This window comes from Anolis sagrei, chromosome 4, assembly GCF_037176765.1.
Source record: "Anolis sagrei isolate rAnoSag1 chromosome 4, rAnoSag1.mat, whole genome shotgun sequence".
NCBI classification, from domain to species: domain Eukaryota; kingdom Metazoa; phylum Chordata; class Lepidosauria; order Squamata; family Dactyloidae; genus Anolis; species Anolis sagrei.
The window spans coordinates 218,531,339-218,656,059 of NC_090024.1; the positions used below are offsets into that span (position 1 = coordinate 218,531,339).

Below are 124,721 nucleotides of genomic sequence, written 5' to 3' on the forward strand. Positions count from 1 at the left end.
TCATGACAAATCTGAGAGCACAGCTGTAGGGCTCAGATGTATATTTGCAGCATGAAATGTATACTTTGCCACTCAACTGGAGAATCATAGAATCATAGAGTTGGAAGAGACCTCATTTATTTATTTATTTTATTTGCTATATTTATATACCGCCGTTTCTCAGCCTAGCCGGTTAACCAAATGCCTGCTTAAACATCCAGGTCTTCAATCTTCTTCGGAATATCATCAATGAAGGGGCTGATCTTACCTCCAAGGGCAGGGCGTTCCATAGCCGCGGGGCCACCACAGAAAAGGCCCTGTCTCTCGTACCCGCCAGCCGCACCTGTGAAGCAGGCGGGATAGAGAGCAGGGCCTCCCCAGACAATCTTAGGGTCCTGGCGGGCTGATAGGCCGAGATACGTTCGGATAGGTAAGTTGGGCCAGAACCGTTTAGGGCTTTAAAGGCCAATGCCAGCACTTTGAATTGAGCCCGGTAGCAGATCGGCAGCCAGTGGAGCTGGTGCAGCAGAGGTACTGTTATTTTGTACAATTCTAGCACTTTATATTATCAGCACCTTAATCCTTTAGCACTTTAAATTGTTATCCTGTACTGTATTGGTTACTATCCAGGTGCTAGTCCCTAGCTTCTGAAATTGGGGTTCCTCCATGACGTACCTTATTTTAGCACTTTAGAACAATCTCAATAACCTTTTGCACTTTAAGACCTGGGAGGTTGCTACAACCACTGGCTGCACTTTAAGAACTTTGGTAGCTTTAGTGTGAGTGTTACTATCCTCCTTTGCACTTTAAGAACTGTAAGATTTATACAACCACAAGCTGCACTTTACGAACTTTGGTAGCTTTATTGAGACTGCTAACATCTACCACCCATGCTAGTTCCGATCTCCTGGTATCTTGTAACACTGCTGTTAGCTGCCTGCGGGAGAGGTAAGGAGGGGAGTGAATTGGAGATCTCAGTGCGAGTTAAACCGGTGATAAATCATATAACCAGCAGTGAAGCATGGGGTGAAAATAGGAAGGTAGTCTGCGTCATGGAGGAGGGAGGGTGTTCCATTGGTTCTCATGGGCCATCCAGTCCAATCCCCTGCCAAGAAGCAGGAATATTGCATTCAAAGCACCCCTGACAGATGGCGATCCAGCCTCTGTTTAAAAGCTTCCAAAGAGGGAGCCTCCACCACACTCCAAGGCAGAGAGTTCCACTGCTGAACGGCTCTCAAAGTCAGGAAGTCCTTCCTAATGTTCAGATGGAACCACCTCAGTTGTAGAGCTTCCTCCTTTGTTCACATTAGTAGTACTGAATGATAGACCACCCTCCCTCCTCCTGAAAGAAAATTGTGTAACTGCCAGGAATGTGAAAACTGAACCTCCTTTGCCAAATAAATAAATTATTGCCGCTGAATAAACACTGCTTGATTTGATGAAGCTGAACTCAAGATGGAACATAATTACAGCTGTCAAATCCTTTTGTGAAGAGACCACCTTCTGTGTTAACTGAATGATATATAAGAAGGATGACTTCTTACTTCTGAAAAAAAAGAGAATATAAATAGGCAAGGACTTAATTATGAAAAAACACCCACCCACACCCCTTTCACCCCCATTTTGTCCCATATTTGTCTTTGTTTCTCCACAGAATGCTTTTAAGAGGTTTAGAACCTCCCACATCCATCCAGTACACCTACTGCATAAAGAGAAGCCAAAATGCCAAAAAGCTGAACTGTATTATTGGTATTTTTGAAATCCACTACTAATAGTAGCTGTAGACATTATTTAGAAGAATTTCAAGTTCAAGAAGTGTGCAGAGAATATAGTTCAAAAATTCAACATTGCAGAGAAGTTTTTAGAATTCCCGGATCACAAAAATCCTGAGTTTATTAATAGTGTTTCCAGCAGGTGGCTAAAAGCCTTTAGTAATCTGTAAAAGTCTGCTGGCTTCCAAAGTAAAGTTGTTGGGTTACTGTAAGCATTTCATTGTATTTGTATGTTATGATAATATTATAATGCTCTGTATTCTTGGATTTCCAGGAACTTCAAATTTTCAAAAACACAGTATTTATGAAAGTTGTAATCTCCCAATGGAGATCTGAGTGCAGAATAGCTATAGTTCAAATGTATTCAACAACATTCACTAACTAAACAGTTATGGGGTGGCAGAAGACCTAAAGAAAGCTTCCAAAGAGGGAGCCTCCACCACACTCAGAGGCAGAGAGTTCCACTGCTGAACGACTCTCACAGTCAGAAAGTTCTTCCTCATGTTCAGATGGAACCACCTCATTTGTAGAGCTTCCTCCTTTGAATAGCTATAGTTCAAATGTATTCAACAACATTTACTAACTGAACAGTTATGGGGTGGCAGAAAACCTAAAGAAAGCTGCTACACATTTGTGCATACAAACAGCACACACAAATGTTTTAAACCTTTGAGGGAGAGTATAAATTTCTTTTGATTTGATCTTAGCTAGACTGGCGAGAGCCTGAAGACCATTCTGTAATCTTCCATTTACCTAAAAACGTAATGCAATATTCTAGATCAGCCCCTTCATTGATGATATTCCGAAGAAGATTGAAGACCTGGATGTTTAAGCAGGCATTTGGTTAACCCAATGCAACGAATGGTAACTGACTAAAGGACTGGCAATATGGATGACGAACTGGATCACGTTTTTAGTTAAGAGTCGAACTGGATTGGTATTGATGTATGAATTGTGTTTTTATGTTTTTTATGTTTTTTTATGCTTTTAACTGTATATTGTTGATTGTTATATTATGTTGTAAACCGCGTTGAGTCACCGGCTAGGCTGAGAAACGGCGGTATATAAATATAGCAAATAAATAAATAAATAAATAAATAAATAGTTTCACTGGGAAAATAATGCAGGATCCTCAAGTATACAATGTTCTCAAGTATAAAGAAGTGGACCTGTTTAATTCTTGGGCTAATGATCCATGGATGCAACACACTGTGGATTTAAATGTACACAACACTGTACATTTGAATCTTCAGTGGGGAGTACACCAGCTGCCCACCTCTGCCTTCGCTGTAGCAGAGTTCCTTTGCAAAACAGAAGTGGGCAGCTTGCTGTCACATCTGCCAGTGTCCTACACTATTTTTGATTGGGACCCATGCTGTCCTGCAAAACCTCACTAAACTTACAGTATACAATGTATTGTTGAAGGGTTTCACGGCTGGAATCACTGGGTTGTTGTAGGTTTTTTCGGGCTATATGGCCATGGTCTAGAGGCATTCTCTCCTGACGTTTTGCCTGCAGCTATGGCAAGCATCCTCAGAGGATGCTTGCCATAGATGCAGGCAAAACGTCAGGAGAGAATGCCTCTAGACCATGGCCATACAGCCCGAAAAAACCTACAACAACCTAGTTACAGTATACAGTCAGCCCCTCTTAAAATGGCATAGGAAAGCAATCACAGTAGTGGCAAGCTTTGGCTACCAGAACCACCTAATTCTTCAAGCTCCACTACTTCTATTGATACCCTATGGCATTTTTAATATGGACTTGAGCATGCCTTTATGGGATTGACAGGAGAGGTGCTGGAAACAAACCCTGGTACACACTGATAGTTCACTGTATCTCTGATTATCAAAGTCAGGATTGTCCATACATTTCTATTTCTGATTTCTATGCAGGGTCATAAAAGGTGGACACTGGAGAAAGCTGATAGAAAGAAAATTAACTCATTTGAAAGATGTCACGGCCTCCACAATTTCTCCCTCTATTTTCCAGTTGTCAATCATTCTTGTTGCCATAATCTTGGGTTTTTTGATGTTTAGCTTCAACCCGGCTTTTGCGCTTTCTTCTTTCACCTTGATTAGAAGGCTCCTCAGCTCCTCCTCGCTTTCGGCCATCAGAGTGGTGTCATCTGCATATCTGAGGTTGTTAATGTTTCTTCCAGCAATTTTCACCCCAGCTTTGCATTCATCAAGCCCTGCACATCACATGATGTGTTCTGCATACAAGTTAAAAAGGTTGGGTGAGAGTATACATCCCTGCCGTACGCCTTTCCCAATCTTGAACCAGTGTGTTGTTCCGTGGTCAGTTCTGACTGTTGCTACTTGGTCCTTGTACAGATTCCTCAGGAGAGAGACAAGGTGGCTTGGTATGCCCATCCCACCAAGAACTTGCCACAATTTATTATGATCCACACAGTCAAAGGCTTTAGAATAGTCAATGAAGCAGAAGTAGATGTTTTTCTGAAACTCCCTGCCTTTCTCCATTATCCAGCGGATATTGGCAATCTGGTCTCTCGTTCCTCTGCCTTTTCTAAACCCAGCTTGAACATCTGGCAACTCTCGCTCCATGTATTGCTGGAGTCTTCCTTGCAGGATCTTGAGCTTTACCTTACTGGCATGAGAAATAAGGGCCACTGTACGGAAGTTTGAGCAGTCTTTCACATTTCCCTTTTTTAGTATGGGGATATAAGTTGATTTTTTCCAGTCTGATGGCCATTCTTGTGTTTTCCATATTTGCTGGCATATGGCATGCATCACCTTGACAGCATCATCTTTTAAGATTTTAAACAGTTTTAAACTACTAAAATAGGTAGTTGCTTCAAAATGATCAGCTCCCAACCTATGTCTACAGCAAGACTGTATTTGTGACAGTGAGACATACTGCTGGTTACAGGGAAGAGTTCTATTTTTTCTAAACATGTGCTGCCCCTCTGTGGACATCAGCAGCCAAGTACACACAATTATTCTACTCTTGTCCTTCTCTTTCTAGTCTGATTCTTATCATTTTCTGAAATGGGAGTAGTGTGGATGAACTACTTAAGCAGGGATATTTCTATCCTTAATATTTTCCCCAGCATGTAATTTGCCATTCATGCAGAAATGAAATATTTGGAAGAATCTATTTAGGAGTATTTCAAGTGCCATGATCAATGCTAGCACTTTACGTATTGTGTACATTAATGTAAAAGGGGACCTCATGTGTAAGTTGAGGGCGGATTTTGGGGCTGCAATCATGTATTTTTATGTGACTGCAGATATTCTGCAAAGAGAGGAAAGCTATCTCAGTTAAGTAGGCAACTATCGGGAGCATCTGGAACCAGTGCATGCCTAGTACCTTCAGGACTTCTGTAAATTAGGGGATTTCAGAAGGTACATCTTGCATTACATTGCAGCACTGGCAGGGACCGCCTCTCCACATTTTCTCTTCTACAACATCAAGTAATTATAAAAATGTGGTTTTGTCACAAGGTCTGAGCCTGAATACAATGGTGTATCTCCTCTGAAGGAGGAGGAGGTAATGGGCTGGATGAGAAAAAAACAAATTGAAACTGAATCCAGATAAAACAGAGGTGCTTGCCATCAAGGGTCCTAATCTGGGGGTGGAGGTGTGTCAACCAGTTCTGGATAAGGTTACACTCCCACCTGAAAGACTGTTTACAGCTTGGGAGTGTTCTTGGATCAATTCCTCCAAATGCCAGCCCAGGTAGATGCAACGGTCAGGAGTGCTTGCTATCAGCTTTGGCTGTCCTCCTTCCTAGATTTGGAGGACCTAAAGATGGTAGTGCACACACTGGTAACCTCAAGGTTGGGCTTCTGAAACACATTCTACATTGGGCTACTTGCACCAAGTTCGGAAACTCCAACTGGTTCAAAATGGGTTACAGGAACATCTAGAAGTGAGCATATTACACCTATCCTACAGTCATTCCACTGGCTGCCAATTAGTTTCCGGGCAATGTACAAGGTGTTGGTTTTGACCTTTAAAGCCCTACGTAGTTTGAGTCTGGGTTTCTCCTATTCAATCCACATCACACACTTCGGTCTTCTGGGGGGCGTCTGCTCCAACTAGCCAGAACTTGAGTGGCAACCACCACCCAGAGGACCTTTTCATCAGTTGCCCCAAGGCTGTGGAACGACTTGCCGGTAGGGCTCCTACAGTTAAATCGGCTGTCAGAATTTAAGACACAAGTGAATACCTGTCTCTTCCAGCAGGCCTACCCTGACAGTCGTAAAAACATAAACATGTAAAATCTCTGCTTTAATATGTATTTTGTAGAGACATATTTTGGAGTGTAGCTTTTATGGAGATACGTTTTGGTGTGTGTATCTGTGGTGTTTTTGCTGTGTTTATGTGTTTTGATTGCTTTGTGACCTGCCTCGAGCCATGAGGAGAGGCGGGTAAGAAATGAAATTATTCTACTTCTAATAAAAAGTTGAACACAATTCAAAACTTTATTCCCTCTCTGGCAGAATTCTAACAAAATCAGACTCATAATCCAAGTTCAGAGGGTCAACTCATTCAAACAAAGGGTGGATCTATTCCACACCATGCATTTCATTCAGTTTGACAACACTTCAACTGCCATGGCTCAATGCTATGGAATTATGAGAATCGAAGTTTGGTGAAACACCAGCACTGTTTGGCAGGGAAGACTCAAGGCCTTGAAAAATTGCAACTCCCACAATTCCACAGCATCATGCCGTGGCAGTTAAAATTGGTGCCAATTATTCTTCAGTATAGATCAGGCATGGGCAAACTCCCACAATTCCTGCCAGCTGTTAGGAATTGTGGGAGTTGGGAGTCCAAAACACCTGGAGGGAAGGCCGAAGTTTGCCCATGCCTGGTGTAAATGCACAATAATTATGTTCCTCTTCCTCCATATTCTAACTGGTGAAAATGACCTTATATGTTCAAAAAAACCTTTCAAATTACACAATTATAGTGTGATGATCCCACTTGGATCCTTATATTTAGAATGCTTGGCAAACTACAAGCCCCAGGATTCTGTAGGCGGTTGCCATGGCAGCTAAAGTGGGATAACAACACTATAACTGTGGAGTGTGAAAGGGCTCCACAATATTAGGGCTGTAAGTCATTTACCATGGACCATAGGGAAGGCTGAGCGAAGGAAGACAGATGCTTTTGAACTGTGATGTTGGAGAAACTGCTGAGAGTGCCTTGGACCGCAAGGAGATCCAACCAGTCCATGCTTCAGGAAATAAAGTCCTACTGCTCTTTGGAGGGAAGGATATTAGAGGCAAAGATGAAGTATTTTGGCCACATCATGAGAAGACAGGAAAGCTTGGAGAAGACAGTGATGCTGGGGAAAATGGAAGGAAAAAGGGAGAGGGGCTGACCAAGGGCAAGATGTATGGTATCCTTGAAGCGACTGGCTTGATCTTGAAGGAGCTGAGGATGGCGACGGCCAACAAAAAGCTCTGGCATGGGCTGGTCCATGTGGTCACGAAGAGTCGGAAGCGACTGAATGAATGAACAAGTCATTACCACATCTCACCATCATCTCTAACTTGCCCAATGACTGCTGGATGAGATGCTTGTCTTCCCCCTTCAATGCTGGTGGCTCACCAAACTACAACTCCCAGGATCCCACAGCATTGAAGTATAGCCCTTAAAGTGGCTCTCAGTCTGTGACAAGCATAAGCTCATGTTCCTTGAGAGAAAAGCAAGATCTTATATGGGAGTGAACCTCCAGGTCCGTTAGATGTTTCTCAGCCATTCTGCACATGTATCTCCAGCTCATCCCGTTTGGATATCAGCCAGAACGTCAACGACTTAAATCAAGAAATAGTTTTCTAAGATCTACAGAGACACTCGCTGGAACACCTCAGCAAGCGAGAGTCCAAAAGTGGCAGGCTCAAACCCAGAACCTCAATCAATGGCTGATACCAAATGAGACTCCCTCCTAGGCACACAGAAGACTGGGCAACTTCGAAGGCGCTGAACAGACTACGCTCTGGCACCACGAGATGCAGAGCCAACCTTAAGAAATGGGGCTACAAAGTGGAATCCTCGACATGCGAGTGTGGAGAGGAGCAAACCACTGACCACCTGCTGCAATGCACCCTGAGCCCTGCCACATGCACAATGGAGGACCTTCTTGCGGCAACACCAGAGGCACTCCAAGTGGCCAGCTACTGGTCAAAAGACATTGAATCAACTACCAAGCTTGCAAACTTTGTGTTTTGTTTGTGCTTGTTTAAAAATGCAATGCAACTATCTGACAAGATAAATAAATAAGCCATTCTGCACGAGGCAGCCCAGGTTCATGCCAGGGCACAGCAACAAAAAAAAAAAAAAAACGCTCTGCGCAGGCGCAATAAGGAGGGCCTCGCGAGCGAGCGAGGGAGGGCGGGAGGGTGACTGACTCAGCAACCGCCTCAGCGCGAGCCCCACGCTCCTCCTCAACGCCCCCCTCCTCGCCAGCCGAGCTGCGCCTGCGCACTGGAGGCCGCCCGGGAAGCTTGCGCGAGCCGCGGTGGGCGGGGCCGAGTGACGCAAGTACGGCGGCTGTGGAGTTCGGCCGGCTTGCGAGTCTCGGCGAAGCTTCACCGAAGTCTCCTCAGGGATGGAGTACATCGACCGGTCCGCCGGGTTCTTAACGCCCTACGTGGGGAGTAGCGGCAGGCTACGGCGGATGATGCCCTGGGTGCTGCTGGGCCTCACGATGAGCGGATCCCTCCTGAAGGAATGGGCGCCGCTGCCGGAGACCTACATGAGCAACAAGCGCAACCTGCTCAACATGTGAGGGGCTTGGGGGCGGGGCCTCGGGTGTGGGGGCGGGGCAAGGGCAAGTGATTGACAGGCTTGAGAAGCTGATAGCTCCAGAGTTAGAGAAGATACCATTCAGTCTGGGGTGGGGTTGCGGAGGGGGAAAGGGGAGGAAAGGGGGCAGAAGACAGTTCCACCTTGTCTCCTGTCCTATTCTAATAATATAATACAATATATTGTATATACATATAATATTTATTATTTATTTATTATTTGGTTTACTTTTACCCCGCCCTTCTCACCCCGAAGGGGACTCAGGGCGGCTTACACATCCAAGGCACAATTCGATGCCCGTAACATACAACAGCAATAAAACAGAATAACGCAAATTAGCAAACAACAACAATACATTACATCTATACCCGCTAAAACCAATAAAATTTCATACAAACCGGTACAAACCAATTACTCCTTATTGCCGTTCAATGTTCGCTATCTCATAGTTCAGAGTTTCCTTCCACATTTATGTATAATATTATAATATGTATAATATTATAATGTAATGCAATATAATACCAATAATAATAATATCTTATATAAATAAAAATGTAATGTTCGTTTGTGGGATTTAACATAACTCAAAAAACACTGGACAAATTGACACCAAATTTGGAAACAAGACACCTATCAGGCCAACAAGTGACCATCACTCATAAAAACACTGAATAACACTACAGAATAGATTTTAAAAGCCAAAAAATCAATACATTACAATGCATGCACAAAACCACACACATATATGTACGCAAACACACATATATACACATATACACAAATATATATACACACAAAGCATGTATACACAGACTGGGCCATAGGAACGTGTGGCAGGGGACAGCTAGTAGTTATATATTTATATTACAATGTAATGTTCGCTTGTGGGAGTAACATAACTCAAAAAACACTGGACGAATTGACACCAAATTTGGAAACAAGACACCTATCAGGCCAACAAGTGACCATCACTCATAAAAACACCGAAAAACACAACAGAATCGATTTTAAAAGCCAAAAAATAAATACATTACAATGCATGCACAAAACCACACACATATATGTACACAAACACACATATGTACACATATGCACAAATATATACACACACAAAGCATGTATGTGGCAGGGGACAGCTAGTAATTATATATTTATATTTTATGTAATATTATTAATAATATTACAATATAATGGTATAGCACAATATAGTAATATCTAATACTGATATTGTACTATGCCAGTAATATAATATATATATTTTGTGTGTGTGTGTGTGTGTATATATATATATCTTGTAAGCCACTCTGAGTCCCCTTTGGGGTGGAAGGGCGGCATATAAATGTCGTAAATAAATAAATAAAATGGACAGGGAATTTCTATTTCTTTTTGGAAGAGGGTGGGGATGCCATTGATGCCAATAAGGCTCTTGCTCCCCTTCTTTGAGAAGGATCAAGCATCCTCTCTCCATTGAACCTTAAAGTAGATCCTCCTTCATGTAAAGCGTGCATCTACACTGGACATGGGCAAATTTGGGCCTTCCCTCCAGGTGTTTTGGACTCCAACTCCCACAATTCCTAACAGCCAATCTGTTTGGAATTTTGGGAGTTGGAGTCCAAAACACCTGGAGGGAAGGCCCAAGTTTGCCCATGCCTGCTCTACACTGTAGAATTAATCCAGTTTGCCTGCACTTTTAACAGCTATGGCTCAATGGTAAGGAATTCTGAGATGTGTAGTTCAGCAGGAAAGGTTAAGGATCTTGTAAAACTATAACTCTCGGGATTTCCTAGCATAATAACATTATAACATAATAGTGCTGGTATAATATTAATAATATTGTAATATAATATATTGCATATACTCCAACTTATGATATGGTACAGTAGATTATATAATAGATGGTAGTGTTTATATATTGTATTATAATAATATAGTACTATATAATAATAGATAATAATATGATATTTGTATATTATATATTACATATAGTGTTTCTCACGGCATTGAATGTTTGCCAATATCTGTTAACTGCCCTGAGTCCCTTTGGCGAGATAGGGCGGAATATAAAAATGTATTATTATTGTTATTATTATTATTTCAAGTGGTGTCAAATGGCATCAATACTTTAAAAATGTATTTTAATATTATAATATCCTGCAATACACATATACAAACATGTACACATACACATACATAGGTAACCCACCAGCCACGTTGCAGCTACCCCTCATCCCACCCATAGTGCACCCACCACCTTGGCTTCCATCACTAATCCTCGTAGAGTTTATGCTCATTTTATTTACCCCTTTGTAATTTTAAGTCAATAGATTCCTCTTGTTTTGATTTCTTTAGTTCTCCCATCAGACATGCTATAGCCACACACACCGGCTAAAGGAAATTTTATGCACAGGGTTTTGAAGTATTTTGTGTATGAAAAAAAGTTTCAGCACAATGAACTATCAGAAAGGAAAGCTGTCACTTTCTTATCTCTCTGCGTTGACAATTTTGGATTTTGGGGTTACGGATAAGAGGTTCTCCACAAGTTGAGTATTTCTTATCCCAAATGCTTGGGGTCAGAAGTGTTTTGGGTTTTGGACTATTTGCATATGTATTTATAATGACGTAAATTGGATATGAGGTCCAAATCTATAAACATGGAATTCAGCCATTAGAAAGTAAAAGTGTCACTCATCTCAGCCACTCATATGGATAGTTTTGGAGCATTTGGGATTTCTAGATGAGGAATATTCAACCTGTACAGTAAAATGACAGTTCTTAAATATATCAGGAATCCCAAAGCAGCCTGAAGAAACCAGTTGTTTTACATACATAACACAAATATTAACACTCATAACTTCTTTTCAATAATGAATTTTTTCCTGAGTCCATGTCTTTATGAAACTGGGTCCATTCTGCTCAGTTTTATTTACAATGAATAGCAGTGACTCTGCAGAATTTCAGTCAGGGCTCTTTTCCCAACCTGAAAACTGCAATACAGCCAAGCTGTGTTTTTATATACAAATTATATGCTTTACATTAAGGTATAGCTTCATCCCTAATTCAGGAGCATTAGTGCTTAATAGTTGGAGCCTCATATTATGCTACTCTTAACCTAGATGGAAATTCAGTCCTATTTGATCCTAATTATCTTTTGGCTTGGCTAAAACTAAGTATATTTGTCAGTACAGGCAGTCCCCAAGTTACAAACAAGATAGGTTCTGTAGTTTTGCTCTCAAGTTAGATCTATATGTAAGTTAAAACAGGCACATTTTAAAGTATTATTCTAGATATATGTGTGTTCGTGTGTTTCAGATAGCATAGGGAAGGGTTAACATCCTTATATGTGTTTTGCTGTCAGATGATTTAACCTCACTTTGGATTTTGAAAAATGTGTCTTGTTATGGAAACAAGGATTGGTAAGAAAGCTTATGTGGATACACATTTTCCCCATGATCTCTTTTTAAGGAGTGAGTTTCCCTTCTGAGGAGTAGATTTCTCTCACTTCCTATTATCTCACCCCCGTTCTTAACTATGAGTTGTTTGTACGTTGAATGTTTATTACTTGTGGAGTACCTGTACATGATTGCTTTTGAAAACTGAAATAAAATCAGATAGTTAGATTTTCAGAGGAGTACCAATAAGAGTACTAGGTATTTGCATAAATTTTGCCATTTTAGAAATTCAGGGATTATCAAATAGGATTAACAGTCTGGATGGAGTTATTTGGTAACATCTGTAGCTACTCTTCTAAATCCTGACGGTATCTGTTCATTTTCTTGCTGGCAGCTATTTTGTCAAGTTCGCTTGGGCCTGGACGCTCTTTCTGCTCCTGCCTTTCATCAGCATTACCAACTACATAGTCACCGGAAATGCTCGGTCCGTGGCTCAGCGTCTCAGCACTCTCCTGGTTGGCACTGCCATCTGGTATGTCTGCACAGGGGTGTTTCTTCATATTGAAGATATGACAGGCGTCTGTTACAGCTCACCATCCCTTGACCTTCTGCAGCGGGAGCATTCTAGCAAAATTCTGTGCCATCAAGCTGGTGGGTTCTGGCATGGCTTCGACATCTCAGGACACTCCTTCCTCCTCTCCTACTGTGCTCTGATGATCATGGAAGAGATAGCTGTGATGCATAGCATGAAAACCTCCAAGGAGCTCAGACTGCGCAGCGTGATCAATGGCTTGTTCCTGGCCTTAAGTTTCTTGACCCTGATCTGGATATGGATGTTTTTAACTACTGCCATATATTTCCATGAGTTTTCTCAAAAGTTGTTTGGCACCTTTGTGGGCATCGCTGCCTGGTATGGAACATACAGATTCTGGTACCTGAAACGTTTGTCTCCTGGACTTCCTCCCCAAAGAACTGCTTTGAGTTCCCAAAAGTATAACCATAGCTTATAGAAACAATTTGTGGCTGAGATTTCCATTTCAAGAATATTCATTATTTAATAAATGAATGTTAAAGCTGTTATTAACAAATATATTTAAAGGGTAGAATAAAAGACCAATATTTTTTTTGCGCTCTAGCAAGAAGCTGAGTTCTAGGTAACTGATAGGCAAGTGCTGTTGTTGAAACACTACTGGTTACAAGATGGGTCATTAACCTTTTTGGCTAGCTTGTCGAAAACACTAATTATCATATAGGTAGTGGAAGCTAAATTGCAATAACATGGGGAAGGGAACTTTTTTATACACTGACAGTAGACTAGCTTATGAAATAAGCTAGTTTCATTCATTAACAATAAAGACCCAATGCTTTTTCTGCTGAGATACTATCAGGGAAAGGGGGAACCAAATTTTCTGGTGAAGGGAGCTTTTCAGCAAAAGGCCTAACTATACTGGCAAGTATGCGAACATTTTGTATCTGCTTATCTCTTCAGTGGGATTTGAGTCAAGATAAAGCTTTTTGGAAAAGTATTTTTAGGCACCGATGTGTCTACCTAAGGAATGGCTGCCAGGTGAGTTAGGACGATTCCAGAAAGGACTTTAATACGCTCCCAATTGGGTCCACACATGCCCACAAAAACGTGTGCGTTTCGGGGGGGGGGGGGGATATTCATATGCCTGGACACAAAAGACCCACACACACACACACACAAAAAGCCTTAAAAAGAAAAAAATAACTTGCCCGGCTGACATTTCCCTGCTGCTGGCCCTTTCCTGGCACTTAGAAATGATGTACCAGGAAAAAAAGGGGGGCAGGATAGGGACGACAGCAGGGGAAAAGGCTTTTCTGGGGATTTTGGAGAGGGGGGTGGGGACTGTCTTGGGTTTTTTGGGCTCTGGGAATCCAAAAATTCCAGGACAGCTGTGTGGATTAGGACCGGATGTTGTGCGATGTGATCCCCAGGCCCAATGCACACAGCGCCCACAGCTAGAAAGACCCAGGTCTTTCCAGCTGTCAGATTACTTCGGCACAAAGCAGGGTTTTCCTGCTTTGTGCTGAAGGAATTAATTTTTATGTATTAACAGCATATACATATAGACATAAAACAGTTCTTCAAACGTTTTGTGGGTTTTTGTATATCAGAAGTTTTCAGTCTTTTATTATTCGGCTATTTCATCACACGGCCACAAGTTGCCTTTCCAAATCATTTTCTTTCAACAAAGTGGCTTGCATCATCTTGTGCTAGAATGTATTTCTTAATCTCATTTAAGTGTGTTGACATGTTTGCAGCAGTATAATGCATCTCACTGTTGCAGCATTGGCAATCCTTGGATTCCCGTGATAGCCTGGCATTGGTGGCAAAGTTACGGCATTTACTTTCTTTATCAATTATCATAATTAGCTGTATTCGGTATTCAGCTGAATTCAGCAGCAGAGCTCTTTGCTCTTTGAATGACCTGATATAAAATGCTTGATTTGTATTGATTTTTATGGCCACACTTTAGCATGGAAAAATCCATAAATAATCTCTCTTTATGTTCCCTTCTCCATGACAAATGACAGTAACTTAAATTCCCATTCACACTTCCACTTTCACTCCCCCATGTTTTGTACTTTACCTATGTGACCTCTGCATGGAAAAAGAAACGTAATCTTATTTAATTCGTTTTAAGGCTTGAGCTTTAACAAATGGTGCTGTTTTATGTATTGTGTCCAGAAACCTATGGTACTTCTGAGCTTCTAGTACGTATAGGAGCCAAAGACACAATAGTAGTTTGCAACTACTATTCTATTTTTAAAAATGGTACTATGGAAGTCTCTCACTCTGCTCCAAAGTTTTCAATAAGTTTGTCTAAAAACTGACATCTTCAGTCCCAAAAGGGATAAGGGTATTTCAGTAACTTGCTCAATATATTGTTATGATTTGAGGCACGGTAACTAGTCTAAATTCAGTTGTTATTTTCAAATAAATCAGTTGAATGTACATAAGTATTGTTCTAGCAAATTCCTATTGATTTAGTGAGGAAACATGATTATATGGATGTTCCTTCCAAAGTGATCCTGTGAATGTATGACATATACACCTATTAAATAGGATTTTTAAGGCCATATTCGTCTCAGCTGTTCTGCTGGCCAAATCATCCAACTTGCTTTTTTAAAGTGACTTGCAGGACAAAGAGTAAGCATTACAGGTAAATTACACATTTTGATAGAATTTGATTTTCAACCCATCCAAAACCCAAATGACTTGCAAGAAAGTGTAAACATTACAGGTACATTATACATTTTGATAAAACACAGCCACGATATTTAGTATTCTCTGGGATTAAGATTTTTTTGTGCAAATATGGCTTTGTGCTAGGAATAGGGCTCGTTCTCATAGCCCAATATTTTCACCTGAAAGCAGTTTAGTGCCATTCTCACCCATGTCTGTGTTCATATACTGGGAACAAAGAACACCCAGGTATTTCACTGGCCCAAATGCCAGCTGTTATGGCAGTAAGGTGAAGTGATGGGCAGTGGGAATCATTACAAGGGCCAAATGAAAAATGGGTTTCTAAAAGTGACCATCCCAGATTGATTATGCATCTGGGAAGATGAAAGTAGAGTCTACTTTCTTTATATGTTTGTAAAATGTCTTGTAGAATCCTCAAATAAAAGGGTTTTAAAAACCTGAATTTTGGACAGTTTTTATGATTGTGGCTATTCTGTCTACAGCCACTTTGACCAGAGGACACACAGTGGCCATAGCCCTTTAGATGCCAAGCTCTCACTTACCTTTTCCTTGTGTGAATTAGGGAGGATCACCCCAAGCAGCCTGTAGGTAGAGAAAATATGCTGAGTGAGGATATTAAGTGCTGATCTTAGGTACTGAATGTATTTCCGTTTGCTGACATCTTGCCTAATGGTATTATAAACAGTAAGCCAATATAGGCTTGCTTCAATATTCATTTTAATATCCATTGTGTGTTGTTTTTTTAAAAGGTTGCATAAACAAAGATGTTATGCATATTCATTTTTATGAATGTTTAATTGTTTTGATTATGTGTATTAAATATTATGAAACTAATTCTGGCATTTTGCTATATCGGATCCATCAACATTGGTTGTCAGCTAAACTATTCTTTGATACTTTATCCTCCAGGCAATACAGGTATCTGGTATATTTGGTATAATATTGCTTCATGCCTGTTATTTTGCCTCATTCTCCGTGATTGAACAAATCCACTTTAATAGCTGCAACAGTATATGCAACCATCTAGCAATTGTCTTTATGTATTACTATCGTCATGTATTATCAGAAACACATTTTGGAGGGGGAATCTCATTTATTGTATTAGCATTTCCTTCCAAGTAAAGTATTACAGGTATATAGATTACACTTTATATGCATTTTGTTCCTGCCAAAATGGCTTCACGTTTGTTGTTTTTAATGGAGAGCAAGTTAGTAGTCCTGCTGAAAGTGGCCATCTACATGACAATTTGGAAATAAAAATTAACTCCATCTAGTGCGTGCACACAGAATTTTAAAGAAAAATAAAGAAACTTTTATTCATACATTGTTTTACTTTAGAGTATCAGTCTTCAAACTGCTTTTCCAAAATAGGATCTGAATCCTGTTATTGAAGTTACATGTGGGTGGCTTGCCTTTGAAATCTAATTAAAAGCTTCTGTTGTTTGACCCTGGTCCATGAAAATTGATTAGAGTTTGCTATTCATTTCTCCAGCTGCTTACTGTTACTGAACAATTTGCACTGAGATCTAGAACATAACCAAAATGTAGGGTATTTTGTATTACTACTTTTTAGTACTATGGGGTTTTGCCTGACTTAAAATTTCTAATCAATACTAGAAATATATGTGTGCGTGTGTGAAAACTATTTTACAGGTAACAAATAAAACTGAGTTCCAATAGTGGGACAGAAATCCTACACCTTTGCATGGATAGAAATTGCAGCTGAACCTAAAGAAATTGCAATTACTTAGAAAGAAGCCTAGTTGACTTCACTAAAATTCATCTGCAAGGGTTTATTCACTATCTTAATAACTGGTAATCTTATAGCAGGAATCCTGCAACATACAGCTGCAGGAAACCTAGCATGGGTAAAGTATGTATATGTGGGAAGGGTACATGCTTCAGTACTGTTTTCTCAATAAAGACAGTGTCTTGGTTTTGGTATAAGCACCTTTTTGTGAATACACAAGCATCTTGTGAACACACAAGCATATGGTGTGGCTCACCCCATATAATACACTGTTGGGAGTTATAGTTTTACTTTAAGCGTGTGCCTTTAATTTGTTTGACAGGCTTCTTCACAGCCATATAAAATACAGATCATCTGCTTTGAACTGGATTATATGGCAGTGTAGACTGATATAATCCAGTTCAAACCAGATAAGTTGGATTATCTGCTTTGATAATCTCGATTATATGGAAGGGGGCCCTGATAATGCCAGTAGCTCATTCGTTTTTATGCTGACAGTGATCAGTTTTCAAGATGTTCCTCTTCTGCCCAATAACTTATTTTGTCTTCTGTATCATAGAACATTAATTCATCTCAAGAATAAAAGGGTCTGCCATCCTCAATAAAGCAAAAGTGCTGGATTTGAAAGGTTTTGTTAATCTTAAAAATTTTTTTCTAGCCCAGTGGTTTTCAACCTATGGGTCCCCAGGTGTTTTGGCCTACAACTCCCAGAAATCCCAGCCAGTTTACCAGCTGTTAGGATTTCTGGGAGTTGAAGTCCAAAACATCTGGGAACCCACAGGTTGAGAACCACTGTCTAGCCAATATCTGGAGTTCTCTCTCTCCCTCTGTTTTAAAGATAGGTGTTTCTGACTGCCATCAAAAACACCTATTGGATGTATAAGGATTCAGATTTGGGAATCCTTGTATATCCATAAAGAAATATCTTGATGGGAGGTAAGTCAGTACATGAAATGCATTTATATTTTATATCTCCAAGACAAGATATTTCAGTTATGGATATATAAGGATTCCCAAATCTGAAAAAAAAAATCAAAATATAGTTCAACTTCTGTCCCAAGCAATAAATATTCAACCTGTATATACAGCAATCATGCACATTATCAGTCTGTGTTTTTATGCCTTTGATTAACTTGGGTTAAATATCAAAGAACCATTACAGCCTTTAGTGTAAGCTATTGAATTTTATTTGGAATGTCACTAAATTTCTGTGCCATCTTTTTCTGGAACTCTGCACCTGTTGTTCCTCCATGAATCTATGCAAAGTTATTTATTCAAGGTTATTCATAACCAGAGTTTATAAAAAGAAGCTCTTAAGTCTCTCCTATATTCAATCACTGCCTTCGCATGTGATTGTAACTTGGTCATTCAATAAAGTCTGCATCCTTTTGAACAAGAAGCAATACTTGAAACAATAATGTAAACAAATTAAACCAATAATGCAAACAACCTTTTAATGTATTTCAAATTTTAGGCTCAGTTTGAAATGTGAGAAGATCGTAATAGATGATTAACAAGAATGAAAACATACACCAGCAAAGACACCTACCTACCTACCATTTCCACTTGAGCCATAGCAGCATGTTCCTTGTAGGTGTGCCACTTAACAGCTGCTTATGTTCTTTTCTGTAAACCAGTAGGGCTAGTTTCACAACGATTTCATTCATTAAAAGCAATATCACTACCAACTTGAACTGACACATGTTTGCTTAGTCCCATTAAATTCAATGGGACTTATTCCCAAATAGAAATGCACATTTGCCTATCTTGGATAGGCTCTACTGAGCTCTATGCTAATCGTCTTCAATGTCACATGTTTACACACACTTAGCTTTTATTCATCAAAAAGTGGTATTCATATTACACTATCTGATGAATAGAGCATTGTGTTAATTTTCATGTGGTAATGTTCATTGGGTCTGACGTTAACTTCACTATTTCTTTTATACTGATCCAACAATAGCATTAAAAACTTCATGGGGTGGTCTTGTAGAGAAGGAGATTGAAGGCAGGTAGGTAGGTCAGGTAGGGGCTTTGTCCCCAATAAATTTTGCCACACACATCCTATGAAATCTTAGTTCATTTCAAATATTTGTATTATTGCAGACAGAAAGCCGCTGAAAATCATTCCCATCTTGGGTCTCTTATATTTGTTGTGCTCCCTTGGTTTTCTGTGGGTGCTTAAACTGTATATCTAAATGTTTTTCTGAAGTGTTAAGTTACTACAGAGCTAGAAATTTGGAAACAAAGGGAAAATTTCAGAGGGGAAAAAATCTTATTTTGGCAGCAACACCCTTTAGTTACCACAAACTGGAAAGGAGAGTTTTACAAGTGGTACAACTTTTAGCTAAATCAGTCTGCACTCTTTCACCAGTTAAAGTAAACAATATAGCTTTGTATCTGCCTTTGAGGCTTATATAACAGGAATTCATATCTTGGAAAAATTGGTGGGGTAGGATCTAAGGCCACAGAGAGTTTCTATAAAAGAAATTAGTAGGCCAGAGGCTTTCTTGTAAATCAGAAATGAAGAGTGTGTGGTTTTCCAAATGCTGTTGGACATTTATGTCCTATAATCCCACTAAAAGAAATGGGGAAAGGAAAAATCCATTGCTCTCAGTCTGTTTTTGGAGTTTCAAGTCCTCCAGTTCTCCTGGCCTTTTGTCCACTTCTGGGCTGGGTTGTGTTTTTCCTTCTCCCCTCCCTCTTCCTTCTCCCAACCTGAGATACTCCGCAGGGGTGGAGGACAGATTAAACTGGTCCGCCCTAGGAGACTGATGGATCCGGATGGATTCCTGAGGAATCTTGGGGCTCTTCCTGCCTTGGAGCCTGGCGATTCCATCGACGCCTTGGTGTCTCTCTATAATGGGGAGATGTCCAGGGCGTTAGATGTGATCTCACCCGAACGCCCCATCTCGTTGCGTTGTGACAGGCCATCTCCCTGGTTCACTGGGGAGCTGACCGTGATGAAGCATGCGAGAAGGGGGCTGGAGCGCAAATGGAGGAAATCTCGGGTCGTGTCTGATCGAGCACGAGCTAAAGCCTCTCTTAAGGCATACTCCGTGGCTATTCGGGTGGCCAGGAAATCATTCACGACCACCCGGATAGCGTCTGCAGCAAATAGATCATCGGAGCTGTTTCGGGTCGTGGGGGAACTCCTCCACCCACCTGTGGTGGAGGAGGTCACTGATGACCCAGCAGCTCGGTGTCGCGATTTCGCACACCACTTTGCAGGCAAAGTCGCCCAGATACGCCTTGAGCTTGACTCCAATTTCATCGCAGTTCCAGAAGAGGTGACGGAGACATCTGCTTGTCCAACCTTGTGGGATTCTTTTAGGCTTGTTCTTCCTGAAACCGTGGAGGAGATTCTTGGGGCTGTGAGAGCGACCACCTCACCCCTAGACCCGTGCCCATCTTGGCTCATTAAATCAGCCAGGGAGGGGCTGGTTGATTGGTTTGTATTGATTATCAACGCATCGTTGGAGCAAGGGATTTTTCCATCTAACTTGAAACAGGCTGTGGTTCGCCCACTCCTCAAGAAGGCTTCCCTTGACTCCACGGTGCTGAGTAACTACAGGCCAATTTCCAACCTCCCTTTTTTGGGTAAGGTGCTGGAGCGGGTGGTCGCCTCCCAGCTCCAGAGCTTCCTAGATGATACCAACTACCTAGATCAGTCACAATCTGGTTTCAGGCCTGGCCATGGCACCGAGACGGCATTGGTCGCCTTGGTGGATGACCTCCGCAGAGAGCTGGACAGGGGGAGTGTGACTCTGTTGGTTCTCTTGGACATCTCAGTGGCTTTCGATACCATCGACCATGGTATCCTTCTGGGTCGTCTCTCTGGGATGGGCCTCGGGGGCGCGGTTCTATCGTGGCTCCGGTCCTTACTAGAGGGTCGAACCCAGATGGTGAAGCTGGGAGACGCCTGCTCGGACCCCTGGCCTTTGACCTGTGGGGTCCCGCAAGGCTCTATTCTGTCGCCCATGCTTTTTAACATCTACATGAAACCGCTGGGAGAGGTCATCCGGAGTTTTGGAGTTGGGTGCCATCTCTATGCGGATGACGCACAACTCTACTACTCCTTTCCACCTAATGCCAAGGATGCCTCCCGGGTGCTGGACGAGTGCCTGGCCACTGTGTCGATCTGGATGAGGAAGAACAAGCTGAAAATCAATCCTGACAAGACAGAGGTCCTCCTGGTCGATCGTAAACCGGATCGGGGTATAGGGTGGCTACCTGTGCTGGACGGGGTTACACTCCCCCTGAAGCCACAGGTCCGCAGTTTGGGTGTCCTCCTGGACTCGTCGCTTACACTTGAGGCTCAGATGTCGGCGGTATCCGGGAGGGCCTTTGCACAATTGAGACTTGTGCGCCAGCTGCGACCGTACCTCGAGAAGGCTGATCTGGCCGGGGTGGTCCATGCCTTGGTCACCTCTAGAATGGATTACTGCAATGCGCTCTACGTGGGGCTACCCTTGAAGACGGCTCGGAAACTCCAACTGGTCCAGCGGGCAGCAGCCAGGATGCTAACTGGGGCTCATTACAGAGAGAGGTCAACCCTTCTGTTTAAGGAGCTCCACTGGCTGCCATTTATTTTCCGAGCCCAATTCAAGGTGCAGGTGCTTACCTACAAAGCCCTGAACGGTTTGGGACCACCCTACCTGCGTGACCGCATCTCCACCTACGAACCCACACGCTCGCTCCGGTCATCTGGGGAGGCCCTGCTCGTGATCCCATCCACGTCGCAAGCGCGCCTGGTGGGGACACGAGACAGGGCCTTTTCTGTGGCGGCCCCCCGACTTTGGAATGCCCTTCCAAAAGATCTTCGCCAGGCCCCTACTTTAGCAGCTTTCAGAAAGAACCTAAAAACTTGGCTGTTCCGATGTGCCTTCTCAGATTAGGAATCCCCACCCAAGTCCTAGAAGCACTTTAGCACAATTAACATTACTGCACACCATACTATTTTATTCCCATGCTCCTCCTACCACTCTAGCACTTTTAACCCTGTACCCCACTGCGCTGGCCGGCCCAGTTTTAAAGTGTCATGATGTATTGTTATTGTCGTTATTGCTTGCTTAACTTATTGATTTGCTATGTTTTCTACTGTTGTGTTGTTTTTACTGTATTGTGTTTTGAGGCTTCGGCCTGTGTAAGCCGCATCGAGTCCTCCGGGAGATGCTAGCGGGGTACAAATAAAGTTAATAATAATAATAATAATAATAATAATATCCCAAGACCATATTTTTTCATCTTCAAGCGTGCCAAAGTTGCCCACCTCTACTGAAAACTGATAGCATGTCTGTTTATTGGAAGTAAAACTGATCAGAGTCAATATGATATAGTGGTTCACATTTTGTACTAAGACGACAGGTTCAAATCCTTGCTCAGCCATAGAAACCTGTTGGGTGATATTCTTGCTGCCTAAGAGGAAGGCACTGACAAACCTTCTCAGAATAAATCTTATTTTAAAAAAAGGCCTGTGAAAGAGTTATTAGAGTTGAGCTGAAGGAACATAATAATGAAATTAAAACTGTAGAGGTAAAGGTAAAGGTCCCCTGACATTAAGCCCAGTCATGTCTGACTCTGGGGTGTGGTGCTCATCTCCATTTCTAAGCCAAAGAGCCGGCGTTGTCCATAGACACCTCCAAGGTCATGTGGCCGGCTGACTGCATGGAGTGCCATTACCTTCCCGCCAGAGCGGTACCTATTGATCTACTCACATTTGCATGTTTTCGAACTGCTAGGTTGGCAGAAGCTAGGGCTGACAGTGGAAGCTCACACCGCTCCCCGGAATCAAACCTATGACTTTTCAGTCAACAAGCTCAGCAGCTCAGTGCTTTAACCCACTGCACCACCGGAGGCTCCAAAACTGTAGAGATCTCTGCTGAAAGTGATGCAGGTGGTATTGAATTTAGACTCTCTTAGCTGTGTGCTGCATTTGCTCTTGAAATCAGGGCCCCAAACTGGACCGTTTTGTACGTGACACCTCTGTATTTAAGATATATGCATTGCAGTTGTTAGGCTTAGAATTTGACCTTTACAAACCATGGAGCTCCCACAGCCTAAGACCAACTTAATTGCTGGTGGTTGGGAAATGTAATTTCCTGCTGGCAGTGAAAGAAGGAATAATTTATATATTCTCTGTGATGATGAAAACAGTGACTTGAAGCAGCTCCCTCTCCTCAAAAAAGGCACCAGGCAAAGGAACAGATTATCACAGAAGATTTCAGACAACAGCTGTTGGTCTTTTCTATTTTAAGGTTGAAGTGAAGGGGAGAAGAGGGGGAAAGTGTTCATTAAAACAATAACAAGTGCAAAAAAAGAGATTCAATTTGGCTCATGTGTAATTGAGGTAGGACTTAGATAATAATGTTGCAGGTGTATTTTAATTAAGGATAGCTTGTTGGGTGCCCCTGATTTCTTTCTGTGGTAAATTTAGAATCTCTCTTGCTTTCTGAACAAATGTCATATCTCTTCAAGGGACAGCTGAACCCCGTAGTTGTGACTTGCTGAGAGGAGGCATGATGTCCATGTAGAAATATGTGAGGGGAAGTCAAAGGGAAGAGGGAGCAAGCTGCCCTGGAGACTAGAGTGCGGAACAATGGCTTCAAGGTACAGGAAAGAAGGTTCCACCTGAACATTAGGAAGAACTTCCTAATGATGAGAGCTGTTTAGGAGTGGAACTCTGCCCCAGAAGCTCCTTTTTGGAGCCTTCTTTGGATGCTTTTAAACAAAGGATGGATGCCCATCTGTCAGGGGTGCTTTGAATGCACTTTTCCTGCTTCTTGGCAGAGGGTTGGACTGGATGGCCCATGAGGTCTCTTCCAATTCTATGATTCTATGGAAGTTTACAGAAGTTGCACCAAAGCCAGGGAAACAAAGATTGGCTGCTCTATGTGTTACAATTATGAACGGAGATTTGGAAACCCAACATTTTGTGTCTGACGTTGACTTATCATTACAAATCCAAAAACAGAAAAAAGGTTGTTGGAAAAAAAATCTGGGGAATAACAGAAGAACTAGGAAGCAAAGAAAATATTAAGCAAGCATAATTAAAAGTGAGCCACAAAAAAAAAAAACATTAAAAAAAGAGATCAAATTGTGAGTTTAATCAAAGCCATAATTCTACTCCCAGAGATTGGACTACTGCTGGTCACTAGATTCCTGGAGATATAGTGCAATTCAGTAACTTTTCTAAACATTACCCATAGTCCAGCAATTGGAGAAACTCTAGTATAACATATACTCTGGTGGATGAATCACTTGTTCCACCTCCTCCCCGTTTTCTCCCAATTTGCATGTTTTCACAATAGTAAAACCTAAAAGGCATGTTGGTTGGCATTTTCCCCTGACTTACTGATGGCCAAAGCTTGAATGAAGATTTGTGAGGAATCCACCTCTGCTTCTGGTAGCTTTCAGAATTACTGCTTTGCCTCAGGAGAAACACCAGAACTTACCTGAAAAAGCTCCAGGTTTTATCTGCATCTAATGAACAACCCTACTTTTCACATCCCCAACGGTGTGATAGAAAGGATGACTAGACACAAAGACTTGTCCTTTGCATCTTTTGCAAGAGAACCTTCCAGTTCATCTTATGTAAGAAATGCCTTCTCTTGCAAATCCTATTCTAAACAAATGCAGCACTTGACCACCTGGTCTTTGAGCAACAGTAGAAGAGATGGATGCTTTTACTCTCTTCCTTAGCGAACCCTGAAGGGCTGCACTCTGCCATACTTCTGATTAGCTATATCCAGTTTTGTAAACAGAACAAGAATTGTGTTGGATCTAACCAGAGGTCAATCTAGTCCAGTATCTTGTTTTCTGCAGTGTCCTACGAGAAAGGCACAAACAGGACATGAGAGGAACAGCAGTTTCATTGTATTTTTCTTTAGCAACAGGTGTTCAGAGGCATGTTTGTAATTCTAGAGGCAGTATACAGCCATTATGAGAAGTAGCCACTGATCTTCAATGACAAGGATGACTGACTATCCCTCCTATCATTGACATGTAACTGGAACCTTCACCTAGTGGAGTTTCATCTGCTATAATAGTCACAAGAACACCTCAGCAAGCGAGAGTCCAAAAGTGGCAGGCACAAACTTGGAATCTCAAGCCATGGCTGATAACAAATGAGAGACTCCCCCCTGGTACACAGAAGACTGGTCGACTTGGAAGGTGCTGAACAGACTGCACACCATGAGATGCAGAGCCAGGCTTAAGAAGTGGGGCCACAAAGTGGTGTCCTCGACATGTGAGTGTGGAGAAGAGCAAACCACAGACCACCTATTACAATGCAGTCTGAGCCCTGCCACATGCACAAAAAAGGACCTCCTTATAGCAACACTAGAGGCACTCCAAGTGGCTGGCTACTGGTCAAAGGACATTTAATAATATGCCAAGTTTTTAAATGTTGTGTTTTTTAAATACATTACAACTGTGCCCTCGGTTCACTTCTGACATGATAAATAAATAAATCTGCCATAATAGAAAGGTAGTAAATTCCCAGTAATTGTGGATTGAGAACCTACTCCAGCAAATTGTGTTGATGAAACTTGTATTTGTGAAAGCAAACCATGGTGATCTGAGAAATTACTGACTATTGAATTCCTGTAATACCAGCAGACTTTAGGAACATTATGTTTTTGGACTAGAATGTGCGATTTGGAGAGTTGTAGTCCAAAAAGAAACCGTTCCAACCTTAGCTATTGCAGTACTGAACAACAGTGTTAATAAAACTTATAGGAGATACAATTGACTGTCACCTAACTTTTTTTGGTAGGCCAAATGAAAGTCAATCTGGAGAACTTGGATAACTTGAAGACCATAAAAACAGTCTTGAAGGCCATATGTTTTCTAGAATGAGACATTCCATTGCATCTAAGAATCCTATCTTTAGGTGGATGTCTCAATCTTTACGACCTAATATATGGTGGCCAGATATGAGTAGCTTGAAGAGGAGAGGAACCATGCTGCATGTACTCAGAATCACCTTGAATTTTTCAATTTCTTCCTAAACAGGAACCAGAATGCTTCCAGATTAAGAGTTCCTGGTGTTACTAGGTAAAAGACTTGGTACATCTATTCCATATTAATAGATTATTGAGAGGAAAGAAAGTAGGGAGAAGTTTGTTACAAGTTGAAGGCATATGTGCCTTAACTTCTTATGAAATTCTTTGAATGAGACCAGGCAACTGAATAAGAATATCGCTCTCCAGAAGCACTCTTGGTCATGGCTTACAGCTCAAGAGATGAACACCCAGACTGTGTTTAAACAGGAGAGAAAGGCACATAAGCACACACATACACAACATACTTTGAAAATGAGTCGACTGGAGCTGAAAACATTTCAAAATGTAAAGCCATTTCTCCTCCCATATGGTTTATTTAGCTTCTTGGAGGTGTTTTTTTTTTAAGCATGAGTAGCAGTGGTGCTTGTCATTCTTTCCAACATGCAAAAGGCACAAGAAAGTGAGAAATGTGATTTTTCTGTGCAAAGTGTTCCTAAGAAAAAATACACAGAAAAAAAGTGATTGGGGGGAAAAAAACTCCCCAAGGAGAAAACGGAAAAACAAAACAAAAGTCCTTTTGACTTGGCTTGAACGCATGGAAACAGTCACATTCTTAGAGTCCAGAAAGGCTCCGTTGGTGAATGATGCTTGGCAAATTTGTGAACGAAGCTAGAGGCAAACTCCTCATTAGGACAGAAATTCATCTGTGAACTTAAGGATTACAATCAGAAAAAAACTCCACTGGCCGTTAGCAGTTAAGATAGCAATTAAAAAATTAAAAAAATTGAAGTAGAAAGTGGATACATTCTAAGCGCAGGTTAATAAAAATACTGGATCCAATGGAAATGATGATACAAAGGGAGAGACACATTCACAAATAACTCATTTCCACCTTAAGCTTCACAAAGTTCTGCAATCATGTCCTTTCTATTTCTGTTTGCTTACTTTTAAACACCTTTTCTCATCATCACAACACCACAATAGCTCCTAGGAGAGGAAAAAAGTCCCTGTTACTTGCACTTGTGAAAAAAATGTGCTATGTGGTCAACAAACATTTGGGAGAAAATAATATAAAGATACAGAAGAGAACCCCATGTTTCAATTTTGTGTTGCAGGGGTTTCCATACCTTTTCCGATGGCATTTGCTTGTGCTAAAGGGCAGTTTTATTCTACAGTGGTTTGTGCACAGGAGTAAACACATCCACTGTTGACAGTTTTATAATATGTAAATCTAAAAAAAGGCATTGTACAAGTTGAATAATTTTTGTTGTTGTTGACAACTCGCTTCCTTGCGGTATAAGTTTTCTACTTCTAGACTATGGAATGTTACATTAACAGTATAGTTATTCATATTGGTTTCAAATTTCATTACGGTTACTGAAGATTCATCATGGTTTCACACAGCACAGAGACACCAAACTAAACATCAGTACAGCCAGCATTAGATGTATTTTTTCTTTAGATACCAATAAGCAAAATACCCCATCCCTCCTAGAGATCCCATGAGGAAGGAGGCTCCAAAAAAGGATGGAGGTTTCCGTTTGACTAGCCTGAAGGCGTTGGGTACCACTGCCGAGAGGAGGGTGGTGTGTATGTCTCCCAAAACTTTCCTGAAAGCAAAGCGTTTTTGTATCCTTTCAAAGAAGTTCTGTAGGTTGGGTCTGCTGCCATCTTCCCAGTATTTCTTAGAGAGTCCTAGAAACTTGAGGCGGTGCAGTGTGGCTCCCAGCAAGACATCAGCCAAGGTGAATGCACATCCACAAAGCCAGAGCTCACACTTCTGCCCTGGAGGACAAAGCCAAAATGAAAACAATATTATATCCCATTTGGCAACTAATACAAAATTCCCACTCCATCTTTAGCTTCTGTTTCGCCTAGATTGAATAAGTTTCTAATAATAGGAAAATGGTGGCAACTTGGTCACCGTAGAATTAGTGCAATTTAACAGCACTTTAACTTCCATCAATCAAGACTAGAGAATAATAGGAGTTGTAGTTTTCAAGCTGTTTTGTCTTCTGTTCCAAATAATACTGATGTCCCACCAAACTGCAACTCCCATGATGCCCTAGTATTAATTCATGGCAGTTAAAGTGGTGCATTAATCCTACAGTGTAGATCTACCAGATCAGTGGCTCTCAACCTTCCTAATGCCGTGACCCCTTAATACAATTCTTCATGTTGTGGTGAGTCCCACCATAAAATTATTTTTGTTGGTACTTCATAACTAGAATTTTGCTACTGTTAGGAGTCATAATGAAAATATCTCATATGCAGGATCTACAACTCAAACTTCAAGGCCAATGCCCATCAAACCCTTCCAGTATTTTCTCTTGGTCATGGGAGTTCTGTTTGCTAAATTTGGTTCAATTCCATTGTTGGTGGAGTTTAGAAGGCAGTTTGATTGGAAGTAAACTATACATCCTAGCAACTACAACTCCCAAATGTCAAAATCAGTAAGCCTCCCCCAATCCCACCAGTATTCAAATTTGGGCATATTGGGTATTTGTGCAAAATTTGGTCCAGCGAATGAAAATCGTTCACCTATATCCAGAGAGTACTGTGGACTCAATCAACAATGGATCTGGACCAAACTTGACATGAATATTTAATACACCCAAATGTGAACACTGCTGAAGTTTGGGGGGAAATAGATCTTGACATTTGGGAGTTGTATTTGCTAGGATTTATAGTTCACCTACAATCAAAGATCATTCTGAACCCCACCAACGATAGAATTGGGCCAAACTTCCCACAGAGAACCCCTGTGACCAACAGAAAATCTTGTGTTTTCTAATGGTCTTTAGTGACCTCTGTGACATCCCCTCATGATCCCCCCAGGGGTCCCATCCCCCAAGTTGAGAAACATTGTACTAGATGCAACCCAAATCATATTGTCCACCAAATCTGACCCAAATCACGACCAATAGCACTCTGAATCTTGCAATATGGTAACCAGCAACCCAGGCTTAGACTTATTGATATATTGTGCTATCATATTTTATGATAGTTAGATTGAAATTAAAATTGGCCAGTCTATCAATGAACCATACATATTTTGTAATGTGTTACAGGAAAATAGCATTAGCTGACACCAGCATAAAAATAAAAAGATACGGCAGAGCTTCATTTTCCTGCTGCTCAGTCCTTCCCCTTCTGATCTCAGCAGAAAGTGATGGATCTACTGTGACTGAACAAGCTGCAGTTTTAATATAAGCAGCAGAGTTTGAAGATAGTGAAGCTATCCATCATAAAAATCTTCCTGGTCATCCATAGCAGGCAGCTCTAGTATGTATGGACCAAAAGTCACTTGAGTCACAATCTTGAGTAGATTACATAAATAAGTTTAATATTTTATAATATAAAGAAACACACATGGAGAAATGCATAAACACAAGTGCAAAATAAAATAACCACAAAAAATAAACAACTCGCTAAAAAAATGGGGAAAGGAAAAATCCATTGCTCTCAGCTACCCTGTTTATGGTCATAACTGATCCCTTATCCTACTTCCTTTAACTTTTTTTTCATAACATAACAAACTTTTACTTGGATAATGACACCTAGTATTCTTCCAAATCCTAATGCTGGTAATATCCTCCAGCAGTTTCTCTAAAATACAATCAATGGTTGCCAATTCTGTTTAAGATTAATTAACAATTTTCTTTGGTAATAATCAATTTGTGCATTTCGGCCAAATCTTACATTTTCAACAGCCAATCTTGGATTGCCAGAATAACACTTTCACTCCTGTGCATAAAGCATTATTTCAGCTATAATCAAATACTGGAAAATTATTCCATATCTTACGTCACATTGATTATCAATCTCCCAGCCAGAAGGGTTCTGGTTTCAATTGAATTTTAACATTCAAAATGACCTCTATTCAATGATGTATCTTAATGCAAAATGTCCTTGCTTTATCACATGTCCACTAGAGTAGATTATGTAAACAAAACACATTTGCACAATTCCTTACATTACATGATTTTCTTAATTTTATTTCTACTAGTGAAGTGAAACACCAAGGAGTTTGGTGGAGCACCAAAATGTTAACTGTACTTGGAATTTGCTTCATTCTACAAAGGTTGGAAACCTAGGTTAAGTTTCCAAGGTTTTATTAGACACTGAGAGGAACCCCTGGTGACGCAATGAGTTAAACCCTTGTGCCGGCAGGACTGAAGACAGACAGGTCAGAGGTTCAAACCCGGGGAAAGCGTGGATGAGCTCCCTCTGTCAGCTCCAGCTCCCCATGCAGGGTGAGAGAAGACTCCCACAAGGATGGTAAAACATCAAAACATCTGGGCGTCCCCTGGGCAACATCCTTGCAGATGGCCAGTTCTCTCACACCAGCAAAAGTGCTATAATTATAACGGTAAGGAACTTTTCCAGATATGAAAGAATGCTGAAATTCCCAGGAATAACAAACAAGCCAGGTTTCTCCCCCTTCTCCCTCTGTGTGTGTGTATGTGCATGCATGTGCACCATATATGCTTCTGCAGAATTTTATTAGACACAATCCTGTCACTAATTATAGAGACGGTTCCAATTTGTAATAATATGAGGACTTGCATGATGCAGATTAAAAGCAAGTGTTTAATACTCTTGTGCATATATTTTTGTGCATTCAATGTCACATCTCAAAATAGCTTGTGTGACCCTCCTCTCTCGCTGTGATGCCTGTCATCTTGGCACATTTACGTACAGCTGCCTGCAAGCCTGCTTGGAGTATTGCTTGTGAGAGAATAGATGTTGCTTGATCTGTACAAGTCCTGATGCCTTTCAAAGCCACACAGAAAGCCCTTATGCCCTTGACTACCCTGACAGGTGCAGTTATAAGAAATGCCATGTTTGTGAAGAGAAGGGCTAATCTTGAACAGCCACTGCCTCTTCTGGCAAAGCTGTTGAAAATCTCTCCCCTGAGTCAAGAGTTTCCTTTGCCGAGAGCAATGATTTATTTGGCTAACATACTTCTGCCAATTCTCTAAGGGCACCTCTTCTCTCAAGGGGAGGGAAGGGTGTAGGTGGGGTTAAAAGCAGCTGTGGGAGGTTTTCCAGCAGGGGAAAAAATCTCCAAGGAAAAAGCACCAAAAATCATATAAGAAAACACATTGAAGGACACAACCCATTGATGCTCTAACACTGTAGGGCATTTGAGGGTGATCTGGAAGATATATTCCAATAATTTTCAAGCATCTTGTTTCTAACTTGATTTCAAATGTTCTCTTGTTCTGTTAAAGTCACTTTTTTTATTTAAATTTTTATTACAAAGATAAAAAAGACACACAAAACATGCATGTTAAAGTCACTTGACAGGCTCATGTGAATTTCCATCACAACAAACCTGAACTCTCCTTCTACTCTTCCTTTTTCCTGCCTCTCTTGATGCCTTCAATTCCTCTTTTCTGATATCATTTTGCGCCTCTCTTTCCTCTTGCAAGAAAATTACTAGCCCTGGGCATATTAGGTCTTCTGTGACAGTGGGAGATGGATGTTGCCCTGAAGGTATGAAGGCATCTTTAGCTACAATTGGCTTAGCTGGGATGGCATCGCGCCCTTTCTCAGAATACTGAGAACCTTGGGCTTTAGCAGCATATGGGAGAAAAGGAAACTAATTGTGAGCACCTTAGGCAACTTGAAGGGGGGAGTCATTGGGGCTTTTGACTGACACATCTTGTGGGGGCAACGATGGTTTAAGCCAGGGGTCCTCAAAATTTTTAAACAGGGCCAGGTCACAGTCCCTCAAACTGTTGGAGGGCCGGATTATAATTTGAAAAAAAATAATGAATGAATTCCTTTGCACACTGCTCATATCTTATTTGTAGTGCAAAACACACTTTAAAACAATACAATAAATAAAACGAAGAACATTTTTAACAATTATAAACTTATTAATATTTCAATGGGAAGTGTGAATCTGCTTTTGGCTGGTGAGATAGAATTGTTGTTGTATGCTTTCAAGTTGTTTCAGACTTAGGTTGACCCTGAGTGAGGGCCGGGTAAATGACCTTGGAGGGCTGTATCCGGCGCTCAGGCTTATGTTTGGGGACCCCTGGTTTAAGCAATCTCACTTATTTCTCAAAAATAAGCAAAGAGAACTACTTAACAACAAACAGAGAGCAAATCCATTGGATAATTACTCAAGTTGCCTGAAATAAAGAAGCTCAGAAATCACAGACATAATTTTAAAGCAAAAGTATCATTTCATTTGACAGTAGTTGGATAAAGAATGATCTTCTATTACACTTACGTATATTCAACTTTTGTGTTCCAAGTAAGTCCTACTCAACTCCTCTTTCATACCTTTCCTGTCCATTTTCCCTCACCAATATTACTGCTTTTCTTAGTTTACTTAAGCATATTCCTAGAAACATGACTCTGCCTTATGCCAAGTCATACCAGTGTGTAATCTTGCCAAAACTCATTGGCAGGGGCACTCCAGGATTTCACATGGCAGAAGTTGAGGATATCAGAAACTGAACCCGGGACCTTCTGTCTATGAAGTATGTATTTTTCCCATTCGGCTTTGGCCTACGGTTTGAGTATCCCTTATCCAAAATGCTTGAGACTAGAGGTATTTTGTAGGCCTGTCGGTTTTAGTTCGTTAATTCGTTATTTCGTAATTAAATCGTTATTTTAACCATATCCGAAGCGATTTCAAAACATATTTTTAAACCCGGAAGGTGCTGGTCTCTCAGCAGACTTAAGACAACAGTTTATTCAGTAGCACAATGCATACCTTGATATTCAATTTTTCTTTTCTCCAGTTCAGCCTCAATCTGATCTAGTGCCATTGACAGTTCACCCAAAATTTTCTTCAAGTAGTTCACGTTGTCATGCTCCAGGATCTTGGCCTAAATGCAAAGCAACCAAAGACAGCTGACAGCAGATTGTGGCTACAGGCCACAAACAGGCAAGTCTCTGCTCCAAACATAACAAGCAGCCCACTCCTTTCCCTCTGCCTCAGTTAAGTCACTTGCAATGTACAAAATAATAATACTCATTTAACTGATAAGCATTTTTGTAAATCAAGGGGTGCTTCCTGATGAAACTGGCTCTCTAATGAAAGGATCAGCTCAACCTTTCCAGCTTCATTTCTCCATTGCTTTCCGAGGGTACCAGCTAAGAGTGCATCTACATAGAAGTTTACATCCACTCAATGGCCCTGTACTGAATTTGTCACCATACTCTGACTCAGTTGTTTTTAGCTTAGTTGCATCGCTGGCTCCATTGGCTGTATTACATTTTAATAATGATTTTAAATGAATGTTAAATGTTGTTTATATAATTTATGTGTAATGTCTATTATGTTAGATGTAGGTTAACTGATTGCTTTATGTTTCCATTTATGTATTGGATCTGGCATTGAATGTTTGGCATATTTTGTTGAAAACTGCCCTGAGTCCTGTTGGGGAGAGACGGCAGAATATAAAGAAAGTTATTATTTGAAACACAAGATGAGTCCACAGCAGACACTCTGTTGGCTGTTGTATTGGATCACATGTCAGACACTTCCTAAGTGTCTAGGACTGTGTGATGTATCGGCAAATAATGCGTGCAGATCCCAGTAAGGTGGCCTTTTGCAGCTAACAGATGGTAATTTTGTCAGTGCTTATTGTGCTTAAGTGCAGGCCAAGGTCTTTTGGCACTGCACCCAGTGTGCCGATCACCACTGGACCATCTTTACTGGCTTGTGCCGGAGTCTTTGCAGTTTGATCTTTAAATCCTATTATTATTATTATTATTATTATTATTATTATTATTACATTGTAGAATTAATGCAGTTTGACACCACTTGAAATGGCATAGCTCAATGCTATGGAGTTCAAGTTTGGTAGGGTGTCAGCAGCACTATTTGGCAGAGAAGGTTAAAGACTTTGTAATACTAAAACTCCTATGGTATGGTTTTTAGCATTGATCCATGGCAGTTAAACAGGTGTCAATTATTCTGCATTAATTCTACAGTGCAAATAGATCCTAAGTAAGCTTTTTCCTATGCTTGCCTTCCCATCATAGGGAAGGCAAGATTTATAAGTAGATAGTTGCAGTCTGCTGATGGTCAGAGAGCTTTCTGAATCCCAAGGCAACTACTTAACAACCAGTGTATTTGCTCCCTGCTCACCTTCCCAGGACAGGGAAGTTGAATTCATTGTAAAATCAGGTACAATGGCATCACAGGCAGCAAAAGCAAGAGATGGTCCCAGACAGTACATTAGGATTTTTAGAACACTGCTTCTTTATAAAAAGGCATACTCATATGGGTCCAGGCATGTAGCCGGGGGGGGGGGGGGGGTGTTGAGGGGCTTCAGCCCCCCCCCCCCCCGAAATTCTCATGGTGGTTCGCGAAAAGGCCTTACTGGTGCATTATTTAAACTTTTATGTTTATTCATATCATGATCTGATCACCATACTCAATATATCCCATATGCATGGGGGTATTGGGGTAATGATACAAAAGGTTTGCTAGGGTAGACCCTCTTTCACTCAGACTCAGCCCCCCCCGAAACTCACCCCCCCCCCCCGAAACCCCACCTGAAAAAAACTCAGCCCCCCCCCCCCCGAATCGAAATCTTGGCTACGGGCCTGTATGGGTCTCACAATATTCAGAGCCAGAGATCAGAAAAAGAACATGAGTTTAGTTGGCTAAAAGACCTACAGCATCATGACAGCCGAACTGCTTCGTCCTCACTTCCACCCCAAGTTCTACAGGGACTGTATCAGAGGCTCTTGCAGGTACAAAATAAGCATTCGAGGCACCAGTCAATAATAATAGATGCTACTTTGCAAGAGCTATTACTTTTTGGCACTAAAGTGGAAGAGCCCAGGGTTTCTCTCTGCCAGAATTTATTAATATTAGTGGAAACTAGCAGGCTTAATCGTACCTAAGGAGAGTATACCCCTTATACTCTAAGTAATGTAGAGAAGAACAAAACACAGACTACCTATTACAATGCAGTCTGAGCTCTGCCACATGTACGGTGGAGAACCTTCTTATTTATTTATTTTATTTACGATATTTATATGCCGCCCTTTTTACTTCGAAGGAGACTCAGAGTGGCTTACAAGATATATACATATACAATATATTATATTATTAGCATAGTACAATATCAGTATTATATATTACTATATTGTACTATACCATTATATTGTAATATTATTAGTAATATTACATGTAATATAAAATATATGATTATAATATCATATTATTATTAGTGTTATATTGTATTACATTATAATATTATAAATATTATATGTATATACAATATATTATATTATATTATTAGCATAGCACAGGAGACAAGATGGAACTGTCTTTTGGCCCCTTCCCTCTTCACTCTGGCCCAGAGCAGCAGTTGGTGCTGGCGGGGGGGGGGGGGATCCCCAGCTGATGTTTATTTATTTATTTATTTATTTCATGTACTTCTACCCCGCCCTTCCCTACCCCCGAGGGGGGTTCTTATAGCAACACCAGAGGTGCTCCAATTAGTCAGCTACTGGTCAAAGGACATTTAGTATAATGCCAAGTTTTTTAAACTTTGTATTTTTAAACTACATTACAACTATACCCTTGGTTCGCTTCTGATATGATAAATAAATACTCTAAGGAGAGTATAAAAAGGTAAAGGTAAAGGTGACATGTAATATAAAATATATGATTATAATATCATATTATTATTAGTGTTATATTGTATTACATTATAATATTATTAAGTCCAGTCATGTCTGACTCTGGGGTGTGGTGCTCATCTCCATTTCTAAGTCGAAGAGCCAGCGCTGTCCATAGATACGTCCAAGGTCATGTGGCCGGCATGACTGCATGAAGTGCCGTTACCTTCCCGCCGGAGCGGTACCTATTGATCTACTCACATTTGCATGTTTTCGAACTGCTAGGTTGGCAGAAGCTAGGGCTGACAGCGGAAGCTCACGCCACACCCCGGAATCGAACCTGCGACCTTTCGATCAGCAAGCTCAGCAGCTCAGTGCTTTAACCCACTGCACCACCGGGGGCCTTTAAGGAGAGTATAACATCTGTCAAATTGCAGGCAATTTAAGAATGGCTTCTTTCCCTTTCCTTATTGACATATCAAAGAGAGAAGGCTGCAAAATTTCAGGAGGCTACAGGCAGGCAAGTGCTCAAGAGGTAGGATGAAAACAAATTTCTGGATTTTTAAAACAGTGAACAGAGGTGAAGCTGGAAGTCTCTTTCATGAAGTTTACAATTACTTACATTTCCTCCAAGGTGATTGGACGTCACCTTGCAAAATGTGTCCCAGGTTAGAAAGTGGACTTATCAGTCACTCAACTCTCCTCTTCTTCACTCAAGAGTGTTTTCAATAGATAACACTGATTTTTTTGGAAGTTGATCTGCTTTCTGAATGAACCTACCAGTGGGGTCTAGATGAGAAACCTTTGTCCCAGAAGCACCTGAACTGGTCCACTTTTGTGCAGACTTCATAGTTAAATCAAATCTGATACGCATTCCTGATATTCAACTGTAGTGCAATGATTTCAGCTATTGGTTTTTATGGAAATCTGTTGTAGTACCACAACATTAACAAAATCACATTCCGCCAGGCACATTCACATTTTCATGTCACCTCCAAATGTTGCTTGAATTGCCATGAGTAATCTCACCATGAGCTTCTTCTGTTTGGAAAGGTATGGCTCTGTTAGTTGTGGTTCATCATCATGGTCTAGCTTCAAGAGATCTGAGCTCGCATTGACTAAATGTCCTGTGAACATGGAAAAAGAATGGATTGAGATAGGATCAGTGACATATCTTCTACCACAGAAGACAGACAACTCTGCTCAATAATAGGGACACTTTAAAAAAATACCTTACCTGACTGAGAAGTAGCCATATTTATTTGAATTAAATACTCCAATTGTTCGGAAGTTAAAGTTAAAAAAGAAAGATTAGCAGTAATGCTGAAAGTACCCACAGTTTCATTACACTATGAAACAAATTTTGAAAAAAAAGTTCCTTATTTGAAATTCCTGTTGAATTGTGTGGTATTTACTTTGAAAGTAGTTGTTATATTACAGAAACTGCATTTTTGACTCCCACAAACTGATTGAGTCTCTATGAGATATTCATTGGAAAACTATGCCAAAACGAGTTGCTGTGAGTTTTCCGGACTCTATGGCTATGTTCCAGAAGCATTGTCTCCTGACATTTTGCCTGCATCTGTGGCAGGCATCCTCAGAAGTTGTGAGGTCTGTTGGAAGCTGGGTTTTATATATATGTGGAATGTCCAGGGAGGGGGAAAGAACTTTTGTCTGTTTGAGGCAAGTGTGAATGTTGCAATTGACAAACTTGATTAGCATCAAATGGCCTTGCAGCTTCAAAGCCTGGCTATTTCCTGCCTGGAGGAATCCTTTGTTGGGAGGTATTAGCTGGCCCTGATTGTTTCTTGTCTGAAATTCCCCTGTTTTTTGACAACAAAGATTCCCTCCAGGCAGGAAGCAGCCAGGCTTTGAAGCTGAAGCCATTCAATGCTAATCAAGGACCTCAATTGCAACATTCCTACTTGCCTCAAACAGACAAGAGGTTTTTTCTCCCACCCTGGACATTCCACAGATTTATAAATCCCTCTTGCCTAGTTTCCAACAGAGCTCACAACATCTGAAAATTCGTGCCATAGATGTGGACGAAACGTCAGGAGACAATGCTTCTGAAACATGGCTGTTCCACTTGAAAAACCCATATAATCCCAGTGATTCCGGCCATGAAACCAATTCAGAAATTATATTTATAAACAAAAAATGTGTTGCATAGTGATATCAGTCCATATACTGGTTTTAAGAACAAGGTCTCACTGCAACACTAGAACGTACATTTTTGTTTTTGTTTATCAATGGGAGACCTTTCTTCTCCTGAGATGACATCATTTGAGACTAAGTTGCCAGGAGAGCCATATGCTGCCAGTTATATACTGTCTTTTCTTTCTTTTTTTCTGCCACTATCCTTTTTGCTTTCATACTCATTTTTCCCCTTGGCAGATTGCTATTTGGCAAGCAGGCAGGCACAATGTGGGGCTCTCCATGTTGAGATGTAGTTACTGGATTTGCCAGAAGCAGGTGAGTGGCAACTTTGTTTAACATTTCAGACAAACTTTTCAAAATATTGTCAAAGGCTTCCATGGCCAGAATCACTACTACCTCTGAGGATGCTTACCACAGATGCAGGCGAAACGTCAGGAGAGAATGCCTCTAGAACATGGCCATATAGCCCGAAAAAACCTACAACAACCCAAACTTTTCAAAACTTTCCAATTTCCTCATGAAAAAGACCTTCTGACACCTTTGTCCTCTCTGCCCAAGCAGGCTGCCAGGAATAGGATAAGGACAGATGACTCTTGTTAGAAGTTCAGATGGATAGTTTAGAAAGGACTTTGAAACCAGGCCAAAGGCTGCACATACCCTCAGAGAAGCAAGTTGCCATCCCATAGAACAAGGTTTAGGTCCTAGCATGTCTAAGTAAGAGAGTGGACATAGTATAGTGGTTTGAGTACTGAACCAGGAGTCTGAGAGATCATGTTTCAGATTCATGCTCAATTATGAAAACAAATCAGTCTCGTCCCCTCTGGACAAATATTGCCAAGAACACTCCATGTTAAGTTCCCTTTAGGGTCATCATACGCAATGGGTTAAAACCTAGTGCTGGCAGGACTGCTGACCAAAAGGTCGGCAGTTCAAATTTGGGAAGTGGGATGAGCTCCTGTCTGTCAGCTCCAGCTTCTCATGGAGGGACATGAGAGAAGCCTCCCACAGGATGGTAAAATATCTGGGTGTGCCTTAGGCAACGTCCTTGCAGATGGCCAATTCTCTCACACCAGAAGTGACGCAGTTTCTTAAGTTGCTCCTGACACAAAATATTACACTGGAAATGACTTGAAGGCACAAAACAACCACAATCTCCAGTTAAATATATTAGGTAGCAGGTCTAGAAAAGTTTTCTACGTGAGATTTTGGAGAACTATTACCATTTAGTATTAATAGCAATTAATACAGCAGGCCCTCGACTTTCGTGGGGGTTAGACATGGTCTGAGATATTGCTGGCACATGTCTGATGGTACCCCATCCTAGATTAAAGAAAAGACCCCCAAAGTCAAGGAAAAGCATTAGTAGGAAGTTTAATTCTGAATAAATTAGGCCAATAATGATTGGAATTTCATCGTTCTCCTATCCTGACACAGCACTTCCCTTAAGCAATAATTTTTAATTCTCAGGACTTCCTTGGCTCAGCAAAACCAATAAATGGACTATAAATCAGCCTCTTTATGTTTTAGTACTAGTGACCAAGGCCTTCAAAGCTACCCTGGAATGTTTTCCTTTCCTCCAGGGTGCATTTTATTGGGCAAGGCCAGAGGGCACTGCTATTCTATGGTTCCACTTGACAGATTTTTAAAAAAGAGATAATGGTTGTATCATTTTTAGAGAACGAAGCTTCAGCATTGATGAGGAAAGCATTGAGTGACAGTAATAATGTCTCACTTGAGTTCTTTCAGATCCTACAGTATGAAAACTTGATGATCTAATGATTTACTGAATTCTTGCCCCAGGATCTAAGGAAATCCAAATACAGAACTGACAGTAAGGTTTACAAACACAATCCATTGCCAAGGGGAAATCATCTACTATTAGTCTTGGTGGAATTATATGCTAAATTATGGCTATTATTATTATTATTATTATTATTATAGCAATTTTTATCTCCTGAGTAAGATACAAAACAGTTCACAGCATTAAAAAAATACAATGCAAAGAAACTGGCTTGTGATAAACTACAAGGATTGAATGAAAAGTAATGCCTCCACCTTCGTAACTCCTCAACAGATGGCAGTACTGGTAAGCGGCAGGTACTGGCTTATCCAGTAGACTCTCCTCTACAGTTCCATTTTGGTGGGAAGCCTTAGCATTGAATGGTTGTGTTGTTAAAGTGCAAAGTATGGAGCCCTGTGCAGACGGTCGATCAATGTGACTTAAGTCGATCAATGTGACTTAAGCAATGTGCAGTCACTGAATTCTTGACAGCAGAAGGTATCACCCCAAAGGAGATTCATCAGAGAATGCAAGCTGTTTATGGTGATTATGTTGTGTTGATGTGAGTACTGTACATTGTAGGGTGAGTAAGTTTAAAGGTGTTGAGGTGGGAACATCTGACTTGCGTGATAAAAAAAGAGTTGGATGTCCTGTGACAGCAATCACCGAGTTTCACAAGTAAAAGGTTGACAGATTGATTCAGGATGATCGTTGTATCACTCAGAAAGAAATTTTTAATAATAATCAGCATTTCACAAGAACGTGTGGGTCACATTATTGCTTTGCTTGGCTATCAGAAGATCTATGCATGATGAGTACCCAGGATGAGAGAACTGTGAGACGTTGGTTGCAGAAATAGAGTGTTGACTTCTTCCGTGATGACTTCAGAAAACTTGTTCATTGTTGGCAGAAATGTATCCAATTGTCTGGTGATTATGTGGAAAAGTGAATAGTGGTAGTTAAAGAGCACATTCTAAGGATTATTTCTGCATTTGATTTATTAAAATATTCCCATCCAAACCCAAGTAACTAAGGTGGAGGCATTACTTTTCATTCAACCTCATAGAAGGCAAAAGAAATATGAGGGGGAAAAATCCATGGTAACTCACAGTCTCTACACTGAACATACAACGCAGTTTCAATCTGTATTATATGGCAATTGATGTCCCATTTACACTGCCATATAATACAGATTGAAACTGCATTGTATAGCCAGTGTAGAGACTCATATAATACAGCCCAATGCAGTTAAACCGCGTTATATCAGTCTACTCTGACCATATAATACAGTTTCAAACTGCATTATATGGCAGTGTAAATGGTGCCCTTGTCTACTATACCAAATGATTCTATTGCTCCAGTTATCTCTTTACCATTGGCAGTAGCCACAGTTCTTCAGAGTTTCACAAGGAAGATTTTTCAAGTCCTTCTTAGAGACACTAGGAATTCAACCTGGAACTACTTGAAATGAACAAATAAATTCTACCACTGAGCTGCAAATCGCCAAAGGAACATCTTGTTAGACTCTGCCATCATGAAAGTCAGCTTCTTTCACAATCAACTCTATATTGGACTGGAAAATAAGGTTTGTGTGTATATTTCATTAAGTGGTCAGTTAGCTCAAAATTTTATAATATCGCAAAGGACTACCACCTCGCCTGCCTCATAGGAAATCTGCTACAAAATGGGAGCTTCTTTGTTGAATTCCAGGGCTAAAGAAGCAGATGGCAAAAATAGAAGAATGGTCTGCCTCAGGGGAGCATGCTTGCTCCATCAATGTTCAACATTTACACAAATGATCAGCCACTGCCAAAGGGGACAGAGAGTTTCATCTATGCTGATGATCATGCCATCAAAGCAGGGAGCTTTGAGATGGTTGAACAGAAGCTCTCCGAAGCTCTAGGTGCTCTTACTGCCTATTACAGGAAAAACCAGCTGATTCTTAATCCCTCTAAAACACAGACATATGCTTTTCATCTTAAGAACAGACAAGCATCTTGAGCTCTGAGGATTAGCTGGAAAGGAATCCCACTGGAGCACTGCAGCACACCCAAATACCTGGGAGTCACTCTGGACCGTGAAGCACTGCCTGAAAATCAAGCAAAAAGTGGGCACTAGAAAAAATATCATACGAAAGCTGACTGGCACAACCGGGGGATCACAACCAGATACAGTAAAGACATCTGCCCTTGCGCTATGCTACTCTGCTGCTGAGTATGCATGCCCAGTGTGGAACACATCTCACCACGTTAAAACAGTGGATGTGGCTCTTAATGAAACATGCCGCATTATCACCGGGTGTCTGCGTCCTACACCACTGGAGAAATTGCACTGTTTAGCCAGTATTGCACCACCTGACATCTGCCAAGAAGTAGCAACCAATCGTGAAAGGACCATGGCAGTGACATCTCTGGCCCATCCCCTGTTTAAATATCAGCCAGCAAGCCAACAACTTAAATCAAGAAATAGTTTTCTAAAATCTACAGAGACACTCGTTGGAACTCTTCAGCAAGCAAGAGTCCAAAAGTGGCAGGCTAAAACCCAGAACCTCAATCAATGGCTGATACCAAATGAGACACTCCCTCCTGGGCACACAGAAAACTGGGTGACTTGGAAGATGCTGAATGGAGAACACTCTGGCACCACGAGATGCAGAGCCAACCTTAAGAAATGGGGCCACAAAGTGGAATCCATGACATGTGAGTATGGAGAAGAGCAAACCACAGACCACCTATTTATTACAATGCAATCTGAGCCCTGCTACATGAACAATGTAGGTCCTTCTTATAGCAACACCAGAGGCACTCCAAGTGGCCAGCTGTTGGTCAAAGAACATTTAATAGAACGCCAAGTTTTCAAACTTTGTGTGTTGTTTTTTTTATTAAAAAAAATACAATACAACAGTTTGGTTTGCTCCTGATACAATAAATAAATAAAATAGCTCAACAGGTATTTAACTGAAGCATGAGGAGGGAGCATTCCTAACGTAGCCAAAGATGAAGAGAAAGCCAGAGCAATGTGTTGGAAAATGAACATAAATTACTTTAAGCTTAGTTGAACTGCTTATGCTCGGAACCATCTGTCTCTCTCACTCTTTTTCTCCCCAACTGGTTCTGGAAGCCTTTAAACCTTAGTGATCTTCATGTAAGTGATGCCAGTTGTGACCTGGAATGGCATCTGGCCATGGGCCTCATTAACCCTGAGTTACATTATGTCCTGGCTTTCATTTAGTTGCTGCAAACAATCATTCATGAAGATCTTTTCTCTTGGTGCAAAGGCATTAGCTAGCCCTTCGCTGACAAATGGTCTATTGAGGGCTTATGTAAGGTTATCGTACACAATCAAAAAGCCACAGTCCTGCAAATTGAAAGAGCAGAGCAAGGCTATTAATAACTAATGGCACCCAATTGTGTCTGATATTGAAAAATAAACAAGGTGAGCCTGGTAAGTATTTGGATGGGGGACTGCCAATCAATAGCAGGTGATGTAGGCTAGGTTGCAAAGAAGAGAACTAGCAAAACCATCTCTGGTTATTTGTTGTCTACTGACAAACAAAGTAATGAGGCCACCATAAGTCGCCAAGTGACTTGAAGGAACGCACTAGGACATCTTTCACTGATAGGGTTGCCATACATTTAAGTTGACCTGACATCATTTAGAATAACAACAACGACTACAAACAATCTGTATTAGTGGGTTGCTATCAGTTTTCCGGGCTGTATGGCCATGTCCCAGAAGCATTCTCTCCTGACATTTCACCCACATCTATGGCAGGCATCCTCAGAGGTAGTGAGGTTTGTTGGAAACAAGGCGAGTGGGGTTTATATATCTGTGGAATATCCAGGGTGGGAGAAAGAACTCTTGTCTGTTTGAGGCAGTTCTGAATGCTGCAGTTGATCACCTTGACTAGCACTGAATAGCCATGAAGCTTCAAAGCCTGGCTGCTTCTTGGCTGTGGGAAACCTTTGTTGGGAGGTGATTAGCTGGCCCTGATTGTTTCTTGTCTGGAATTCCCCTGTTTTTGAGTATTTTTATTTATCGTGTCATCAGCAACCATTGTATTACAATTCCAACAGAGCAAAACAAACACAGAGATTAAAAAGAAAAAGAAAAAGAAAGAAAGAAAGAAAGAAAAACCACACAGATTTTGTAAATTTGGTATTTGGTTAAATGTCCTTTGACCAGTATCTGGCCACTTGGAGTGCCTCTGGGGTTGCCGCAAGAAGGTCCTCCATCGTGCATGTGGCAGGGCTCAGGGTGCATTGCAGCAGGTGGTCAGTGTTGTTCTTTATTTACTGTCCTGATTTTAAAGGTTTTTTTTAATTCTGGTAGCCAGATTTTGTTCATTTTCATGGTTTTCTCCTTTCTGTTGAAATTGTCTACATGCTTGTGGATGTCAGTGGCTTCTCTGTGTGGTCTGACATGGTAGTGACATGACATTCACTGTTAAATGAATATATTTTGGAGGCATTGACGGGTACAGGTATTGATTAAATAAACAAGAAAGGATTCTCCCTTCTCCAAAACATATTTATTAGACTCCTGATAAAAATCTTGGGATTAAATGTGGAGAAATGCTCATAGTGGTTGTTAGAATGGTCCAGTATTTCTGTGTTCCCAAATAATATGCTGTGTCCAGATTGGTTCATCAGGTGCTGTTCTATGGCTGACTTCTCTGGTTGAAGTAGTTTGCAGTGCCTTTCATGTTCCTTGATTCATGTTTGGTGGTCCCTATGCAGACTTGTCCACAGCTGCATGGTATACGGTAGGCTCCTGCAGAAGTGAGAGGGTCCCTCTTGTCCTTTGCTGAACATAGCATTTGTTGGATTTTCTTAGTGGGTCTGTAGATAGTTTGTAGGTTGTGTTTTTTCATCAGCTTCCCTATGGGGTCAGTAGTTCCCTTAATGTGTGGTAAAGGATTCCCCCAGGCAGGAAGCCGCCAAGCCTTGAAGAGTTCTTTCTCCCACCTTGGACATTTCACAGATATATAAACCCCACTCGCCTTGTTTGAAACAAACCTCACAACCTCTGAGGATGGTTGCTGTAGATGTGGGCAATGTCAGGAGAGAATGCTTCTGGAACATGGCCATACAGCCCAGAAAACTCACAGCAACCCAGTGATTCTGGCCATGAAAACCTTCAACAACACAATCTGTATTAGACTTACTCACATGCTCATCCACGATGGAAAATAAGATTCTGGAGAAGATAAAAGAAGCAGATGCCAAGATTTCTTATTTTATTAACCATAGACCTCCAGTTCAGATATTAAAATAGGAAGCAGTAATTGATTTGCTGCTAGGTAAGGATTACAGTGCTGTTTAACATGCAACCACAAAAAACCAAACAAGGCTAGATCTGTGTTTTGTTGTGCACACATAAATAGATTTTCTGGGTTACTATATCTTCTAATTATATCAGGCAACTCCCCTTCCTTGCACCTGATTTTCCTATTATTTCATTCATGCCTCCTTATTTCCTCTTCAATAAGAGGTGGAAAATAGGAGCAGCTAGTCTCTAAGGCAGCACTGACTCTCTCCTCTCTTTGCAGAATGATCCCTTTACTTATCCATAATTTGGCCCCCAAACCCGTCCTTGACTTGAGGTCAGCTTATTCAAAAGTACACACACACACACATGTTCTGGCTATTATTTTATTAAATTATTATACTACATACTACAGTAAAGTCTTGTTTATCCAACATAAAAAGGCCGACAGAACATTGGAGAAGTGAAAGTGTTGAATAACAAGGAGGGATTAAGGAAAAGCCTATTAAATGTCAAATTACATTATGATTTTACAAATTAAGCACCAAGACATCATGTTTTACAGCAAATCGACAGAAAAAGCAGTTCAATGCATGGTAATGTTATGTAATAATTACTGTATTTACGAATTTAGCACCAAAAGATCACAATGTATTGAAACAGTTGTGGATCTGGGCGGGAGGCAGACTGCATTGGATAATACGGAATGTTGGATGAGTGAAGGTTGGATAAGAGAGACTACTGTATATGATACCATATGCTACTGCTATATGATAGATAAATAGATAAATAAATAGCGCCTCCATGCCTCTTTTAGGACCACACAACCACTTCTGTGAGCAGGAAAGAGTATGGATGATATGACAGCAAGGAAATACATTCCCAAGAACATATTCCTTATGTGTTTAAGTGTATGGTAAGCCTTACCTTTTGAAAAGAACAACCATGACAAGTTTAAAAAACAACAACAAAACAAAACGTGCAATTTTGCAGTTGTAAATTGAGCAGTTGGATCTAGTGTTACTCTGAGACACTGAAGTGCAAGACTGTCTGTGGTATTATTGTGACAAAGTCACCATCCAGATAAGAATTGCATTTCAAGAAATGTCCTTGTGATTGAGTTATATTAGGCATTGTCAATGTTTCACAAATGCTTGTAGGTCAAGAACAGAGTCTGATGCCAATTTGTTCTCTCTCTGTAACCTAATCTGCACCCAGCAAGGTTTCCCCTAGGAAGGCTGGAGAATTTTGAAATAAAAACTGGATGAGGAAGGTTTAATTCTCGTGCACCTATGCAGAATGATTCCAGTCCAGATCAGGGTTGCAAGCTCTACTTGAATGAAAAGACCAAGGGATCCTAGACTACATGCCACATATTTAATGTCACATGCAGTTAAAGTCCCCCCAAGACCTAAAATAACTAAAGACCCCAAATGATGTTTTAGAAATAGGACACAATCAAGGAGAAAGTTTAAGATTTACATTAGATTGTAGCTTCCATCCTGTTATGTCTATCGTTCATGCTGCTTGGAGGTGATGTATGACTTCGGAAGCATCTATACTATAGAATTAATGCGGATTGACACCACTTCAACTGCCATAATGTCCTGGGAGCTGTAGTTTTTTGGTTTTGCTGCCAAACAGTGCTAGTTCCTCACCAAACAACAAGTCTCAGGATTCCATAGCATTGAACCATGACAGTTAAAAGTGGTGTCAAACCACATTAATTGTACAGTGTAGGTGCACCCCGAATGTGCATCTACACTGTCAGAATGCAGTTTGACATGACTTTAATTTCCATGGCTCAATGCTAATTCCATAGCAAGGGAGTCAAAGTTTTACCATGGCAGTCAGAGTGGTGTCAAATTGCATTCATTTCAACTGTAGATGCACAGAGTTACTTTGTTATGCTGCCTGTAATGCATCCTATAACCATTTACCCAGGCGTATTGCCTACTGAACAAAATAACACAGATACAGGAAACTCTTCCATGTTAAAATTCCTCTGGTGTTGCATACAGCCAGGCATTGAACTAGAGGGCGTTAAGTATTCTGGCTAAGGGCTTCATCACACTAGAGAAAAAATCCACTTAAAATCCAGTTTCTGGCTCTTGCAGAATTCTGGGGATTATAGTTTAGAGAGTAGCCTTTAGCAGCTTCACTATATTACAAACCTCAGAATTCTGCATGAGGCAAAAAACAGATTTTAAGTGGATTTTTTTCACTAGTGTGATGAAAGTGTCGTTTCCAGGAGGATAAGAGATATTTTTCCCTGAGAAATATATTTTTATAAACCCACTTTTCTCACTTTTGGGGGTGAGGGTGGCAGCCAAAATTGAAATTCAAAACTGCATGCGCAATCATGCTAAATTCTATGCCCTAAATTCATATCTTTAAAAAACTCAACTGCACACATTCCCCTAGTTGTATACAATATGAAACCATAATTTTTAGAAGCACTGTACACACATTATTGAAAATCCAGCATTAGATCATAATGCAGCATTAGATCTAAATTTCACTGTTAAAAACTGGGACATATGTCAGAATGTGGTTAAGATGGCAAAAGTTATGGCTGCAGAATACACAAGCTAGGAAAGGGTGTAGCAGCTGGGAGAGGCACTAGAACTCTCTGCAGAAAATACCTCAGAAATTATAAATCCCAGGATAGGGCGCAGCTAGTTAGTAGCCAGCTGCATTAGATCACTACTGACCAAAAGGTCATGAGTTCAAAGCAAGCCTGGGTCGGAGTGAGCTCTCAAGCTTGCTATTGACCTATGCAGCCCGAAAGACAGTTGCATCTGTCAAGTAGGAAATTTAGGTACCGCTTTATGTGAGGAGGCTAATTTAACTAATTTACGATACCATAAAACCTTTCAGCAGCATGCGTAAGAATGAGGAAGTACTCCATCAAGGACTCGGTGTCACAAGTGGACGGTGAAGTGGCAGCTTCCCCTGTGGCCGTAATTGAGCATACCTCATGAAGCTGGAATGTTAAATTGCCTCTGTGTCTGTCTATATATGTTGTATGCCTAATGGCATTGAATGTTTGCCATCTATATGTGCATTGTAATATGCCCTGAGTCCCCTATGGGGTGAGAAGGGCAGAATATAAATACTGTAAATAAATAAATAAAATAAAATAAAATAATGGCAGTCAAAGCAGCACCAAAGTGCTGTAATTGTGTAGTGTGAAAGGGACCTCACCTTTGCTTTCCTGCAATTTTTATTTACTGTTTCTATTTATTCAGAATTGGATTTTCTCAAGCTGTAACTGCCTCTTTAATTATAAGACCTCAAGTCACTCATAATGATGTATCTTAAATGCTGAGTGCTCAGGCTGTGGATAAATAGTTTAATTATATCATCTCTTCAAGGCTTCATGATGGATCCCACAAGGATAATGTTTGCTCTACTCCAACATCTCCTGCATATAGGATATAGCATGTGCACAATATCACAACTGCCAGCTGTACATGTATTTATTAGAAAGAGTGACACATTTTATGCAACACTTCTTATGGTATTTTTACTTTAATATTTCCTGCAGCAAGCAGACAAGATAAATTAGAACTGGCAGGTATATGGCCTTAAACCTCTGTATAGATGCACTTGGGAGTCCCTCTTGGAACATAAGAATAAATTCACATGTTTGCTATCAGAAACAATGTTGCATCCATCATAAATTGGATTAGAGTAGAGCAGCATGCACACAGCAGGAAGTGACCACCTGGAATTTCTTACAGTGTGTTTACATCCTGAAAAAGATTTTCCTCTTCATTATATTCCAAATTGGGTAATTTCCTACAGAGAGAGCTGTTATTCCAATACAAAATTCTTCTGAAGTATCTCATTGAAGTGATCTATTACAGTGTTGCCAACTTGTCTTTGACTACAATTCCCATCAAGACCAGCCAGCATATTCAAGAGACACAGATTACAAGGAGCTGTAGTCCAAACCATCCAGAGCACTAGTTGGCCCACAAGTCAATGGGATGTTGAATCTCCTGCACTTTAAAGAAGTTATCCAAACTACACATGAAACAACACCCTTGAAGTTCAGGCTAAAACCCAAAGTACACTTACCACCTTGATATGGCAGACTGATATGGAAACCACTGGCTGCCAGTAGAATCATAGAGGCCACCTGGTTGTGATAGATGGAGGTGTTATATTTTTATTTTACACTGTATATCATCTTGTTGTGTGCCTCCAAATCATTTCTGACATGGTGACTCGAAGGTGAATCTATCACAGGGTTTTCTTGGTAAAATTTATTCAGTGTGGGTTTGCCTGTGTCTTCTTCTGAGGTTCAGAAGTTGCAACTAGTTCAAGGTCACCAAGTGGGCTTTCATGCCTAAGAAGGGGTTTAAACTCTGTTCTTCAGAATTGTAGTCCAATACTCAAACCACTACACACACTACCTCTATACCACATCTGCTCAATAACAAAAGCATCTTTATACTGATAGGAACCTGCTTTTACCCAAATGAAACTGTTTGTGCCCCAACTCAGAACATTAATTCATCTAACCCATTAGTCTGAACTGCTTGCTCTGCTTGCAGTGGTTCTCAACCTGGGGTCCCCAGATGTTTTTGGCCTTCAACTCCCAGAAATCCTAGCAGCTGGTAAACTGCTAGTTGAGTTGTAGGTCAAAAACATCTGGGGACCCCAGGTTGAGAACCACTGGATAGAGTGTCAATTTCTGCATCAACCCTCCATAAATGTGCCATAGGAGCAGACCATGAACATACAGACATCTCAACCAGTGGAAATAACTACAACAGCTGCTGTGGAACCAAAATGTCTTATCTTCCAAGTCCATAAACCACAATTTTAGCAAAGAATTCCCAGGAGTAGGACTAAAACTTTGTTTCTCCAGCCACCATCTTTTCTAACAGAACTTAGGGACCCCCCAGTTGAGGACCACCCGCTGCTTTGACTGTATAGTGATTGATTTTTTGGTTTAGCCACTGGAATGTGTGCTGGTTTCAGCCCTTTCCATCTGTTGTCTGTCATTTCATTTTCTTATGACAATTATTACTTGTTTTGACCTTGAAAAATTTTAATCAATCAAAACATGAGACATGTTTAAGGCCATTGTCTCATATTAAAGTAGTACTGCAGAACTAGCCACTTACTTCGGATCTCAGCTGTAGCATACTTTGGAATCATGGAGTCCATGGTGAGTTCTGGATGGAGAATACATCCATGTGTGTAGGCGTCCATTGGCAAGGAATCCAGGAGCTCTCTGTACTGCATCACTCTGGAATGGAGGAGGGTTCCTGCTTCAGGAATCAGCTGAGTAACGTGGTCTGAAACATAACCAGAAAAACAAAAAGTAAAGCAATCTGTTGCCATATTGTCAATAGTTCAGAGAATATTTTAAAAATAAAAACCATGTTTGGTAATCTCAACAAGAACACACAAATTAAATTTATTTCTTCTTTGAACCATAGAATAATAGAGTTGGAAGAGACCACATGGGTTATCTAGTCAAACCCCCTGCCATGAAGGAAAAGCACAAAGTACCCCTGACAGATGGCCATCCATCCTTTGTTTAAAAGCTTCTAAGGAAGGAGCTTGCACTGCACTCTGAGGCAGAGAGTTCCACTGTTGAACAGCTCTTATGATCAGGAAGTTCTTTCTAATGTTCAGGTGGAATCTCCTTTCCTGTAATTTGAACCCATTGGTCCGAGGCCTAGTCTCCAGGGCAGCAGAAAACTTTTCCTTATGGCAGCCTTTCAACTTTTTAAATATAATTAGCATGTCTCCTCTCAACCATCTCTTCTACAGGCTATATATACCCAGTTGTTCATGATGCCCCTCATAGGGCATGGTCTCCAAGCCTTTGATCATTTTAGCTGCCCTCCTCTGGACACTTTCCAGCTTGTCAATATCTCTCTTGAATTGTAGTGCCCAGAATTGGACACAGTACTTCAGGTGAGGTCTGACCAAAGGAGGATAGAGGGTCACCATTACATCCCTTGATAGACCAGTGGTTCCCAACCTGTGGTTCGTGAACAGCAGTGGTCCCCAAGAGCAAAAATATGGTTCGCAGCCTCACCATTACTAAACTGTTGCCTCAAAACCATGCAGCAACGAGAGTGACTGGTCTTGCAAAACCCTCTTATAGTGCTAAGGCAATGGTGATGTCGGGAGGAGAGAGGCTGACTACGCATGAAAGATTACTACTACCACATCAACTCTAGATTATTAAATATGGTTTTTGATGGGTGAGCAGATGTTGACTGCTAGATGGCAAATTTTCTGTATCAGATACTAGAGCTGATGTGGTCTATCCAATACAATTTTCTGAATCAGCATCCCAAATAACCAAACCAACTCTTAAGTTGACCCAAACTGATTCCTAATCCTTTGGGTACTGATGTTGGAAAGTGGTACCTGATCAAAAACTGTTGGGAACCACTGATATAAGCATACTCCTTTTGATGCAGCCCAAAATCTCATTGGGTATTTAGCTGCTGCATCACATTATTGTTCACTACTCCAAGATCTTTTTCAGATGTACTATTATTGAGCCAGGTGTCACCCATCCTGTATCTGTGCCTTTCATTTTTTTGACCAAATCCTACATTTCTCCTTGTTGAAATTCATTTTGTTAGCTACAATAAATGGGCAGCACAGAGATTGGAACTAGATGGCAAATAAAGTCATGGAGGTTGAGGTCAATATGGAAAATCTTAATGGAAACCTCTGACCTATAGGCTTCATAAGACCTCCCAAGAGTCCAGATTTGGTACACTGAGCATCTGTTCCACTTCTTCCTTTTAGGTTAGGCTAGCACGCAGTTTTAATATATAAACTTGCTCATAATAGTCTCAATCAAGATGAAGCATTTTAAATCAAAGTATAATATTAAAGATTGTCAACAAAGGTTTAGCTATCTAAAGTTCCATCAACAGCTCCCTACAGCTCCACAGTAAAATGATGAGGTAGATTAAACTGGTATTTCTTCCCAGGTGAAATTTTCTAGCCAACATATTTTATTCATCTTTAAATATGATTTAGTCAGAGTTAGAAACAATATTTTGAACAACAATCCCCAGAATCCTCCAGATAATAGGACATTGATCACAGGCCAAGCTGGATTCTGAGAACTATAGTCTGGAAAAACATACACTTTCTAAACTCTGGCTATATTCCTTAGCTGACATCTAGGCTTTCTTTTCATCTACTAATGTCTGCATATTGACCTGGGTTCTGTACCACATTCCTTGCAATCATAACATAGGTCAGAACACTGCATTTGAAATGATCCTGTAATGAACTTCCTTTGAGGTTTGTGTTTGAAGTAAGTTTCAGTGGGAAAGGGGTGGATTAAATCAATTGATTTGAATATGGAATAAGAAAGTGGGAGGGCAAACGAAATTGAAGGTATTATGGCACAACAGTTGAAAGCAACCTTGACAGCTGGAAGAGGGCAAAGGAATTAAGCTTGGCTGGAATAGGTTGAGGGGATTACTAGTTCTAATCACATTCATGCCACACTTGAGTTTCTTGTGAATTTGTTTTCATTTCTCTTCAGGAAAAAAAAATCACATCTTAGTCTGTCCAGTAATCCCTGCTGACTGATTTTCTGCACTTCTTTTTTTTTTTATAAGGGATTCGAACATTTTCCCCAAAGCTCATGCATTGCTGCCGTTTGAAGATTTTGGGGGGAGGAAACTGGACTACCAAAGATAGTTTGTAGGTAAGGCCAATGGATATGCTTGCCTGGTTAATCTTAGGAGTTGTAGTTCCTGAAATAATTTTCCCGAGTTCTGGCTGTTAGTGCACTAAGACCAGCAATGCATCTACACTGTATAATTAAATGCAGTTTGACACCACTTTAGCTGCCATGGCTAAATGTTCCAAAATCCTGGGAGTTGTAGTTTGATGATGCTCCAGCACTCTTTGACAGAGAAGGCCAAAGCTCTATGTTTCCACAGCATTGAGCTAAGGCAGTTGAAGTGAGGTCAAACTGTATTAATTTTACAATTTAGATGCACCCTAGGATCATGCTAATTATCATTTTTGCTCTGCATTGATAGTAATGAGATGTAGTAATTCATATTTTAACTATCTTTTGGTGCCTGGGAAAAGATAAATGTGGGATAAGTTAAAATATTTGTAGGGTAATACAAGTCATTGATATGCAGATTACAAAAGAAGAAAAACATACTTTATAATTGTTCTGTGTCAGCAGTTTAAGGGTTATGCTTTATTCTTCTCAGCATATTCTCTTATTAATTGACTTAAACATCATGGGAGGGCCAACATTCTTATTCCCATTTTACAGCCAAGTAATACAAGCTAATACGGTAGATGGTGATGTGGTTGAGTCCAAGCAGATAGATTATAGTCTTGTCAAAACACTCCGTATTTCCCTGAGAATGTTTAAATAAGTGTGGATGGCTGCAAATGATCACAAATATTTTTAGTCTGCAATGATTTTAGAGACCACAAAAATTTAGCAAAGGAATCTGACCTTTTGCGGGGGAGCATTCAAATTATGTTAAATAGACATTTATTAGCTGGGAAGCAGCCCATAATTTCTCTATTAATTGCAAGATTCGTGACTGCTCATCCAGTTGATTTGACTCAAAGTTGAATTTAGGTTTGTTGTATCAAAATTCAACACTCCCTTGGCTCTCATCCCAGATCCAGAGTGAGCCATTTCCCTGCATCAGCTCTTCGCTTCCACAATCCGGCTTCTCTTGTCTGGACATGAATTTTCTCTGGTCTCATTATTTCAGTCTCCACTTCAGAATTCAAGCGACTTCTCTTCTGCTAGCTTTATTTATCCAAAACCTTATACTGTTGTGACAGATACATTTATCTTTTGGTTCCATTTATTAAAAAATGTGGTGGGGACAAAACTAGAAAAAGGGAACACACATTTTTCTTTCAAATATCTGGGTCACCTTTTATAAGACCATTTGTTTTTATGGGCTGGTTTAATGGGCAGTGAGGAACATTGCTACTATTGACCATCAGCATCTTCTCACTTTCTATATAGTCACTTTCTATGTAGGAGAAGTAATGCAGCTTGAGGCCACTTTCACTGCCACGACTTAGCAATGGAATAATTGAAGTTGCAGTTTTATAAGAATGTTAGTTTTCTCTGGCAAAAAGTGCTGGTGCCTCTCACCAAACTACAACTCCCAGGATTCCACATCATTTAATCATGACAGTTAAAGATATGTCAAACTGTATTAATTCTATAGTTTAGATGCAGCCTCTGTTATTTAATGCTTACGTATGGTCTTGCTGTCATTTTAAATCCAACAATGCTATGGGAAAGGGATTGGCAAGCCTATTAACCCAAGGGCTGAATTCCAGTGAAGGAAATATCTCAGAGTGGGGGGGGGGGGGGTTACCTCATCTGTGGGCAGTGGAAAGGCAGGGAGCCATGTTGGATCCTTATTTATTTTAACCCTTGTTCAGAGCATGCAGTATGGGAAACATACAACAAGTGCAAGTCAATATGCACTGCCAGAAAAGGTCCTAGAATAACTATTTGCCCAGTTGTATCACCAATGAAAAGAATCAGAAGATACAGTAATAAGCCAGTAATATTTAAAATTCCTTAAATTCGGGAATAATGCTATAGCAGTTTACCACACAGGACCTAGAGTAACCAGTTGTCAGCAGTAGTACCTCAGCAATTAGTTATCTGTACTTATGCTATCTGTTCAATATAATTCTAGGGCATAACTTCCTTACATTATAATTGTAACTGAACAAGGGTTAATTTCACTCATTTTGCAATTACTAAGAATTTTAGTTACATTTCTAGTTATGGAACTGTGATCTTATTATATAGTGGACAAGGAATACCATATGGGTCAAAGCCTGGGTGATTATTTCATTGTAGATGTTGAGGTGGCATTCAGATAGATAACATGTAGCATTCTCACATTTTACTTTGTTTTAAAAGCAATGTAACAAAAAGTATATACAGTTTGATCCCTGTATCAATGGGGCTGGTACCTTTGGTTTCATTTACCCGTATCTTACAAAATATGCCATTTCTAGGCATCTTCTAAGTCCTCCAAGTAACTTCTGATGTTTACATCAGAAGTTGAATGTAGAGTCACATTGGAAAATCTAGCAATGCCTAGGGATCTCACAACTCTATGGTATGCTTCCACCAGAAAGCATGCATTCAATAGAGTCCGCTATTATCTGCAGCTTTGCTTATCCACTAGTAGTCCTGGATGTATCCTCTATAGATAAATGGGCAGTACTGCATCTCAATTTACTTTCTCATTGGAGAAAAGAGAAGACAACGAGTTATAATACTCAATGAATTTGGAAAGATAACTTGGAATTATAACTATAACCAATTGTGTGTGTTTAAAGGAATTTTTCAAGATTTGAAAGGACTCAACTCAAGTTGTTTGGTTTGAAATCACAGGAAGGAATTGAATGTGATGCTTCTCAGATTTAGGTGTTAGGTAGCTTTGATTGCTTGGAGGAAACCAGTTGGACACAAGCATTGCATTGGCAACTGATGAATTATTTGTCCATTTAGCAAGATCTTTGTACTTTCAACAAGCCTTCCAAGGTACTAAATTCTGTCCCCAAAACTTGGATTACTCCTGCAAAGTTCAGACTAAACCCAAGAATGGATTCACAACCGCACTAACATAGGAGCTACAGCTACCAATGAACCACCTTAAAGAAAGACTGCAAGAGGGTGCAAACAGGTTTTAGATAAGATATATGTGCCTTTAACAACCACAGCACAGATTTAACTCATTTCCTATGGATCTGCTGGCAAAATGCCTGTACAGCTGCACCTGCTAGAAGGACAAAGGTATAAAAGGACAACACACTCTGCTAAGAGTTCTTTTTCCTACTCTGGTCATTCCACAGATATATAAACCCATTTTCCTAGTTCCAACAGACCTCGCTACCTCTGAGGATGCTTGCAATAGATGCAGGCAAAATGTCAGGAGAGAATGCCTCCAGAACATGACCATATAGCTCGAAAAAACCTACAACAACCCAGTGATTCTGGCCATGAAAGCCTTCGACAATACATCTCTGCTTTGGTTACCTTTTTACTATCATCTCTTCCTAATTCTTAATGAACTATACCAGCTTGTCCATGCCCATGAAAGTTCACAATTTTTCTGAATTTATACATGAATTCATTCATTCATATAATCTCCCACTTCATGGACAGAAATATTTTCTGACATGTGTAATAAATTGCCGGTTAAGTCCCAGTCTTGTGGTTTCACTGTTTCTTAAAACAAAAAAATCCTGAAGTAATTACTTCATGATCAATAAACATTTTGTATCCTTTTACTTCAAGCAAGATTCAACAATTTGCTTCTTCTGTATTATACAACTGTCCCTCTATATCCATGGATTCTGCATGGATTCAACCATCTACAGCTTGAAAATAATTTTAGAAATTTGAAAAGCCCTTTGACTTTGCTGTTTTATATATGAAAATTCAGAGATTTTTTTGTTATGAGTTCTCAAGTTGTTTCTGGCTTGTGGAGGTCATAAGGCAAATCTATCATGGGTTTACTTGGCAAGATTTGTTCAAAGGGGGCAGGGCTTCCCTTTGCCTTTCTCTAAGGCTGGTAGTGAGTAACTTGCTTAAGGTCACCCATTGGGTTTCCAGGGCTGAGCAAGGATTTGAACCTTGTGCTCTCTGGAATCACAGTTGTCATGAAATATGATGTATGGTTTGAATGAAATTGTATGAAAGATGTATGGTTGAGGCTTAATTGGGGTGAAGACACAATTCTAAAAAAATATTGAGGCCTGGAAAACTACAAGAAGGAGGTGAAGAACTCATGGATTGTAATTAAAAGTTGCTGATGAGAACTGTGACAATGATGAACTGTTGAACTTTTAGTGAGAAACAACATGTTTACATTATCAGAGACAATGGCTCTTTAAGTAAAGGAAATGTTTACAAGGTTCCTTATGTTAAGAAGGAAGTCAACACAAGGCTCCTTACATTTACCAACACCAATTAAGGAGAGTCAGCATCTGCCATAAACTGAGATGAAGTCAGGATGTTTCAGGCTGGAAAAATATCTATCATTCATTTACAACTTTGGGACAACATTAGCAAGAAATATTGCTATATAAGAGACCTTATTACAATTTCAAAATTATAGCAGACCGGAAGAGTCTGGCTCACCCACCACTCTGCTCCATGGGAAGGAGAGAGATGGTGTATCTTTGGGAATGGCAAATCTGCAGTGGAAAGCAGAAGTCTGGTTACTTGCTTCTTTCTCGGGGAAAGGGAAAGGATGTGTTTTGGAATTTTGGTGTTTCGGAAGTTTTGGAACTGTGTGTTGGCAAGCTGCGGGGAAAGCAGGGTCTGGTCTAAGCAAGTGCTTCTTCAAGGAGGGAGAAAGCATATTTATTTATTTATTTACAGTATTTATATACCGCCTTTCTCACCCCTGGGGGGACTCAAAGCATTCAATGCCTTACATTGGGCACCAATATAATGCCAACACAAACAATTACAATAGTAAAATCACAACTAAACATAAATCATAATGAAAACAATACATCAATAAGCATTAAAACAATAAAACAGTCTCGTCAGTCAAATCACCATTCCAGTCAATATCCCTCTAAAATGCTAGATACTAGGGATGGGCGGTTTCGTTTTGTTAATTCGTAATTCGTTAAAAATTCATTATTTTTTTGTTAATGAAGCGATAACGAACCATTCTGGAGCAACTTAAAAACAAAACGAATTTTTCAATTCGTTTCGTAAATGCTTCGTATTTTGTTATGTATTCGTTTCGTTATTGGTTTGAGGTCGTTTCGTTATTATTTCCGCATGTCTGGGGCAAGTTTTATAGTTGTTTTTTGTTTAATTAGTGAAAAAAAATTATAATATCACACCAACAGTCAACAACAGAGGGAGAGGGAAGCTTCAGAAGTTTTTTTTAGTGTATTGCACGATCGCGGCCGCCATTAACGAATCGATTCGTTATTGTTTTGTTATTGTTTTGTAATTTTTTTACCATTTACGAAATTTTGTAAATATCAAACTTTTTTTAAGGAAAATTTCAGAATTCTTTTAAATATCGAAACGCAAAAAACCCCAAAAAACGAATTGATTTTAGAAACAAATTTTTCCGTTGTTACCCAGGCCTACTAGATACATCTACTGTCCGAAGGCCTGGTCCCAGAACCATGATTTTAATTTTTTTCTAAAAGCCAGGAGGGAGGGAGCAGATCTTACCTCATTTGGGAGTGTGTTCCATAGGTGGGGGGCCCCAGCTGAGAAGGCCCTGTCTCTCATCCTCGCCAGATGCATTTTTGCTGTTGACGGAGATGGACCGGCAGCCAGTGGAGCTGGCATAGCAGGGGGTGGTATGCTCCCTGTATGCCACCCCAGTTAGTAATCTGGCTGCCGCCCATTGGACTAGCTGAAGTTTCCGGTGCTTCATGCAGTTATGCTGCTTCATGTGGTCATGCTGGCTACATGACCTAGGAGGTGTCTATGGACAACGCTGACTCTTCAGCTTAGAAATGGAGATGAGCACTGTCCCTGAGTCGGACATGATTAGATTTAATGTCAAATATGGTAATATTTGGGTGCATGAGGATGAATAAAGGTGAATGGGTAATGTGAATGCTGTTTATAGATTCAATGTAGGTCCAATGTCATTTTTTTGTGTGAAAGTGTAAAAGTTCGGATACCCTTTCTCTTACTGGAAAATTGCAATAAAAAGAACCTATGCTTTAAAGTTATTGAAAAGTTATTCATAACATAGTCCAATGATGAAATCATCACACCATGCTGGTTCTCACAGATAATTGCCATTCAATATATGTATATGTACACACAAACACACACACAAACAGGAATGTCTAGGTGAGCAGAATCTAAGAGTGACCTTAGTATCCCAATGGTTGCTCCCTAATTCCCTGAAATACTGATTTTTGGGAAGCATTGCTCCCCCAGCTCTCTTACTAGATGTTGACACAAAATTGCTGCTGAACAAAACTGTGGGGAAGAAATCTTCCCAAGGGACTCAGGTTCTCTGCAGGAAATTCTGCCTCAGGCTCAAAAATAATGTCAAGAACTGAGCAGTTTTATGGCAATTTTGGCCGACCAAAATGTGTCTGGGGAGAGTGAGGGAGGGAGAGAAGGAATGAATTGAGCTTTTCCCATGAGTGTCCTTGGTCCCCACTTGCAGTGCATAATAATTGGCTGAACTGCCATAATTGATGTGACCACTTTTTTCTAAATCTAAATGAATATATTTTTGGTTCTTGTGGGTTTTTTCGGGCTATAGGGTCATGTTCTAGAGGCATTTCTCCTGACGTTTCGCCTGCATCTATTGCAAGCATCCTCAGAGGTAGTGAGGTCTGTTGGAAATAGGACAATGCGTTTATATATCTGTGGAATGGCTGGGGTGGGGCAAAGAGCTCTTCTCTGCTGGAGCTAGGTGTGAATGTTTCAACTGACCACCTTCATTAGCATTTGAAGGCCTGCCTGAGCCTGGGAAAATCTTTTGTTGAGAGGTGTTAAGATGTGCCTGGTTGTTTCCTCTCTGCTGTTTTGCTGTTGCAATTTTAGAGTTTTTTAATACTGGTAGCCAGATTTTGTTCATTTTCATGGTCTCTTCCTTTCTGTTGAAATTGTCCACATGCTTGTGGATTTCAATGGCTTCTCTATGTAGTCTGACATGGTGGTTGTTAGTGTGGTCCAGCATTTCTGTGTTCACAAATAATATATTTTTGATTTCTCTTGGAGCTCCTTCCTAAAACTAGAGCATCGACATAAGAATATTACTTCAGGTCTCTTCAGGAGTAGCAGGATCAGAAGGGAATACCTCCTCACAGTGGTGTCTAGAATATTCCCTTGAGTCCACTCGGGAGTAGCGGAATTAGAAGGGAAAATCTATCCCTCCAAAGTTTTTTTCCCAAGGTATTTTTTTACTGCTTCATCACATGAGAGAATGAATTCACTTTAAATCTGGTTTCTGCCTCCTGCAGAATTCTGGGGCTTGTAGTTTAGGAAAGCTGTTAAAGTCTCGTCCCTAAACTACAAACCCCAGAATTCTGCAGAGGGCAGTGCCCGGGTTTAAAGTGAATTCATTCTCTAGTGTGATGAGGTCCTTAAACAAAAATTGAATGGGCATGAATTGCACTCATGTTATAGGACCTGAGACATGATACTGTTTGCTTTCTAATGCCATGGGACATAAACCACAGTAATATAACGCTTCCCCCCTTCATGGGACGACATCCTATGTCTCAAACTGAAAGTCCGTTTCCTACTTAGTATGCTTTAATATATAATATATATACTTACAAGGGGGCTTACTTCTGAGCAGACATGTACATAAATACTTTCTCATGATATGTCTACAGTGAACATGTCTCATTTATGCCTCTTGACCTGTCGCTTTCCCTCTAATAATTATGGGAATACCACATTGGTAAACATGCTGAGAGATAACTAGGAGTGAACTTGGCCTCTGCACGTGCCTTCAAGTTGCCTGCCAACCTATGGCAAATTTCAAATGGTTTTTTTGGTACTTTCCCAGTCAGGTATTATCCAGGGCTGACCATGATTTGCTTCCAAGATCAAATGGAATCTGCTGTCTTTAGGGTATTTAGGCTGTAAAAGTGAACTGTTGCTCCTTCTTAAAGGATTACTGTTCTTTAGCCATTTCAGGAAAAAGGATTGATGATCAAAGCAATTAAGATAGTGTAAAGATAAGGTGCCACATATGTATCACTAAAACAGAGAACAAAGAAGACATTGTGTGTGTGTGTGTTCAAACTGAGAAATAACTACTACAATTTAGATCTTTAGAAATATAAGTTCCAGTGTAATGGATAAACAGTATCTCATCCTCCAAAGGTCCTCTATTTAATTTTTTGTTTTCATACCTTTCATGGTATCTTCTGGCTCTAATCCTAATAAAATAATTCTCTTTCCATAAGCCTCTTGATTGAATTGGCCCATATAAACTTTTTTCAAAGCCAAAAGAAATTCTTAATGGATCATTCTGGAGACTGTTTATGGCAAATAAAGTGTCACAGTTGTAAATAATACCAATCTAAGCGGAGCATTTCACCTCCAATCTTTCCCCATTAGCTAATTAAGTGCTTTATTGTGGAAAATCAAACCATAAAGCCAATAAAGGTACACACTCTTTGCATAAATGAAAGGGGAAGCAATCAGAAATGCCTGCAGCCTAAATGTGGTCTGACAGTCCATTCTACCATATTCCATCACATCCTGCTGTTATTTGCATAGATGGGTTTTAGGGCCCTTCTACACTGCCATACAACAAAGAATATCAAGGCAGATAATCCACATGTTCTGCTTTGAACTGGATTCTCTGAGTCTATACTGCCCTATAATCCAGTTCAAAGCAGATAATCTGGATTTTATACAGATGTGTAGAAGGGGCCTTGGGTTGTATAAAATCCAGATTATTTTCTTTGAACTGGATTATATGGCAGTGTAAACTCAGATAATCTAGTTCACCTACAATCAAAGAGCATTCTGAGCTCCACCAATGATGGAATTGAACCAAATATGGCACACCAAACTCCCATGACGAACAGAAAAAATATATCAGTGATTGGTGGGGGGGGGGGGGGCAAAATACTGTTTGCTTACTGTTGAAAATTACATAGGGCCGCCTCTGCCTGGAGGGAAAGACATTTGGGGGCTTTCTAAGAGGAGCTTGGAAAAGTTATGTTTTTGGACTTCGTGTGTGCATGTGCACTCTCCAAGTTGTTGATTTATGAAGAAATACTGCAGTCAGCATGGCTGTTGAGAAAATTACTTTTCCAGGTTCACCAATTAAGTATGTTTTGAATTGCAAATGTTGTTGCTTTATTTAAGGAGAGAATTCAGCAATGAGCAGCACAATCGATTAGTTTGAGGTATTATGTTTCGTTAACATTTTCTTTCCTTACTGGTATTTGCTGAATGCAATAAGCCATGGGGTGGAGGCAGGGATCTCATTGAGATGTGAAATACTCTGGTAAATGAGGATTCAACAGAACTGTCAAGTCTCTCTTTTTTTGGTGCATCTATTTTCAGGCCATTTGCAAGCTTCTTGTGGCAGGAATGACAAAATCTGTGATATGAGCTGGAAAAGCTCCCCATTGAAAAGTCCTTCCAAAACCTTTGAAGCGTCTCCTCTTAAGAGTTCTAAGACTGGGAATCACAGAGAAAACACTGGGGACAAGCCCATAATAAAAATGTTAACACAAAGAAACATACCCTCTAATATTTCACAGATGATGTATGCCACATGCCACATTTCACAACAGAATCCTGCATATTTTTCAAGAATGCAATCCATGGCAGAAAAGACACTTGGGCTGTTCCATGTTCCCCAGCCTAGTTTCTTTCTACTTTTATTATTTCCTTTCCAAAGATTATTCATGTTTCAAGTAAAGAGAGGAGCAACTTCAACTAAAAGCTGGATAGATAGATAGATAGATAGATAGATAGATAGATAGATAGATAGATAGATAAGACCAGGCTTTAGCAGAGCAGGTTAACCGCCATCTGCAGTAAATCTTGCTAATCAGAAGTTTGGCAGTTTGAAGCCTGGGTCAGGGTGAGCTCCTGGCCTTCCGCCCAGCTCCTGCCAACCTAGCAGATTGAAAACAGCAATTGTGAGTAGATAAATAGCCACTGCTTTAAAAGCAGGGCAGTATTTAGGCACCCATAAGGAAAATGCTAGAAAAATGTTGTTTATTTGATCAAGGAGGAAAGTTTATGAACAAAAGCTCTTCAGCAGGGAAGATGGAGCAACAGCAACCCCTGTGGCCGGAACCAAGCACAGCCTCCAAGATGGCAAAGATGGGAAAAACCTCTATCTATGTACAAGTTGTCTGTCTTGTCATTGTATAACCAGCACTGAATATTTTGCCATATATGTGTTCTGTGATCCACTCTGAGTCCCCTTCAGGGTGAGAAGGATGGAATATTAATACTGTAATAATAATAATAATAATAATAATAATAATAATAATAATAATAATAATATAAACTTTATTTCTACCCCGCTACCATCTCCCCAATGGGGACTCGGTGCAGCTTACCTGGGGCCAAGCCCAGACAACATAATACAGCAATAAAATCAAAGCATATACATCTGACAACAACAACATTATGAAAAATGACATTAAAATAATAAATGATAATAAAAATAAAAATATAATAAAATACCAATAGACACAATCATGATAGAAATGACAATGGGCGGGCCACATATTCCGAATAAAAAAAATTAACAGACTATGATGAGATAAAATAGGAGCAGGAAGTTTAAATGGAACTCATAAAACCCACAGAGTTATGGGGCAGAACATCCTATTTGTAAATATGACACACACACACACACATATATATATAGGGATTGATCACTGCTTATTTATTCATCCCAACAACCCTAGGGATAATTCTAGGTTTAGGTGAATAGCATCATAGAGCCTAATTTGAGGATGTGGAACATCTTCCCATATTCCTTTTTGAGCATCTGATTATACAGACCTCATGATTTCATAATCATGTCAGCTCCTCTATCTCCTCTTCTCTGATCCCAACCCACTCCCTGCTCTTTATAACACCTTGCTTGATGGATAAGCTGGAGATGTTACCAAAAAATCAATTGTCTTTTGTGACTCCTGTCTCAGTTCAAGAAAGGTATTGGCCTACTAGAGATTTCTGATATTCCTCCCAGGTTGTTACCTCCTATGAAGTTCTTCTCCATATAATCAATGATTTGATTGTAGTCACTGATGATGTTGTCTCCATGGATGATCACAGGTACCTCTTCCCCAAGATTCAGCCGCATAAACCAGGGTTCTTTGTGCTCGGTGAGTGGCATGCTAACATCCCGCTCTTCACATGGTAAGCCCTTTTCTGCAATGACCAGGCGGACCTGCAGCAACAAAAGGAGAGATGATTTCAGGGTTGCCTGCTAACCTACAGAAATACACATTATAAAGAGTTGGTTGAATCAGGGAGTGGTTACTATTGTGTGTCTTGGAATACTATCTGTCTTATTGAGTACCTAAGGGAAACCTATCATGGATTTTCCTTAGCAAGATTTGTTCAGTGGAGAGTTGCCTTTGCCTTCCGAGTCCCCTTGGGGAAAGGGAGCAGAATATAAATAAAGTTTATTATTATTATTTTACTGACATAAAACACAGTATGACACAGCACCTGAGATATATATGCTGAATTTTGTATTCCACTGTATTCCACTGTGGCTGAGAGACATGCCCAGGGTAACACAGTGTCTAAGCAGGGATCTGAACTCCTCTCGAGCAGTGACGCCTAACCTTTGGTCCTCCGGGTGTTTTAGACTTCACCTCCCACAAATCCTAACAGTTGTAAGCTGGTTGGGATTTCTGGGAGTTGAAATCCAGAACAACTGGGGGGCCAAAGATTGGGAACCACTGCTCCAGAGTCATAGTCCAACATTCACACAAATGCTGAAAATGATATACAATATAGGCTTCTTGTATCTGAGTGATTATTCTACATTGCACTACTACTACTTTCACTACAACTTCTTAATACATAGTCACATGGCACATGTGAAAAAAAAGTCCTATGGTTACTATAGTGTGAAAAAGTTACCTTTCAAGGCTGCAACTAAGTCTGGGTCTATTGATTCAATCAAAAGATTATATAGATTGCTGGGAGTTTTTCAGGCTGTATGGCCATGTTCCAGAAGCATTCTCTCCTGATGTTTCACCCACATCTATGGCAGGTATCCTCAGAGGTAGTGAGGTCTGTTGGAAACTAGGCAAGTGAGGTTTATATATCTGTGAAATGTCCAGGGTGGGAGAAAGAACTCTTGTCTGCTTGAGCTAAGTGTGAATGTTGCAATTGACCACTTTGATCAGCATTGAATAGCCTTGCAGCTTCCTACCTGGGGGAATCCTTTGTTGGCAGGTGTTAGCTGGCCCTGATTTTTTCTTGTCTGGAATTCCCCAATTTTCTGAGTGTTGACCTTTATTTACTGTCATGATTTGGAATTTTTAACAGATTTTGGAGTTTTTATAATAGATTATATTTTTTAGCAGTAAACCTTACTGAACAATTGAAAACAAAACTGGTTTAAAATACAAAAAAATGTTCTCTCAGTTCTATATATTAAGATAAGCACATTAAGTTAGGAGTGCAAACTGTGGATTCTTCCTGATGTTGTTGAAGTACAGCTCTTCAGCTTACATTCCCTATCCAATTTAGCATTAAATTAAATGGAAAATGACATAGTCATTGATATTCACATCAGATGAACTAGTTATGTAATTAATTACCAGTCTGCAGATTTCTAATATTTTCTTATAATTAAGCCTTGGTTTTTTTAATATTCTGCTAACTATCAGAGCCTGGTTTTTTTTGGGAAAAGAAATAATTGGTCTACATTTTCCATTTCTATGCATATATTAATGGTTGTGACCCACCAAAGCATTTTATATTAGCAAGAGGGAGTAACCAGGACCTGTTATGGTTTTATTCAAAGTATAAAATGATAGGTTCTTGTGGGTTTTCTCAGGCTATAGGGCCATGTTCTAGAGGCATTTCTCCTGACGTTTCGCCTGCATCTATGGCAAGCATCCTCAGAGGTAGTGAGGTCTGTTGGAAATAGGACAATGGGTTTATATATCTGTGGAATGGCTGGGGTGGGGCAAAGAGCTCTTCTCTGCTAGAGCTAGGTGTGAATGTATATAAAAGGATAGAAGGAACTACTGCATAGTAGTATAGAGAATGACATATAGAGAATGGCAACAGCTCATTAAAAACATATGAGTAAGTATTTCATAAATACAGACTGCTGTGGAAAAAAAGACATATGAACTAAGGACACTAATGGAAAAGTAGCCATCAGAGCTTGGAAACAATACCTTTTGAGTAAAACTTCCAAGAATCTCACAGACAGCATAGCCTATGGTTGTGAGACTGTTCCACATAATGGAGTAATGTTAGTCCAACTGTGTCCTGTAATGCATATGGCACTACAGAAATATTAAATAGGTCTGCATGGGTTGTTGTGAGTTTTTCAGGCTGTATGGCCATGTTCCAGTAGTATTCTCTCTTAACGTTTCACCTGCATCTCTGGCTGGCAACTTCAGATCTGAAGATGTCAGCCACAGATGCAGGCAAGATGTTAAGAGAGAATGCTTCTGGAACACGGCCATTCAGCCCGAAAAACTCACAGCAACCCAGTGATTCTGGCCATGAAAGTCTTTGACAATATGTATGCATGCATTTATGTAAATATTTTATAATGCTGTTCAATTTTGGATCCAGAGTAGTGTGCATGATAAATCACACAATTAAAATATCAGCATAATGTTTTGTAATGAATGTATGTTCTCTTTGCTGGAGCTAAAGTGCTTTAAAATGCAGGGGGAGGATTCCAAAACTAAATGTCCTCTCAGTTCCAAGTGGTCTCCATAAACATGTTTTTTTTAAGTGCAGAAAGAGACCCTGTTGGACTTTTATTATTGTGGAGGGAGAGAGCCATTCAAATGCATGACAGCCCATGACCTGAATCCTTAAGTAGTACAGTCCCCAGAAGGACTGTACCACATGATTTTTTTTTAAATGCATAGAGGGAGAACCTGTTTTTTGCAGATAGGATATGCAGGGAATTGTATTATTTTGAGAGCAAGAACTCCTATGAGATCCAGACATGTTCTGCTTAAACAGTTTCACTGCACCAAGGAGATTGATTCTGTCGGTTTTCTGTCCCCTGCTCTTTTTGGTGCTTGTGTGTGTGTGTTTTAATTCCAGTTGTGTCCTGTTTTGCTACCCCAAACTGGTGAAAGCAAATTACTGTGGATAAAACCTTTAAGCTGCTGTCTGATTGGATTGATGGTTTCAGCGCCAGATTATCCAGGCATTGAAACTGCAAGAGGGTGTTTGGTTTGGCTTAGCCAGAACACGATTCTCTCTTGCAGGTGCTGGGATTTGCTGAGACAGGAGAGATAGAGCGTACTTTCCTTGACCGCCCACGCTGCTCAGTAGTTGTGTTGAGGGCGGGAGGAAGCAAAACGAAGCTGCCTTGGCAAGCTTCCCCCTTCTCTCTCTTTCTCAGCTGTAAGATTCAGAATTATCCCACCAAGAACAAGTACAGCTCAGGTTTTCTGACTTCTTGTAGATACTGTGCTATTTCTCCATCCCACTTCTCACGTACATAGTCCTTAACGCATCACCAGAACAACTAGATTTTAAAAAAGATTACTGCCTACAACCTATTTTTACATAACAGTCACATTCCAATCCTAATATGGAAATTGTTACATGCACAAGAAACCCTCTCTATGAAACCAGGGAATATTTATTTATTATTTATTATTTACAGCATTTATATTCTGACTTTTTCACCCTGAAGGGGACTCAGAGTGGATCACAGCTCACATACACAGCAAACTTTCAATGCCGTTAAACAGACAGGACAGACAACAGATAGAGGTATAATGTTAGTGTTTTTTTTCCAACTTATATATCCTGGAGGTTGTGCTCAATTTCAGCCACAGGTGGGTGCTGCCATTCCATTCTCTATGATGACAAGCCCTTGATTACAGACTTTGGAAGGAATTGTATTGATCGCATTTTCCATCTCTCCAAGCCTTAATAGAAATGCTAGTCTTGTTGGAAACCACCAGGAAAAACATTTGGGAATCCTGATTACAAAAAAATTCTAGATCCCACATTCCTGCAGGAGAGAAAGGTCTACTATCACCAAACCAATCTTCACAAGGAAATGATGTAACCATGAAAACAGAGTTGTGGAAATGTGTTCCCTAAAATCAAACTGTCTTCCATCTGCCCAACAGTGAAGACCAGATCCAAGGAACGCTTTGCCTCATATGTTGGATCAACAATACACTGAGCCAACTCCATGGTTGTCATGGTAGCCTTGAGGCTCTCCAAATGAGATCTTTGGCTCTGAACAAATTATTCTTAGACCAAATATGGCTCATGTTCTTAGCGGTTATATTAATTAGAGAGTTCGTGTGCATCAAGCAACTGTTGCTTTTTTGAAGATGTTGCTGGCCACATTTGAACCCCAGTTCAGGAAGCTAACAAATGCAAAAAAATATGATCAACTAGTGCAACTTAAAACAGTTTCATTCCTCCACGAGCTGTGGAAGTATAGCTCTATTAATAGAATCACAGAATTATAGAATCATTGAGTTGGAAGAGACCTCATGGGCCATTTAGTCCAACCCCCTGCCAAGAAGCAGGAAAATCTCTTTCAAACTAGCAGGAAAATATCATGGAAAATGCTCAGCTCTGTTATCAAACTATAGTTTCTTAGAGCAAGCCATGCTAGACTGCCTTAACCTGAATATGATTGATGATTTTCCCACCCCTATATAAGGATAATACTTTTCAAGGATTCTGTAATACTATCTGCCTTTAAAAAAAAGACATTGGAATACTCTTACTAACTGGACTGAGAAGTGAATGCAGAGGATGAGATAGCATATCTTCCTCACCCGACAGCAGAATCTAACTGAAGACATGTTGCGTTTTGTGCTGGATTCAGTTGCAGAATGGGTTGCGTTACTGATTTTTAACTTTAAAATTATCATTTAAATTTGCAAATTTTAAGCTATTGTAATGATGTCTGCAACATTCATTTTATAGAGTAGTTCCACAGAACCCAAAAGCATGGCATGGGAGTGGCTTCTATTCAGGGGCTGTGGTAGCACAGTGGGTTAAACCACTAGCTGCAGGATATCAAATACAGATATTTTTAAGATCTTGCATCTTTGTCTTCTTCCATTGTTATCTAATACACAAAAAGGTTTCTATGATGTTAAAAAGGGGAAAAAGAAAACATTTCCTTTCTAATCTAAAACAGAAGGATAGAAATATGGGTGTATAGTGTTCTGAAACAAAGGAGATAGAAAATTCGGGAAACAGAAAATAGAAAGCCCCAGCTAACACTTCCTACCCCGTCTCTGCTGTCTTCCTAATAATAATAATAATCATCATCATCATCACCATCATCATTATCATTATCCTCATCCTATTATTCTGTCATAAAACTTATCTCTGGTAGATTAACTTTCTAGCATCCCTTGGATATCATTAGGGATTGTGTTATTTTTATAACTATTTTTGCCATGTTATTCTTACATCCCTACACTACTATTTTTTCCTTAATGCTATAAAACCCCCAATATTTTTATTTTATTTTCTTCTTTTAAATAGTCAATAAAGGTCTGCCATTCTCCTTCAAATTGGGAGGATCTTGGTTCAAAGCTTTTATAAATGATTATTCACATGCTGCAAGTCGCTTCTTGTGGTCATCTCTGGCTCATCCCCTGTTCAGATATCAGCCAGCAAGGCACTGCCTTAAATCAAGAAACAGCTTCCCAAGATCTACAGAGATACTCGCAGGAACATCTCAGCAAGTAAGATTCCATAAGTGGCAGGCTAAAACCCAGAACCTCAGTCAGTGGCTGAAACTGGATGAGACACTTCCTCCTGGGCACACAGAAGACTGGGTGACTTGGAAGGTGCTGAACAGATTGCACTCTGGCACCACAAGATGCAGAGCCAACCTTAAGAAATGGGGCTATAAAGTGGAGTCCACAACATGTGAGTGTGGAGAAGTGTAAACCACAGACCGCTTACTATAATGCAGTCTGAGCCCTGCCACATGCACAATGGAGAACCTTCTTATAGTGACATCAAAGGCACTCGAAGTGGCCTGCTTCTGGTCAAAGAAAATTTAGTATAATTCCAAGTTTGTAGCTTTGCTTGTGGTTTTTCTATACAATATAACTGTATTCTCAATTAGTTTCTGACAAAATAAAGAAATAAATAATTCAGATGCTAGTCATTTATAAACATGCTAATATAGTATTTATTTGTTTTTAAAGTGTTTATCCCTCACTACTGTTTAAAGAACTCAGAATGGTGTGTAATAAAAATGGCCTGATCAATTTGAAACAACACACACACACACACACAGGAGCTCCTGGTGGCACAGTGGGTTAAACCACTGAGCTTCTGAACTTGCTTGCTGAAAAGTCAGTGGTTTGAATCCAGGGAGTGGGGTGAGCTCCTGCTGCTAGCCCCAGCTTCTGCCAACCTAGCAGTATGAAAACATGCGAATGTGAGTAGATCAATAGGTACCGCTTTGGCAGGAAAGTACTGGAGTGCCATGCAATCATGCTGGCCACATGACCTAGGAGACGTCTACGGACAATGTTGGCTCTTCGGCTTAGAAATTGAGATGAGCACCACCACCCAGAGTTGCACACGACTAGACTTAATGTCAAGGGGAAACCTTTACTTTCATTCATATATTTATAGATAGATAGATATGAACATATTAAATAGTGTAGTAAGTTCAAAAAGGTCACAATAAAGCTGTTAGAAATACCCATTCCTAACTGTGAACAGTGTGTGAAATTCATTGTTAGTGACTCTTCAAAATCTTAGAATATATCTACACTCTTGAATTAATGCAGTTTGACACTTTAACTGCCATGGCTCAACATTTTAGAATCACGGAAATCATAGCTTTACCCAGAGGTGATGCCAGTAGTGCTGATGATGATTCATCAAACAACTGCTCCCATGATTCCACAACACAGAGCCATGCCAATTACACTGGTGTCAAATAGTATTAAATATACTGTGTAGATTCCCCCTTGGGTGGGGGGATTGGTCTTTCTCAGTCCTGCAACCTGAAATTCTTTTAATTTAGCCTGACTTGAAACTCTCCTTATCATGATTCATCATCAAGGATCTTTTGCATTCAAAGCATTCAAAGCATGCTGATTGAATTGATATACACTAGTCTGAATGTGCTCAGAGATTCGGAAGAGATCAGGTTATTGCTGAATCCTGGGCACAAGACTGCTCAGAAAGTTGTGTTTGTTCTGCTTTAAAATCTCTGGACGTGAATGTCCTGGGGTTTTTGGGATGCACTGAGACACGTTTCATCCCACCCCCGCAAATCCAGACCTGCAGCAAAAGCTGCGTTTCAGTGCTGCTTGTTTCTCAGAGCTCTCAAGGCACAACGAATACAAGCCAATTATGAGCAGTTGAACTAAAGGTAATGAGCCAAATGAAATGAATCTGCAGGCACAATTTGAACAGAGCATTTGCCATGCAACCTCTACTTTGTTGGCTTCAGACCTGTGTTGCTCACAGGGACTTTGGAAACAGCATAAGGCCATTTTTTCCCCCTATTTATTCTCAACTAACTGAAAGCTCACTCGAAAGGTAGGCAAGGGATGCAGTCAGATTTCTTCTTGTTGCACACCCACCTCATGGGGCATGCCAGGCAGGATAGAACGATCTCACTGAAGTAATAAAAGAGTATATCCCAGAATGCAAGCTGCGGAGTGCATTCAAGGTACTCACAGGAATGCATAGTACTCTAGAAGCACGTTCAAAAGCTATTTGAGTACACAGACCATATTCTCCACCAGATGAACCCCTGAGAAGAACATCCTAATTTTCATGAGAACCTGAATCTCGACCAGACATGGGCAAACTTTGGCCCTCCTGGTGCTCTGGACTTCAACTCTCACAGTTCCTAACAGCTGGTGGGGGTTGAAGTCCAAAACACCTGGAGGGCTGAAGTTTACCCATGCCTGATCTAGACAGAACCAAATGACCAGCAGTTACACTGATCACAAACCACCTTCTCTCAACATATAGTGAACTTCTGTGTGGTGCTGATTTGCTGGCCCGTTGTCAATCATGTTGCCCTTCCCAGAGTATTTATTGAAAAGGAAAAAGCAAATTAATGGAGTAAGTTGTGAAACAAAATGCTTGACAAGCTAACCTTGAATGTATTGTTGAAGGTTTTCATGGCCAGAATCACTGGGCTGTTGTAGGTTTTTTGGGCTATATGGCCATGTTCTAGAGGCATTCTCTCCTGACGTTTCGCCTGCATCCATGGCAAGCATCCTCACTACCTCTGAGGATGCTTGCCATAGATGCAGGCGAAACGTCAGGAGAGAATGCCTCTAGAACATGGCCATATAGCCCAAAAAACTTACAATGACCTTAACCTTGAATGAAAAGTTATATGTTTGCAGAAGTGAGATATCAGTAGTCAGTTGCATACAGAACCATCAGAAAGCAAAGGTGTCATTCTTTTAGCTACCCATGTGGACAGTTTCAGGTTTTGGTGTATTTTGGATTTTAGAATTCCAAATAAGGTATGCTCATCAAATAAACCATATCCTTCACACTGACTATTTGTAATAAAGCTTGCTTTGAGCGGCAACCTCTGCTTTATGTAACTTCATTTTTCAGCATCAGGGACTATTATCTTAACATTGTTGCTGTCTTTTAAGGCACAGAAAATCAACTCAGAATCATAACAACCCAACTTTTGAGATTATATTAAATTATCCATTCTGCTACCACTCCATTCAGTTATTAAATCAGACCATACAAAACACAAACGTAGTTTGACCCTTGCATTATATATTACTACCAGCAGCTATAATATAAATCTTTCTGGTCATTGAAAGCACTGCATTGTGACAATTCTCTATCAGTGTAGTGAACTAGTCTCAAAAGGCAGTGCTGCCCATGCTGTGATGTGGTTGTGCAAGATGCACAAATGTTACATTTTCCCCCCTCTTCCACTTTTCCAGATTAAACCCAGTTTATAAATCTTGTGAATACAATGTGAGTCCTATATAAAAAGGCATATCATCAGCATAAAACAGCATTCGTTTCCCCCCTGTTTCTAACACAAGAGAAACAATATGGAGAAGTGACATTAGAGATTAGATTGTTCACAAAAAAACTTAATGGTATCAATAGATAAAACCTCTGGGAAAGTTCATCAGAGGATATATGACACTCAGTTCTGCTTTTTCCCCTTATCTAGGTGAATCAGTTGAAATTCTAAACCAATATGTAGGGTGCAGTGATGGACTGAATACAGGGAAATAACGTGAGAATTGAAACGAGAGAGAGAGAGAGAGGTTGAGAAAGACATATGGGGTGGGGGGGGGGGAGAGATGGTTGGGAACTTTGCTTATTCTGGAGCAGTAATAAATGCAGTAATAAAGAATATCACTGGACTTGTTTTTGGAATAGTTTCCTTCTCATATCAGTTATTCTGGACTTGATTTGGGCTCGTTTAGGAAAGGAACTTCCACCTGAACATTTGGAAGAACTTCCTAACTGTGAGAGCTGTTCAGCGGTGGAACTCTCTGCCCTGGAGTGTAGTGGAGGCTCCTTCTTTGGAGGCTTTTAAAAAGAGGCTGGATGGCCATCTGTCGGGGGTGCTTTGAATGCAATTTTCCTGCTTTTTGGCAGGGGATTGGACTGGATGAACTGCATGGCCCATGAGGTCTCTTCCAACTCTATGAGTCTATGATTCTATGTTCCTTTGAAATTAGGTCATGTTGAAATCCATGTATTGACATGTTCCTGGTCATGCAATTGGGTACTTCTCTTCCAGTCCCCTTACAAGCTGAACTGAATAAGGAGTATAACAAAGAGGCTTCTCAGCTTATCCAACTGCCCTCAAGACAGGAGGTAGTCAAAAGAGGAGGGCAAGCTTTGCAATTGTGATCTTCATGACAGGACGTCCTGTTATGCAGAAGGAAGTGCGTTCTTTAGGTGGCGGGGGGTAAAGACCACTCCATATCATTGCTCCATAGCCCGTTACTGGCTGTGGCAAATGCCATAGCTGGCTCTCCAAAGTAGGGTACCACTGGGTCCTGCTGAAAATGGGCAGCGCAAAGGGTGGGATTTGTTGTGGCAGGTGGCAGTTGAATGATGGTGGCACTTCTTCCAACCATGACAGTTCTTTGACCCAAGCTATTGTTTCAGAATGTTCTTGCTTAGCCCCAGATTTATCTGTCTCCGGACCTACATGGACTTGAGATGACAAATTGCATTCTAGAGAGAATAATCAAGACTCTCATTGCTGCCACTTCCAAGAAAATAACCTGAACACCAAAACTCAGTGGATTCTGCTTCTTCATTCTTAGTTTGAAACCAAACAAGCTTTGTGTCTGTAAAGTACTTTTGATTCACCTAGGCACATGTTGCAAGAAGAGAATTTGGGGCACCATCATTGCTAGGAATTGCAGTCTCTCGAGATTCTAAGTCCATCCTAAAAGTTTAGAGATCCCAAGTATTTAACATAGCCACGTCTTGTAGCAAATGCACAACACAAATAGCACAAACGTTAGCAATATAGAGATATAATTCTGGGCTCTCTGTTCACAATAACAGAAATAAGCCTGTAACAGAGTTCTAAAGGTCAAATTAAATGGTACATGTAGCAATCTTTTGATTTTAAAATTTTAGGACAAAGTAAAGAATTTTCAGTAACTACTGAGAAGCAATAATGCTATTTGTAAGCTTTTAAGCATGGGGTGTATCTCTACACTATAGATTTGATGTAGTTTGACACCACTTCAACTGCCTTGGCTTAATGCTATGGAATCCCAGGACTTGTTGTTTGGTGAGACACTAGCATGTTGACAGAGAAGGCTAAAGACCTTATAAAATTACAACTCCCACAATTCCATATCATTGAGTTAAAGTGGTGTCAAACTGTATTAATTCTACAGTGTACTTGAAGCCATGTTTGTAAGAGAGCATGTATATCTAAAGCAGAGGTGGAGAATATGTGGCCTTCCAGACATTGCTTTACTCTAACTCCCATCATTCCTAGCAGCATAATCACATCAGAGTGGAGACGGAAGTTACAGTTCACTAGTATCTGAAGGACCTTGACATGCTCAGTCCCATAAATTAAAATAGTCAGAATGATTAATAACTGATTAACAACAAACTCTTGAGATAAGAATCAAATAATGTCCTTAGAATTACACCCTATTCAAAGTGGACTAAAAATGTTTACTAACAAACCACTAGAACAAAATTAGCCTTGCAAGATGAGCAGTTTAATTTATATGTGGGGCTGTCAATTAAGATTATAATTAAACACAAGCAAAGACACTCATTAAGCAAAGATTTCCCTACTTGTACTTTTATTTCCTTTAATCACCAAGAGCTTATAAACGCCCCAAAGAAATGATACTGCAATAGCTGATATAACAAAAGATTCACCTGTCTTATTGATGTCCAATCAATGAGCTATGAATTACACAGCCACAAATGGAAACCAATGACATTAATGAAAAGGATTATTCTTGGTATTTATTTCAGCATTCAATAGGGTTGCCATAGACCTAAACCCACAAGTGCAAGTAACCACAAATACCCACTTTCCTTTTTATACAAATTCAGAGCTTAGAAAAGTTACTCCATGGATTACAACACCCAAAACCTCTTAGCAAGCATGGAGGGCAGATCTATCAGTGATTATTTTGCTACCATCAGTAAACAGACTTGAGTTCAGTGTTCCTCTGAATGCAAGTAGCTTACTGGCAGAAAAAGGGAAACATCTTGTTTCATTCACTGCCTTGTGTTGAGTTCCTTGAGGAAATTAAGTTGGCCATAAACATAGTGCTGGTCTAGATAGGACCTTAATCTGATCCATAAGGATTCCTTTGAATTTTTTGAGATGATTCAGGTGCCACTACCCATCATCCCTCAATTGCTTGCAATCTTCATTCCTTTCCCTCAAGGGCCATTTTTACTCCTAGGTCCATAACATATAGATCCAAATGCATTGCTTAAGGCCAGTCCCATTTCTTTCATGCCCCTCTCTGCTAGGCATGGGCAATCCATGGTTCTAAATTGTTCTAAAATACTGGTGCTTTGCTTCTAATGTGTGGCTAAAGTTCTGGTGGTGAAAATTTTTCTGAACTCTAACAAAACTTTCAAAATTTTGTTATAAATGGCAGTTCCTAATTGGTTCTGTCAAAAAAATCGCCAATAATGAAATGATAATGAAATTTTGAAAGTTTTGTTAGAGTTCTGAAATTTTCATCACCAGAACTTTAGCAACACTTTAGAAGCAAAGCACCAGCGCCCCCAAGTTTTGTAAGTACTTTAGAACCATTCCCCATGCCTATTCTCTGCACTTATGTGACATCACAAGAACAATGACACAGGACCAGACTAATGCAACCCTCCACCAGTGTCTAAAACATCTCAGGATTCCTGAGGTTGATGGGTAAAGTCTGACACTTGGGTTGCAAAAATGTGTGTGTGTGTTCCAAGACTAGAGCAAACTACATGGCCACTGGTCATTGTACATGGGGTATTACAGGTGGGGGTGTGCACTGCTCTGTTGACTAGGCAAAGACAGAAAGCCGATCTTCCCATTCTTCTACCAGGCATTGGTAATTCATGTAGTTGCATACAGCTGATATGCCACACTCCTGCCTCATTTTTTTTCATGAATAATAATCTGTGGCTTGAATACACAATTTAGTATTATATATTGCAGGATGGGATGTGGTTAAACCGACTGTGTGGCTTTGGTCAAGTCACACTTTCTCGGCCACAGAGAAAGGCAATAATAAACCTCTTCTGAAAGAATCATGCACACAAAAAATCCCTGTGATAGATCCACCATAGGCTCACCATAGGTTGGAAATGACTTGAAGATACACAACAAATGATATTTCCAGCTCAACATGGATTACTCACTGAATGACTTAAATTCCAAGATTCCTCTAAGAAAATAAACAGTGTTTACAAGAAAAATATTTATGTCTGCTACAACCAATATATGAGATCACTATGCATATTGGCTTGTTGTGTGTTGTCCAGGCTGTATGGCCATGTTCCAGAAGCATTCTCTCCTGGCGTTTTGCCTGCATCTATCACTTCCCAACAAAGGATTCCCCCATGCAGTAAGAAGCCGGACCTTGAAAACTGCTATGCCATTAAATGCTAATCAAGATGGCCAGTTTGCTACATTCACACATACCTCAAACAGACAAGAGTCCTTTCTCCCACCCTGGACATTCCACAGATATATAAACCCTGTTTTTCTAGTTTCCAACAGACCTCATAACCTCTGAGGATGCCTGCCTGCCATAGATGCAGGTGAAACGTCAGGAGAGAATGCTTCTGGAACATGGCCATACAGCCCGGAAAATACACAACAACCCAGTGATTCCGGCCATGAAAGCCTTCGACAATACTATGCATATTATTTGCATTTTAAGTTTTTGTTTAACTTTTTTTGGTATTAAAACGCTTTACAACTATCTCTGCACCTGTTTCAGGCCTATAAAAAGGGTGAAGAGTAATGAACTATTTGAGAGGGTTGAGGCAAACTGGTTAATACACGGACTATCAATTTGTCTGATCTATGCTAATTCTCATGACTCAAATACTTACCATCATCATAGGCTATCACTTGTGGCTGAGTATAATTGTCTTTCAGGGACAGAGTCTAGGCAGTAGCTCTGCCAAGTGACTATAGAACCTATTCTGGATCCACATGATCTTTAATCATATCATGCACTTCAGGAAAAGCACAATCAAAGATAGCCATCCAGCCTCTGTTTGGAAGCTTTTAAACAGAGGCTGGATGGCTATCTATCAGGGGTACCTTGAGTGTGCTTTTCCTGTATGGCAGGGGGTTGGACTAGATGGCCCATGTGATCTCTCCTAACTCTATGATTCATGAATATGAAGAAATTGAAGTTGCCCATGGAAGTTTAGTGCCCTCCAAATGTGTTGTAGAGCTCCATATTCTTAGCCAAGATATCTGGAGGGCACCAGTTTAAAAACTGCAAATAACACCTCAAATAATCTGAAAACTGACAAACCTTGCTCAGTAACTTAATTCTCACTTTTGTTGTTGTTCTTTCTGCTTGCAGTTTCTTAAAACAAAATCAGGGATGCTTTATAAAGTTATCTGCTTAGCGGTCAACACACTGTGAAATACTGAATAAAGCGTTCATTTGAAATTTATAATACTGGGAAGCTGAGGTTCATTGTTCTTTTTTCATGTCAGGAGTGACTTGAAAAACTGCAAGTCGCTTCTCGTGTGAGAGAATTGGCCGTCTGCAAGGACATTGCTTAGGGGGTGCCTGGATGTTTTACTATCCTGTGGAAGGCTTCTCTCATGTCCCTGCATGAGAAGCTGGAGCTGGCAGACAGGAGCTCACTCTGCTCCCCAAATTTGGACCACCGACCTTTCAGTCAGCAGTTCAGCCAGCACAAAGGTTTCGCCACGGGGGGGGGGGGGGGGGCACCCTCTTTGGCATTTCATAAATAACAATATTCATGAATTTTCAAAACCACAGTTCCCAGTAGGCTGGGGGACTCCAGGAAGCACAGTCCAAAGCTCCAAGTTCCAAGTGCAATTGCAGGGACTTGACCGCAAAGCCCTGAAATCATGTTTTGATTATGTTGGGAAACCTGGAATTGTTTGCTACTAAGTTTTTGCTCCTGGATCCTCAGGCTGGCTTGGAAATTTGGGGAGATGTCATTTTTTTAAAGTTTCCATGTCCTTCACAAGATCTAATTTATCATTCCCACCCATCTTTTTTCTTAATTCTGAATCCTAAGATACGGGATCTTATTACGAAAAATAGATATTGTAATTATGCAAATTGTATAAGGTTAATTTTATGGAACCACCATTATCGGAACTGGGTTTTTTTTAATTGCTAAGGGTAATTTTAATGCAGAATTCCACATGCTGCATGGAATAATTTATGGATACAAACAAGAATGATACATTCAGTCTTTTGCTTTTGGTTCCTTGGCTGGCAAGGACTATTCTCATTTTTTTTGTTAAGGCCCTTCCTGGTGGCACAGCAAGTTAAATCTCCGAGCTGCTAAACTTGCTGACTGAAAGGTTGGCATTTCAAATGTGGGGAGTGGGGTGAGCTCCTGCTGTTAGCTCCAGCTTCTGCCTACCTAGCAGTTCAAAAACATGCAAATGTGAGTAGATCAATAGGTGCCACTTCTGTAGGAAGGTACTGGTGCTCCATGCAGTCATGCTGGTGGCCACATGACCTTGGAGGTGTCTACGAACAACGCCTGCTCTTTGGTTTAGGAATGGTGATGAGCACCATCCCCCAGAGTCAGACATGACTAAACTTACTGTCAGGGAAAGCTTTACCTTTACCTTTACCTTTAGGGCCCTTCCACACAGCCATATAACCCAGAATATCAAGGTAAATGGAGATGAGCACCAACCCCCAGAGTCGGAGATGACTGGACTTAATGCCAGAGGAACACCTTTACCCTTACTATCAAGGCAGAATAACCCACAATATCTGCTTTGAACTGGAATGTCTGAATCCACACTGTCATATATCCTAGTTCTAAGCAGATAATGTAGGATTTTATTCAGCTGTGTGGAAGGGACCTTAGAAAACATTGCTTTTTGAATAGGCACATTCCTTGTATGCTCTGGCCATGGTCCTGAAATACATTGGGCAAGGATGCTACTGCTGCTGGCTGCAATGTGGCTGAGTGTGGAATCTTGATAGCATTTGCACTTGCTTTTTACAGCCTGCATTGTCTTTCCTCCCTTTCTTCTCTTCTCTTTCATGTGCACCACATGCTCTAAGTAGCAAAGTAAAAGAGAGCTAAATCTGAAAATGTTCTGAAAATGTCAGGACATGACCTTTAATCCCTTCCCTACAGCAACAAAGAGATAGAGCCTATACCCATAAAGAGGTGGGATCTTCACACACAAGGAGGCTAACTTTTGCTGCTTAAGGAATAAATCTAAAGACATTCAGCTAAAGATGTTCTGATGCCTTTATCTGTTTATCTGTCTATTCATCCATCATTCTTTCATATATTTTTTTGCCACACTGAGCATTTATCCACATTTTATCCAAAGTTTTTAAAAAAATCAGGAATCTAATAAATAGGTTTTGGAGAACAGAGAATCCTTTCTTATTTATGTAACCAATACCTGTACCCTTCAATGCCTCCAAATTATATTAATTTAACAGTGAATATCATGTCACTACCATATCAGACCACACAGAGAAGCCACTGAAATCCACAAGAATGTGGACAATTTCAATAGAAAGGAGGAAACCATGAAAATGAACTAAATCTGGCTACCAGTATTTAAAAAACCTTCTAAAATCAGGACATTAAATAAAGAGCAGCACTCAAAAAGCAGGGGAATTCCAGACAAGAATCAATCAGGGCCAGCTAACATCTCCCAACAAAGGATCTCCCCAGGCAGTAACCAGCCAGGCTTTGAAGCTACAAGGCCATTCGATGCTAGTCATGGCCAATTGGAACATTCACACTTATCTCAAGCAGACAAGAGTTCTTTCTCCCACCCTGTTCATTCCATGGATATATAAACCTCACTTGATTAGTTTCCAACAGACCTCACAACCTCTGACGATGCCTGCCGTAGATGTGGGTGAAATGTCAGGAGATAATGCTTCTGGAACATGGCTATATACCTGGAAAACTTACAGTAGTGCTTTTGTGTCTTGTCACTTTGATCTACTGCCTATCCTTTTTGTCAGAGGAGGGGCTAGCTCTGGGTTAGTTGTAGAAAAGCATGTAGGAGGAGCCAATTAACTCTTTCCTCCCCAGGCACAGCAACAGAAGCCAAGGCTTATAGAAAGCAAATGTTCCTTATGTAAGAAATGAGGGTGAAAGGCATTGGTGAAGGGTGTCTTCCTTTTGAGTTTGATTATTTTGCAGACAAACCAAATGCAGAACCAAGCCTCATATGAGCCACCAGTCCAGAAGAAACAACTGAACATATGCCTACATTCTGTTCTATGGATTCATGTGGGCATTTCTTTTGTGCATGAGTGGATACTGGGCCTTCAGCCCACTTTGCTTTCTCAAGGAGAGGTGAGTCTGATTTGGGAAGAAACTGGAGGCCCTTATGTCTCAAGGAAACCTGCCCATTCATCTTTTCAGCTATGCATAATTCATCCCCCATCTATAATAAATGCCAAGAGAAATGACTGGTGTGCACACATGTAGGGCTTTATGAAAAATAAAGGTCAGGCATTTTCATCTGGTATAGACATTGGCCATTATTATTATTATTATTATTATTATTATTATTAGGCTGTTTTGAGTTTTCTGGGCTTATGGCCATGTTCCAAAAGCATTCTCTCCTGACATTTTGCCTGCATCTATGTCAAGCATCCTCAGTGGTTGTGAGGCCTCACAATCTTTGAGGATGCCTGCCATGGATGCAGGTGAAATGTCAGGAGAGAATGCTTCTGGAACTTGGCCATACAGCCTAGAAAACTCACAACAACCCAGTGATTCCAGCCATGAAAGCCTTCGACAATACATTATTATTATTATTATTATTATTATTATTATTATTTGAAACATGACAAGATTATTACATAACAAACAAGATCACTATGCTGGCTGTTGTATTGGATCACACATGGGACACTTCCCAAATGTCTGGGACTGTGTGATGTATAGGTGAATAATGTGTGCAGATCCAAGTAGGGTGGCCTTTTGCATTTTTTTTTTTTTTTTTGCAGCTGAGAGATGGTAATTTTGTCAGTGCCGATTGTGTTTAAGTGCAGGCCAAGGTCTTTAGACACTGCACCCAGTATGCCGATCACCACTGGGACCACCTTTACTGACAGAGTCTTTGCAGTTTGATCTTTAAATCCTTATTAGAAACATAAAAAGATTAATACACAGCAAACAAGATCACTATGCTGGCTTTTCTATCGGATCACACATTGGACACTTCCCAAGTGTCTAGGACAATGTGATGTATTGGTGAATAATGCTTACACATCCAAGTAAAGTAATTTTGTCTACGCCGATTGTGTTTAAGTGCAGGCCAAGGTCTTTAGGCACTGCACCCAGTGTGCCAATCAGCACTGGGACTGTCATTACTGGCTTGTGCCACACTCTTTGCAGTTCAATCTTTAAATCCTCATTATTATTATTATTATTATTATTATTATTATTACCACAAAAAGTATGTCAGAGCAAATGAGATATATATGCTGGATTTCGTATCACAAAATCACAAGTAAATGCTTCCCAAGCATCTAGGACTGTGTGATGTATTTTCGAATGATGTGCGCAGATCCAAGTAAGGTGGCCTTTTGCAGTTGACAGATCATGATTTTGTCAGTGTTTATTGTTTCCAAATTATTATTATTATTATTATTATTATTATTATTATTATTATATTTTTGCCCCATTCTTTTCTAAGGATTGAGACCCAAAGCTGTTGGTGAAGCATATTGAGAAGTAGTGCAACTAGCTTTGAGTTTAAACTGCCCCCTCCCATTGCCAACATACATACAGCAGCTGCTTAAGAGTCACACTGCAGCAGTGTCAGGGGGAAAATTGAAAGGTTTGTTAGGATTTGGAAACATGGTGCCATATCTTGTCCTCCAAGGTATCTCCACAAGAACTCAGTCCCATTGTATGTTGCCAATTTGCCCCTATGTCTCCTTGCTTTCCAACACAACCTACCAAAGATTGCAGGATCCATGTCTGGGCACTGCTGTCCCCACCCCCCATTTATCCTGTCTTGCTAAGAGAGACATACCAGAAACCTCTCCAAAGACACCTAAGAGATCAGACCCCCAAACCAGGGAGAGTGGGGCATGATTCGCCCTCCTTCCTTTTTTAGGCAAACTGCTGTTGAAATGAGAGACATGCCCAGACGCAAAAACACACCTCTGTTTTGACACCTGGCCTTCAAGCAGCTCCCTTGCCCATTCATTCCCAAGGAAAAGCAAGCTGCCTTTTCACACTCTCTCCCACCCTGCACGTTGGTAATGGCCCAAATTTCGCCTGTGATGGTATTGCTTGGGAGCCCCTCTTTCCCTTTCTGCAAGGCAGCAATCCTCCCTCCCTTTGTATTTCTTTATTTCTTTACCTTCTGTGAGCTGAAGGACTGGGTCCAATGATACAACACCAGCCTGTCCTTGGATCGGAAAGCCGGGTGGGTCGGATCCTGGTTCTCCTCGCCCTCGGTGGACTGGCCCGCCTCGTTCTCCAGGGCCGAAATGGGCCACCAGCTGCAGTTGGTGGGAGTCACATTGTTGGGAGTCGCCATGACAGCCTGAGATGGTTGGAAGGAAGGAAGGACGGGAGGAAGGAATGGAGGGAGGGAGGGAAGGAAGGAAGGAAGGGAGGGAGGAAGGAGGAGGAAGAACTGCAGCGGCTGGACTATCGGAGCAGCATCACATGGGGCTCATGGAAGCAGCCTCATGCCCAGAGCCACAGGGGCTGGATTGCATAGCTCACTCCGGATTGGCAAGCGAGTGGGGAGACTGGGGCAGCCGGAGCAGCAGCAGCAGCAGCATTGGGCTCTGGGAGAGAAGAAGGGATGGAGCGCGCGCGCTCTGGGTCTGCTTTGAATGCGCGCGCGCGCGTGCGTAAAATCTCAGCCCCTTCCCAGCCAGGGAAACACTCTGCTGCACTGCTCATCCATTGTTCCAATCTCAGACACAACAGACAGGCAGTGCCACCTGGCTACACTCGACCGGAGAGCCTGCATCACCTCCTCTTCTATCCAAATTGGAGAAACCAGAGCGCGCAGAGAAACCTTTCCAAATAAAGCAGTGGTTTCCAACCTTTTATTAAAACCAGTGACCTTTTGACCAGGGACCATGTTGACCAGGGACACCTTGACCAGGGACTACTTTGACTAAGGACCACTTTGACCAAGGACCACTTTGACCAAGGACCGCTTTGACTAGGGACCACTTTGACAAGGGGCCACTTGACCAGTGACCATTTCAACTAGTGACCATGTTGACCAGGGACCACTTTGACCAAGGACCACTTTGACTAGGGACCACTTTGACCAGGGGCCACTTGACCAGTGACCATTTCGACTAGGGACCATGTTGACCAGGGACCACTTTGACCAAGGACCACTTTGACTAGGGACCACTTGACCAGGGACGACTTTGACCAGGGGCCACTTCACCAGTGACCATTTTGACTAGGGACCATGTTGACCAGGGACCACTTTGACCAGGGACCACTTTGACTAGGGACCACTTGACCAGGGACGACTTTGACCAGGGGCCACTTCACCAGTGACCATTTTGACTAGGGACCATGTTGACCAGGGACCACTTTGACCAGGGACCACTTTGACTAGGGACCACTTGACCAGGGACCACTTTGACCAGGGGCCACTTCACCAGTGACCATTTTGACTAGGGACCATGTTGACCAGGGACCACTTTGACCAAGGACCACTTTGACTAGGGACCACTTGACCAGGGACCACTTTGACCAGGGGCCACTTCACCAGTGACCATTTTGACTAGGGACCATGTTGACCAGGGACCACTTTGACCAAGGACCACTTTGACTAGGGACCACTTGACCAGGGACCACTTTGACCAGGGGCCACTTCACCAGCGACCATTTTGACTAGGGACCATGTTGACCAGGGACCACTTGACCAGGGACCACTTTGACCAGGGACCACTTGATCAGGTACCACTTTGACCAGGGACCATTTGACCAGGGACTACTTTGACCAAGGACCACTTTGACCAGGGACCACTCTCCAACATTAGTACCAAAAAGGGTTAAAAATTAGTGTATGATCAACTTTAGATTCAGTTTGATTGTTTGGGGTGTGGATTCAGAAAATTGCATTGGATAGACCACATCAGGTCTTGTTTCTGATACAGAACATATGCCATCCAGTAGTTGCCATCTGCTTACCCACAGAAAACCATATCTAATAATCTAGAGCTGATGTGGTAGTAATAGTCTTTCGTGGGTAGTCAGCCTCTTCCCTACCGACATCCCTGTTGCCTCAGCACTATAAGAGCGATTTGTGGGACCAGTCGCTCTCCTTGCTGTGTGGTTTCAAGGCAACAGTGTAGTAATGGTGGGTCCACAGACCATATTTTTGTTCTTGGGACCACTGGTGATCCACGGACCACAGGTTGGGAACCAATGAAATAAAGGAATGCCAGAGGGTTAACTTGCTCTAGGAGCATCCTTGTCACTTGACAATTCTGATAGCAATGTCCCCTATTCGGGTGCAACCCCAAAAGACTGATTGTGTAAATTTCTGGAAACACATTAAGTGGTACCCACAAAATCCACATGAGAATGATACCTTTACTGGCCAAAAAATGTATTTTGGTTCACACATTGAGATTTTGGTTTTTTGTGAGGTTTGTTGTCTTTTGTAAATGGCTGTGTGTTTCTGCTTTCCCTTTGGCGAAATAGAAGTTTCTGAACCAGAATCCCACCCACTTTTCAGATTTTGAGGTTTCACAGATGGAGATTGGCATTTTGGAAGTATTAGGAAAGATTAAACACATTCCAAGATATGTCTACCAAGAGGTATTAAAATTCTGTTAGCTAGATGGAACCTTCATATTCAGAAGCAATTTACTTTTGAATTATGGGAATAAAAGGCCTCTTCTACACTGCCATATAATTTAAATTATCAAAGCAGATAATCCACATTATTTGATTTGAACTGGGTTATATGAGTCTACATTGCCATATAATCCTATTCAAAGGAGACAATTTGGATTTTATATGGCAGTGTAAAAGGGCCCTGAGAGCCACCTAAGACTTGGGAATTCTCCTAAGCCATAACTAGCATATTCCATGGAAGGGATGATTTTTTTTTTGTCGTGTCAGGAGCAACTTGAGAAACTGTAAGTCGCTTCTGGTGTAAGAGAATTGGCCATCTGCAAGGACGTTGCCCAGGGGACGCCCGGATGAATTGATGTTTTTATCATCCTTGTGGGAGGCTTCTCTCATGTCCCCGCATGAGAAGGGATGACGAGAATAGTTTAAAAATAATATCTATTCCTGTGGGGGATATTCTGAATGAGTGTAGATCTCAGTTCAAGAACAAGTGTATAGATCTCAGTTCAAAAACAAATATGGAAAATAGGGATTCTCTTCACTTAGTCAAAAGCTTATAGAGTTCACATCTGGTTTGGCCACATGAAAGCTTTCATTGTGGCCTAGTACCTTTAGGATAGGGCTCTTCAAGTCCTTTGCACCACCACATTGGCCATGCCAACTAGGGTTGGTGAGAACTTGTGTCCAACTTGATCTGGAAGGTCTCAGGGTCCTTACTGATCAATCATGTCAAGCTGGCAATGGTCAGGAACCTACAGGGGCTCATGCCCCACTACAAAGCCTATTATATGCATTATGTTGCTGGCCCCCAATTCAGCTGTTCTTAGTTTTGTTGTCTCCACTCTTTTGTCCATAGATGAAGAACAGATATAATAGTCATTGTGTCCATGTTCTCTAGCAAGCAAGTTGCAACAAGTGAGGACATTTCAGTTCCACTGATTCTAGGTCATGTTGCCCAAGGATTTCCAGAATGTAGGACAATTCCTCATCAGTTGGACTGATCAAAAATCCCCATATAGTCTTGAAAAGTCCGAATGGCTTTGCCAGGGTTAAGGAACATGCTGTCTCAGATGTTGCAGGAAACCAATTTTCTGGGACAGCTGTGCAGGCATGAAATGAAGTATTGACACCCTGTGCTCTAGGCTGGCCCTACATCTTCCAAGCTTTTCCAGAAACATCCATGAAAACGACCTCTTGGCACGCTTCCTTTCTGAGATCCCACAAACTATGGCAACTGGGGACAGTAGAACACATATAGAGGGCACCAAGTTTTGCAAAGTTGCAGCATGTAATACTTAGAAGCTGAAGATTCATTCTCTCCTGTGGATACCAATATCCATGTAGTCTTGTTATATACGAGGGTTGAATGAAAAGTAATGCCTCCACCTTCGTTATTTGGCTTTGGATGGGAATATTTTAAATCAAACACAGAAATAATCCTTAGAATGTGCTCTTTAACTACCACTATTCATTTTCCACATAATCACCAGACAATTGGGTACATTTCTGCCAACAATGAACAAGTTTTCTGAAGCCATCATGGAAGAAGTCGACACTGTTTCAACTGCACAGATCTTCCAATAGCCAAGCAAAGCAATAATGTGACCCACATGTTCTTGTGAAATGCCGATTATGCTTGAAATTTCTCTCTGAGTGATACGATGATTGTCCTGAATCAATCTGTCAACCTTTTGCTTGTGAAACTCGGTGGTTGCTGTCACAGGACATCCAACTCTTTGTTTGTCATGCAAGTCAGATGTTCCCACCTCAACATCTTTAAACTTACTCGCCCAATGATGCACAGTACTCACATCAACACAATCACCATAAACAGCTTGCATTCTCTGATGAATCTCCTTTGAGGTGACACCTTCTGCTGTCAAGAATTCAATGACTGTCCGTTGCTTAAGTCGCATTGACCGACTGAGCAGGGTTCCTTCCATACTTCGCACTATATAAACCACAACCATTCAATGCTAAGTCTTCTTGCCAAAATGGAACTGTAGAGGAGTCTACTGAACACGCCAGTACCTGCCGCAAACCAGTACTGCCCATCTGTTGAGGAGTTACGAAGGTGGAGCCATTACTTTTAATTCAACCCTCGTACAATGGGGGCCCTTATAAAAATGGCAAAATCAAGCTTTGCTTTTTGGATTTAAAAATAAATATTTTCAAGCTGTGGATGGTTGAATCCATGGATATGAAAGACAAATTTCATTCTAGAATGTAATTATGGCTTAACAACTGCACATTTTACCGGCTAAGACACATTTAACCAGCTAATTGCGCCAAGATTCATTTCCCTTTGTATCAGCATGGCACTAAATGTTTCTGAATGTTGAGTTGCATCTTCATACATCCACTGAATAATTAATATTTAACATAGAACAGGTGAATGTTATTGAGAGAGTTTTAGTAATTGAAACTACCAGTTCATATGCTTCTAACAGAGCAGGTTTACTGTTTGGTTTCCTACTTTGCCTTTAACATGAAGAAGACTTAAAATCAGAGATTTAGCAAATTAAATGTTTCCCAAAATCAAGGTAAAGTTAGTTTTACCTCCTTTAGTTTTGCACACTAAGTTGCAGTCAAAGGTATAGGAAAACAGAGAACTGTAGCCTTGAGAACTGTTCCAAAAGCTCCATCTACTGGTTTATTTAAAAGCTACGTATAAAGGTACTTCCAGTTGCCTGGTACTTATTAAGATGATAATAAGGACAAGTTTCTGCTCAATGAAAATAGATGAAATTAGCCTTGTCTAATATTTTTGGCTACAGCAATGGCTTTTCTTGGTTCTCCTAGAGCCCTAAAATGCAGAAGAGAAAATGCTCCAAAAACATTAGGTCTTTTGCTTCAGAAACTCCATTAATGTAGCACCAGGTTTTTCTTAACAAAACAATGGCAAGGCAAATTTCATCCTCGGAAAAACTGGAAATGGCAGGGCTATGTGTTTAGTCTGATTTCATTATGCGTAGGTTCAGACCCTCTAAAGTGGGCTGGGTTACCATGGTTTCCAAGGCAAGTTGCTCACAAGGCTGTGGGTGATTCAGCTATTCCATCATAGCCTGTGTATTTTCCCTACATGATTGGAGATGCTCAAATACAGACGCTGCTCATCATCAATAAAACAAGGTTACGCAAACAAGTTAATTAAATCCTTTAAAAAGTTTTACAGCAATAATTAGACACCATGGTGCAGAGACTAATACTGACATCCAGGGGAGGAAACACCTCTATATCATGTAAACGACTGCAGCAAAAAGTGGCAATGTGTACATGTACATTGATCACCGCAGGCTATGGAGCCAGGCCACATATTCAGCTTATATGACATAGTCATCAAGAACACAATCCGTTAGTAAGTCCTCCTATACAAGTTTTTGTGAAAAGAAAGCAAATCGTCGGACTCATTTTCAATGGGATTTGTATGGCATAGATACGTTTCAAAGTACAGCATTGATTTCAATGGGATTTGCATGGCACAGCTTCGCATCAAGAAATGAAATCATCCACATGCTTATCTGACCCATCTTTTCTAGTAACTAATTCTCTCTTTTAAGGCAGGAGTGGTATAGGACCTTAACCAAATAACATTTTTAGCTGCTCCACTTTCTTTTCTCTTTCTCGTTCAAGAACACTATGCACATCCAAATCACTTTCTTTAAAATCCTAAAAAATAAAATGGATTTCTTTCTAGACTCCCTCTTGCCAGGGGCCTGTATTTGTGGCTATATTTGGAAACATTTGGCTAGCTGTCCATGTTCCTCTGACTAGAGGTTCATGATATAAATGGCTGCTTTCAATATTCAGACTCATAGGTAAATTGTACTAGCTTAGAAACAAACTACAAAATTCACAACAAGAGCACAATATTTTAATTTTTTTGTAAAGAGAGCATTATACCTCAACTTTAAGAAAGGCATAAAGAAGAATCAGTGGAACACAGTTTTCCCTTTGGCTTGTGCAACATATTTAACCTTCATTCTTTATTTGTAGATTTGTATTGTTAGGCCTAAATCAAGCTGTTAAGTCTCACCTAGAATAGACAATGAACCACTGGAACATACACAGCACAGACTTACCAAGCTCCCATTGATTCAGTGCCTTACTCTAGTTGATAAACAATCAGATTTAAGCCTTAATCTACTTTCCTTTGTAAGGTGCTAGTAGAAGGGGAGAGGGAGGCAGACCTTTTTCAGGCTGCAAATGGCTTATCCACTGATAAAAAAGCAGGATAAATGTGTGTGACATATCCAAATGAAATCTAGCAATATCCATCAACACTTATTACCACGCTTGCTAAGAAGCCGAAATCTGATAACTCAACAAATGTCCACAATGTGTCCATAGCAGTGCTTTTGGATTTAAGTCCACTTTTAATCATTCATAAATTCAGCATAAGAATCTACTTTGAAGTAACAGAAAATAATGAAGGAAGAGTAGAACAGTGGCCGACAAAGAAACAGTGCAAGACTCCTTTTGAAACTAAAGTCTGTACCCTTTCAAAATGAGGAGGAGAATCTTTCAACAAGAAAATCCAGTTTTGGAGCACTATCAGGAATAGGGAGCAGTACAGTATGGGGCTGTTTTCTTTTAAAGCCTATACATAACACTTCTCACTGAGATGCTGACCAACATTCATGTTGGCCAAAGTATTCAAAATTGATTTGTAGGGCTCTCTCCAGGCAAAGCAACTGATGCATTAAAGAAAGCCAGAAGGGCTGCAGGCCAGCAAAACTGCTCAGAGAGGTTATGCACATCCCTTCTCATGCCAAACCGCTTCTTACACAATCTCGGTTCAATCTGACCTGAAAACCTGCTTTTTCTGTAAAAGAGCAGTAAGGAAACACATTAACTTTTTTGTCCCTTGAAATGGCTTATCTATATCACAATGCAGCTCAGTAATTTTCAATTTCAGATTAGAATTTCCTGGGCCCTGAGCACATTCAAGTTTAGACAGAGCAGTATTTTTTTTAAAAAACTGTTACTTCAAGAAACTGATTTAATATCAGAATGAACCAAGGGGGAAACTAAACCCAGGATAATTTTATGCATCTTTATTACAGAAATTGTCTCTTTTTAAAACTTTATTTAAAAAACTATGCTGCATGGAGCTAATAAAGTTTTGATCAAACATGCCGCAATGACAAATGAACACATCTCCAATCATGGCACTGAGGGAGTATCTCACTACCACCACTGAGTTTCCAACCCATGCATAACTCTCAAATCAAGTGTACATCATCTCTGCCATGTGGGACATTTTCTTGGGAATATATAAGTAATATTCCATGTACCCCGAAAGATCTTCAATAGTCACATCATCCACAAAGACCCGAGCCTGCTCAGAACAAGACCGAGCAGAACCTGAGGAACCCATACCAGATGGTGATCGGTTTGGCAAAGAGTGTGAACGGACTTCCAAGACGGCCTTTTCACATTCCGACAAGACGCTCCGCAAACCAGAGAATGAATATGCTTTTATTGCGTGCCATGGTTTGCATTCGCATTCCTTGTCCACACATGGGCATTGCTTCTCATTACTCAGCTTGGAAAGCGATTGGAAATCTGATGGTTGGCTGGGATCCAGGTGGCTTTCAAATGTCAAAGAAAAGGCAGGACAAGTCTTCCTCGAGTTCTCCAAAGGCTGATCACTGCTAAAAGTGCACTGGTGTTCCTCTCTGCCTCTACTGCACTTGCTTCTGTCGAAAAGCGGGCATCTCTTTCCTCCCAAGTGTGGCTCTTCCGTAACACCAGGATCTGGACCAGTTTTGTTCTTTGAAGCATCAATCTGGCTTTTGTGCTTCAGCTGGTTACCCGCAGAAGATGCTTTCATGCTGCAATATGTAAACTTGGGGGGATGCAGGACAGGAGATTTGGAGCGCCTGCGACGCTGTGGCCTTGTTGCCCCTCTTATGGGTTTCCTTGAACACCTGAAATAAAAGAAAGTACTATTAACAGAAACTGGAATAGAAAAGTATCCCAAGATTAACATAGCTATCTTCTGTGAATGAAAAAGCAGCATTTTGTCATTCCAATTGATTCATGCCCCTTTAACCCCTATTTAAAAAAATCCCCTAATACAATGAGAAAGAACTATATTTACTTCATCATTTTCCAGATTTAAGACTCAAAGCATCTTATATAAGACAGAAAATTACAATAAAAACACAATAGTTAAAAACTACAGAATAAAAACCACTTCTAATATCAATTTAACACAAAGATTAAAAACACTGCAGATAAAGTCTCTTTCCTTAACAACAAACAATTCCCAAAGGCTTGCTGGAATAGAAAGGTCTTCACCTGCTGATGAAAAAACAGCAAATGAAGAGTGATCTGAACTTCCCTAGAGAAGAAATTACAAAGTCTGAAATAAGCAAAGGAGAAGGTGGAATCCAGAGAAGTGCCTCCTCTGGAGATTTTAGAGCTCATATGGAAAGAGATGATCCTTTAGATAGCGTGGACCTGAGCCATATAGGACTTTATAGGTCATACTCAACAACTGGGTAGCCATAATGTATAGTATCATTTGTATATTAAGCTTACCCATGCCAAGTTTCCCTTGAACAGCCAGATTGATGCCTGCCTCCATCAACAGCAGTTCTTACTGGAGCCCTCAGTCCTTCACTCAAAGAGGCAGAGCTGTTTAGGAAAGAGTATAAAAGATGTTAAAACAAACATTCCACATATTATTTCTATTAGTCTATATGATTGTCCATTATGATTTTCCATTTTATTGCCTATCCATAAACATGTGGATGGGAAGTGTGACATTGGGCACATCTTCATTGCAGAATTAATGCAATTTGAGACCACTTTAATTGCCAAGAATTATCATGGGAAAAAGGTGTCTCGACTGAAGCTTGAGCCAAATTTTTCAAAATCCAATTAATTACAGGGACAGAAAATGAAATGAAATCTTTTGAACAGTGGCACAGATAGCAATACAAACTCCACAGGGGTTATAGCCCTTCACTATGCTATCCAAAACCTATATAAAAATGTCTCCTGTTCTGACTTACATACAAATTCAATTTAAGAAATAACCTATAGAATCTTATCTTGTTTGTAACTTTGGGACTGCCTGTATCCATTATTTCAGTAAAGTATATCTTGAAATAGAGCCAGCATAGTATAGTGGCCTGGATTGTTGGAAGAGGGCTTTGATGGGGGTCACCCTAAATTAGAGTCAGCTTTACGGATCACAACATTATTTGAAAAAGAAATTGACGCCTTTCTTGGGAGCTAAGACATCAGAAATGAAGCAACACAATCCTAAAAACACCATATACACATGGAAAAGCTCCCCCCCCCCCGCCCCCGGGTCCCCTCATCTATGGAATAGCTTTCTTTCCAAAGAATCTCCTTGGGCCCATATTATTGTATTTTGGTGTCAGATGAAGGCCTTTTTATTCCTCCACCTGCAACTGTTTTAAGAACTTTGCATTCTTCTATTTGGCTATTGGTTTTATTTTCATGTCATGTGCTATGACATTTGAATTATTTGCTGATTTTTATTGGCTTTATTATGTGCTGTTTTTATTCACTGTTTATTGTATATTTTAACATTATACTACTCTGGCCAGAGAACTCTAGGCATTCAGGTGAAAAGAACAGTAAACAACCTAATGTTCACTGCTTTGAATCCCACCCATGGGAGAAAAGTGGGATAAAAATAAACAAATAAATAAATAATGTAACCATGGTCACCTACCCAGCAGGATCCACTCTTAACTTTTTGAAAGCTGTTTGCAGGCTCTCTTCTTCACCTTCTTTAACTTCTGATTCCATTTGTAGATTCTTAGAATATTATTCGGTCTTCCATATGCTGAATTCTAACAACAACAACAACAACAACAACAACTTCTCAATTATCTTGAATGATATAGTAAAAGAACAAATAGCAAATCTTTGAAAAACTTAATACAGTTCAATGAAATAATTTCTCATCATTGTTTGTTCTAGAAACCATACATAATGACACTTTTAATATTTAATGGGAAAAGCCACTTTTTGAGAGTAAGCTCATAGTTCCTGATAAAAGGCCCATGTCAATTTGCCCTTCCCTTCCAAAAAAGCATTGCTTTGAAATATTTTGCTTCTTCTTTCCTGAAAACCATTTGTTTCCATGTCACCAATTTTAGGCTAGAAACTTATTTCTTTTTCATTTTTGCCCCCAAAATAGTTGTAATGGAATGAAGATCTATTTAATGCAACATATACATAAGGTTTTACACAGGATAATAGCCAAAGCCACTTGATAGAAGGAAAGCAGGGCTGGAAAATGGCATATGCCTCAACATGGGTTTCCCCTGAATTTTTTTTTTTTTTTGCCGTAAAAGACACTTAAAGAGAGTGTTACAATGCTATCTTCTGTCCACCCTTCTGTACTAATAATGGTGCCATTGCAATTTTCTGTAAGAAACCTTTTTCCAGCATCCCATTCTGCATCATTGCTGCTCCTCACTATGTTAATTCACTTCCTTCTAACTCCCAACAAAAAGACAAGTATTACACAAGGCTACTTTGTAAGGCTGGCATAACTCATCATACCTCAGTCACAGTTCTATGACCTGTAATATGGGTAAGCAGGCCAAGTATCCCTTATATAAAATGCTTAGACCAGAAATGTTTTGGATTTTTTTCAGATTTTGGAATGTTTGCATTCACTTAATGAAGTAACTTACAGATCAATAAGACATAAATCATTTGCGTCTCCTAGTGAAAACGTTGTCCAATCTCATCATCCAGTTGTTCCATATTCCTATGTTTGTTACACTACATTTTCAAATGCTTGCTCAAAAAGCCAAGTCTTGACTTTTTTTCCAGAATGTTAAAAGGGAGGGGGGACAATCTAATGTCCCTAGGAAGGGCATTCCATAGCTGAGGGGCCACCACTGAGTAGGCCCTGTCTCTCGTCCCCACCAACCATCTTTGTGACACAGGCGGGATTGAGAGCAGGGCCTCTCCAGACGATCTTAACATCCTAGGTGGTTCATAAGGGGAGATGCGTTCGGACAGGTAAGTTGGGCCAGAACCGTTTAGGGCTTTATAGGCTAAAAACAGCACTTTATATAAGGTACAGTCTGACAATAAGCTGCAATGAACTTCTATATTTCCAATTTTTAAAGAATCAGCAATCATATTGTACTTGGGAAGGCCAACTAGGAATTTTCTACTCCAGAGAGTGGGTGGCAAACACTGGTATTACCAAATTCAATGACTAAAAGGTAGGAATTCTGGTAGTAGGAGCAGAAAAATTGCTTATAGAACAAATGGATAAGGTAGTTGCTTCAAATTTTGCGTTTTAAGTAGACATATATTAAAAGAAGGATATACTATAGTTTGGAAAGCTTGAAACTTTCTCAAGCAAGCCACTGTAATAGATCATAATTATGCAAACCTCTATCACAGTTTATAAAATCACTGCATATTTAGAGTGTTCAAATCTTGTAAAATTGGCAGAAACATCATTACAACTGAATAAGCAGAATTTGCCTGGATTGATTAATGGCATTCTGAGAGAGGCTCGTCTCCACAATAGTGCACTCACAGCTCATTCTAAATATGGGTGGTTTCAGAGATCATTCCCAATCTCTTGCTAACTGGCCAGATGTGCATCTGTCTGAATACATTAAAATGAAGAAATCAATTTAGTATTCTGGTGGAAAAGGGAAAGTCTGCAAAAAATTATAGACCTATATTTAGGTAACAATTCTGCTCACATCAAGCATAGGTGCACAATATAACAGACCTGAGAAAAATGAATTTAAGGAAAAGTAAAGCCAGTCCATCAAACAATCCTTACTAATTTTTCCTACTCGGCACTTGCAAAATGTGCCTGTCTTGAGACCATGTTTAAATAGGACTCCCTAGAAAAGCCCCAAGTTAGTCCCTATAAAAGAAACATTTCTATACAACTCTACCTTATTTTCATACTACTACTGACCAAAAGGATAGCAGTTTGAATCTGGAGAATGGGGTGAGCTCCTGCTGTTAGGCCCAGCTTCAGCCAACCTAGCAGTTTGAAAACATGCAAATGTGAGTAGATCAATAGGTACCGTTTTGGTGGGAAGGTAATGGTACTCCATGCAGTCATGCTGGCCACAAGAACTTGGAGGTGTCTAGGGACAACATCAGCTCCTCAGCTTAGAAATAGTTCCCCTAGACTTAATGTCAAGGGGAAACCTTTACCTTTACAACTACTGCTGTTTTATAGTGAATAAAGACTCTGCCACCTACTGACAACTATGTAAGTCACAACAGACATACCAAATCCCAGGCTTCTTTAATATTTGCCTTTAGATATGGCACTATATATGAGCCCCCACAGGGAGATAGGGTGGGATATAACGTTTTATTCTTTTTTCATTATATTTCTTTCCAGGACAAAGGTAAAGAAACATCAATTATGTGCTAGCAAGTGCATTTTAAGTTAAATGACTTGGATAACAGGACAGAGCATGCAGATGACATCAAATTAGGACAGATAGCTAATACCTCAGTGGGCAGAATCAAGATTTGAAATCACCTTAACAGGAACTAGGAAAAGAATAACAGAATGAATATCTATAGGAGTAAAAGTAAAGTATTACATCTAGGCAGAAAAAAATAAAATGCACAACGTGTGGGTTCCCAGATGTTTTGGGCCTTAAATTCCCAGAAATCCTAACAGATGGTAAACTGGCTGGGATTTCTGGGAGTTGTAGGCCAAAACACCTGGGGAGCCATAAGTTGAGAACCACTAATATAAAGGGAGACACACGCCTTGAAAACAGTACACATGAAAAAAATCTAGGGGGCCTCAGAACAATACAAGCTAAACAAGAGCAAACAGTATGATGAAGCTGCCTCGGGAGCCAATAGAATTCTATTCCATATTAACAGGAGTGTAATATCCACATCAAGGGAAGTCACAGTCCCACTGTTTTCAACTTTGGTCAGACCTAATGTGGAATGCTGTGTCAAGTTGTGGATATCACAGATTCTGCCTCCACAATCTTGTACTGAGCAAGTGTCAGCATCAAAACAGAGAAAGGAATAGGCAAATAAATACCCTAAAGCAGTGTTTCTCAAACTCTGCTCTTCCAGGTGTTTTGGACTTCAACTCCCAGAAATCCCAGCTAGTTTACCAGCTGTTAGGAATTACAGGAGCTGAAGTCATAGAATCCAGTCCAAGCTGTCATGCAGGAACACACAATCAAAGCACCCCTGACAGATGGGCATCCAACCATCTGTTTAAAAACCTGCAGAGAAGGAGACTCCACCTTTGTTTAGTGAACAGCGCAAAGGAGTAACTGGTGATGTATCCTGAAATACAGAGGAAAAAATAGGCAAAACCACTCCTAAGCATTTCTAGCCTAAGGAAATCCTATAAAATTCATGTAGTTGCCATCAATTGGCAGATACACACACACACATTTTGCCTGTGGCATCAAACTTTCTGTTGATGATGTATTGCACAGGAATACATCTACTTTCTTAATTGAGGTATACCCATTTAACATAACTGCTAGTCTTTCTTCCTTCCTGAGCAAACTCTACAGCAGAATCTTCATTACCAACAAAAGCTCATATCACTATAGTAGGCCCTTGGCAGTCGCTGTGATTTGGTTCCAAGATCCCCATAGAAAACAAATTATGTGGATACCAAAATCTGTGGATGCTCAAGCCCTATGATGTACAGTGGTGTGGTAAAATAGTGACAATTAAATGGGAAAAACCAGGGTTCGCTGTTTGGATTGATTTTTTATATATATATATAAAAAATCAAGCTACTGGCTGATTGAATGTGCTGCTTCATTTAGGTGTTATGCTTTTTTTTTTTGTTTGTGTCAGAAGTGACTTGAGAAACTGCAAGCCGCTTCTGGTGTGAGAGAATTGGCCATCTGCAAGGACGTTGCCCAGGGGACTCCCAGATGTTTTGATGTTTGTACCATCTTTGTGGGAGGCTTCTCTCATGTCCCCACATGGGGAGCTGAAACTGATAGAGGGAGCTCATCCGTGCTCTCCTCGGATTAGAACCTGCGACCTGTCGATCTTCAATCCTGCTCAAAACTTAGTTATGCATGCTGGCATTTGCTGAGTGATGCGCACCGGGAGCAGGTGTTATACTGCAATACTATCACTCAGTCAAACGCCAGCATGCGTAACCAAGTTTTGAGTTTCTTCCTGAACACCAGGAGGGAAAGGGCTGAGCTAATCTCAATCGGGAGTTCCACAGCTGAGGAGCTACCACTGAGAAGGCCCTGTCTCATGCCCCTGCCAATCTGTGAAGGCAGCAGGACCAAGAGCAGGACTTCCCGGGCTTAACACTCAAACTTTGGCCCTCTGGTGTTCTGTAACCTCCAGCAATTCCTCCTCTGTACATAAGGCTGGGCACAATGGACATGCATACTGATGCAGAGTTGTCTGTTCTGCTCCACAGTCACACAAGGTATGGGATTCTTTTAGATAGTGCCATTTTGATCTGCCCACTCCGCTTCTGAGTCTATTCAGGGACACAGAAAGATCCTCTTCGAAGACAGTCGGGCGTCCCTCGGGCAACGTTTTTCGTAAACAGCAAATCTTTCCAAATCCAAAAGCATTGCTTTTAAACATTTTAAATTGGAGGTGTTTGTTTTTTTACCCCCTCCACATATGGATGAACACCAAAGGGGGCTGCCCTTGAAAATGGCTCGGAAATTCCAGATGGTCCAACGGGCGGCAGCCAGGTTGTTAACTGGGGCTCCTTACAGGGAGCGGTCAACCCTCCTGTTCAAGGAGCTCCACTGGCTGCCATTCATTTTCCGGACCCAATTCAAGGTGCAGGTTCTTACCTACAAAGCCCTGAATGGTTTGGGACCCGCCTACCTGCGTGACCGCATCTCTGTATACGAACCCACACAATCTCTTCGATTATCTGGAGAGGCCCTGCTCTCGATCCCACCAGCATCACAGGCGCGATTGGTGGGGATGAGAGAGAGGGCCTTTTCGGTGGTGGCCCCTCGACACTTGAACTCACTTCCTAAGGACATCAGGCAGGCCTTAACTCTGGCAGTCTTTAGGAGCTTGAAGACGTGGTTGTTCCAGTGTGCCTTCCCAGAATAATGATCCCATAGCACTTTGTCCTCTAAAGCACTTTACATTTTTAGGTCTGGTTGTATGTTTTCCACAAACGCCACTACCTCCTTTTCACCCATGCTCTGGCATTATTTCCAATTTTAATTTTGCCTTCCCACAGTTTTAATTGTGTGTTGTCTTATTGTTAATGCTGCATATCTTGTCTATGTTTTTTTATTTTAATTGGTTGCATTGTTATTATTGCTTGTATTGTTGTATTTGGGCTCGGCCTCATGTAAGCTGCACCGAGTCCCTTGGGGAGATGGTAGCGGGGTTACAAATAAAGTATTATTATTATTGTTGAAGGCTTTCATGGCTGGAATCATTAAGTTCTTGTGGGTTTTTTCAGGCTATATGGCCATGTTCTAGAACAGGGGTCCTCAAACTAAGGCCCAGGGGCCGGATGCGGCCCTCCAAGGTCATTTACCCGGCCCTTGCTCTGGGTCAACCTAAGTATGAAACTACTTGAAAGCACACAATAACAACAATTCTATCTCATCAGCCAAAAGCAGGCCCACAGTTTCCATTGAAATACTAATAAGTTTATATTTGTTAAAATTGTTCTTAAATGTTTTTTTGCACTACAAAGAAGATATGTGCAGTGTGCATCGAAATTCATTCATGTTTTTTGTGAATTATAATTCGGCCCGCCAACAGTTTGAGGGACTGTGACCCGGCCCTCTGTTTAAAAAGTTTGTGGACCCCTGTTCTAGAGGCATTTCTCCTGACGTTTCGCCTGCATCTATGGCAAGCATCCTCACCTCTGAGGATGCTTGCCATAGATGCAGGCGAAACGTCAGGAGAAATGCCTCTAGAACATGGCTAGAACTTATTATTATTATTATTATTATTATTAAAGGTCTTTATCAAGACAATTGCTAGCTATCGTTTCTATTAATATAGAAGGTTTGTCGCTTACTAAGGAAGAACTACTGGCCAAAATGTCTGAGGACATTTTGTGTGACATCTTATGTATACAGGAAACACACTATGAGAAGACCAAAAATCCTCAGAATGCAACTGGCAGTGGAACGACCTCACAAACTGATCATATAATGCAGCCTTGGTGTAGATGTGCCTTCAGGAAGTACTTGAAGGTATAGAACAACAACAACCTGGAAGACAGTGTCCTGAGGCCTATATATAGTAGTTGTAGTAGTAGTAGTAACAACAGCATTAACAAATTCCAGGCTCCACAAGGTTTCCTCAACTCTGGAGGCCCGCAACAACCCAGCTCCCGCCACAGCTGCTAAGGGTAGAAGTTGCCAGGCAGCGACGAACGGGACACCTTCCCCTTCCTTCGCCCGCTTCCCTCCCTTCTCTCTCCGGCCAAACACCCCACTCACCCCGTCAGGCAGGCCAGCCACTGCCGGAAGTGAACACCCCCCACCAGCAACAACAGGAAGTGACGGCAGTGCGCGTGCGCAGAACGAGCTAGCCTGTTTTTTTTCCCCGCCTTGCGCCCTTTCGCCTTCTGTCGCTCTCTCTTGTGTAATCAGGGACGAGTCCGGAGGACGCATGCGCACTAAGCCCTCTCTGTCATTTTTTTTTTCTTTTCTGGCGCGCGGGAGCCTCATCCGGGTCCTTCGCCTGCTAAGGACCTCAGAGCGCGCCGCGGGGAAAACGAAGCGGCTGAAGTGGTGGTGTTTGGGTCGCCCGATTTCCGAGTAAGTATGGGCTTCTGCGGCTTCCGTCGCTCTTGATTCTTCTACTAGTCACTCCTCGGATTCGCCCACCTCTCCCAGTTTACTTTGGCTGGAACAACCACGTTTTTAGGCTCCTCCTAAAGATTGCCAGAGTTGGGGCATGCCTGATGTCCCTGGGAAGTGAGTTCCAGAGTCGGGGGGCCACCACTGAGAAGGCCCTTTCCCTTGTCCCCACCAATCGCGCCTACGAAGGAGGTGGGAGCGCGAGCAGGCCTCTCCAGATGATCAAAGAGATCGCGTGGGTTCATATACAGCCGCCGAAATTCATGGATTTCCTCTAAAGATAGGGAAATCTTTCATTGAAAGGTAATAATGTGGCTGTGGAAGTATCCAAAATGGTACATTCCACAACTTTCTTCAGTGGGACTGTTTCATTGAAGGACTTCACTTGCCGAATGACATTTTTCTAAAGATAATGGAAACTTTTCTGCCCTGGCATGTGTAAAAATGCAATACATACATATAATTGGTAATGGTAAGAGTAATGCCAACATAGACATACTGATAAGCTTACTTCAGTATCTGTCTATATAAAAATGTAATGTTCGTTTGTGAGATTAACATAACTCAAAAACCACTGGACGAATTGCCACCAAATTTGGCCACAAGACACCTACTAACCCAAGGAGTGGCTCCACTGGTTGCCAATTAGCTTCTGAGTACAATTCAAAGTGCTGGTTTTAACCTATAAATCCCTATACGGTTCCGGCCCAGTTTACCTGTCTAAACGTATTCTCCTCTATGAACTATCAAGGACGTTAAGATCTTCCGGAGAGGCCCTGCTCTGGGTCCCACCACCTTAGCAAGTGTGTTTGGTGGGAACGAGAGACAGGGCCTTCTCTGTGGTGGCCCCTCAGCTATGGAACTCTCTCCCGAGCGAGATTAGATCTGCCCCCTCCCTCTTGTCCTTCAGGAGTCTAGTGAAATCCTGGTTATGGAATGAAGCATTCCCAGAATAATGTTGAGACTGGTTACAAACCAAAGTAAATGACCACATATGCGGACTGAGTTGAATATGATTTTACCTTGGCAGTTTGGTATATATGTATTTTATCTATTTGAATTTTAATCTTGTATTGTTGTATGATGTTTTAACTTGTATTAGTGGCATTGAATCCTTGCTGTAAGCCGCTCTGAGTCCCTCTACGAAGGTGAGAAGATTGGGATATAATTTTTTTAAATAAATAAAATAAATAATTACTCAAAAATAATAATTTTGTCATATGGGAGTTGTAGTTGCTAGGATTTATAGTTAGCTTACAATCAAAGAGCATCCCGAACTCCACCGATGATGGAATTGAACCAAACTTGGCACACAGAACTCCCATGACAAACAGAGAATACTAGAAGGGTTTGGTGGGCATTGACCTTGAGTTTGGGAGTTGTAGTTCACCTACATCCAGAGAACACTGTGGACTCAAACAATGATGGATCTGAACCAAACTTGGCTCAAATATTCCAAATGCCCAAATATGAACACAGGTGGAGTTTGGGGGAAATAGACCTTGACATTTGGTTGTTGTAGTTACTGGGATTTATAGTTCACCTACAATCAAAGAGCATTCCGAACACCATGAACGAGAAAATTGGGGCAAACTTCCTACACAGAAACCCCAAGAGCAACAGAAAATACCATTGACTCCAACTCCCTTTACCAGGGCAAGAAAACATAATCAAAGCCCTCCTGACAAAGAGCCATCCAGCCATAGATATAGATACATATGATTCACACACACACAGATGTAGTATCATAGATTTGAAAGGAACCCTCAAAGAAGGACAATTGTATGTTGCATGTTCCAGAGTTGGCAAACCAGACACTCTCCACATCAACAGTGACAAAGAAACAGCAAGAAATACTTTTAACCCACAAGCATCAAGACATTACATATCTTAGAAACCAGCACTTTCTCATTACTTTATTTTCCAGCTCACGAGACTGGGCCACAGCAACACGTGGCAGGTAATATACTAACAATACTACACTCCCCAAGGGAAGCTTTACTAAGTATAATATTTACTCCACAGGACTTCACCTGCTTTATGCCTACACCCACAATGTTTTTCTATAAAGACATGGAAACATTTCTGTCTTGGGTTCCACTTGTTAGGGAATTCTCCCAAAAACAGCATAGCGTTCAAAAATATAAACTGAATTGAACAGTCAGCTCACAGCAAGCAGAAACATGAAGTGTTGTGTGGCTGAAAAAGACATTTTGAACTTAAAGGGCAAAGGTGAAGAGGTCAATTTTAAAAGTTACTACAAAGGTTTATTTACAAAATATAAGAACTACATTCCTTGATAGGAAAGAATTGGGTCTAAGCTTCTCTCAAACTCAATAACTTCTACGTTCCAAAACCTGTTGATAGACTCTATAACAGGCATGGGCAAACTTCAGCCCTCTGGGTGTTTTTGACTTTAGCTCCCACAATTGTGGAAGTTGAAGTGCAAAACACTCGGAGGGTTGAAGTTAGCTCATGCCTACTCTATAAGATAGCTGGCATCCCCCCCCCCCCCCCAGTGTGGGATGGGAAGTTGCTGTCCATTAAGAGAGAAATAACGTTGAACACTGTGAAAGCCATCCACTGCATGGCTATCAGCTTCCTCCCAGTAGACTCAAATCAAGGGAACCATCACTCCTCTTAATGTTTCATGAGAACCATCACTCCTCTTAATGTTCCCTCAGCAACAGCAGGAGTATCCCTTTGGGCAGCTCAACCAGGCATCCTAACTGCAAGGACCCCCATGAGGTCTTCCTCCAGGGGTAAACCAAGAATGGGCAACTTGGAAGTCCCTGAACCAACTCAAGTGATGTTGGGAGATCAAAACATGGCTAAATGGCACTACCTAGAAGAATCCTCCACCTTGTGTAACTGTGGAGCAGAATAAATGACTCAGCATCTGTATGCTTGCTCACAGTGCCCTGACTCATGTACAGAGGAAGAACTGTTTAAATTAGAAGTTCCCAATCCCCAACAACAGTACCAAAATGTTAAAAATCAGTTTTTGGTCAACTTTAGTTTAGTTTAGTTTGCTTATTTGGGGTGCTGATTCAAAAAATTGCATTGGATACACCACATCAGCTCTAGTTTCTGATACAGAACATATGCCATCCAGTAGTCTCCATCTGCTTGCCCACAGAAAACCTTATTTAATAAGCCTTGGCACTATGAGAGGGTTTTGCGAGACCAATCACTTTTGTGTGGCCATAGCCCATATTTTAGTTCTTTCGGACCACTGGTGGTCCACGGACTACAGCTTTGGAACCACTGGTTTAGACACTGATGCGAAATGTAGCTCAGGCAGAATATGTCAATTTGCACATTTTGTATCAAAGTTTTAGCAGACTTGGTATTTGGGTTTTCTTATAGCACAGTTTCTCTTTGTAGGAAGAAAAAGCTATAGTCTCTGAAGCAGCGATGACATCTAAATTAACATGCTTTTCAGTCCAATAGAAGCAGACTGCTCTTAGTGTTTGTTTTGAACACGTTCCTTTCTCCAATTGTTATACCTTCTTTCAGATGCAGAAATGGTGGCCTAGTTCAGGCTATCGTTTTGTGGTTTCCTAAAATAAGATTAGAATGATGTTTTGGCTTTGACTGTAGTTTCTATGCTGCTTCCTTCCCAGTGCAAATAGTACTATCAGGGAGACTGTTAACCACAACTTCCTATTCTGTTTGTTACAGGAGTCTGTGGCTGCCAGCTTTCTAAGAGAACAGGATATTAAACCAATTTGTAATCCTCCATCCCCGCTTGTTCTGAAATTAGTAATCATAACTTTCTGGTTTTGACAAAAATGGTTAAATAGACTTACTGGTTTGTTTGCTACTTTCATAAAGTAGCAAAAGGACTGCATAAGTAGGTAAAAGATACATTCATTTATTAGCGTACCTATATGACTATGGCCGCTATTGTAAATCCCGCCAGCCTCTCAAGCACGGTTGGCGGGGACGAGAGATAGGGCCTTCTCGGTGGTGGCTCCTCGGCTGTGGAGCGCCCTTCCTGTAGACGTTAGGCTGGCACCATCTCTCATGACATTCCGTAGAAAGCTGAAGACCTGGATGTTTGTGCAGGCGTTTGAGTAATTCAGTGCAATTTTGGTAATTTGAACATAGGAACGGAACAATGGACGACGAATTTGGATCACGCTTGGATGATGAGGCGATCGGGGATGGGATTTGTGATAACTGTGTATTGATGATTGTTTATTAGTTAGTAATGGAAATGTGTAATTTAACTGTTTTTGCATATTAATTATTGCTGTTTTTATTGTCTTGCTATTTGCTGTCTGGAAGCCGCTGTGAGTCGCCCTCGGGCTTGAGATATAGCGGTATACAATAATAGTAAATAAATAAATAAATAAATGAGTTGTGACCTATTATAACCCGCCTCTTTTCTTATGTTTTTATCTCCCTGAAGTGTGGTGTAGTTGTGGTCATGTTTTGACATTAATCAGGATACCTCTAGTTTGATTGGTGAACATACTATACTTAGTTTCCAAGCAAACCTTCATTGCCTCTTTATCACAGTACAGCAAAAGCCCAAGACCTGTTCTTAGTATTTGTTTAACCTTTAAGGTCTGACTCTTTATTCTCTTCTTTAATAGTCAATTACCTGTTGCATTGTTAATCTTTGGTTAGTTTGTGCCCCATGCAATGAGAAAGGTGAGATATAAAGTGCATGTAAATCAATAAAACATTTTTTCTAATTGTACTGAACTAAGTTTTGAGATTCTCAAAAAGTAATATTAAATGTAATTAATGACTTGAAATGGTACATCATACATAAACATATTCTCATATCTATATTTGCATTACAAAAGCCAAACCAAAAAATGAAAGCTTGCCTTCTGTATCAGAACTTTGAATCCAGTATTCATTTCAGCTTTCTGTGAAAGCAGCCTGTTATATGTATTTTTTGTCATTCATCCATTTGGCAGGTTAGCATTGCAGGAAGCAGTCTTTTAGTAACCACTTCCTTTTGTGTGTTCCTCCTTGCCTGATCAAACACTTGGTATGTACATCCAACTCATTATGACACAGCTATCCTTCTAGATGTGTCATAATGACATCCAAGCAGGAGACACCTGAGAAACATGTCTGAATTCAACCTTTTCAGAGCAAGCAAACATCAGCCGATGGAGTAGGAAGGGAATGGTGTCCAAGTGAGCTTTTTTCATACAGTTTTGTGCTGCTTTTATCTTACCTTTTTAATCAGTTTCTATAAACACTCAAATCTTCCACTTTTCCTTTTTGCAATATACACACTATCAGTCACAACTGGAGCAGCACCATTGAATCAGTGGAATTTGAGATGCCAGCATTTATATCAGTTCTATTTATTCAGTGAATGTCATGGAATCATAGAGTTAAAAGAGTCCATAAAGGCCATCCACCCCAACCCCCTGCCATGCAGGGGCACAGAATCAAAGCACCCCTGGCAGATTTGCTCAAATTTGAATTAATGATTGTATTTTAGCCACGATTTTAAATGTTAGAATCTGCTAAGGCAGTGTTTGGGATGTTTTAATGGTAGCATGGTATAAATGTTATGTACCTTGTTTTATTTTATTTATGGATGATGTTACATTACCATGTTCTGTATAATTTTTCATGTATTTTGTGTTATTATTAGTTTATTTAATTTCTGAATTGTTTATATGTCTGTTATCATGCATTTTGTTAATTTTATATTGTTGAACAGCGGGATACAAATAAAACTTCTTCTTCTTATTATTATTTATTTATTTATTTATTTACTTTACTTGTATACCGCAGTTTCTCAGCCTAACAGGCGACTCAGCGCGGTTTACAACAAGGATTCTTCTTCTTCTTCTATTATTATTATTATTATTATTATTATTATTATTAGTGTGTTTTACATAGAACAGATACTATGATTTATATCTGATCTCCCTGAAATCTAATATTCTATATCAAGTTGTGTTTATGGTTGAATACTTCAGTATTATGATTCCTGTCCTCCCATCTGAAGTGATTTGACAGGTTGCTGCCTTCTCACTAAGACAGCAACCTATATGTGCCTTGAGAGAAAATTTGTGGCTGTAAATACCTTAGTAGTTGTTCATAGGACTAAGGTCTTTTAGTGTTTTTCTAAGTTATTTTCCCCACATGATGTGTGAAACTAAGTCTTTGGTAGGCTACTTCATGCACCACACCATTTGGGAAGGGAAGGTATAACTTGGTATGAAAATATGAAATCTGTAGGATTATTCAATTTTATGGCATCTGTGTTAATTTCTTCATTGAATTCCCTCAGAATTACTAGGAATTTAGTAATAGCAAGGTATGCATGTGATCAGAGGTGCTTAACCAGGATTCCTTGGAATTCTAAGGTTCCTCAAGTCACTAGGGCTGTGGTTCTTAACCTGTGGGCTGCGGACCACCAATGGGCCTTGACGACAAAAATCTGGTCCGTGATCCTCCTTCCTCTTTATTTATTTTATTTTATTTCCTCTCCTTTTGCGCCACCTGCCACTCCTTCCCTGTCACTGACGATGGCATATGTTCTGTATCAGAAACTAAAGCTGATGTAGTCTATCAGATGCAGTTTTCTGAATCAGCACCCCAAATAACCAAATCAAATTTAAAGTTGACCAAAAACCGATTTGTAACCCTTTTGGGGCTAAGTTGGAGAGTGATCACTGGTCAAAAAAAGGTAGGGAAAACTGCACTATGGTTTCGATGAGATATGACTGAAATAAATCAACAGTTTTATTAGCTGTAGAAGTTTATGCAAGGGTTCCCTGAAATCTGAAAGTTATTTCAAGGATTTCTGTGGGGTAAAACAGTTTTAGAAGGCTGCTGTAGAGAAGTCTATAACTTTGTTCCATCTACACAAATACCTGCAGCTATAAAGTCTAAAGGAGTTTTAAAATACAATTTGCTCTGATTTTCCTAACAGATAGAATTATATTAGTCAAATCTTGAATGTTTTTATAGGGAATTAGTTGCTTTCATTTTATTCTCCAATACATTTTAGTTTCAAAGAAATTTTTATTTGCAAATGCTAATATACGTATTATTCTTTAGCCTCTAGGAAGAGAATATAGTGGATTGTTCTTACACCATGTCGGAGATTGAGGAGAATCTCCAGGCAGCTTTCAAAAAGCTAAGGGTTGACTCAGAAGGGTAAGTGATGTTAAGTATTAGGATGTTAAATACATAGAATAAAGGTGTGCTTTTTCATGTCATAAAATAAAGAAAGAAATTTGAAATCTCTTGCTGTCATGGTTGTTAAGAGAAGTTTAAATATATGTGACCAGTATCATTTGATGGCTGGGAACATGGCTATTTCTCCTGTCATTCACCCATGCCTTTTCTGTGCCTTATGCTTTACCCCTATGCTCTAAAAAACAGAGAATTAATGTATGTGGCGCATCTTGAATATACAGATTATTTTATCTAATTTCAGTTCTTTCAAGCCTGTTTCGTATGATGCATTGTATTCTTGCAGATGTGAAGCAGAGTCTGTGATAGTGGCTTGCTGAAAGGTTTCTAATGAGCTAATGACTGAGAAAATTTGAACTGAAGATTTAGATTTTGTTTGTAGAAACTATACTGCAACCACTGTAGTAGTGGACAAGTTCTGAATTAACCAACACCAAATATACATTTTGTGAAGACTTCATTCTTTCATGCATAGAACTAGAATGAGGGCCAAGACAGGCATAACACTAAATTCAGATGGGAGACACCTGGGCCACATCCAAGTAGTCCTGATTTCCCTGATATATATATAAAAAACTTGTAATAAAACATTTCCCATTCCTTATTCCTGCATACTGCTTTGATGATGCATTGAAAAGGAATATTATGAGACCAAACAATAAAACGTAATAGAGCCGAGCCATCATGACAAAGCATGCTGAAGCAGGAAGTCATCACTATAAATATGAGTCAGTGAATCCAGAAGGAAGTCGTAATGCAGCACTGAGTAACTAACTTGAACTTCTTGGTATTGCTGTGTGTACTTGCTCATTTGACTCCATTTTTACTTCTTTTTAGTATAGTGATTTGCAAACTTTAAAAATAAAACCTGGTGAAGGATGATGATGATGATCTTTATTTATATCCTGCTTTTCTCCCTCATGGGACCCAAAGTGGCTTACATAATATTATAATTATATAAACAACAATCCAAATACCTTGATAAGTATAAAACATAAAATAAACAGTTTAAAACAACAATAATATACATTCACATTTTTGTGGCATCATGTCAGATTATAGATAGAAATGATTCCTCAGTTAAATTGTCAGGTGTCATTACATTTACATGTAACCACATAGAAGAGTTGAGTGTCTTTAAGACAACATATCCTGTTCATATCCTGTTCAGTCCTTTCTGATGACGTTTTTCTTGTTTTAGATCCACTATTTCTCTTCCTGTGAATGAGGGAACATCTTCAAGAGCATTTTTAAGAACCTCAGATGAAGATGAAGTGAAATCTGCCTGTACATCAAAAGAAAGCTGGCATTGGTAAGATTACAGAATCATCTAACCTAACCCATCCTCTGCAAGAATACACAGCTAAAATACTCATGAGAGATGGCTGCCCGACCTCTATTTAAAGATTTCAATTGAGGGAGAATCCACCATCTTCTGAGGCAATCTACTCCACTGTCAAACAGTTCTTACTGCCAGGAAATTCTTCCTAATGCTTTGATGGTGGTGGAGAAAGTATGGTGTGTGGAGCCTCCACGTGTCAGACATTATTATTTATTATTTATTTACCATATTTGTATGCTGCCTTTCTCAGCCCGAAGGCAACTCAGGGCGGTTTACAGTCAGCAACAATTTGATGCTCCAACAGACATAAAAATATGATTAAAACATTTAGCACTTACATAGAACCATATAAAACCAATAAAACATAAATCATCAGTGTCTCCTTACTAAAATCATTTTCCAGTCGCATCATGGTAAGGCTAATTCCATTACATTTTAGTGATTTTTAATAAATCATATTTGCCTTCCTGGATTCCAAGTTTAAATTTACCTTGTTTTTCATTTATGCTATCTGTGTTACTTTAGAATAATCTAAGATCATGAATCATCTCCTAAATTTCCTTTTTGTTTCCCCCTTCATATGTTGGCAGATTTTTCTGCTGTTGCTTCAGTTTGCTCTGTATTGTTGAGGTTATTGTCTCTGGTAAATGGTGTTTCTGTTTCCTCTGGAATGCTGTGTCCCCCCATAAGTCAGTTGGATGTCATAAGGAAGAGGGAGCAGGCTTGTTTTCTGCTGCCGTGGAGACTAGTACTCGGAGCAATGGGTTCAAATTACAGGAAGGGAGAATCAACCTGAACATTAGGAAGAGCATTCATCACCATAAGAGCTGTTCAACAGTGGAACTCGGTGCCTTGGAGTTTGGTGGAGGCTCCTTCTTTGAAGACTTAAACATAGCCTGGGTGACCATGTGTTGGGAGTACTTCGATTGTGCTTTTCCTGCATGGCAGGGAGTTGGAATGAATGGCCCTTGTGGTTTCATCCAACTCTTACGATTCTATTATTCTACTCCTGTTCAGACCCTTAACAAATGTTTTCTTATCAGCTACACTGAGGCCCAGCCTTTCATGAAGAAGGCCTTCTTGATGAAAACATACAACACAGTCCAGAAAACAAAACATTTGATGGCACTACTATTTGCAGAGTCAGTTGTTCACTTCAGTGTTCTTCTCTGTATTTAGGGGCCATTGCTTTCAATAGGAAGGTGGCTGGAGCCTGTGAAGAACAATGAGGAAGGGAGGGGGGACAAAGAAGACCAAAGTAATTGGCAAGAAAAAACGCCAACATTTCAAACATCTGATGAAATAGAGATTAAGACCCTGGTCAGGAACTGCGGCATGGAGGAGGGGAGGTGTTCCACTAGCCGAGGGGCCCCCATAGAGGTCGTGGTGGGAAGGAGGAGATGCGGGAAAAGGAGACCTCAAATTCGGCCAAATTCGGACCATTTATCCAAAACATTAACAATTCCAACTCGGTCTCCTAAGGTAAATTGGTGTAACCAGGTGAGCGGACCCTCTGGACTGAAGGTGGTGCTGTTGAACGCCAGATCTGTCAACGGAAAAACGACCTGGATCCAGGACCTAATCCTGGACGAGCGGGCAGATCTGGCATGCATCACGGAGACCTGGTTGGATGAAGCTGGAGGAGTAAATCTGACCCAGCTTTGTCCTCCGGGCTTCTCCGTGCAGCACCAACCGAGATCCGGAGGGCGGGGAGGCGGGGTCGCAGTGGTCTATAGAGATTCCATCCATCTGACCAGGTGCCCCATCCCGCAGACCGCAAATTTTGAAAGCGTCTACCTGAGGGTGGGTGACCGGGACAGAATAGGGATTCTGTTAGTGTACCGTCCACCTCGCTGCACTACAGTCTCCCTACCTGAGCTAGCGGGGGTGGTCTCGAGCCTGGCGTTGAAGTCTCAACAGCTCCTTGTGCTGGGAGACTTCAACATCCATGCCGAGGCGACCCTCACAGGTGCGGCTCAGGACTTCATGTCTGCCATGGCAACCATGGGGCTGTCCCAACAAATATCTGGCCCCACCCACTGTGCTGGACACACATTGGATTTGGTTTTCTGCCAGGGATGGGAACAGGGTGGCGGTGTGGAGGAGCTGTCCATCTCTCCGTTGCCATGGACCGACCACTTCCTGATCAGATTTAGGCTCACTGCGCCCCCTAACCTCTGCAAAGGTGGAGGACCTATTAAGATGGTCCGCCCCAGGAGGCTGATGGATCCGAATGGATTCCTGACGGCTCTTGGGGATTTTCCCGCCACCTCGGTAGGTGACCATGTTGAAGCCTTGGTGGCTCTCTGGAATGGGGAGATGGCCAGGGCTATTGACATGATTGCTCCGGAACGTCCCCTCTCAAGTAGCCGAGCTAAACCAGCCCCTTGGTTTACTGAGGAGCTGGCAGTGATGAAGCGAAGGAAGAGGGAACTAGAGAGCGTGTGGCGTTCGGATCCGAGCGAGTCAAACCGAGCACGGTTTGTGTCCTTTCTTAGGGCATATGCCGCGGCAATAAAGGCCGCAAAGAAAACTTTCTTTGCGGCCACTATTGCGTCGGCAAAGAACCGTCCGGCGGAGTTGTTTCGGATTGTCAGAGGTCTTTTAACTCCCACCACTGCAGGTGGGAGCCCTGACAATTCGGTCGCGCGCTGTGAAGCATTTGCTCAGTTCTTTGCAGACAAAGTCGCCTTGATCCGTTCTGGGCTGGACGCCGCATTAGATGCAGACTCCGAGAATGTAACAAGAGCACCTGCTTGTCCTATTTTGATGGATTCTTTTCAGTTTGTGAAACCCGAGGATGTGGACAAGATACTTGGAGGAATGAGGCCCACCACGTCCATCCTAGACCCCTGCCCATCCTGGCTTCTGAGGGAGGCCAGAGGGGGATTGGCTGAGTGGGTAACAGTGGTGGTGAATGCCTCCCTTCGGGAAGGCAAGATTCCAGCGAGCCTAAAACAGGCTATCATAAAGCCGCTGTTGAAGAAGCCATCACTGGACCCCACTAAATTAGACAACTTTCGGCCTGTTTCCAATCTCCCCTTCTTGGGCAAAGTCATGGAAAGCGTGGTGGCCTCACAACTCCAGGTATTCTTGAGAGACACGGATTATCTGGATCCGGCACAGTCTGGTTTCAGACCGGGGCATGGTACTGAGACGGTCTTGGTCGCCTTAGTGGATGATCTGCGCCGGGAGCTAGACAGGGGGAGTGTGTCCCTGTTGGTGCTCCTGGACCTCTCAGCGGCCTTCGATACCGTCGACCACGGTATCCTTCTGGGGCGCCTTGCGGAAATGGGTCTTGGGGGCACTGCTCTGCAGTGGCTCCAGTCATTTCTGGAGGGCCGCACCCAGAAGGTGTTATTGGGGGACTCCTGTTCCGCACCACAACCTTTGACTTGTGGGGTGCCACAGGGTTCCATACTGTCCCCCATGCTATTTAATATCTACATGAAGCCGCTGGGTGAGATCATCCGGAGTTTCGGGGTGCGGTGTCATCTGTACGCAGATGATGTCCAACTCTGTTACTCCTTCCCACCTGCTACTAAGGAGGCTGTCGAGGTCCTGAACCGGTGCCTGGCCGCTGTAACGGTCTGGATGAGGGCGAACAAACTGAAACTAAATCCAGACAAGACAGAGGTACTCCTGGTCAGTCGCAAGGCCGAACGGGGTATAGGGTTACAGCCTGTGCTGGACGGGGTCGCACTCCCCTTGAAGGCGCAGGTTCGCAGCTTGGGTGTGACCCTGGACTCATCGTTGAGCCTGGACCCCCAGGTTTCAGCGGTGACCAGGGGAGCATTTGCACAGCTCAGGCTCGTGCGCCAGCTGCGCCCGTATCTCAGGAAGTCTGACTTGGCCACGGTGGTACACGCTCTTGTCACATCCCGCCTGGACTACTGCAACGCTCTCTACGTGGGGCTGCCCTTGAAGACGGCCCGGAAGCTTCAGCTGGTTCAGCGCGCGGCAGCCATGTTACTAACTGGAGCGGGTGGCAGGGAGCACACAACGCCCTTGTTGTCCCAGCTCCACTGGCTGCCGATTTGCTACCGGACCCAATTCAAGGTGCTGGTTTTGGCCTACAAAGCCCTAAACGGTTCCGGCCCAAAATACCTTTCCGACCGCATCTTGGCCTACGAGCCCACGAGGACCTTGAGATCGTCTGGGGAGGCCCTTCTCTCGATCCCGCCTGCCTCACAGGCACGGCTGGCGGGGACGAGGGAGAGGGCCTTCTCGGTGGTGGCCCCCCGGCTGTGGAACACTCTCCCTGCACACATCAGACAGGCGCCTTCCCTCATGTCCTTTCGAAAAAGCCTTAAGACATGGCTGTTCGAGAGGGCATTTAATTAAGTGCTAAACAATACGGTAATGAGAACTGGAATGGAACAAGGAATATGAGACTGGCTATGATTCCACTAAGAGACGAAGCGGATTTTTAGTGTAGTCTGTAATTGTTGTATAGTTTATATGTTGTTGAAACTGGCTTTTTGTAATTGTCTTTTATGTGTACTGTACACCGCCATGAGTCGCCCTTATGGGCTGAGAATGGCGGTTAATAAGTGCGTCAAATAAATAAATAAATAATAGGAAGGAGTGCTACAATGGCAGTCTGTTCCCCAAGGTTCTTAAGTTTCCGTCTTGATATTCATAGTTTCTGTAATTTGTTGAATTCTGTATCTTGTCCCTTGTTTGCTCAGTGGGGTAAACCCTTAGGCTGATAGGACTGCTGATTGAAAGGTCAGTAGTTTCAATTGGGGGAGCTCCTGTCTGTCAGCTCCATCTTCTCATGCGGGGACATGAGAGAAGCCTCCCACAGGATGGTTAAACATCTGGACATCCTCTGGGCAATGCCCTTGCAGACTGCCAATTCTCTCACACCAGAAGTGACTTGCAGTTTCTCAAGTCACTTCTGACATGGAAAAAAAATCATTTATTCTCACATGGATCAGAAGGAGGGGTTCACAGTTTGTAGACTTCATATATTTTATCAGCCATAAATGCATGCACCTGAAAGACAGTATACCCCCTGTAATCTCACATATTGCTTCCACACCTTCTCATCCTCTCAACAGGGAATCACGTACCTTCACCACCTATTTATAGTACCTTGAACAGGCAGGATTGCACAGAACCCTCCAAGCCTGCCTTCCTGTTCTCTCAGGACAGTGACTGTTGTTCCTGTTCCTTTGCCTCATATTGGCTTATCCAAATGAAAGCTTGGAATTAATTGCAGATATCCATACATGTGGTTCCAGATAGTTCTTCCTCTGTGTGTCACATTCTTCTAAATGTCTGCATCCTATGTTTGTTATTTATCCTCTTTTCTAGAGGCTTACCTGTAGCCCTTTATGAGGGTACTATTGCATTTTGTCCAAAAAGGCTTGGCCCTCCCTTATATTAGTTTAGATATGCAGGCTGCATCTACTCTATGTCATTATTTTATGCCCACCAAAATCAGTGGGAAGAATAGCTATGTCTGGATCCAATGCTGAATTCTTCACAAAAAAAAAACAGAAAAACAACCTGAAACAATCCCCCCCCCCAAAAAAAAGCCCCAGAGCAAATTAGAACAACAAAACCTAAAAATAAAAGTAGCAGTAGAATAAAACAAAACAAATCAACCAATAAAAGCATTATCTATTGAATTTTTAAAGGTTTTTTTTTAAACGTTCTCAAAGTGAATTTGATTTGCTTACTATGACCATGCTCCACTCTCATTGGAATCATTCCACCCTATCCTACTCCATCCTGTTATTGTTTCAATAACATTCTTATAAGGGTCTATGTAGGCAAAGTCTGAAATAGTGTTCCATGTTTTATATATCTTGATTGAACGTTATACAGATTGTGTTGGGTTAGCATGCACAGATTTTTGTGTACACAAATTCCAAATAAATGTGCAGACGTTAGTCTGATAGCACATGATTGTCTTACTACATTTGCAGTTGGCTGTATATTTCCATATTCCAGCTGATGTTTGGGTACTGAGATTGGGTACTCTGTATTTTTATGTATAAGTCTAGAAATTTAGTGAATAAATCACCAACTCCTCTACTCTTTCTGTTTCTGACCTTCTCAAATTTTGGGGCAGGAAAATGATGGTGGCAGCCAGTGATGGGTGGCTCCCAAAGGTGACAGTAACGCTTACAATAAGCAACCCATATCAGTATAAAGGTTTTCCCTGACATTGAGTATAGTTGTGTCCGACTCTGAGGGGTGGCATTCATCTCCATTTCTAAGCTGAAGAGCCAGTGTTGTCCATAGACAACTCCAAGGTTATGTGGCCAGCATGACTGCCTGGAGCACCATTACCTTCCCACAGAAGCAGTACTTGTTGATCGACTCATATTTGCATGTTTTTGAACTGCTAGGTTAGCAGAAGCTGGGCCTAACAGTGAGAGCTCGCCTTCGGTCAGCAAATTCAGCAGCTCAGTGGTTTAACCCGCTGTGCCACTAGGCAGCCCATAAGTATATAGTTTTTAAATCCAACTTATGACTTAGATGCTATCTCTTCTTTGTGACTCATGGTATAAATATTAATCTGCAGTTTTATTTGGGTTGAACTACTAACTTTTTGCATTTTCATCCTCTAGGTGTTTGAGGAAACCCGTGAAAGGAGCAGTGAGAACACAGCGTCATCGGAGGTCAAAGTCTCCAGTACTCCACCCTCCCAGGTTCATCCACCACACTATTAAATTGCCAACACATCACCAACCCCTGCCCGAGAATGCAGTGAACACTTCTGATCACAGTTGTGGCCTGAGTGAGCCAAGCTCAGATGAATTATCCAAGAACAAACAGGCCAGTTGTACTCTCAATAATGTTGAGAAGCTGCAAACAGCAGCCAAACATTCTGGGGTTTCTATGGCTACGGTGCAGCAGAACACACCTGAAAGCAGCCCAACAACCATTCTAAAAGCTACAGATCCTTCTGATTTCCAGTCTGTGTCTGAGCAAAATAAAGGGAGTCTGTGTGCATGTGTAGACAAGACCTGTCAGTGCACACAGTGGCAAGACATGAGAGTGTATATGTTTTCTGGTCTGCAAAATGCTCTTCAATCTGTTCCTGAAAAAGCAACACATGTGCAGGACAATTCCCAGCCTTTGCCATCAAGAACTCCCTCCTGCTCTCTGAGATCTTGCTCTGAGCAAGCCAGGGCTCATGTGGAAGATGTGACTATTGAAGACCTTTCGGGGTATATGGAATATTTCCTGCATATCCCTAAGGAAATGTCCCACATGGCAGAAATGATGTACACCTGACAGCTGTGGGATCTGATGATCAAAGGGTGGTCACGCTCCAGTGAAGAAGCCATGGCTCTGTGCTTGTAATAAAGACAGTTTGCACTGCACTAGTCCTTCTGTTTTTCATGTCCCACAATTTAACATCAAAAGAAATATTAAAAGTCTTCCAAAAGCTGAAGATGGCAAGACCATGATCAATATCTTCGCAAATAAGTCTAGCAATTGAGTTGTATTAATTTGTAAAAGAAGCTGAGGATTGCAAGTTGAGGAACTACTCAGTTGGTCCACACTGTAAGCAAAGCCCCCTGTGCACTTGGAGCCAAATAAAGCTTTTTTCCAAAAGTTATGATACCTTACAATATGTATACAGGACCCACAGGCTGGGCAGCATGTAGCCTTTAGGATGTTAGTGGATTCAAGTCTTTTCAGCGCTGGCAAACGTAGAGATTATAAGAATTAACATTCTCAATATCTGGAGTGTCATATTTTAAACTACAGAAATGCACAATTACTGAGAATACAGTTTTTGTTCTGTATCTGTCCCAAGTATTTTGATTGTCAGCAATTTAATTTCATTCTTCAGTATTAGCTGCCAACTAACATTTTGCAGGATATACTTTCTTTAGTAATGTAAGCAAATAGTATATTTTCCTAGCTATCAGCATTTTAAATATAGTGTGAAAATAATTGTTGAGCCACCATGTTTAACAAGAGAATGAATCCCAAAGAATTGAATCAAAATGTTATTTCTGATGAAATGTTAACAGTCAAATCACTTTCCAAGTCCACTAGAGGGCAACCTTGCTCCACAGTTGTGATGAATTCATCCAGTGCGGAAATCTGTGGAATCTACTCTCTAAATGGTGTTATTTTATTCTGATTTCCCAGTCAGCACTGCTTAGAAGTGGGTGCGGGCCAGGTTCAATTTGTGTTTGGAAATCTGCATACTTAAAAAGACTTTGAAAAATGTATCCACTAAAAGCACACATTTGAAAAGTGCAAATAGAAAAAAATTCTCAGATGTTTTGGTAAATGGGCGCCTGTGTTCAATAATTTATATAATGTATGCCAAAGAAGGATGAAAGTGTGTCCACGCAAAATGTCCACCTAACACTAGAGACCACACTTAAGATGCAAGGAAAGAAAGAAACCTCACAACTTCTGAGGATGTCTGCCATAGATGGGGCGAAATGTCAGGAGAGAATGCTTCTGGAACATGGCCATACAGCCCGAAAAACACACAACAATCCAACTTTCTTGTGAGTTGTGCAGATTCTTAAATTTGGCCAGTACTATTTACATTTGCTCATAAATATTTTCAATTTTGTTTGATAGAAGAATCCCCTGAAATTAATTTTCAAGCTGTTGGCAACAGAAATCTTTCTTTTGTTCATAGCCAAAAAAGCAATGTATATTGAAACTGTTTACATTTAAAAGAGAGATGTTAATGCACTATTGTGATGACTGTTTTAAAAGAAATAATAAGACTGATTTGTGTAAAAATTGAAATTTCAAAATGTTATGTTTGCATGATATAGAATCAGAATTATAGAGTTGGAAGAGACCTCATGGGCCAACCCCCTACCAAGAAGCAGAAATATTGCATTCAAAGCACCCCTGACAGATGGCCATCTAGCCTCTGTTTAAAAACCTATGTTACACTTGTTGAAATTCCAGCTTCCCTTTTCTACATGACTACTAAAGCTAGAAGCCTCATCTTCTTTATGATCTGAACACTTTAATATCACTTTACCAAAAAGGTATATCTTATTCAGGCATTGCACCCAGTTCCTTGACCTAAAGACTGCATGGTATACATTCATGAACTGTTTGCAGAGCTAGCACTTGCTATCCACATCTGGAGTGTGGAAGCATCCTGTTCTGCCAGATAAGTGAGGAAATGAGAATTTGAGAAGATGTAGCACTGAGATGTGTTTTTCCTTAATGCCATCTAAAAGTCTACTCAATAGTGTATTTTATTTCCCTGCCATGGTGAGGAGATGCCAATATTTTCTCTGTGGTACAAATGATGTAAGGTCCTTTAGTACATGGCTTTGAAATTCCACATTGTGCTAGGAAACAGGAATAGTAAACCCTGACATAGAGAATCTGGAAGGATGCTTAAAGCAGTTTATTGAAACTAAAGCTGTGCGGTGAAACCTAATTTTGAGAAATGTGGAATGTTGATATTTAGGCCTTTATGAACCATCCTGGATGCACAAACTAGATTTGTAATGGACCGCTGTTAAGCTCTAAATCTAAAATTGGTATTAGCGGGCAGTAAGGGAGAGAATTGGATGTAAAGTTAATGTGAACATTCTTTGCACCTTACCATTATAATGGTTAATGCATCATAAATAACACAGATTAGCTCTCTATTTGCATCTGCTGTTATATAATGAAAACCCGTTTCCTGTAATGGGCTCAGGAAATAGCATACATTTTCCATTTCAGTGTTGAGTCTCTTGCATGAGATGATTGAGGGCAAAGGCGCTGAAAATTGTGATGAGTTTCCAGTGTTTTATTTCTGATTCTTCCCGCTTCAGTTTCTTGGAATGGGGCCACCCTGGCGCCTCCGTTTTCTTGTTCAAATGAAAACAAAAATGGTACTTGTCGCTAGTAAATTGGTTTAGCAGTCACAAACATCCAATTTAAGAGGTTACTTCAATGAAACGAGAAAGTGGTAAACATGGGGCAAGCTACAGTTTGAGCAAAAAGTGCTTTTGTATATATAAAACACTACATATAAATGAGTAAAACATATTAATAGAACTCATTGAAAAAACAAAACTTCCAGTTGTGTTAAGATCACTGAAGACCCTGAAGCTTTTCTAAGAGGATGCATTTTTTGTGTTAAGGACAAGTAGTGAACAAGGAGACCTTCTACTGAGGAAGGTCAGAGACTTGCTGTAGCCTCTGAAAATACTGTCTCCCTGTACCAACCAAGCATGACTTGAGGAACCAAAGGAAATTCCTGTAATGGCTTTAGTAAGGTAATCCTTATGGGGCATCCTCCCCTTAGAGCAGTGGTTCCCAACCTGTGGGCCATGGCCCACTGGTGGGCTGCGAGACGTAAAATAAGGTCCACAGCTCTAGATAATTAAATATGGTTTTCTGTGGGCAAGCAGATGGCAACTACTGGATGGCATATGTTCTGTATCAGAAACTAGAGCTGATGTGGTCTCCAATGCAATGTTCTGAATCAGCACCCCAAATAACCAAACCAGATCTAAAGTTGCCCAAAAACTGATTCATCACCCTTTTGGTACTAATGTTGGAGAATGGTCCCTGGTCAAGTGGTCCTTGGGCAAAGTGGATCCTGGTCAAAAAAAGATTGGGAGCCACTGCCATAGAGGTACTACTGGTACAGACACTGCCTTCATTCTGGCACCATGTTAAAATGACTTTTAATACAGTTTTTTTTAACTTAATGACTTTCTCCAGTATGTACATGTACAGGAGTTTGACTGTTCTAACTGGTTTAACTTTTTAAAATAATTTAATGCATTTAAAGTGTGATTTTATTTTACAGCTTCACTTTTTGTTAAAATTGATTTTATTGTATTTTGCTTCGAGATCCTTGGATATAGAGCAGGAGAGAAATATTTTAAGAAATGCTTTAATAAATGCCTAAACGCCTCCAGAAGAAGTATGAGTTAGTTGTTTGCTTTCTGGGCAGTAATTTATTTTTCTCTCTTCAATTCTTTTAGTTCTGTGTAACTATTCGAAAATCTACCTATGTATTTCAGTTGGTTTGTAGTCCCGTAGACAAATGTATGCTGGCTGATATTCATACAGTCACTCACCATCTCTGCCGGGCTAAAAATCAATCGTTAGTCTCAGTTAGAGCAGACCTTTTGTAAGTCCTATTAATTAGGTGGGTGTCCTCCAGCTGTGACTAAATGTGAGTTAGACCAGAAGTGGGAATTGTCTAGCTCTTCAGGTATTCTTCAACTACAAGTCTCAGCATGCATTCCTACCCAGTATGAACCAGTTGTGGAAAATGCTATCCAGAAGGTATCATGATTCTTTCTCAACCTTAGGTGCACTGCATTTTAACAACAGGGATATCCACAAACATCTGGCAAAGGTATGGGTGTATCTGAAATGTGTGTTGACATTTGTAGGGAAGTCACTGCCCATGTAAATCCAGGCAAAATTGAAATTGATCCATATTTAAAATAATAGCAGTACTTTTGAACCAGATAGACACAGTAGTGGGAGATCAAGACAATTTTCTTTTACAGGAAAATGGTATTCCAATTATTCCATTTTTATTTTGGTATATTTTCAATCTAACCAACACTATTACAAGCAGGTGACAGTTAAGTGCATGGATTTGGGGATATGGAGTTTGTGGTTGCTCCTGAATGGTAACATCTCAAGGTTCTCTGTAACTTGGTTAGAATAAGGGTATGTATCAATCACAAAATGCGATTTGCCCTTGGAGCTGGCAACTTCCTCAAGATTTGCAGACTTCTAAGAGTTTTGCCTAGATCCAGAGCATGCCAGGATTTCTCAATAGGCCTAGATGGACAAGAACAAAAGGAAGCAAGGATGACCTCCTCCGACCTGTGAAAAACTGTTAATTTTAGGCATGATGCCGAAAATTTGGAATTTTTCTATGCCCCATGGATAGTCGAGGAACGCCTGGCAGACTTTGCTAACTTCAGATGATGAATCGGGAATCAGGAACCAAGAATCTCACCAAGTTGAAGGCAAACAACAGAGACTTTATTCAATTTGTGCAAAAGGGACACTCATAAAGCATGGATGCTTGATGGGTACAAGCGTAAAACCATAACCATAAGCAAGCATTTTTATACACATAACTTTCCATCCACTGGCATTGTTCTGTTTTGAAAACTTCCTCTCTTTTCCCTGATTGGCTGGCACCAAGAAGCCAGCTGGCCTCCTCCAGGTCTCTGATTGGCTTGGTGGTGAGTCAAAGCCGATGTGCACCCTGGTTGGTGGAGGCGGCAGTGATGTAGCTGGGGATCTCCTCCCAGATGGGCAGGGAGGCTCTGAGGAATAAAATGGACTGGCGGAGGTGGTCCAAGGATGGGAGGGGACTCTGGACGCATGCCAACCCCTGAGTGGGTGTTGGAATGTGGAAAACAGAGTCCAAAAAGCCTATCTGACAGAATTATGCAGATATCGGGGTTCGTTCGGAGAACACAATGGGAGTTGTTGTTCCAGACATCGTTCCATGCCAGGAGACAAAGGAGGAGTTTCAAAGAGGTATATGCTCAAGATCCTGCAACATAGATACCAGCAATACATGGAGCAAGAGTTGCCAGATGTACAAGCTGGGTTCAGAAAAGGCAGAGGAATGAGAAACCAAATTGCCAATATCCTTATTTCTATTTGTTTTATTGACTTTTCTAAAGCCTTTGACTGTGTGGATCATAATAAACTGTGGCAAGTTCTTGGCAGTATGGGGATACCAAGCCACTTTGTCTGTCTCCTGAGGAATCTGTATAACAACCAAGTAGCAACAGTAAGAACAGACCATGGAACAACAGACTGGTTCAAGACTGGGAAAAGTGTATGGCAGGGCTGTATACTCTCACTCAACATATTCAATTTGTATGCAGAACACAGCATGCGATGTGCAGGGCTTGACGAATCCAAGGCTGGAGTTAAAATTGCTGGAAGAAACATTAACAACATTAGATATGCAGATGATACCACTTTGATGGCTGGAAGCGGGGAGGAGCTGAAGAGTCTTCTAATTAAGGTGAAAAAGAAAGTGCAAAAGCTGGGTTGCAGTTAAACATAAAACCCCCCAAGATTATGGCAACCATACTTATTTATAACTGGCAAATAGAGGGAGAAAAGGTGAAGGCAGTGACAGACTTTGTATTTCTAGGCATGAAGATGACTATTTCTAGGCATGAAGATGACTAGATTTCCTGGCAGACTGCAGCCAGGAAATCTGAAGACATTTAGTGATGAAAACCAGGACAAATGTAGAGTATGGCCAGGCAACAAGAGGGCAAAAATTAACAATGGGGAGACTATGCAAAACTACTCTGTTAAACAAAGAAACTCTGGAATGAATTTAGGAAAAAGAGCCTATTGGAAAAGCAAGACTGTCATCTCCTCTCCCTCCTGTGAAGTTATCTGAGGGCAATCTCCTTTTGCACTTTGAACTCAAGTTTCCTGCAAATGAGGACAGACAAAAGAGGAAAGTGGGGAAAAGGGAGGGAGAAGTCAGGACATTTCAAAACAGTGAAGAAAATGAACAGAAGAGGAATTACCAGGATTGTCCTTGCAAAATCAGATTCTATGATTCTATTCGTATTCAAGACTTTAGGACAGGCATGGGCAAACCTGGGCTCTCCAAGTGTCTTCTCATTATGTGGCCAAAGTACTTCATCTCTGGGTTATTGTGAGTTTTGCGGGCTGTATGGCCATGTTCCAGAAGCATTCTCTCATGATGTTTCACCTGCATAGCTCACAACAACCCAGTGATTCCAGCCATGAAAACCTTCAACAATACATTATACTTCATCTTTGCTTCCAATATCCTTCCCTCCAGTGAGCAACCTGACATTATTTCCTGGAGTCTGGACTGGTTTGATCCTCTTGTGGTCCAAGGCACTCTCAGAATTTTCCTCCAGCACCACAGTTCAAAAGTGTCTGTCTTCCTTCACTCAGCCGTCCTTATGGTCCAGCTCCCACATCCATAGGCTACTACGGGGAATTCCACTACCTTAACTATGTGGATCTTCGTTGCCAGTGTGATGTCTCTTCACTATTTTATCATTGTTCTTCCCCCCTAAGAAGCAAACATCTTCCTGGAGGAAAACACCTGGAGGGCCCAAGTTTGCCCATGTCTGTTTCAGAAGGAAGAAGAGATGCCCTATATACATCAGGTAAAACCTGGCTTGTAACAGTTGGAACATTTTCAACAACTGCACTTTCTGGAATTCCACATTCTCCCCAGATTACAAACTTTGGAAACTGTAGTCCAGAATGTTACCCCTCTATTCCACCTTGGTTAGGCCACACCTGGAATATTGTGTCCATTTCTGGGCACCACAATTGAAGAGAGATATTGAGAAGCTGGAATGTTTAAGGAGCTCCATTGGCTGCCGTTCATCTTCCGGTCCCAATTCAAGGTGCAGGTGCTCACCTATAAAGCTCTAAACGGTTTGGGACCCGCCTACCGGCGTGACTGCATCTCCATATATGAACCCACACGATCCCTTTGATCATCTGGAGAGGTCTTGCTCATGATCCCACCTGTGTCGCAAGCACGTTTGGTGGGGACGAGTGACAGGGCCTTCTCTGTGGTGGCCCCCCGACTCTGGAACTCTCTCCCCAAGGACATCAGACAAGCCCCAACATTGGCAGTCTTTAGGAAGAGCCTGAAGACTTGGCTGCTCCAGTGTGCCTTTCCAGAATAGGAACTCCTAGCATCATGTCCTAAATGCACTTTGTTAGAGATTTAGGATTGTCTACACATTGCACTTACCTCCAAAAACCTCTACATTTCACCTGTCATGTCCAGCATTTTTTAAAATTTGTCCATTACATTTGGCCTGGCCTTAGGTTTTAAATGCGTCATAGTGTCATGTTGTTAGCGTTTTATTGTTTTGCTTGATGTTTTATTATTTGCTTTATGAGTTTTACTGCTGTATTTGTTACGCTGTTGTTTTGTTGTGGCCTTGGCCTTTGTAAGCCGCATCAAGTCCTTCGGAAGATGTTAGCGGGGTATAAATAAAGTTAATAATAATAATAATGTGTCCAGAGGAGGGCGAATAAAATGATCAAGGGTCTGGAGAACAAGCCCTATGGAGAGCGGCTTGAAGAGCTGGGCATGTTTAGCCTGAAGAAGAGAAGGCTGAGAGGGGATATGATAGCCATTAGGCCTGTTTGATCAAGAAAAAATTTGTTTCTAAAATCGATTTGTAATTGGGGTGTTTTTTTGTTTCGATATTTAAAATAATTACAAAATTTTCCAAAAAAAAAGTTCGGTATTTATGAAATTTTGTAAATATTAACGAATTTTTAGAGGAGGAGGCTACTGGCGAAGGGGGCCTCAGCGGCGGCAGCTTCCCCCTCGCCCCTTTGCTCCTCCGTCCTCCTTCTTCCCCAAGCTGGGCGCCAGGCTTGGGAGCCCAGCCCGGGAAGGAAACTTTTAGCCACGGAGCAGCAGAAGGGCGAGGGGGAAGCTGCCGCCGCTGAGGCCCTCTTCGCCAGCAGCCTCCTCCTCGCCCTTCTGCTGCTCCGTGGCTAAAAATTCCCTTCCTTCCCGGGGCTGGGCTCCCAAGCCTGGCGCCCAGCCTGGGGAAGAAGGAGCACGGAGCACCAAAGGGGCGAGGGGGAAGCTGCTGCCGCTGAGGGGGAAGCTCCTGCCAAAGAGGGCCTCAGCCTAAGAGCGAGCGCGCGCGGGCCGGCCAATCGGGAGCCGCGCTCGCGCTCAACAGGCAAGCGCGGGGCTTGGCTCACTGGGTGCGCGCTTGCGCCGCCCCTTCGCCCCTGCCCGCCCCATTTACGAAACGAGCGAAAGCTCGTTAAAACTGTGGGGGTTGCCGTTTCGATATTTAAAAACCCTTCCGGGTTTGGAAATATGTTTTGTTATCGTTTCGTATATGCAAAAATTAACGAATGTTTAACGAATTAACGAATTAACGAACGAAACCGCACAGGCCTAATAGCCATGTATAAATATGTGAGAGGAAATCAGAGGAAGGAGGGAGCAAACTTGCTTTCCCTGGAGACTAGGACAGGGAATAATGGCTTCAAACTACAAGAAAGGAGATTCCATCTGAACATTAGGAAGAACTTTGTGACTGTGAGAGCCGTTCAGCAGTGGAACTCTCTGCCCCAGAGTGTGGTGGAGGCTCCTTCTTTGGAGGCTTTTAAACAGAGGCTGGATGAGGGGTGCTTTGAATGCAATATTCCTGCTTCTTGGCAGGGGGTTGGACTGATGGCCCACGAGGTCCCTTCCAACTCTATGAGTCTATGATTCTATGAATTACCGTCCCTCGCACACACTGAGCATCCAACCAGGGACACCATTCCCCGTGAAAAGCCACGACCTGCTTCCCCTCCCACGTGCCCTGCGTCTGAACCCCTTCCTTTGCCCAGCCTCCCATTCATTCTCTCCCTCCCTGCCCACTTTCCCCGCTCGCGTGCTCCCTGCCAACTT

At 41.1% G+C, this 124,721-nt stretch overlaps 4 protein-coding genes across 5 annotated transcripts; 2 read left to right on the forward strand and 2 right to left on the reverse strand.

The window, feature by feature from the left end:
• Positions 1-8,251: 8,251 nt before the first annotated feature.
• Positions 8,252-15,989, forward strand: FITM2 (fat storage inducing transmembrane protein 2). Its single transcript, XM_060772181.2, has 2 exons — positions 8,252-8,513; positions 12,318-15,989. Exons 1-2 carry the CDS (start codon positions 8,338-8,340, stop codon positions 12,931-12,933), a joined length of 792 nt encoding a protein of 263 aa, XP_060628164.2. The 5' UTR covers positions 8,252-8,337; the 3' UTR covers positions 12,934-15,989.
• A 10,275-nt stretch (positions 15,990-26,264) lies between these two features.
• On the reverse strand, positions 26,265-82,994 carry GDAP1L1 (ganglioside induced differentiation associated protein 1 like 1). The gene is made up of 6 exons (XM_060772180.2): positions 82,494-82,994; positions 63,461-63,653; positions 49,866-50,039; positions 36,546-36,643; positions 32,647-32,761; positions 26,265-27,695 (listed from the first exon to the last, which is right to left on the reverse strand). The coding sequence occupies exons 1-6, from the start codon at positions 82,671-82,673 to the stop codon at positions 27,352-27,354; spliced, it is 1,104 nt and encodes a 367-aa protein (XP_060628163.2). The 5' UTR covers positions 82,674-82,994; the 3' UTR covers positions 26,265-27,351.
• A 5,128-nt stretch (positions 82,995-88,122) lies between these two features.
• LOC132773171 (oxidative stress-responsive serine-rich protein 1-like) lies at positions 88,123-99,502 on the reverse strand. Its single transcript, XM_060772176.2, has 4 exons — positions 99,427-99,502; positions 92,694-92,814; positions 91,526-91,621; positions 88,123-90,909 (listed from the first exon to the last, which is right to left on the reverse strand). Exons 2-4 carry the CDS (start codon positions 92,768-92,770, stop codon positions 90,207-90,209), a joined length of 876 nt encoding a protein of 291 aa, XP_060628159.2. The 5' UTR covers positions 92,771-92,814; positions 99,427-99,502; the 3' UTR covers positions 88,123-90,206.
• An 84-nt stretch (positions 99,503-99,586) lies between these two features.
• LOC132773172 (oxidative stress-responsive serine-rich protein 1-like) lies at positions 99,587-117,283 on the forward strand. 2 transcript variants are annotated; one of them, XM_060772178.2, is made up of 4 exons: positions 99,587-99,747; positions 106,840-106,938; positions 108,179-108,289; positions 114,907-117,283. In XM_060772178.2, the coding sequence occupies exons 2-4, from the start codon at positions 106,877-106,879 to the stop codon at positions 115,574-115,576; spliced, it is 843 nt and encodes a 280-aa protein (XP_060628161.2). In that variant the 5' UTR covers positions 99,587-99,747; positions 106,840-106,876; the 3' UTR covers positions 115,577-117,283. The 2 variants fall into 2 exon arrangements, with proteins under 2 accessions (XP_060628161.2, XP_060628162.2); XM_060772179.2 differs by lacking the exon at positions 99,587-99,747 and adding an exon at positions 99,754-100,092.
• The last annotated feature ends 7,438 nt before the right edge of the window (positions 117,284-124,721 follow it).

Coding starts and splice junctions, on each gene's coding strand:
- FITM2 (XM_060772181.2), top strand. CDS start 8,338: ATGGAGTACATCGACCGGTCCGCCGGGTTCTTAACGCCCTACGTGGGG. Junction 8,514..12,317: donor AAGCGCAACCTGCTCAACAT/GTGAGGGGCTTG, acceptor TCTTGCTGGCAG/CTATTTTGTCAAGTTCGCTT.
- GDAP1L1 (XM_060772180.2), bottom strand. CDS start 82,673: ATGGCGACTCCCAACAATGTGACTCCCACCAACTGCAGCTGGTGGCCC. Junction 50,040..63,460: donor GGAGAAGAACTTCATAGGAG/GTAACAACCTGG, acceptor GTTATGTTTCAG/ACCACGTTACTCAGCTGATT. Junction 36,644..49,865: donor TGCTACAGCTGAGATCCGAA/GTAAGTGGCTAG, acceptor CCATGTTCACAG/GACATTTAGTCAATGCGAGC.
- LOC132773171 (XM_060772176.2), bottom strand. CDS start 92,770: ATGGAATCAGAAGTTAAAGAAGGTGAAGAAGAGAGCCTGCAAACAGCT. Junction 91,622..92,693: donor TTAAGAGTGGATCCTGCTGG/GTAGGTGACCAT, acceptor TTTCCTAAACAG/CTCTGCCTCTTTGAGTGAAG. Junction 90,910..91,525: donor TCAAGGGAAACTTGGCATGG/GTAAGCTTAATA, acceptor CTTTTATTTCAG/GTGTTCAAGGAAACCCATAA.
- LOC132773172 (XM_060772178.2), top strand. CDS start 106,877: ATGTCGGAGATTGAGGAGAATCTCCAGGCAGCTTTCAAAAAGCTAAGG. Junction 106,939..108,178: donor CTAAGGGTTGACTCAGAAGG/GTAAGTGATGTT, acceptor TTCTTGTTTTAG/ATCCACTATTTCTCTTCCTG. Junction 108,290..114,906: donor TCAAAAGAAAGCTGGCATTG/GTAAGATTACAG, acceptor TTCATCCTCTAG/GTGTTTGAGGAAACCCGTGA.